This window comes from Thamnophis sirtalis, unplaced genomic scaffold (genome assembly GCF_051295495.1).
Source record: "Thamnophis sirtalis isolate CommonGarterSnake01/CBP01778 unplaced genomic scaffold, rThaSir2_p1.2 scaffold_5, whole genome shotgun sequence".
Classification (NCBI taxonomy): Eukaryota; Metazoa; Chordata; class Lepidosauria; order Squamata; family Natricidae; genus Thamnophis; species Thamnophis sirtalis.
Window position 1 is genome coordinate 50,468,154 of NW_028261385.1, and position 144,179 is coordinate 50,612,332.

At 38.3% G+C, this 144,179-nt stretch overlaps 1 protein-coding gene and 2 long non-coding RNA genes across 5 annotated transcripts in view; 2 read left to right on the forward strand and 1 right to left on the reverse strand.

The window, feature by feature from the left end:
* The window catches only part of LOC106544124 (uncharacterized), an 8,865-nt gene extending 8,010 nt beyond the window's left edge, over window positions 1-855 (forward strand). For both annotated transcript variants that reach the window (XR_015696687.1, XR_015696686.1), the window contains one exon: window positions 44-855. This is a non-coding gene — a long non-coding RNA (uncharacterized LOC106544124). The remainder of the gene's footprint in view (window positions 1-43) is intronic.
* Window positions 856-4,291: 3,436 nt separating this feature from the next.
* On the reverse strand, window positions 4,292-94,402 carry EPB41L4A (erythrocyte membrane protein band 4.1 like 4A). Of its 2 annotated transcripts, none has more exons than XM_087715804.1 (23): window positions 93,860-94,402; window positions 92,914-93,237; window positions 66,751-66,855; window positions 55,699-55,750; window positions 55,101-55,179; window positions 48,319-48,416; window positions 45,270-45,390; window positions 42,612-42,699; window positions 41,490-41,578; window positions 40,589-40,652; window positions 34,699-34,790; window positions 32,753-32,830; window positions 28,947-29,068; window positions 24,508-24,598; window positions 22,952-23,035; window positions 20,486-20,596; window positions 19,759-19,836; window positions 18,253-18,372; window positions 11,142-11,189; window positions 10,989-11,057; window positions 7,225-7,356; window positions 6,239-6,317; window positions 4,292-6,149 (listed from the first exon to the last, which is right to left on the reverse strand). In XM_087715804.1, exons 2-23 carry the CDS (start codon window positions 93,010-93,012, stop codon window positions 6,021-6,023), a joined length of 2,028 nt encoding a protein of 675 aa, XP_087571930.1. In that variant the 5' UTR covers window positions 93,013-93,237; window positions 93,860-94,402; the 3' UTR covers window positions 4,292-6,020. The 2 variants fall into 2 exon arrangements, with proteins under 2 accessions (XP_087571930.1, XP_087571931.1); XM_087715805.1 differs by having other exon boundaries at window positions 7,246-7,356; window positions 93,860-94,401.
* LOC106540004 (uncharacterized) lies at window positions 93,857-114,309 on the forward strand. Its single transcript, XR_015696688.1, has 4 exons — window positions 93,857-93,934; window positions 99,095-99,193; window positions 99,774-99,943; window positions 113,061-114,309. It is a non-coding gene; the product is annotated as an uncharacterized LOC106540004 (long non-coding RNA).
* Window positions 114,310-144,179: the final 29,870 nt, after the last annotated feature.

Sequence of the window (144,179 nt, forward strand, 5' to 3'; positions counted from 1 at the left end):
GGATGCTCCTGAGTAAATGCATATTTTTTCCTGTTCCCTGTAGTTGTAGAATGACTGAACCAGAAAGTAAAAGAGAGAAGATGGACTTTTTGTATAAATACTGGCAAAAGAACCATTGTTTTGAGGCAGCTTCACAGCAACTCTGCCCTAGACCTACAATACAATGCAAGAAGAGTGCTGTGGCATCTTTTAAACCTACAAATTCATTACCCAAGGGGAAGGTGGGGAAACTTGAAAATGGCATCCGGTTGAAAGAGGTATCCAACCAAAAATCTGGACATGCTACGTCATTGGCACCTTTCATCATCATCAAACGCTCCCAAATTGAAGGACACCACCTACTCAGTAACATATTCCCTGGGACCAAATTTACATGCAAAGAGAAAACAGACAATAGACTATCATTCCTCCATGTCAACATAAGTAGACAACAGAGCATTAGAAACCTGTGTCTACTGCAAACCTATACACATGGACTACATCCTCCCAACCACCCCATCTCACACAAAAGAAACTGTCCAGACCCTGTTCAGAAGGGCCAGGACACACTGCAGCACCTCAATACTAAAAAGCAGAAGTGAAACGGCTGATAGGTGTCTATCCAAAAAACTTCACATTCCAGCACACAGCAGCCACACCACATAGCCAATTGTTTTGGCTGTGGTTTTAAAACTGATTGATGAAAAAAGTATACCAGGTTTCAGCACTGAACAATTTTGGCTATTGGACTTGGCGGCCTTCTATAATTTAAAAGGTTTCTATGAATATGGCTACTATAGGTTGCAGTACTGTTTATAAAACCACTTTTGATTGCACTTAAGGATTCTGAAATAAACTATTTTATCTGTTGTTGAATTTTGGTAACTATAATAAGTTAATACTTATCTGTCCATTTAATGAGAGTTCAAAGTTATGTTCTTTGAAAAAGTGATTTAAAATTCTTCCTTGTACTTCTTGTGCTGCCCCTCACAATCAAATAATTGCAAATTGGGCAAACCAGCTTGCATTTACGACTGGTTGAAGTATCCTGCAGTCACATGATCACAATTTGTAATATTGCCAATTTCTAGGAAGCTGGATTCACTTAATGACCATGTTACTCACTTGATTGCTGTAAAAATTATGAAATTATGTCTGCTTAATAGCTTACAACAAAAATTCTGGTTCCAATTGTGGTAAGTCAAAGACACTGTATCTTGTCACTGCAAGAAATAGAGCTGGAAATTAGTTCTTAAAATGGCTCAGTTGTGAAAACATTCAAGCCATGATTTTTGGATTCTAGTTAAATCATAAAAGTTTTTCATTAGGAAATGCTGTAAATATGTAATTTTATTTTTGATCAGCGTATTTGCATGAATCACTTGTCTTGGCATTAAAATTTAGAGAGAAAATGGAAAACATTAACTGAGGAGCATCTGGGTGACTGTTTGCAAGCTGTGATCTCATATACTCCTAATTACACTAAGCATGTGGATGACCTGCAGTGTCAATCCATGTTAGTCCCTTGGGGCTATGTATTTCCAGAACTGCACATCTGTTGTATGTAGGGAAATATAAATGTACAGATGATTATATATGAAGTCTCCGTACACACAACAGCTAGCATTGGGTAGTCTGCCCAAATAAAAACAAGTGCATGTCACATCTTTTAGTCTGCATGCAGAATGAAATGCAATTATTCTGGGCAGAACTAACCCAAGGGGAAAGTAAGTGCAGAGAAAAAGCCAGGACAGGTTTCCTTGACAACAATGTGTGCAGGCATAAGTGACAGCTTGGGGCAGAAGGAAATGGCTGGGAAAGGTTGAGGGTGGATATGCTATTCTGAGATCTTGCTCCTTCATGCTGAGACTACTGCAGTAACAAATTTCAGCCAATGTGTGGCAGAGCATTGAGGGAATTACAAGATGGAAGATGGACATGCATATCATGCAGAGTTGAAAAGGAATGATACATGCCAGCCTTACTCAATTTGCTTTCTAACATTGCTCTATTTTTTTCCCTTTTTTTCATTTATTAAAGCCTCTAGTGATCTAGGTAGTTATGTCCCTATAAATTGTGACAAATTGAGCTGCAAGCATTGCAGGCTATTTTTGTAATGCTGAAGGAGGCAGTAGTGGCTTCTGCAGCAGTGCCAACTATCCGATCCAGTGAAACTATTTAAATATCTGGTAGGGCAACTTCAGGAAGAAACGTCAGGCCGTTCAGAAGCAGAGCCCCTTTTCGGATTGGGTCTTCCACCATGTAATTTGCAGTCAAGTGAATAAAAAAGAAAGTACTAAATACGGCAACATAGAAAGCAAGATATTACTTTAAAAAATTTCATGAGGCTGCAGCAGCCATTATCTTCCTCAATTATCTAGCAGGTTTCTCTTCTAGGCAGCCCTGAATCCCTCCCTCCTCGTATCCTATTTTGCTCTAAGAGCCATGGTAGGGTAGTTAGAATGCAGTATTGCAGGTTAACTGCCGACTGCCAGCAGTTGGCTCCTGACTCAAGATTGACTCGGCCATCCTGAGGATAAAATGAGGAACTAGATTGTTGGGGGCAATATGTTGACTATAAACCACAGTGCTGTAAAGCACTATGGGACAGTATATAAGTCTAAGTACTATTGTTGCTCTATTCCTGATTCAAGTGCCTTTTGATGACTTAACGGTATCTGTACCGTGACTGAACAATGGTACGGCTAATTGTGATGACAGCAAACCAGTAAGCAGATGGGGACAAAAGAACTTTCTTACTAGCCTTTGGTGCGCTTTATACCACTTATTCTCATGGGTGCCTTTTGAGAAGATTCCCCTCCCCTACATTGGATGCAGAGCCAAATCTACTGTTTCATTTTCCAAGAAAGGAAGGGGTTAAAAGTAGTTGAAACATCTCTTCATTCTGTTAGTTTACGTGAAAGAATAGGAGAAAGCATATTCAAAAGGCATCTCGGATATGGAATCTATATATAGTGGAACTATAATCTCTGTTCTTCAGCATCTGGCTCCATCGTTGTGAAATACAAGTGGATTTGTCTTTGTCTCTTGTTTTGAAGGCCTGAGTAGCTGGCAAGAAAAAAAAATTATCATAAGAAATTATCACCGGCTTGGAGGAGCATGCACAAAGTAGAAAATATATTGTTTTCTTCCTGCAGAAGTTAGTTGAAAGTTTAACTGAACCTGAACATCCTGGTAGCCCCAAGTTTAGGCTGATAAAAATCCCGAGGTAAGTTGGTACAAGTCAGACCTGGCCAATGCAAAATGGATTATAAAATGAACTTAAATGACAAAGCTACCAATTTGGTCAGGGAAAAAAATGGGGACTTTTTTTTAAAAGATTGGAAACCTTTTATGGAGTTTTTGTTGAAAGAAGTCTGAATTGATGATTTCCACATCTGGGATTAACTGTCAAAGAAGATGGAGAAAAGAATAAGATGGCAATTCCTCAATAGGACAGAAGTCATGTTTTCTTCATTTTTCATTTCATTTGTTTTCTATCTTATTTTTGTTTTGTATATTACTGTACTGAAAAATTGTAATAAAATAACAACAAAAGACCTGGACAAGGGTCACCCATAGCTTGCCTGCTTTATGGCTGAGCATTTTGAATATTCCTGTTAGTTTATTGTATGCATTGTACATAAACAGGTAGACAAAAAAAGCACCTGCTAAAGTAAAGTTATTGGAAAAGGAAAACTTACACTGAGGTTGCAGAGTAATGAGAGCTCATTATTCCATACAATTGTTGGTAGCCAGATTTATGGGATAACATCTCCAAGACAAAAACATCAAGATGGGACATAAGGTCCTTTGGACCATTTGTTCTTACAGCAGCAACTGTTAAATCATCTTGTGCTCAGATAAGTTACTGGCCGAAGTTGTCTGATGTTTCTATGGATAGACTAGATTCTGCATCAGCCACATCATCACTGATATCAGTGCTGTACCTTTCATTGATTTCCATGAAAAAAACTTCAATAATGCTTAAGTTGAAAGGGAGATGGGTAATCAAAAAGAACACAAATACACTCAGAGAAATCTGCTAGCTACTACATATGATCTTGAAAACTTTTTTGGCAGTGGAGGTTCTTCAAGCCCATTCCTTTTGCAATATTTGCAGTAAAGCTATCAAGCATAATCTCGATATATCTTGATTTCCTTGATGCCATGGAATGTACAAAAAGTCCCCTCAGGGATCTTCAGTGTTATAACTGGATATCAAGTTCTGTAATTACCTATAATAATATAGTGTCAAGTTTTAATTCACCTTCAGTTAATATTACTCCTGATTGAGTTTAGTGAACAAAGATTGAAAACTATGAGCTTTATTTTTCTCAATTTGTCTATCATGTTGTTTTTATGTATACAGCACAAGTAACCATTCATTTAAAAAACAAATGTTAAATACAGATCCTCCATAAATGATCAAACATAGAGAAAAACATCTACAAAAATGTATGAAATCGTATTTAATAGAAAGCAATGACAGATCAATTTTATATATTTTGCCTACTGTAATTTTGTTCAAATCAGCACTGTCAAAATTGATGCATTTTTCAAATCTTAAAGTTCTTAATTGGAGACACATACAACATCAAGAATTGAGTTTGTTCAACCATTTTGGGAGCACTTTTCGTGATGGCCATCTTGAATTTGCTGCTCTAGCAGCATTTTATGATATCCCTTTCAGATGGAACTTTCCTTTTTAGAAATAATTTATAGTCAGATCTATCTAAATCTATGTTCTCTCCTACATTCAACATGTCTTCCAGTTGGATTGTATTTATAAATGCTCATCAACAAAGCAGTCCAGAAATGTAAATAGGTGCATATGGTAGCAGAAATTTTAAATTGTATTTCTCTTGGTTTCTTTTTTTCTTTTAATTGGCTCACTTTCTTTCCTGTGAAAAGGAAGACAATGCAACTAATCCATTCATTCAAGGAAATTAGAAAAATGTTCTCTGCTTTTTTATCATCTTACCCACAAGGACTTCACAGCCTGTATAATCTACTATTTCTTTCAGTCCCTTCAGGTAATAACCGTATTCATTTTTGCTGAAAGTGGTCTTGTGAATTAACAGAATCATTGCAAGGAATGAAGCATCCACAGTTTTCCAAGTCTTTTTCCTATTTCCAAGTGCTACAAAACTGTACTACCAAAATACAGCAAGGTACTGATTCTCAGTAGGAAATCAAATTAATTGCAGACATTACATGTCTATCACTTCCCATGCCCCTCCAAATGAGTAAACAAGAAAATTTCAGTCCCTTTTCTTCAGTAACTTCATATCAGGTCTGTTGTTGAAAAGTTTTGCAAATATCAACAAAAAGGAGACTGGCTTAACATTTCACTCAAATATGATAGCAACTTGTTTAGAAGACTGCAACAAACCTTGAAGATTTATAAAACTGCCATAGATTTCAAACAAAATCATGTTTTCTGTATTGATTACTACTATTCAGTGCTTAGAGAACCAAGTAACTATACTGATAGATAAACTTTGGCAATATTCTGAATTGTATTTTAAAACATTATTTTACTGAGAATTAATCGATTTTCATTGAAAGGGCACCTGGGTTTGCATAACTGAATAATACTCTTGATTAATTCCTTGTATTAAGGATGTTCTATTAGGTAGCAAAAGATTCAACACTGTTTTGAATAATAAAGTAGTAGTATATTTGCTAGGCAAGTATAGGCATATGAATTACAGCCCTTATAATAAAGAACATCTACTATTGCACCTTTGAAAATGCATTGTTCCTTGAATTTCTTTTACTGATGCTTCCATTTTGAAACCATGTATTTATGCTGTGCATCCAATACAATCTAGATAACTTGCATTTTAGTTTTACTCTCATGGCGGTAGCAGTCTTCTTTTTTACTGAAACTCAAACAGCAGCTTCTCCACAGCAATCCAGAATGTTCTTAAAATTATTTTATAGTCTCTTAATTTTTTTTAAAAAAAGATCCTCAACTAAAAGTGTTTATTTGGATTTTTGGATTTGCATCCTTCCAGTCTTGTACGTGATAAAAATCAGGTCTCTATCTTGAGCCTTGATGCTGGAACAATTTTTATAGTTTTAGCACTGTGTTTTCCATCCACATTGTTCATAGATGTTTGTATTTTTTCTTCTAACAGGCTGTCCTTAGATCCATTTCGCCGCTGAAATAAACAAATATTGAACAAATTAAAACCATTTAAAACATCTTTGCACTTTAATTATTCAAGCATGATTAAAAACCATTACTAACCTGCTGAGATATTGCAGTGAGACAATGAGCATCCGAGGAGCGGGTAACAGGGAGTGGAGGCACAAGGTCTGCTTTGGCACTGGAAAAGAAAGCAAATTTCAAAATCCACAGTGCATATGGAGTAAAAAGGAACTACAAAGATGCTTGCCCTTGTATAAATCATTCAGTTGCTGATTGTTATCTACACTATATTTCAAAGATAATTGCATGCTTTTTACTTGGTTCCATTAGAAATTCTTGATGAGGAGACCTACCTTTTAATTTGAATGTCTAGCAGATTGTGTTATTTTTGAAAACGAGATCTATATCCAATAAGGGTATAGATTCCCTTTTAGTCATCACAAAATAAAGAATTCAGTGACAGGTCAACGTACTGATCACTTACCTTTTCCACCCAGGTTTTTAGATTTGATTATTTTTTTTAAATTGTCTATTATTTTTATAAATAACTTAAGGCAGTAAACATATCTAGTAATACTTCTTCCTCCTCCTGTTTTCTTCACAACAACTCTGTGAGGTGAGTTGGGCTGAGAGGACTGGCCCAAAGTCATGCAGCCATCTTGAATGACTAAGGGGCAGGATTTCCTGCTTTTCTAGCTAATCTAAATCATGTGGCATAGCAGATTTCCCCCTCCCCCTTATTGTTCTACTTATCTTTCAGGTGTGCTTGGTAGCAGGCTCCACCCACCCGCCCAGACGTCATCACATCTGTTTTTGACGCTCTGCACATGCACGGAAAGTTCTGCACATATGTGGAGGTGGTGCATGCACTCACATTTGCGAACCGGTAGCGTGGGTAAGTAGGTTTCACCCCTTCTAAGGGGTAATAAAATTCACAGTCTCCTGGTACCTTAACTACTAGATCAGAGGGGCTCCTGAATAATTTCCCAGAAAACTAAATATTCTAGCAAATATTCCCAGAGCATCCTGTTATAAGCTGTATGCCTTGTAACTGGCATTGTAATGTTTATCAAACAACCATCCACCTTTCTCGGTGATTAACATACTTCACTTCTGACAGAACAGATCTCTCCCCATCGGAGCACTGGGATCGGCGATAATGGCGATAGCTTCGAGGAGAATGTGAGTGTCTAATGCGAACAGGATCACCTTGAGTCCTAATGAAGAAACCAAATTTCCAAGACCAAATAATTATTTGTCCATAAGAATTACAAAGATGATTATAACAGAAAAAGCATTTCTTCAAAGTATTACATCTACAACCACATTCATTTATAAATGCTATATATATAAAATACTATGTTCCAACAAAATAGAAAAAGGATGGTTAAGTTTCAGAACCAAAACAAAAAGTTTGAAAATTAAGGCATTCTTCATTACATCTTGTAGATTTTTAAAATGTTCGTGGAAATACTTATAAAACTGAAGATAAAATGCCTTCCTTCCTGTCAGAACATTCCTTCCTGTCAAAAACAAAGAAAAGGTTCTTGGCTATTGTTGCAATACTGATGCAGTTAATTCAACTCAACTAGGAGTTTAAGTTGAATTAAGACTCACGTCCTAAAACTCTCCCTTTGACCTTGTAGCTTCTCTTCAAATGCTATGAAAAGGGACATAGTATTTGCAAACTGGCAGGCGAAAATACACACAGGTTAATCAAGGGTAGACTTTGCATTCTAGTTGCAATATAGCTTGTGTCATGGTATCATGTATTTTGAATTTAGAAAAAATGCACACAGTCCTGTGTAGAATTATAGAATTTCCCTAAACAACAGCAAGAAAATAATAAAATCAGAAAATAAAATTTCTCTTCCTTACCATGAAGGGAGCAGGACTTTGAATAAGGCAGTTCTTTCATCTTTGAGTCCCCACTTAACTATTACCAATAATTGATGTTGTGCCATCGTCCATGTCAATTCTTAAGGGATCACATAGATATTTTCTCCATGACATTTAACTATAGAGCAACTCTAAGAGTTTGGAAATGTGAGCCACACAAAATTGATGCCTATTCTCTCAGCCTCTTGTCACACAGAATGTCATATGAATCTCAATTTTCAGATCAGCTATACAGATTACTGAAAAAGAATATATATAAAAAGCTTTGGACACTATAAAAAAGTAAAGTATGTCTTCAGATTTATAGCCCATCTTTCTTCTTAGCTTGAAAACATCTAATTTGTTTCCCTAACACGTATAAAATGAATTGAGGGATAGATGGTGAACATTGCTAAGGATGAACTTGAACCTGGATCTCCCAACCTCTTTTCTTCCAATATCCTCTTGGGAGTTTTAAATCATTCATTCTTGCCATTATGTACAGAAAGCATACAATCCGGCAGAATTAGGTCTGTGTTGTGGCAAATATTTTCAGTTATTCTAGATCTTGCAGAGCAAGCTGGGTGCTTATTGCTTCCTGTCCCCATTTTTGTTCTAAGCTAGGATGGAAATAAATTCTGGCAGTATAATTAAAGCATCACTTTAGATAGATTTGGGAAGTTGACCTTTTCAATACCCACTAATTTAATTTTCTTTTCAGGTAGTCACAGGAAGATGAAGACCAAGCATCCATTGACAGGCAATGCTCAGAGATCCCCATTTTTGCAAGGTCTCTTTGAAAAGCTAAGGACTAACTAATTCCGTAATTGGCAGTGTGAACTGATGTACAGGGCTGAGTGTACTTAGAGCTAGATCTTGGATTTAGCTAACTGGGTCTATGAACTCTTTTTCCATTCTATACAACTTGAACCTCCTGGGCCCAGTTTATTATAGAAGCAGGCAGTTACATAATGGGAGGTTAGATAATGTGGAAAACATCTTATGTATATAAGTCACCTGTAATCAATGAAGCCATATAAATATTGATTTATTCATTCACTTATTTATACATTATTCCATCAGTATCCTTTTTACTAGTTAACATTGGGTAAAGTGCAATATTATTATCTGTTTTAAGGTTAGAATTTTACACATGCAGATGTTATAACATAAGAAACAGTCTTCTGCGAGACCGTCTTCTGCCACATACCTCTCTTAGATCAATAAGATCACACAGGATGGGCCTTCTCCGGGTGCCTTCAGCGGGACAATGCCGGCTGGTGACACCTAGGAGTAGGGCCTTCTCTGTTGCCGCTCTGGCCCTATGGAATGAGCTGCCCCCAGAGATCCGGGCCCTACCTACTCTCATGGCCTTCCACAAAACTATTAAAACCTAGCTTTTCCGGCAGGCCTGGGGCCGTTGACCTCTTGATTGAGGTCCGGCCCCTCTCTGATTGGGTGTATGTTGTGTTTTTTCTTAACTTTGTTGTGTCTCATTGTTTTAATTCTTTTTTAATAATTTTTCATTTCTGTAAGCTGCCCGGAGTCCTTCGGGATTGGGCGGCCTAGAAATTCAATAAATGAAATGAAATTATTAGGATAAAGGTTTCAATGTTTCTTTTTACAAGACCTTTGATCCAAAACTTATACCCAAGGAAATTGAGTAAATTCTGTAAACTCTGAAGGTTTAATCTCTCACAAAACATGTTTCTGACAGAGAGAACAGACCAGTAGACTTTTCCCTGACATTTTGGTCATGATTTTTTTTTTAAAGCAGACCCATTGAGAAACTTTCATAATTTATTTTGGCCTTAAAAGTCAATTGTTGTTCACACATTTTCAATAGTATTATCTTGAGATTAAAGCCTTGCAAAACAACATGTGCATGCATGCGCATTGAAAGATAAATATGCTGAAGGAAATGTTTCATGTCTAGCTTTCATGCCTGTACTACTATTCTTTATTCCTACTGAGTGGTGTGTCAGAATCACATTGTGATGCAAAACATGATTCAACTCCTATCAGAAGGACTTGTTCATAATGCCACATGGAAATCCCAGATGGCCAATTACCGGAATGAAACCGGAGCTTGATCTGAAAGACCAACTGTGCTTTGGCAATTAGTGATGCTATGCTGAGGAAAGAAGGTCAAGGAAGTCAAAGAATCAGTTTGGATGATCAGAGTAAAGTACATTTTAAAAACTTTAAAATGAAAGGTAGCTTGAAAGTATTCCCCCAAATCTTAATAAATGAAAATTCTCCATTATCCAACAGTGTATTTAACAAAATCACAGGAAACTAGAGCACTTAAAACTAAATTTGATGCACTTGTATCTAAATCCATTATCTGTTCTGGTCATATGGAAAACAGAGGGGACTAAAGTTGATATATTTAACTCAAGTGCCTGAGTTTCCTCCCACATTTAGATTTATCATGCAATTTACTGCCGAAGGAACTTGTCATTAATGAATACTCTGGATGCATGGACTTCAAGTCTCAAAATACTTAGCAATGACCAAGTTCCTAAATAAAATATGACTGTCTCCAAACAAGGCCCATTTCTATGCCTGATGCTGACAGGAATATCTTTGACAGACTTTCTCAATTTGATGCCATTCAAAATGCTGAACTACAATTCCCATATCACAACCAACCCCAGCTAAGTTACAGGGGAATAGGGATTTCGGCAATACCACATTTCAGGACTTTTCCCACACAAGTGAAACTCAAACAAAATAAGTAATTATTTCACTTGTATTGGATGTATTAGTATATAATTAGAAGATCAGTAATTCTTATTTATTTCTGAGATATTAGAAACAGAGTAGATCTGTGCCTTTTAAAATTTAGATTGATATTTGCCATCCTATTTAATCTTGTATGATTCAACCTCAAATTATGTTCTCATAATTTGTATAGGGATAACAACATTACATTACATCACAACTGCTGTCCAATAAATAAACTCACTCTATTTTAGTATATGGAATCTCTCTTAGTTGTTCCTCAGATAGGCCAGATGGATCTATGAGGTCTTTTCTGGAAAAGAAAAGTTTAAAAGTTAAACAATCACATGCATAAAAAATATTATCTAATAATAGGTATATTTGCAGAAATACTTACTGAATGTGTTTCCATAATTCTTCCTTTGCTTGAACATCTGGGCTTCTCCTATACGCATTCAAATATATACATATATTTTTTATCAGTATATATAATAAACAAATGCAAAATCTTTAAATTATGACAGCCAAGACAATGCTGTCAATACCCAATCAATACTTAAGAACAGGAATAATCTTAAAATTTTACACATGGAAATGGCATCTTATGAGTAGAAAAGTCATGACAGGAATCGCTATTTGTCTTCCTCCAAAATTCACAAAATATGTTGACTAAATTTCTAATTTAAAAAATAATTATTTAAGGTATCTCCTACTTCTCAAAGTTCTGGGAAAGTTAAAAAGTGGGAACAAGTAATGGTACAATCAGGGTTGACTCTATTTACTAGTTAAATAACGTTTCTGAAAAAAACGCCATATTAACAGCTTATTATCACTTTCATTTCAAAGCAACCAAGCAAATTATGAGTACCAGTAGTCCTTGATTTACAATCCAAATGGGACCGGAATCTTGGTTATTCATTAAGTGAACAATCATGAAGTGAACCATCCATGCTTCGCTTAACCACAATCCCAGCTCTCCCAGTTGCGGTTGTTAACTGATTGTGCCAGCTTTTAAAATGAGTGCTGGGGAGAGGGCTTCTCCCTGCTCAACTATGCCCAAGTCCACTTGCCTTTTTTTGCAGATGCACCCACCCAATTCAAAGTACAGCCTTCCTTTCAAGGCCACCTTGTATCATCCTGCCAGTGCGTTTCATTCTCACAATCATAAGAAGACTCCTGCAAACTGCACAATTTGGAGAAAGGATCTTCCAAACTATTGTGAGAATGATTATGTTAGCTAGCCTTTAGCCTAGGAAGCAGGGGTGGGTTTCAACCAGTACGGACCGGTAGGGCTGTAGCGGATGGTGAAATTTAGCCTGCCTTCCCGTACCCATTGGTCGGGAGGCCCCGTACCGGAATGCTCCCTCCCTCATTCGCTCTTTCATTCGCCCTGCCAATCCTCACCATGCTGCTGAAAAGTTCTCAGAAGAAGAACTAGAAGAAGAACTGGTGAGTGGCTGAAATGGGGAGGGGAGGATGTTGGGGGAGAGGGAAGAGGCAGAGAAGTTGCTAGAAGAGTGTGTGCCTGTGCACACGCTGTGTGTTTTAAAAAATGCCTGAGTGAATCCAGGAAGAGGGAAGAGGTAGAGGGGCTGGAAGATACTATAGGAACACATGCTTCCAGCCCTTCTGCCTCTTCCGCTTCCTGGATTCACTCAGACATTTTTAAAACTCATAGCCTGTGCGCACGCGCGCGCACACACACACACTTCCACTCTTTTAAAAATGTCTGAGTGAATCCATGAAGAGGGAAGAGGCAGAGGGGCTGGAGGAGTGTGTGCTGTACACAGGTTGTCAGTTTTTAAAACTGTGTGTGTAAGGTAGTCAGTAACGTTGAGGACCAGCAAGGACAGCCATAAACTCTGTAAGAGCTATTTTATTGTTTTGTATACTTATTTTATTCTTATTTAAGTAGTAAATGCACAAAATAATAAATTTCCTTTTTTTTATATCTTCTTTTTGTAGGTCATTCTTTGTGGCAAAGAATTCAGTGACATTGACTTGGCCACTCCCACCCAGTCACATGACCACCAAGCCACTCCCATAAAACAGGTCACACCTACAGAACAGGTTCTAAAAGTTTTTGAAACCCACCACTGCTAGGAAGCCTAGAAAGCTAGCAAACACCACTGTTCTGAATTATGGCATTCACTAGTTTTCAAGGCTAGAAAGCTAACAAATATTTAGGATTTGTTCTTGCATGGTGCTGAAAAATTTTTGTGTGGGGAAGAGAAATCCCTTGGAGTACTGCAAGAATGACACAAAATCCTCCATCGCTTCTACTTACAGCCTTCCCTGCTGGCTTTCCCACTGGCTTTCTGGGGAAGCCAGCACAGAAGACTACAAATAGTGATCATATGAACAGTCATTAAATGACTGGTTGTTAAATCACTTAACAACAGTTAAGGAATACCTGTAATGAAAAATATGTTAAATAACTGCAAATCTTATAGTTTCACATAGTATATTAGGGAAAATATTCAAAATGAAGAGGAAAAAGAAAGATATAGCTTTTGTTAAGGTGCTTGTATGATTTGGTCATTTACTTAGGTGAGGTGGGCAGTGTAGACATTTGTTAAATAAATAAATAATCTCAACATTTTTCTTTCTGCTCACCTTATTGTTTCTGATTTTCACCTTGCTACATGAAACAGTTCCTGAAAATTTGAAACTACGGTAGTCCTCAACTTACAATAGTTCATTTAGTGACTGTTCAAAGTTACAACGGCACTGAAAAAAATGACTTATGACCATTTTTCAGTTACAACCTTTGTAGCATTCCCATGATCATGTGATCAAAATTGAGATGCTTGGCAAGTGGGTTCATACTTATGACGGTTGCAGTGTCCCAAGGTCGTATGATCACCTTTTGCAACCTTTTGACAAACAAAGTCAATGGGGAAGCCAGATTCACTTAACAACTATGGGAAGAAAGATGGTAAAATGGGATAAAACTCACCTAACAAATGTCTCACTTAAAACTGAAATTCTGGGCTCAATTGTGATCGTTAATCGAGGACTACCAGTGTTATCTGTACTTTCAATTGACATAATAAAGGTAGTGGATCCCAGATCCCAGCTCGGTTCCGATCGGAACTGGACTCCACCCCCGCAGATCCAGCCGGGACACAGGGGAATAACTTGGTAGACCATCTCTGGGTTGAGTTTCAGGATGTTGCCTCTGGGGATGTGGACAAGGCTATGCGAGCTGTGAGTTCCTCCACCTGTATACTGGACCCGTGTCCCTCTTGGCTGACTGCCAACAGCAGAGAGGTGACACGAGGCTGGATCCAGGCGGTTGTTACCGCCTCTCTTCGGGAGGGACACCTCCCCACCGCGCTTAAGGCGGCGGTGGTGAGGCCCCTCCTGAAGAAACCGTCCTTGGATCCAGCAGTTCTTAACAACTATCGTCCAGTCTCCAACCTCCCCTTTGTGGGGAAGGTTGTTGAGAAGGTGGTGGCCTTACAGCTTCAGCGTACCTTGGAGGAAGCTAACTATCTTGACCCCTTCCAGTCTGGCTTCAGGCCCGGTTACAGCACTGAAACCGCTTTGGTCGCATTGACCGATGATCTCTGGAGAGCCAGAGATGGAGGCTACGCGTCCATCCTGGTTCTCCTCGACCTCTCAGCGGCTTTCGATACCATCGACCATGGTATCCTTCTGCGACGACTACGGGAGGTGGGGGTGGGCGGCACTGTTTTACAGTGGTTCTCCTCCTACCTCTCGGACAGGTCGCAGTCGGTGTTGGTGGGGAGGGAGAGATCGTCCCCGAGGCCCCTAACCTATGGGGTGCCGCAGGGCTCGGTTCTGTCCCCCCTGCTATTTAACATATACATGAAACCGCTGGGCGAGATCATTCGGAGGCACGGGATTAAGTACCACCAATATGCGGATGATACGCAGTTGTATCTGTCCGCCCCGTGCCAACTCAATGAAGCGGTGGACGTGATGAACCGGGGCCTTGAGGCGGTTAAAGACTGGATGAGAGCTAACAAACTGGTGCTCAACCCGGAAAAGACCGAGTGGCTGTTGTGTTTTCCTCCCAAAAATTCGGATAACGTTCCATCAATCAGGCTGGGGGGGGGAAATTTATACCCCTCAGACAGGGTCCGCAACTTGGGAGTCCTCCTGGATCCACAGCTGAGTTTTGACCACCACTTGTTGGCTGTGACCAGGGGGGCATTTGCCCAGGTTCGCCTGGTGCGCCAGTTGCGGCCCTACCTGAACCGGGAGGCTCTCACAACAGTCACTCGAGCCCTTGTGATCTCTAGGCTGGAATACTGCAATGTGCTCTACATGGGGCTGCCCTTGAAGAGCATCCGGTGACTTCAGCTAGTTCAGAACGCGGCCGCGCGAGTGATCATGGGCGCACCACGGTTCGCCCATATAACACCAATCCTCCGTGAGCTGCGCTGGCTACCTGTTGATCGTCGGGTGCACTTCAAGGTCTTACTTACCACCTATAAAGCGCTCCATGGTAGTGGATCTGACTATTTGAGAGACCGCCTCCTGCCAATTACCTCCCTGCGTCCCATCAGATCGCACAGAGTAGGCCTCCTCCGAATTCCATCCGCCAGTCAGTGCCGACTGGCGACTACGCGGAGGAGAGCCTTCTCAGTTGCAGCTCCGACACTATGGAACAACCTCCCCGTGGAGATCCGTACCCTCACCACAGTCCAGGCCTTCCGCACAGCCCTCAAGATCTGGCTATCCCGTCAGGCCTGGGGATAGGATTACTCTCACCCCGCCCGAATGTTGAGTGAATGTTGTGTTTTTATGGTTAATTTTCTTTTATTCACGATTTTTTTTTCTTTTTAAGTCTTGTCTTGCACTCCCCTCCCCTCATTGTTGTAAGCCGCCCTGAGTCCCCTCAGGGAAAAGGGCGGCATATAAATCCTCAATAAAATCAAAAAAAAAAAAAATCAAAAAATCAGAGAGCTGCAGCCCAAATTTTCTTCTTTGGCAAAGAGATATTCTTCACAGTTTTGCATATTTTTCAACCTTGGTCCCCTCACCCCAATCTTTGTACACTCCCCTTTATGTCCTCTGTACTCCTCTCTGCCTAAGGAACATTGGTTAGTGCAGGAGTGTGGAGGAGGGAGGGGGGGTAATAGTATTTCTCAACCCCTAATGCTAAATTTCTTCTTTTTTCACTGAGATCCATTCATGCAAAGCAGCAGCTGCCCTCATCTCGAGGGATCAGCATCCTCTTCTGAATTTGTAATATAACTGGGAACTAAGCATAAACAATTCATACGGAAAGAAAGCTTCAGTGAATTGCCTGCAGCTGCCATTATTCATCCAAAACAAAACCTTCAGGTCAATAAGTAGCTCAGACCTCAGTGTAGTCATGAACTGCATCCTTAAGATATGAACCTCCCCCCCCCCACCCCCCAATGCAGGACTTTTTAGGCTTTTTTGCTGAAGAACAATGGGGGGGGGGAAGTTGCAAGTAAATAATAGATAAAAGATACTCAGATTTATAATAAACTCTGTAATCTTATTTATGCATCTCTGAATAAGTAGCTTAATTAGGTCACATATAGATCCAGTACAATGCACAGAAAATAAATGTCATCCCCCTCACATTAGTGATAACAGCAAAATTCAACAGCATCATCATCATCATCATCATCATCATTATTATTATTATTATTATTGCAAACCATGTAGAAAATGTGTTTAGGAGCCTATACAAACAGTTACTTTCCATTATAAATCAGGCAGTCATCAATATTAACATGATCTTACTTATCACTGTTTAACTTCTTGCTAATGAAGATTTCTGATCAAAGGAAATGTTTCTCACAATGTTACTAGCTCTTAACCAGCTTTTGTCTTGCTTAGTGCTTATTGAAGCTACTAGAAGGCAGTTCCATTCTGTTTATAGTTGAATGGAAAGAATCTTGTCCAACATGCTGTTTCGAGTGGAAGCTATAACACAGAGAAGGCCAACCAAGACACAGCAAGAATTCTGCTGGATCATACTAAGGGCTTGTCTATCCCGGAATTTGAATCATATAATGGTAACTAGATGGAATCAGAAAGCTCACAAACAACAAAGAAGTTGATTAAAAAAGACAGTTTTTAATTCCACTCATCCTTGCATTACTCAATGGAACAAATTGGCTATTTAACAGAAGAAACACTAAAACTTATGTTTTTGCTTTGGAAGAATTAGGTTCCATTGTAAAACAAAAGCAGACAACTATTCCAGGAAATATATCCTTTAATGACTATAGAGAGACCCATGTCTTGCATAATATGAGAAATGATACAGTTTTAAAGATTTTCTTAAGAAAAATCAAAATCTAATTATTTTACATTTCCTAGTGATCTGAGTCTGCTGATAAGCCAAAATGAGTGCTAAGCATTTGAATTAACAACAGATTTCCATTTTAGGTGAAACTGTTATGCCATTGTAGGTGTATAGTCATACTATAGTTGTCTCTCTTTGCTAGCTGCAATCTGTTGTGACTTTCTTTTTAACTTAAAGCAGCTGTATGTTATTCTGCCTAATACAGTTGCTACATCAGGAATTCAAGCTTTCTTAAGGTGGCGGAGAGGAACAACATTTTAGCAGGTAGAAATACAGAATGGCTAATCCAAATCATTGGAGAGGTATCTGATACACCAAAACGTCCATTAAACTGCAAACTATCATTCTGCAGCAATTCATTTCATTTTCATAAGGGTGGCATACATTTATGCAAACTATGCCTTCTCCACCTAGATATCATCGTTCCTATACCAAAACAAACAAACTCCATGAATTAAAAAAATGTAATTGGTTAGTGCAGACTACTTCAGATGCAGTGGACTTTGCTATTTCAGGAGGATGTCCACACAGAAATTTATATGCCAAATCTGCTAAATGGAAACCAAAGAACTCAAGGTTTTACTGTATTTAGTTGATGCGCTCAGAAATTATACGGGCTTGTTTTTCAGAACATTTGAATAGATGCAATTCATTTCATGGGGTTAAAATCTTGTTCATTATTCTATTTTTAACAACATATTTAACTTTTCCTAACTAGCAAGTATGTTTATCCTGTCACTATACCTAATCAAATTCAGTATAAACCAATAAGATACAACTAGATATTATTTGGAATATTTAACTATGGAATTTTTATGGCTGTCAAGTCTAAAAATCCTTTGGCAATACAGATGACTTGTATAGAAATAGAAAATGGAGGAGTTTTATGTGTTTTTCTTAAACATCCACAAGCTATTTTTCTCCTATATTCAACCCTCTCAAACAGGGTAGTTAATTTTTTTTTTAATTAGGCCAAACTATTCTTTCATTGTAGCATTTAATTTTCTTGTTATTCTTTTTCCTTAAGATTTATTGCAATATAATACAATAACTATGTCTGACTTACAATGTGCAAATTGACCACAAGAGGGAGTCTCTCCTATTGTATTTAACTAACAAGTAAAAATGATATTAAAAAAGGGTAACGTTTCTCATTTTAGATGTCCAAAAAGTTTAGCTTTCAACATACGATCGTGATCTGTGCTTGGAACGTCGATGGGTGGGTTCAGTTTGGTTTTTTTCCTTTTGTCGCCTCAGCACTGCTTCCCACTGAGGAGCTGAATCAACCATGTCATTCTCTTGTCGTAACCTTTACAAAAATTAACATAATGATAACAATTAGAAATTATGAAACTTGCAGTTCAACAGATGTCAGATTGGGAAGATAATCAGATAAGCACCTTAATATTCTGCAAATTTAATCTTGAAGACAGAGGCCTGTTCTATTTCATGGTATAATTTACATCAAGCTCATTATTTGACATACTTGCTTCTGTCTTAACGCTATTTTGAGCTACTGAGCATTTATTCACAAACTGAATGCTAAAAGTAACAATGTCTTAAGAGGACTGATTCTAGTAGCTAGAGGTTTAAGAAAAATAAATGTACTACTCTAATGAGCCAGGCAGCACATTTTTATTTATTTGCAAAACAAATATATGTTTCAATCACAGACTCAAAGTGGCTTACAACCCAGTAGAATAACAACCAATACCTATCAAACTAGAAACCAGTTGTTAATTTTTAAAAAGGTAACAAATAAAAACTAACTTGGATATAACAATAACATTCATCCCCAAAAGGCTCTGCAGAACAGCAGTGTTTTAACTCTCCTTTCTAATTTTGAATGAATAGAAAAGGAGAGAAAAATCCAAACAGAAAAACCCAACAAAATCAAAGACACATTGTTTGTTTATTGTCATGTTGTGACAAACCTAAACCCAATTCCATCTGTCAGGCATATCCACATCAAATCTATACCTCTAGACTGATTTTTCAAATGATCCAACATTTAAATCCTTGATGAAAACCATTGATGAAATAAATTCATAGACACCAGGTCGGATCATCTAAGATACTGATTACTCAGTTTGAATTCCTTCATTAGGAATTCCTCCCTCCTACCCAAAATGTCATCTGGATTTTGTCTCCAAATTGCAGGCAAGGAATCAATCTTCATATTAGGTTACTTCCCTGCATTGATAAAACATTCTTAAAGGTTCAGGTTTATTAAATAGCAACCAACATTTCTGGTTGTTTTAAAAAAACAACTGATCGCTTCTGATTTCTTTTTGTTTAGTTTTTTAATACATGAAATCAGCTGGAGTCTGGAGAGATTTAATCCCTTTACCTTGCCTGAGCAAGTTACAAGCTGCTTTCATCTCTGCTTTTTAAATGAAGAAAATGGCAATTTTTTTTCTCCAAAGATGAATATAACCATAATGTTCATGGGGAATATCCAGAGTTTAAATTACTCATAATTCTGGACTGCTTTTAATACATAACAAAAGGGAGTTAGGCAACCTCTCCTATTTACACAGAAGAAATACAATATCCCATTTTTTTCAACTGAAAATTAACCAGCTAGGAAAATATCATTCATAGAAGCAGCATTTATTTACACCATAATCTGTAAAGTAAGTATAATATGATAATATTCATTTGGTTCCAAAATTTGTGCATAATTTTTTATCACCTGTGTCTCTTCTTCCTATGTTCTCTATTAGAATTTTCTGATTCACTACCACTGCTGGTATTGCAACGGGATCTTGATCTATAAAGAAGAAAAACAGAATGACACTGGCAAAAAATAAAACATAGAGGTATTCTATCCATCCATCCAATTTCATATGATCGCCCACCTCACAAAGGGTGACATACAACAAAAGCAACAATTAAAATGTATAAAACCACTTCACTAAGTAAACATAAATAAGAACAAGATTGCAAGACAATTATATATGGTGCAGCCATTGTGTGAGTTCCCTGTTGCCCGGGGATTCCCAGGCTTGGGAATTCCAGAAGGTGGTAGGGACCAAGCTTACTTCAGAGAGGATGATATTCTAATGGGAGGGTGCATTGGCAGAAAAGACTTGTCTCCTAGCTTCCATCAGGTGGGAACCCCTTAGTAGACATTTGTCTGCAGCATGCCCCTGCTGCAAAATCTGAGAGGATGAATGGATGTAATTGGGGGAGAAACAGTCCCTCAAATAAACTGCACAATGCAAACATAGCTGATGACAGTCAAGAGGAAAAAAAAGAACCAAAATAGAGAATAATTCTCTATTATTCTCGATCTCCAAAATAGAGAATAAAGAAACCCTAAATTGCATTAGGAAGTAGAAAGAAAACCTAAATGAAAAAAACAGCAGAGTTAAAGAAGCCTGTTGAACAGTCATAGAAAATTTAGGGTAAGGTCCCACCTTCTTCTGAAAGGCTGCACAGGCTCATTTTCACTTCCGCCTGAAGGATGCCGTCGTGAATGAGGAAACTTTGGTGATCTAGTTCGGTCGTTGGGAGAATTATAAAGCCCACTAGGGTCAAAAAAGAATAAAAGAAAACATGCCATTTTACAGTAGCTATCATAGAACATTTGCAGTAGTCCTTGACTCATGACCAGTTACTATTTAGTTATGATGGACTTGAAAAAAATTACTTACGATCCATTATCAAAATTATGATTGCCGCACTACCTCTGTGGTCATGCAAATAACATTTTGGGTACTTGGCAATCAGCTCACATTTACGACCGGTTGCAGCATCCCAGGGGCATGTGATTACATTTTCCGACCTTTTTGCTATTTTCCAACAACAAATATTGCATAAGATGAATTTGGACTTATGACCACGTGATCCACTTAGCAACCACATGATTTGCTTAGCTTCTGTCATAGAAATGTTTGTAAAATTGAGTCTGGTTACATGGTGACTCAACTTCCAACCAAAATTCTGGGTTCAGAGGATTACCTGTAGTTTTATTTTACAGTTACTTTGTGGACAGAAAATATTGGTATTTTCTATCCTAACAAATACACTTTTTAAAAAGTGCACAGTCAAGTTGAAGATGGTGATTTTACTATTTTGGGAAAATGAATACACTGCACTAAACTTTTCCAAAACATATTTATGCAGCTTTGAAGACAGAACATTAAAAATATTTTCATATATATATAACATGATAGAAGTTATTTCTTCATTAAGAATAGCATTGTATTGCAAGATTTCCTTATAATATTAGGAAAAGACTCACCATTCCTGACCATCTATGCAGGAATAACAGACTTAACAATCTGCATATTCTTCTTACCGTTAGCTTTCATTAGAGCAATTTTCCATAATTATTGATGGTAACAGGGTAAGAAAAAATTGCAATTAGCAACAGACTTGTGAAATAATATTTGAGAAAAGACCCCTTGGAATTTATTTTTCCAATGTCATGCTGAAGATTTTAAGAATATGCACTGTTTTGTCTCCTCCAAACAAAACTGTAAATATTTATAATTCCTGAATGTTAACCAATGTCTTCATTTCACAGACAGAAATGGTCTTTTGTCAACATGTAGTATCTATGAAACTGATTTCTTCAGAGTCCATACCTGTATTAAGTCAACTGAAAGCTGTAAAATAGTTGACCAAGCTTTCTTTGCGGATCCATACAGAGGTGATGGAAAGAATCGAAGAGTGGAAAAGAATCCTATCTGCAACCAACATTTACCCACATTTCGTACAGAATCTCACATATAAATGAAAGGAATTATAACTGGCTTGGCTTCCATCTCTTTTGTTCTTCCTTTATCTCAGAAAAGTCAATATATTTTCACACTTTTAACCTTTGGAAATAGCAACAACTGGTAAGGAAGTACAGCTACTTCTCTTGAGGATGGTCTAGCTACTGTGTATAGTAAACCCATTTCAAATCTCCATATCAGATCTTAGATAATGATCAAAAGGCACTAATTTTAAGACACTGGAAATATGACAGCCCTTCTTCCAACCTGTGGCTCTTATTAAATAGTAAGGCCCCTCTATCATACAGAGAGCTTCCTTTTGCTTCAATAACCTCTCCTTTCTATTGTCATCAACATTTAACTAACATGCCTTTGGATATAACACTAAGACTTTTTAACACAGACTGTGAATGATTTAAGAAACTAAGTCTGTAATAATCAAGATTTGTTATAAAATGTGGCTTGCTTTTGCCCTGCCAAAATGTGTAGATAGCATTCCAAATGCTCTTAGTCACAGGAACTTCTTTGCACAAGCTAAGTAAGCTTTTTTTAAAAAAAGAAGAATCAAAACAAATTTCAGATCTAGCAGTAAAAATGAAAAAAACAAAACAAACATTAAACTGTGGTGGGATTACCATAAATAATTTATTTTAGTCATCTTTTATTCTCTTCAGAGTGTATTATTTTATACTCTGTGGGTGCAACCATCAGGAAATCCTATTTAAAACAATGTTTACTGAGATTTCACAAGGATGTTGTTTTTCCCCCCCTTTCTCTTTGCAAAAGATATAAGCACTCTGGTATGGAAAGAACTCTAGATAAAGGAGTTGCATTGATAAAGATTCACTGCCAGGAAGAATGCCAGCATTTATTGTTTGGGGAAATTCAAGAACTGTTTAAATCTGAGAAATTGGACAATGCAGAAACAAGGAAAAAGTGGTTTTGTTTCTAGGTTAAAAAACAATGGGCTGAAACAAATCAGGACCTGTCATCTAATGTCAAGCAATGCCTTCAGTTTGTATTTACTAAAGATTTAGATTAACATTAATCTAAGAAATCAACATTAATCTAAGCAGATTTAGAGTTAGCATTTTAGCACAAAGATGCCTGCAAATACATTATACTTCTAATGTGTGTACTTTGTTCAAAGCACAAGCTTACCTTTGAGGACAGTTTTCTTCCCATGGTGCACTGGTTTTACTTCTTTGGGTTTCTGGGCTATTTTCATTTCTTGACTTTTTAAAACTGGTAAGGATAAAAATAAAAATTTAGAACTATCAAGCTGTATAAGTAAGCCTAAATCTCACATCACAAGCTTAGACATTTATTTCTAGGGAATTTTCATAATGAAGCACTTTTGCCATAATTATGTTGAGGACTGCACAAATATAAAATATTGTTCAAGTTGAAATGACTGCTGAAAATACTATCTGTGCTTCTTATGCTATACATCGAGTGAAGCAGAACATTCCATGCAATCTATGTATTCTATATGTAAGTTTTTAATGTGTTTAAATCATCTTTGCAAACTTTGTCACTTTATTTTTTTTAGAATTTTAATGTTATAAGATAGTTTGGATGAACAGTTACTCTCTTCTACACAATAGGCTACATAAATATAATCCAATCCAGACAAATGTCAGTATCAGAATGAAAGCTAGGCATCTGGAGTTAGGCGCTGGTGGTATGTCCCGGTATGGGCGTACCGGAGCCTTCCCGGAGCACCAGATACCGTTCCGGTATGGTGCTCCAGAGGGCTTACCCGCCCAAGCTCCTTACCTGTCTTTTAAGGCTTCCGTGCTTCCGCGCATATGCATGGCATGTACAGTTCCTGTGCAATGCTCTGCTGAGCAGCTGGAGCATCACGGAGGCTTGAGGAGGCAGTAAGATGCATGCACACGCTGCATGCAGTTATGCGCGCGCTACGCACATCCATGTGGACACCACTGGGCCTGTTCCAATTGTACCAGTTGGAACGGGATCTGGAACCCACCACTGATGTGCATCCATATATAGATAGGCAGAAAAAGCAAAGAACTGACCAAAGTAGCTTTCTTATCTCTTTAGTATAAATCTATATTGCAGAGACTACCACACTGTTTCCTACTTGTAATCTCCACAATCAGTCCAGAAGGTTGATCAATGGTCTTGCAGGTTGCTGAGAGAACTAGGATAGCTGCACCACCATTAATCTGCCTCTCCAAATGTCATTAGAAGTGAAATCAATGCTGTCTCCATACTATCCAACCTGAATCCTAACTGGAAGAGATCCAGATAATCCACTTCCTCTAAGATCTCTGAACATGCAAGCAGACAACTTTCTCAACAATCTTCATTGAAAAGGGAAGAAGGTTGGAGACTGGCAAACATTGTCCAATACTGCTGGATCTTAGTCATTGTTTCAAGAAGAAGGGCATATCTTCCCTTCTTCAAGGAAGACAGAATCGTCTAGACTCTTTTCCCATCATGACTTGACTATTTCTATTTTCTATTCTATTTTCTATCTGTATTTTTCTGATATTTAATGAAGACTTTTCTACTTCTCATATAGTTTTGCCCATTTCCTGAAAGCAAACATAAACGCTAATTCTTGTTCTTACATTCTTGTGCCACAATATTGTATATCATAGCGAAAGCCCCTAAACCTCCCACAGATTTTCCCACAGGTCATTATTTTAGCTTTATCTTCCCACTTTTTCCACTTCTTTTATCAATACCTTTTAATTGGTGATGGAGCAATGATTTTGGCTCTTCCTTCATTTTCCCCAGATTCTTTGTATGTAATAACCTGGCTTGTGCAATGTGTCTCTATAATGAAGAAAGAAAATATCTAATGTTAGAAATTGTTAGCATTCTTTTGCACTTTGGAGTACACCTTTTTTATACATTTTCATTTAATTCTCTTAAAATCACAACTATTACATATTTGTTATGCAATTATCTCAGATTAGCCAGAATGATGGTTTTTCAATTAAACCCTAAACTATTGATATTTCAAAAATACCAGCAAAGATAGCTTTTTTTTCCTACATAATGTTTTGATTTTAAAAAACTAAAATATTCAATACTAATGTAACATAATTTTTCTATTTCTCACATAAGACGCAATTATAAACTAAGCACTTCAGCATTGTAACAATAGGGAGAACACAAAAATAACAATACTGAATAGGTAAAGATTAGATTTTAAAAAAAGTATCTGAACACTATGTAAAAGGCTCTTTATGTGTATAATGTTACATCCTCCTTAAAGCTTAGCACATGGTGTTAAGGACCTTGTTTTAGCTCTATAGAACAGTGATGGCGAACCTTTTAGACACCAAGTGCCCAAATTGTGCCCAAGCTGAAAGGTGCGTGCATGTGCGGACATGCGCAACAGAGACCTAAAGACCAGCTGGCAGGCAAGAGGCGGGGCATCCCAACACTGGCAGTGCGGCAATAGATAAGATCTTTTTCTTTTGTGAATTTCTGTTTCATCGTTTGTAGGGAAACAGAAGCTCACGAAAGGAACACCTCAGAGATCTGACCTGGGGTGACGGCGTGTATGCCAGCACAGAGGGCTCTGTGTGCCACCTCTGGCATGGGTGCTGTAGGTTTGCCACCACAGCTATAGAATATTGACTGAAATATTGTAATTCACAAGACATAGCAATACTGTATAATAAGCAGGGGCAAGCTATATTAAATAGAGTTGCTAACAGCATTAAAACAGCCTTCTACTCATAAGAATGAATCTATCACACAAAATTCCACTACAGTACAGCTTAAGATATTTGGAGGGTATCGAGGGTATCGGGTTGCCTACATTTCCAGATCATTAAGAATAAACACTTGATACAGTTTCAAAAGGTCATTTAGTAAATACCCAGTCATTTCTACATTTCTAATAGCAGTCTACTGCTATTTCAAAGAGACATGCATATGAAAAAGTGGCACATAAATTTTCAGAAAGTAGAAAATATATGTGTCAGTATAATACATTTAGTAGATGTTGTCCAAAGTGATTAATTACTAAAAAACCCATAGTTACTAAAACTATTATCAGATGTAGTGGCAATAGAAAAAAGAGTCCACTGGATGTGGGCAGCAAACAAATTTAAATAAATAAATCAAAGTATTAACACAAACTATCCAAAATTTGCATAAGTACTTAAATCTCCAAAGCTATCAAATTTTTTAAAAAGTCCTAAAACTAGAAATCAACATGCTCCAAAACCAGAAAGTGGCTATGTTACTATATCACCTAAACCATAGTTTATCTAATTGGCTGTATTTGTACAATATGTTCAGCTAAAATGAAACAAATTGGCTTAGTCCAATCTGAAAACCCACACATGATTATTGATCATTACTGATCAGTGGCAGCTGGCTGACACTGCTGAAAGTCCTGGGCCTCTACTTCATCCCCAGCTCCTACCAAAAACATTGTGCAGGGTGGCCAAAAGGGAATAATAAATTGGGGGGGGGGGGGGAGTGGATGAATTGCATCATTTCTGTGTTTGTAAATGCAGGCAAACTGCCACATTTTTATCATGTAACTATGGGTATGCTGCAATCCAGTGGAGGGATTCAATTTTTTTTGCTATTGGTCCTGTGGGCGTGGCTTGGTGAGCCTGGCAGGGGAAAGATACTGTAAAATCACCATTCCCTCCCCACTGCAGGGGAAGGTTACTACAAAATCTCCATTTCCTCCCAATCATCTGGGACTCGGGAGGCAGAGAATAGATGGGGGCGGGGCCAGTCAGAGTTGGCATTTACTGGTTCTCCGAATTACTCAAAATTTCTGCTACCAGTTCTCCAGAACTGGTCAGAACCTGCTGAATACCACCTCTGCTACAATACCATATATTTAGGCATAGGTCATACATCCATTTTGCATCAGCAACATAATTTCAAACAGTACTCTGAACAAATCATTGTTAAATTGAGGATTTTGCTAACAAGTAAAGGAACACTTGCTTGGTGTTATCAAACTTATTGATACAAAGTGAAAATGGCAGTTAACAAACAAGTTTCCAAAAATGACAAGAAAAGGAAGTATGCAAACTTAAATGTCCTTTCAAAAGCCAGAGAACATGTAAGTGATTTCAAGTGCTCTCCTTATCTGGAGAGGTTTGAAGAGCTTATCTAATGCCCTGCTCTTCATACTTTGCTATAGTCCTCAATGATGCTTTTTGCAGAATTATCTTAAATCTGACTTTTCTTCCTCCATATATCCTGCAAACTTATATCCCACACATTTCTTTTTTATCTCTTAAGTTTCGTTTTATCAGCCTCTCTTTTCAAAATAGTTAACATTAAAATGGGATTTACACTGTATTTACAAGCTCATACTGAATAAAAATAGTAAATACTAATAATAATTTCATTAGGTACATAATAGCATCTTGCATATTAAAATTCTGTTCAAACAATATATTTGACTTTATTCCACAGAAAAGGAAAAGAAATGTGCATATTTTAAAAACTGCATTTATTATGTTATTTTAGCTTGGGGTCTTTAAATAATATCACTAAAAAAACTAAAAGGATTCGCTAGTGCTGGGTTAGGCAAATTTTTGCCCTCTAGACATAGCTAAATTCCAACTTTCCAAAAACTCAGCCAGCTGAACCGTTCATCAGAGGTGAGGTGAGTTACAGTCGATCAACTGGAGTAGCTCTACAGACAGAAGTCAACTTTAATTTTATAATTTTAGCGAACTATTCAAAAACATACACTAAACAGCAAAAACAATTAAATGGATTCATTTTTTATTAGTAGAAGACAAATATTGTTTTACTGAGTATGAAACTAAAAAAAACCTGGTAAATGAGACATAGCATAAAGAGGAGACTTTATTTTTTTATAGCTTGATAAATGTAAAGTATTAGAAAAAAGAGCCTTCCAAAAGTCATTCAAAAACACAATATTCTTTTCTCAGTTCCACATACCATAAAGGTTGCAAATAATATTTTTTCCATTTATTTATATAAATCCTTGTGGTTTAATTTGTAAATGGCTGCAATTTATAAATTGCATACTAAGAAATTGGAAAGGCTCCAAATGGATATGATTTATTTTAAACAACTAAATATAAAGCAGCCAGTATAAATAAGGATTATCTTACAAGACTGAGAATTGCTTGTCAAAGCTCTATCAACAACTGAAGTTTTACAAATAATTTAATGGCATATATATCCTACACGGTAAATTGAATTAGCCTTATTGTACTACTTTTAAAACAATCAACACATTAATGAAATTAATTTACTCCATTAATTTGATATACATCTTTGCATTATGGAAGATGTGTCTGATTCTCCATACTATGAAGATGGTTTAGATTTATGCCACTGGTGACATTTTAAAATCTTTTCATATTTTACAAATTTGCAGCAATCTGGAAATCTGCAGTTTATAAGAGAAGGCCTGTGATTTAGACAAATGTGAGTGATATTGTTTTAATATAAAAAAATAGAGAATAGGTCTGACTGGTTCAGTAGCAGTGGTGGAATACGACCGGTATGCCCTGGTATGGGTGTACCGGTGCCTGCTGGGAGCACCAGGTACCGTTCCGGTACAATGCTCTGGAGGGCCCGCCCATCCACCTGTTCTCCTTACTGCTATTTGAGCCGAGAAGCGCCTGCGCAATGCTCTGCTGAGCAGCTGGAGTGTCGCAGGCGGTGGGTATGCATGCATGTGCTGCACGCATGCTGTGCACGTGGATATGGTGGGCACCCGGCCCTGTTGCAGCGTATCGGTTGCAACAGGATCCGGAACCCACCACTGTTCATTCGGCACTATTTATGACCAATGAAGCCAATACGCCAATTTCAGTATGATGATCTTTTTGGTTTCCCATCTGGTAGCTATCAAGATTATGCCACGATATAAAATATAGTTTGATTCAAAGGGCCAGTGATTAGTTGGACCAACTCAGAGATTAGTAGCCTTTATGCTATTGCTAAATCCAGAGGCATTCATTCAGAATTGTCTACAAATTTCATGTGCTGAAAATGCAGTATAATTTGAATAAGAATTAGCATAGATTTCAGAAAGTCAGTTATTTCTAATTACATATTTGATCCAACAAGATTTATTTTATTTCTTAGCTTTTCCTCTGTATCCTCCCTTTGCTGAATTTCTAACTCAAACAGGAGCTTTAACATTTCTTACCAAATTGTTTCACTTTTGATGTTCTTTTTGGATATGTCTTACTACGACTTCTTTCAACTGTTTGGTTGGGTCGAGGAAGCTGGATAGAAATATCTTTATACATCTGCAAAGCTGTCTTCCCACTAGAAAATACAATAAATATTATATGATAAGTTAACTGAAAACTACAAAGTAAAATATTTCAATTTATCTCTAGTTGGGGGAAGGGAGATTTTAATTGAATTAAAAGTTCAAGTATCAGCAAGAAACAAAAATATGCCCAATTGGCCTGCCATTATAAGACTTTTTGTTATTCTTACAGTTTCTCAATTTAACATAAAGCACTTCTGTTTCACATTTTTACTTTATGGTGTATATGGTATTGAAAAAGCACACCAATGTCATGTTTTGTGCTTCTTGGGCCTTTTCTTTTTCTCAACTAGCTATTCCATAACAACAGATTTTCAAAAGGATTATTTCTAAGGAAGAGGCATAAAGTGAGTTTTTCCCCCAAAAATACTTGCTGAAAAAAACTAGACAATTTCATTGAGTCTTTGCTGCCATTCCTTAGAAATACCAGATTATTTTGCCATTGAGTTTGTATTGCTTATACATTTGGAAGAATGCAACATTTCAACTAGTATGCAGTACATCTTTCAAAACTTAACCAAACTGATTAGAATTAATGGAACAAGGTGCCTATAAAGTGCCTTTAGACAAAAGTTACCATCTTCACTATAATCAATTGTCCTTCAAAAGCTGATGTGTATATCTATGAAAAGCCCGTTCATCCTTATCAACCTCTCAGGCTAAGAAACTAATCTCAACCCAACAATTATTATTTAATACAATATGGAGTTCCCTGATTCACTTATTTAATCCAACATCTGAGTTTGTTCATGCCACAGTTGGTCACTTGGTGAAAAACCTGTCTTCAAATTTATCCAAAATCTGGCATGTGACCTTAGGACTCCAAGCTATTATTGCAAGCAGGCCACTAGTATGATAAATTTAAACTAGGACTGTTTCCAAGAGTATAAACTGGTTACCTATCCTAGGAAACGTAGTGAATTTCAGAATCAGTGCAATTTACTCTCATGGCATTCAAACTTCATCTCTCATAGTACTTTACCCTTACTTTACCTTGCTTTCTTTTATAGTGGTAACTATGTCTTTACACACAACTATGTATCCACATCAACATGTTGCAAAGCAGACTGAAGCAATTACTATGTAGTTTTCTTGGCACCAATAGAAAAATGGTTTGTTGTTGCCTTCTTCCAAGATGTTTCCTTGACTTCCTACCAAGATCAGTCAAGGTTACCTAGATACTGCCATCCAGCTGGGCTAAAAGATAGACAAGTGGAATATCAGTAGGTATGGTTCCTCTTTATTCCGAAAGACAAACTGCTGATGCCATCCCGTTTCCAATTCATAATAATCAGTGTGGCTGATACACTATGATAACTATGAGGGTGTCCTAGAGATAGGCTTTCAAAGATTCAAGAATTCCGAGATCTGCCTTCAGAAATGGTGTTTTAGAAGCTTTCTCCATGTGTCTATGGATAGATCTCTGGTTCCAAACAGAAGGTAAAGGGAGTATGATGGCAGAGAAAGAGGCTCCCCTTGGACCCAAAGTCCTTTTGTCCTCTGATATGCCTCTACAAGAACAGAAAGCTATGCCAGTAATGGAGTCATTTATTTTCCTGCCATATGAATCAATGAAACAGGCCCCGTTTGTAACAAAATAAGGTAATAAAAATAAAACCTGCTACCTTGCTGAAGACTTCTCTCGCCTTGGATTCTCCATCTCACCCTCCAAAGGACTGCTCTGCTCATTAGTAATGTTATCTTTACCTTCAGCTTAAAAGTACCCTTTAATTACTCCACTTAAGTAGCAACCAAACTAACTGCCTTCACTAGGGAACCTTATTTAAAGTCCCAATATTCCTGTTTATAGAACTAACTGTATAATATTATTCATAATTCTGTTAAACACTTCTATTTTTTTCTCCATTTGAACTTTTCTTAAGTTAACGAAGAATCTACATAAAGTGCATAAATCTCGTGTTAAGGGCCTAAATACACAAATATTCTTTTGGGTGTATAAACTACAGAAATTGAGTGAAGTTTGCCAATTTAAACCCCTGATCTAAGATGATTTGTACAAATTAAGCATATTAAAAAAAATCAGGCCTGGAATACCAATCTATTAAATACTATTATCTATCAAAAACAAAACCCTGAACTTGACTAAGTGGTTAATAGTCAAGAAGTGTAGCTTCTTCAGTGCAGATTAATGTGTTCACACCAGATGCAGTGAACAGAGTTCCACATTCTGCACACACTGAATTGTATACAATTCGCTCCACATACAATTACAGTTAGTAAAACAAATGTCAATTATATTGCCCAGATTCAAGATTTAGACTCTTAATGTAAAAAAAACCTACAAGAATTTCAGAATTCAAATGACAAACAATGTGTTCTGAAAATACTTTACAAAACAATTTAGAACAAAGAGACATTCTACTGTTAATATATGCTTTCTTCTTTATTGTTGCATATCTAATCTAATGACTTTTTCAGGTTAAACAAAACAAACTCAAGGCTTTGTCAAGGCAAATCAGGCAGAGATATAATGTGGTGTATAAATATGTATTTTACTATCCCAATTACGATGGGGTCTAACAGTACATAAAACTTAGGCATGTATCTTCAAATATGTGTCCATGCTAACATTTTTTAAAAATCATAATTTAATCACTTTTCAGAGTGGCACTCAACTGCTTACTCAGTTATGAGGGTAAGAAAGAAGAAGAGTCATGATTCTCATAAGCTACCATAATATACATACTTTATTTAGGTCACACTTAAATTAAGAAATCCCAGGAGAAGGTAATGCTGTACAACTTTGTTTTTTATTACCATTAGTGCCCTATGACTCTTTCAAAAACTCAAATACTGTTTGCTGGCACCAAGTTTGCTTAATTTCTAAATATTCAGTTTTAAGTAACTGAGTATATTGGTTATTCTCATGTATATTACACAAGAATATAACAGAGTTACATTCCTAACTATCTTATTCACTGAATGTAAAATAACAGTAAGTGTCCTAATGATTCAGAATATAAATTTAAAATATGCTAGGTATAATATTTCAAGTAATTGTTTTTTTCCAAGTAGAAGAAACTTATCTACTCCAAGTATACATGAAGGAAACAATATACAGGTACATACACATTGTCCCCCATCACAAACAAACAAAGCCATCCAATTTTTTATAATACTGCAGTCCAGCAAGGTAGAAACATTTAATGGCCTTGGTGGATCTTAAAAAGCTAAGCAAAACTGAAATTGGTTAATACCTGGAAGGGATATTACCAATAAGTTCCAGAGATGTAAGTTAGACTGCAATATTGGGTGAAAAAAAATTCTTGAAGATAATAGTAATTTATTTTTATACAGTTGCTAAAAAAAACCCTTCTTCAGAATATTCAGGAAATTACTAGGAGTAAATCTTGACTTAAATAAGTTACCACATGCCATTATAATCAGCAAGCAAACTATATATTTGTAAACAGAACTCTTAAAACATTAAAGCATATTTCAGCTTGACAAACTCTGCAGCTGTAATTTTAATAAAAGGCTGGAGATGAGTTCCTCAAATCCCCTTTAAAGCTGTGCTTATACCTGTCTCAAAAAATGGATAGAAAACCACAGCAACAATAAACTTCCAAATTCCATGAACAAAGAAAAAAAACCCATATAAATGCATCTTGAAATTAAAGCTTCAAGTCACAATAGTAATATTATCTTATTCTTACCTGTATCGATGTTTATAACCAAGAGATCCAAGTTTGCCAAGTTTTCTTGATAGAGAATTAGATTCATTTTCTGGCATTCTGTTTCAATTTAAAACACAGAGTGCATTTGTCTTTAAAAGACCAACCATAAATAAAAGAAAAAATAGATCGCACATAATCTCCTTCTCTATTATTACTGAGGGCTCACATGCTCAGAACCAGCCCTCCATCTTTCCACCAACATTCTATAAGCTGAAGCTGGTCTGAGATAAAGTTTGATTATTTCAGAAAAACACCTGCCACAAGATTATTTGTGTTGTGCTGGCTGCAGTTGACAAACTGAAAAACTTTCCATTCTACTGGCAGGCTCTGCACTTCCATGACTATTTTCACTGTGGCTACCAAAGAGACACAGCAGCCCACCCACCCCTCCCCTCCCAATCATAATTGAAGGGCGATTTTTCACTGCAGTATTTTATTTTCTTTGGGAGCTGGAAATCACATAGTTTTTTTAAAAGTTCATTCAAATAGATCCATACAAATATTAATTTTAAAAATGACACGAATTTCCCCCTTCCCCACAGAAGAAATAACAATAAGTTGTGGTTTGGATGCTGAATATTTGGTACTTTGAGAAAGGAACAAGACTGAGGAAGGGGAAATCTTCATTGGGGATGTTTTTTGAGGGTAGCCCAAAGAAACCTCGTCATTTTTCTCTTAAAAAAACAAGTCTCTTGAACAAACTGGCAAACCTTATTCAATTGGAGGTCGGATCCTTGGCAGTATATTTACACAGAGATGGCTCCTGGTTTTCTCAGGTGAGAACAGAGACCACAGTGCCTATGTTTCTTTCAGGACTGAAATACCAGCATCTATTTATGATGGTTGCAGCATTCTGGGCTCTATGATCGCCATTTGAGACTTTCCCAGCAGGGGTGGGCTTCAAAAATTTTAGTAAGGGGTTATCTCCCTGATTGCTGGGTGGGCATGGCCATCGTGGGTGTGGCCTAGTCAGCCTCCTGCACCACGGCAGGTGTGGGTGTGTGGGTGGGTGGGTGGGTGTGTTTTGCCCTCCCCGGACTATGGAGACTTTCTTCAATGGCAAAAACGGCCTTCCCAGGCTCTGGGAGGCTGGAATCGGGCCCGTTTCCTTCCTTCCTGAATTTCTGGTAGGCCAGTTTTTCACCCTCCCTGAGCCGCCACACTTACCTGCATCCAAAACAGACCACGTGGGGACTCCTGAGAGGGGCAGTGTGGGGAGTGTGTTTTGGGGGTTCTCCGAACTGCAGAATCTTAGCTAGAGGTTCTTCTGAACACCTGCGAACCCCCAGCAGCCCACCCATTTCCCAGTCAACTTCCAACAAGGAAAGTCAATGGAGGAAGCCGGATTCACTTAATGATGTGATTCACTTAACAATCCCAGTGATTCACTTAACTGTGGCAGAAAGATTGCAAGATTAGCCATGACTCACTTAGCAACTGCCTTTCTTAGTAATGGAACTACTAATCTCAATTGTGGGTACAAGTCAAGGACTACCTGTATTTTCTTTTTGATTCATTCATGTCTGAGGGCTAATATTCATAGAACATAGAATTATAGGATTGGAAGGGGACTTTGAGGTCCTCTTGGGTTACAAAAAATGGATCCCCCAACAAGCAGGGGGGAGGAGAGATTAAGTAAAGCAAAATCACCATCCCAGATTTACTCATTACTGTAATTGGAAAAAACTTGCTTGTGCAGTTGCAGACCAAAACCAGTGGCTACTTATCTTCCATTCTTATTTTTAGATCCAAACTAGTCTAATGAAATGTGCACACTTATCCTAAACACAGTTAGACAAGCAAAAGAATCCAAAACATTTGATTTTTAAACTTTAGTTAGATTTAAATATATCTTCCCTAAACTACTCAGATATACTTTTTACTGTCGTTCAGTAACAGATTCCGCAGAGTTTCAGCTCACCTACCTGAAGAAGGTGTGCTGTTCTACACAGCATTTCCATAAATGCTTGCATGCAGTTTTGTTGTGTGCTTCAAAAAAGAAGGAAGTTTCATTACACTGAAATAAAAAAATGATATTATTATGGGGCTCTGATGTAAAGTATTTGCACTTACGGTAATAACCTGACCATGTAAGTACTAAATACACTTTATATGTCTATCCCCTCCCCCCCCCCGGATCAAACACCATTTGTGATCATTGAGAATTTCACTGAAGTTATGCCTACTGATAAGTGTAGAACTTTAATCACTTTACCCTGAGAGATCAGCCATTACCTCAAGTACTATCTAAATCAATTTGAATGTTGGTAGGGCTTTTATATTTTTCTTTGGTTCACTAACTGGGAACCAAATATATGAACCAGAGTTGTTTTAAATACAAATTGATTTGTAGATTCAGATCCTTTACACATGTACTGCTGTATATTAAGGTTACATCTCTCTTATCTCTTTGATTTTTCCTATTCAAATGAAGGACAACATATTAAATTTTTTCTTTGTGGATTCTCTCTATTGTTCCAGCTTGTCAAAACTCTGTATTTTGAGACTGACAAAATAGATGCTTAGCAAAATAGATGCTCTAACTTTTTACTATCCACAAATTGGATAACATATTTTGTAATCCCCTATGAAACTAATTTATAAGTATGTTGAATGCAGGGTCTAGAACTACGACCTATAATATTCCACTTGACATCTCCTTCTATTTCAGTGTGAAGTCACTTGACGTATACTAACTGGATATAACTGTTCAACTAGTTCTGTAATTATTTAAAGATAGCATAGATCAGTCTACATTTTGCCCTATTTTCTACTAGAATTTCATTGGAAAATTATCATTAAAATCAATCTGAATAGATTTGGAAAATTGATGCAATGCAGTTTGGACATATCAATGCCGAAATTGAATACACTTGGATTTTCAGACAGATACAGAAAAAATACATCTGCACATATACAAAAGTCTGTTACATCTCTAATACGGTTTGAATCTTTCCAAATTGATTTGGGAATGTACACTTTGATGGTTTGAATCACTCTGGAGTTTCAACTTGGGAATGTTAATTAAATTGCTGAATTACTATAAAACAATAGTCATACAATCTACATATTTTACACAAGATATACAGTAGGTATTGTCTATCAGCAATGTTGAGAGACCTCATCAGCCAGACCACTGGCTCAGCTAGGATTTAAATGTTTGTAGTTCTCGGGTTTTTTCTTTTGCAGCTAGACATATTCTAATTTGGAAATTATGCTTAAGGGAGCTTCTTTCTTCTTGCTCTATCCCAACGTGTGTGTGTGTGTGTACATGTACACGTGTGCAAGTGTGTATATTCAGGTTTTTAGTCAGCAAGATTGTAAAAGGATTCTTTTTTTAAAGCAGGTTTTTATGAGCTGCTATGTAAGGTTTTCAGCTGAAAAATAGATAAAATATTTGAAATAAGTCAACAAGACTTATAAAACTACTTAAAAATAATAATGAATATATGTATATGTTTTGTGTCACAACCCCTGGTATGCCCAAATATGGGAGGAAGCATACTGCTTCCTTTCTCTGTCTATCGGCTCATCATATATATATTTGTGTTGCATTTGTGCTGATAACACAAATGTAACAAAGGCAACAGTAAAAATAATGGCTTTCTGTCTGGATGGTCTCTTGTTTAGAGTTGAGTTTTATTAGTATTTGTAGGCCGCCCTTTTCCCTGAGGGGACTCAGGGCGGCTCACACAAAACCGGGAAGGGGGAATACAGACATTAAGATAAAAACATATAAAAAAATAGTAGGCAACATACATTCTTCATTCGGGAGGGGTAGCTATCCTTATCCCCAGGCCTGACGGGCGAGCCAGTTCTTCAAGGCTATGCGGAAGGCTTGGACGGTGGAGAGGGTACGAATCTCCATGGGGAGCTCGTTCCAAAGGGTCGGGGCTACTGCTGAGAAGGCCCTCCTCCTTGTAGTTGCCAGCCGACACTGGCTGGCCGATGGGATACGGAGGAGGCCTAATCTATGGGATCTTATTGGTCGCAGGGATGTAATTGGCAGAAGGCGGTCTCTCAAGTATCCAGATCCACTGCCATGTAGGGCTTTATGGGTGACTAATAGCACCTTGAAGCGCATCCGGAGATCGACAGGTAGCCAGCGCAGCTCGCGGAGGATAGGTGTTATGCGGGTGAATCGAGGTGCACCCGCAATCACTCGCGCGGCTGCGTTCTGCACTAGCTGAAGTCGCCGGATGCTCTTCAAGGGCAGCCCCATGTAGAGCACATTGCAGTATTCCAGCCTAGAGGTCACAAGGGCCCGAGTGACTGTTGTGAGAGCCTCCCGATTCAGGTAGGGTCGCAACTGGCGCACCAGGCGAACCTGGGCGAATGCCCCCCTGGTCACAGCCGTTAAGTGGTGGTCAAATGACAGCTGTGGATCCAGGAGGACTCCCAAGTTGCGAACCCTCTCTGAGGGGTATAAAATTTGACCCCCCAGCTTGAGTGGTGGAATATTGGTCAAATCTTTGGGAGGAAAACACAACAGCCACTCGGTCTTTTCTGGGTTGAGCACAAGCTTGTTAACCCTCATCCAGTCCATAACGGCCTCAAGGCCCCGGCTCATCACGTCTACCGCTTCATTGAGTTGGCACGGGGCGGACAGATACAATTGAGTATCGTCCGCATATTGATGGTATCTAATCCCGTGCCTGCGGATGATCTCTCCCAGCGGTTTCATGTAGATGTTGAATAGTAGGGGGGATAAGACCGAGCCCTGATGCACCCCATAATTTAGGGGCCTAGGGGACGATCTCTGACCCCCCACTAACACCGACTGCGACCTGTCCGAGAGGTAGGAGGAGAACCACCGTAGCACGGTGCCTCCCACTCCCACCTCCCGCAGTCGTCGCAGAAGGATACCATGATCGATGGTATCGAAAGCCGCTGAGGGGTCAAGGAGGACCAGGATGGAGGAGTGTCCTTCATCTCTGGCTCTCCAGAGATCATCAATCAATGCGACCAAAGCGGTTTCTGTGCTGTAACCGGGTCTGAAGCCTGACTGGAAGGGGTCTAGGTAGTTTTGTGATGAGCCGATAGACATCTTGTGATGAGCCGATAGACAGAGAAAGGAAGCAGTATGCTTCCTCCCATATTTGGGCATACCAGGGGTTGTGACACAATACATATACATACATACATACATACATACATACATACATACATACATACATACTTACATACATACATACATACATACATACATACATACATACATTCCAATTTAAGAATGTGTTTTGGGGATGATCTCTCCAACTAATTTTACCTTACACTTCAATTGGTAATTTATCAACAACACGTGTGATTGCTACTTTTTATACCTCAGGACTGAATTTTAGACAGTCCATCTACCCAAACATGTTTCAGCAGGTATCAGTACCTGGCTGATCTTGTTGGAAGGTAAGTTGGAAGCTAACAAGAATGAACCTGTAAATATTTGACTGAGAGAATAACAGAGCTGCATGCTAGATTGAGAAACTGAAGAAATGTCCTGGAAGAAAGTCATTGCAAAACACTTATATACCATGTAGCCCATAAAGCTACAAAGATATCAGGTATTAGATATTTATTGGTTCACTTTGACACAGACCTTGGAAGAATAAGAGTTGAATTTTTGATCTCAAGTTATTATTGCCAAGTAGTTTGGTCTATTTATTTTGCAATCACCAAATATGAATATTACTTTACTGCCATTTAAAATGAGACTCAATCATCACTCCAGCTAACTTTTCTACCATATGCAGAATGTTTCCAATACCAAAAGGTTTTGGGCAAACTCTGTCCCAATCTCTTTGTTTCTTCATTACTGAATTACTGTGATGGCCAGTATACAATCCCAGTTGTAGTACAAAAATATAATTTCATCATTTAATTACAATAAGAATGGTTTTAATCAGGATTAGTAAAAAAAACGTCAAGTCATATACGGGCACAATTTGTTTCTTTTACTGACCCTGCAATTCCTTGCATTGAGGTGAGGTTGGGGAAATGAATGAAGCTGAGCATTTACTGGCTGGATGCCCTTGCTGATTCCTTTGTGCAGCTCACAATAGATATTGTCTCTTTGTGCCCAGGTAAATATCTGTCTTTATCTAGGATCACGGCCTCCTGATTGTGAGGTGAGCGCTCCACCTATAGGCCACCATGCCATTCATACAGGCACATTTATTATATGCATACATTATACATTAGTTGCCTTCAGGGGTGAAATCCACTTAGGAATGTGAGCACACATGGTCACTTCGCTCGCTTGCACCACCTCCAAACATGCTCAGGACTCCCAACTTCTTAAAGTATTTTTAACTACTGGTTCGGGAGAACCGATAGTTAAAAAATGCTTTTAAAAAGTTTTTTAAAAGTTCCGAAATCAGTTGTGTGACAATCAGGTGTGCCGCACGAGCTTCGGAACTTTTTAAAAACTTTTAAAAACATATTTTTACTATCAGTTTGGGCAAACCAGTAGCATTTTTACTACCAGTTCTGGCAAACCGGCCCGAACCGGTAGCATTTCACTCCTTATTGCCTTACTTTCATGTCACCTCATTTACGTAGACATTACAAGCAAGGCAAACATTCTACTGTAACAGTTGTGTTAGAAACACAAGTCTTCTTCTTCTTCCTAGTGTTTTCCTACAAGTTCAGCATCCGTTTTTGGATCAACCAAAAACATAGCATTTACCTGTGACTGGAACAGATTGACTGGCTTGTCACCCATGCATGATACTGTGGGTTACAGAGAGTGACTGACTAAAGTCACCCACTGAGCTTACATGCCTAAGGTGAGACTGGAACTCAATCTCCTGGTTTCTAGACTGATGCCTTAATCATTAGAGCGAACTGGCTCTCTTGTGTTGGAATTATAACTACCAGCTATGATCCAGAGAATATAATGCTGGGAAATGCTACATTATAAGAACTTTAAAAGTCCCACCTCAAATTTAAGAGACAGACAAACGAGCAGTAGTGGAGGTATTACTAATTATTTTCTACAATTTTTCATCATCATCTTGTTATAATGGTACTGAAAAAGGAGACTTACTTGTCCTTGAAATTCTGGCCATCACAGAACCACTGCAGTCACATTATCACAATCTGGGTACTTGGCAATTGGCTTGCGATATCCCATGGTCATGTGATCACTGTTTGCATCTTCCTCTGTCTGGAAATACCCAGTCCTGATCCTTCCACCCTGGAACTATTCCTTGTACGCCCTTCCCTGCCCAACCACTCCAGCCTTCCAAATTTGCATGTCTCTCAGGCCACTCACACAACCTTCCCTACCTGACAACAGCCATCCCTGGCCCCATACCTTACACAGCTGCCTGCTTGTGAGCTGCCTGAGACTCATTTAACAATGTGTGATTTCCATTGTTAAGTAGTCATGTGATGTCATGCTTTATGACCACATTGCTTGGTGATGGAAATTCCTACATCAATTACCATCCTTAACTAACTACTTATAATTAGCAATAGCAGTTAGACTTATATACCGCTTCATAGGGCTTTCAGCCCTCTCTAAGCGGTTTACAGAGTCGGTTTACAGAACAATTCATTGCAGATTTACCCATAAATCTCACAATTATTAATTATATTCTGAAGTTATTGGATTATAACCTACCTTTATTTTGTACTACTCAAGTTAGTGTAAATATTCCTGCCTGCCTCCTATTTTCCCCACAACATTTAAACTGTGAAGTGTGTTGGTCTGACCCACAATCATGCTGCCAGCTTATTAATGCCTTTTATTGTTTTCACACTTTTTACAGGGTTGCATAATACAATTAATTTAAAGTTATAAAAATATAAACTTACATCTTTTCCTAAAACTCTAAGTTCAAAGTGAGCTTCTTTGAAGTGGACTCTGGTAATTCTAGGCCTAAAATGTATTTTTTTTTAAAAGATAAAAAACACATAAAGATAGAAATGCATTAAATCAGGAAATATTGAAAGAATCATTCTAACTATAAAAAGTTAATACAATAACCATTCTTTAATTCCTTAGAAATATATAGGTACATCTATACCAATTCTCTATAATAGATCAGAAATTAATTCTAAATTAGAAATAAGCATTCCATAGTCCACCATGACCCTAAGCTGTATTTCCCCCAAAGTGTTTTATTGCAGTAGAAAATGTAAGTAATACATTATAGATGCAGGTAATAACTGAATATAGTGGTATGTATACAAAGAGAGCCTGTTAACACTGTTATCAATAGAAGAGAATATTTTTAGCATAGGGTTGAATTGTGGGATCTCACAGTCATATGACCACAATTTATGACTTTTTGCCAAAAACCGGCTTTTATTTCCAGTTTTTGCAAAAATGCCCTAGAGCAACCATGGGTTTCCTTAATAACTGATTCACTTAATGACCGAGTGATTCATTTAACAGCAATTGAAATAAAAGGTTGTAAAATCAGATTGGACACGTGATCACCTGCTTTACATCATCACAACTTATGACCATAATGAGCAGGCACTATTATGGTTATAAACCGAGGACTATGTATGTAGTTATCAAAGCATACATGGGTGTATTCACGCAATCATCAGGACTCACATCTCAATTGAAATGACTTTTTTCTTTACCAATTTGAGGAAAAATATTTCCAGTACTTGGAAGATTGAATAGATGGAAAAGAAGGAATAAAGTTTGTATATGTATTGTTGCTTGCCATCCATTTTGATATGGGCTATAGATTTTACTTACCAAAAATACTTTCCTACTTGCTTTTTATTCTTATAAACAACTACTCCTATAGGCTTCAGTCCCAGAAAATATTCAGATTTGTTTTCACCCTGGGAAAAAAATGTTAAATTAAGTTAAATTGTATTTGTTAATGTGATACTGTTTTCAAAAGAAAAATGTTTTTCATATAGATCACTGTATAGAGATAAAGAATAACCTTTTCTAAGCTAGTTCCATTATAGTAGTTGCAAAAAAAAAATCCATTGTCACTATTAAATAAGCTTCCACTCTCTCCACTTAAGTCTGAGCCTACTAATTATCTATTATTTCCTGTTATTTTGAACTTCTTAAGGACTTTACTCAGATTTTGTGTTACTTTTATAATTCTTGCCTGAGCATATCTGTTGCATGTACATATACCTTTTATCTTCTAATGACACTTAAAATAAACCCCTCAGATTTATAATCTTATACTTTTTATAATTATTTGCCTTTTGTATGGCAACACCACCACAATCTTTAACAGAAAGTTCCCTAATCCATGCTTATCTCAAATATGAATTTTGAAAGATTTAACTTTTGTCTTTAAAAAAAGGATCCTGTTCCAGAGTAACAGAATTACTGCTTTGCAGCAGGTAATCTAGGATTGCTGACCCTGTCCAGGATCCAGAGAATTATACAGTTCAGACTACAAACCTAGTAGGCTCAGTCTCTTGAACGTCTTCTAAACTGCTTTTGGAATGGAAGGAAGTAAAAATAAATTTGTGGTTCAGCACTATAATTTCCTTTTCAAGGAAAGTAAGTCAAGAGTTCTATTAACATAGGGATCCCCAACCTCCAGGACAAGGACCGGTCCTGGTCCATGGACAGTAAGGAAGCAGGCCTCACAGCTGGAGGTGAGAGAACAGAGGTGAGTGAGTGAAGCTCATATATATTTGCAGCCACTTCGCATCACTGTCTCAGCTCCACTTTAGATCATCAGTCATTATATTCCCACAGAAGCTCTAACCCTACTGTAAACTGCATGTAAGGATATAGGTTGCACGTTTCTCCTCCTCCGTCTATGGAAAAATTGTCTTCCACAAAACCAGTTCTTGGTACCAAAAAGGTTGGGGACTTTTAACTTTAAAAAATATTACTTACATAGACAGGATAAAGATCCACTCCATACATTTCAAGTGTCTTTGCTACTCCTAAGTAATTCAGTTCTGCCTCAGCTGGAACTTGGCCCCTGTTGAATAAATAGCAATAGCAGACTTATATACCACTTCACAGTGCTTTACAGCCTTCCCTAAGTGATTTACAGAATCAGCATATTGCCCCCAACAATCTGGGTCCTCATTTTACAACCTTGGAAGGATGGATGGTTGAGTCAACCCTGAACCGTTCAGAATTGAATTCCTGGAGCAAGCAGTGAGTTAGCCCTGCAGTACTGCATTCTAACCACTGCACCACCATAACATTCTTAGATGTATTTATTCAGAACAAAGTAAGTCCAGCTAAATGGACCTCTTATACAGCACATTAAAATCCTTACAAATTATAAAATACATTCATCTGGATTATATAATCCAAAACCTTCAAAAATCAGCAAAATATACAATCCTTCTACCATTTCAGAGATACATGTACTAACTATATGAAAAATATTTTCAGCTAAAGCTCATGCACAGTTTTTATTTGGAGCCTAAATGGGACTGTATAGAAACATTGATCCTTCAAAGAAGATAGGGTAAATATTTTAAGGAATATATTTAAAGTGAGAGATGTGTCCGGTGCAGTTCTTCATCAAGAGACTGGAATGATCAAAGTAAAGACTAATATATGGTTATGTTTTCTTACTACGCTACTGCCTTTTCCTTTGGGTTTATGCTCTTTCACTTTAAAGATAATTTTGAAAGATACTGAAAATTATTCCAGCAAAAATTGAAGTACTAGGAGTTTTCACAAGATGGAGTCTGATGACGTACTGTGGGCAGGCAATGTCAGTTCTTAAATAGCATTATGCATTTGGAAGGGCAACAAGATCAGTGTGTTCTCCTTAGAGACATATATTTTAGAAGTTAATCTTCTTTTTTAGGTCAGCAAGATATTTACATGAAATAATCATCTCCAAATTTAGAAGAATTCTAACCTTAATAAATTCTTATGTATTTTCAACAGCTTTTCTTCAGAGGAAAATGTTAAAAGTCTGGTAGACTTGCCCTTGTGGCGTAGTGACTATTGAATCTATATCCATATTCAGTTGTAATTGCACCTTTTATAAAAAATACATATTTACATTTTGTACACCCCTTTCAGTAAATTTTCTAGGACATTCAGATCTATTTTATGTAATATATTAATTCTCTTTCTTTGAATGTGGCAAAAATGAGTTTGCTTATAGAAGTCCCTATGAATTGACTACAGTGCAATAAAGTTCCTCTTTTATAGTTATTTGTACTTAGCATTTATTTTATGGTGATTTAGTGGAACACTGCTCACAGAACATATTGAACTTTTTTTTCAATACAAAGAAAAACAAATTGCTACTATGTCCATGTGATCAACTGTCCTAATAGAATAATTTATGTTACTCATTGTTCACAGAGAAAAATGTCAAAAAAGTTTTGTTTCTTTCATAGATCCTTCAATATACAAATGTGGCAACAGGCAAACTGGGGCTTCCTCTAATTGTGTTTGTCCTCCCCCAAATAGGTCTATAAATTCCAGTGGTGGAGCACCTATAACCCCAGGAGGTGAGCTATTCCACTCATTGCTCTATCAGAAAATTTCTCCTTACTTCTAGGCTAGCTTCCATCCATTACTTCTTGTCCTGCATTCTGGCGCCCTAGAGAATAAGTCAATCCCCCCTTTTCTGTGACAGTCCCTCAAGTACTGGAAGACAGTTATCATGTTCCCCGTGATCACTGCCCTGTGATGCACTGTTTCATCCAGGTGAAGATTACAGATACAAGAGTTTTAGTAGTTTATAGATTGCTTTCATCTTTTTTTTTTGCCCCCACCACTTTTGCTTAAACGTGTCATGCTTCTGAATCTATAGATTATACAGGATTTCCTGCCAATATTTTTTATGTTTATCTATACTATTTAGTGGTGAGATTTGCATATGCTAAATCATAATGTGGCATGCATATGTCTGGCATAACATGAAATGTAAATGAATCCATTTGTTTATAAACCATAGTTTATAAGCCTAGTAAAATATACTTCTCATTATAAAAGCATGAAGCCTCCTTCAAGTCAATTCAGTTGCTGCAATTTCTGTAATTTTGTCAGCAGCAGCAGCAACAGCACCAGGACCAGCAAAGAAGTGGTTTTCACTACCTTATCCCGGGGTGTATTTTAACTTCCTACTCTACTTTATAACCCCAAATAGTCACTGACTGTCTCCCATCTAAATATAAGCCAAGCCAAGACCTGTTTAGCTTCCAACTCAAGACAAAGTTGTCTAGATGCTTCCACCTAGATAATTGTCTATGGTTATGGACCTAGCTATCTGTGTTTTACTAAATAAACCATAATTTTGAAAAACAAACTAGTAAGATATTCAGACCAACATTTCCAGTTAGAAATCACAATCATATCCTAGCTGTAATATACATACAATACATAGAAAACACTAAGCCAAAATGTATCGTACTTCTGTTTTTCTGGATGGATAAGAAAGCCATCCAGCACGTAAGTATATTTTAAAAAAACAATCAAAGGAAAGGTCCTTCTCAGAGAGATCTGCTTCTTTACTGCTTCTTCTTTGCACAAGTTGTCATTTGACATTAATTAATAAAACCAAATTCTTACGTCAGAGTCTTGTGTATTTGTTCTATGGCATCTTCTAATTCTTCTTTTTGGTCAGGAACAAAACGGTACTCTGAAACATAACCTGCAGTGTTCTTGCATGGATCATAGTCTCCAAGTTCAGCTATACAATACACACAAAAATATGAATTCTTTAATTGCATACCTTTGGATAGATGTTCACCTAAATATTTTATTGAAATTATCCAAGTAAAAATTATCTAATCTTAAATAGCCAAATTAAACAAAATTATAGCATTTAATTCAAAAAGTGGAACATAAGAATATGGAAGAGAAAATGGGAACAGAAACATTCATACAGAAAAAAATAAGTATGGATTCCATTTAAGATGTTGTATTAAAACAGGCATTAGGGTGAGTATGGGGTGTCCTGTGCCTGACCTATTTTTATTTTGTACCCCCTTGCAGAAAAGAAAAATAAGAGAAAAGGGAATTACAAGAAAGTAAGCACGTATATAGAGGTGAATATATATTGTAAGGAATGTAGTGGTGCTAACAGACCCAAGCTCAGTGTATTCCCCATAGGATGCCTGCTAACTCCCTTGTAATTATTTCTTCATCAATTTCTTTGCTCTGTGAGGGAACGGTGAGAAAACATTAGTTCAGGCATAGAAGAAATTGCTTACAAAGAGAGCCTCTTTTTCCCCCCTTCCTGTCTTGCAAAAACAATTGCTTAAAAAGCAGCAGGGGGGAGGGGAGAAGGGGAAAAAACAAACAATCTTTGTAAGCAATCTCTCCTGCATTTGACATGTCTCCCCTCCAGTGGAGACTAGAGAGTAATGGATTACAAGAGAGTAACCGTACACATGATGTGAAACATACCAAGCTTTTGCATAGCATGTTCACAGCTACCAGTACACTTCATTCCTTTTTATATATATTCCACCTTGTGTGTCTCCTTACTATTTTGTAATTTATTCATTTCCAGTGAATGTAAATATCAACATTAATTCCCTTATTAATTATCCCAATGCTGTGGTGAGTATTCCAAATGATGGAGGGGGGGAGGAGAAAGCAGAAATAAAATTATTAGGTGGCAAACAAAAGCTTAAAGCATGAAACTGATTAATCTGGTCCGTTATAGATAGGAGCTTCTAGTTGGCTATCCCATTGCTGGGATGAGCTTTCCAAAGGATGGAGAAGGAAAACACAGTCACAGTCATATGGTTTCCAACTTAGTGACTGTTTCGCTTAACGATGACACATGGACAGCCTCCATCATTTTCAACTGGGAAACAACATTTTAGATCAAGCCAAATTCCAACAATCCTACAGGATTCCTGAAAGTTTGGCATTCAGATGATTCCACCATCAATAGACACATAGAGATAAATCTCATTTACACACCATTTAAGACACAACCAAAAGTCTAGGAAGGAAAGAAATAGCCTAGAATATAACCTCTCTAGCAACCAACACCCAGATTAACAGGAAATAGCAGCAGATAAACAGTCAAGGGAGAAGTCACACTCCACCAAGATTGGTGGCAACCTAGTAATGATAGTCCTCTCTTAATAACCCTAACTGAAACTGGCAACAGACTACTAAGCAAAGCACATGTGCTTTCTGGTTGGAAAGAGACATAACTGCTCAGTTTCACATTTGGCTTTAACCTGCCTTCTAACAGTGGTGGGTTCCGATCAATTCAGCCCGGTTCGCCCGGACCGATTGTAGCTTGGCAGCTTGGGTTGCTGGAACCAGCAGCAACCCAGCCTACCACGCCCCGAACCGGTTCTTCATCTTGTGTTTTGCTTCCGAGCATGCGCAGAGCAATTTTACTTGTACTGCGCTTTACTGCACACCGCACGCATCAAGCATGCATGCACGGGCCACATCCCTGGCAAACTGGCAGTAGTCTCTGCCAGAAACCATCCCCACCTACTAACCATTCCCTTCACCCTTTGGAATGCTCAAGTGCCTGTTTATTGTCTTATACATATCAAAAGCAATGCAATTACTCCTGCAAACTGGTACTGGGAGGTGCAGGCAGGCTATGCAAACAGCTTACAGAACTCTCTTGAAATGTCTCTCCAATCTCTTGGTGGAAGTAGAGCAAGCAATTTCTATAGGCAATCTTTGCCTGAGCCTCTCCTGCCCCCCTCCCGATCCCCGATTATCTTCAATATCTCCCCCAGTTCTGCAATTCTTCAGAATGATACTTTGAAAAGAGAATATTGGATTCTAGATTGAAGACAGAAAAGAGTGATGTGATGTGATGATTCTTAAGTCTTATTAAGTGGAAGCCCAAAAGTTACAATACTAAAAAAGCAAAAATGCCATTGCCTAATTCATTTAAAAGAATGTGAAGGAATTGGATGGTTATATAATTTTGTAAGTGAATAAAATAATAAATTTGTTTTATTTATATATTTATTAAATTTATATCCTGCCCATTTCTCCATTAAGTGACTCTAAATAAAATGAAATCATTACAAAGGCAGTCTGGAAACACACTATTACCATAAGATATACAAGTTCAATATAATTGAACATTTTATGATGTGGTCCTACATAAACTGAACCCAGTTTTGGATGAGTTAAAACTGTACATATATTCACTTTGCATAGTAAATACTAAAGAAGACACAGCTCTTTTAAAGGCTAACTTATCTGTGGACATTCCCTTCCCCACTGAAAATTTAATATGGAGTGGATCTCTGATAAAGTTACCATTTTTAGTGTGCAAAAGTACATGCACCAGCAAATTTTGATAATCTTGAACATTGCCCCAAAGCTAATCTAGTGCATTAGGTTTAGTGAACCTAAACCATTATGTTTAAAACAGGAATCAATATTTTTTTAGGAAACCATGACTAAAAATGCTGATCTTACATTATGTATGTCAACCTTGTGTGAATATAGGTACCCAATGCATGCATTTATTATCCCTCTGGAATGCCTCTTGAAGGAGAAGAAATTCATAACAATCCACTACTTTCAACTCAAAGAAACACAGGCTTTAAGATATAATCAACCCTGTACTGCAAATAAAAGGCAGTATTAAAAAGGGAAATGCTGTATCAGGACATACCCTGTATTGCATAAGCTCCCAACTGAGCAGCAATGTTGACAGGACAAGGCAAACGCCCTTGTAAGACATCTTGCTTTACCTGCAAAAAGAACTGATACCTGAAACAAAGGCAAAATGAGCATTAGCACATACAATTGAAAACTGCTTAACATGCTCATTTTTCTATGCAACACTTTTATTTATTCTATTTAATTTATACTAGTATTGTTCATTTAAGTTTGAGATGGGATTGTGTTTTAAGCTAGTTCCACATTTATTCAAATGTACCGTGTTTTGCCGAAAATAAGACATGCCCTGCTAATAAGCCCAATTGGGCTTTTCAGAACATGCGCAATAAGCCCTCCCCTGAAAATAAGCCCACCCCCAACTATTTAAGCGCATGCGCAACCGGTCCCCGCCATTACCACTGTACTACCTACCGGTACACCTTGCGGGGTAAAAAGAGGGCTCGCCGCAAAAACAGCAGCAGGTGAAGCAAAGTGCTTCCACCCCCTGCCCTTCCCTCCCGCTCAAAAAGAGCCCACCACAAAAACAGCGGCAGGCTAGCAATGCAATCACCCCCTCCCGCCTGTTCCTTCTCGCGCAAAAAAGCACCACCCACCCCAATGGTAAAGACAGCCTGCCTGGTTTCTTTCCCCGCTGTCCCTTTAGCGAGGGGTGGCAGGTGGGGAGGGGAGAAGTGAGGTGCGCCTCTTACCTTTCCAGCTCCATCATGTTCCTCGCCCTTTCACCCATTGAATCAACTTGTAAAAAAAAAACCTCATGAATTCAACTCGCGAGGTTTTTTTTACAAGGGGATTCAGTGGGCAAAAGGACGAGGAACGCGACAGAGCTGGAAAGGTAAGAGGCGCGCCTCGCGGCCCAACACCGCCCACCTTGCTCCAATGATAAAGGCAGCCTGCCTGGTTCCCTTCCCTGCGTCTCTTTAACGAGGGGTGGCAGGTGTGTGGGGGGAGAAGCGAGATGTGCGTCCTAGCGCTACCAAAGATTGACAGCTTCGCTGCCTTCCTCGCCCTTTACTAACTGGGTAAAATCAATTGTCAAGTGTAGAGTTGGGTATCATCAGTATGTGGATGATGTCTGACTGTATATCTCAACCCTGGATACACAGCTGAACCTATTAATGTACTAATCCAATCTGTGGAGGCTGTTTTGGTCTGGATGAAGAACATACTCCAGTTGAATCCTGACAAAACTGAGTGGCTATGGCTATTTGTGCCCCCTGGTTGCTGGATGTTTTTTTCTATTTTCAGTTTTGGATGGGGTTGCACTTCATGCAAGAACTAAAGCAGAATGTGGTTGTCCTCCTGGACACATAGTTTCTTCTCTATGAACAGCGTTATCTCACCTACCAGTTGTGCCTGCTCCTTGACCAGGAGTACTTCAGCTGATTACTCTCACTCTAGTCATCTCACAACTGGACAAATAGAATGTTTTTTTAAAATGTATTTATTTCACCTTTGTTGAGTCTCAGTGGCGCAGTGGTTAAAGTGCAGTACTACAGGCCAGCTGCCTGCAATTTGGCAGTTCAAATCTAACAAGGCTCAAGGTTGACTCAGCCTTCCATCCTTCCGAGGTACGTAAAATGAGGACCCAAATTGTTTGGGGTAATATGCTAACTCTGTAAACTGCTTAGAGTGGGATGTAAAGCCCTGTAAAGTCGAACATAAGTCTAAATGCTATTGCTACAAATAACTTATGGTAGCAGACACATCCAACCTACCTGCCTCCACCTATTTTTCCCACAATAACAACCTTGTGACGTGAGGTGAGCTGAGAGAGAATGACTGCTGCAAGGTCACTCAATAGGCTTTCATGGCTAAGGCAAGACTGGAATCATTGTTGTCCGCTTTCTAGCCTGGTGCCTTAACCACTGGACCAAACCGTCTACATGGCACTGCTCTTGAAGACCTTCCTGAACCAATATCCGATCCAAAATGCTGTTGTTTTAAATTGTACAATGGATATTCTAAACCACTTGAGAGTCTTTTGTAGTGGGACCTACAAAAAACTATTATGGTTGGTTGGTCACCCAACCAGACAAATCTTTGGACTGGATTTGGAATGTTTGTCTACTTTTGAGTCCTTACCAAGGCCATAAGACAGACAAACGTTGATATTGCCACCAGAAAACACAGACCAAATGAAAATTTTGTGTTTGCAATCTATACTATATATGCCTATTTAGAAATGTCATATTTCCTCTATTGTAGACAATTAATGAATGCTTGGTTTATTTATCTTTAGTTCAGATGCAAATTATTTTCCCCTTTCAAATGTACAGGCATACTTACTTACATACTTACTTACATATTGGGTAAACTTACTGAGAATTCTTTTTTATTGTTATTAATTTTAAATCTTTATTTGCTTTGACATCTTTTTTGTGGCTCAGGAGTGCCCCTATCAGTCCATAGTCTTAGTATTAAGAATCTTTATAGAGAGATGTTAGTATTTTAATATTATAGTATCATATTAACTATAACATAGTATTATATATAGCATTGTGTTGACAACCTTAGCTTTTAGTGATCTTTTATGTCTTATAAGTTTCAGCTTTGTTATTAAAATGGGTGTAATCTTTCCTTATTATATTTTATGCTGGTCTATGATTAAAGTAAGGATTTAACTGACATTGATTGATATGGCACTATGGTATTGTATGCTATGAATACCATGCGATTAACATTATGAAGTGAAAGTTGTGTATATAGAGAAGAACCACAAAAAGCATCTACCAATTTAGATCACTTTGAAACATGTCTGCATTACTAAGTTTGAAACATTTGCAAAATACACACTCCATATCAGGGACGTGCAGTCATTAGAGGCAAGGGAGGCGGGGCCTCACCAGTCTCCTCAGGGAAAGGAAAGAATTTTAAATATTTTTTAAAAAATAATTAAAGCCAGGGTAGTTACTACCAGATTTCAAGTCACAATGGCTGCTCTCAGTATTAACTAGGAGGAGGCCAGAGAACTCGGGGCCTCCTTTGCATAAGGAATTTTTCGCCTTTTAAAAGTTAAGAAAGAGTTAAAAAGCGAAAACTTTCATATGCAAAAGAGGCACTGATTCTCCCGCCTCCTGATGGGGGAGCAGCGAATCATGACTTATGAGCACGCTTACATTGAACACGCTTACATTGGGCGGACAAGAGGAGAGTTGAGAGAGTTTCCACAGCTGGAAAAGGTATGTGGATCGGACGGAGGGAGGGATTCAAATGTATTGTAATTAAATATGTAATTTTTTTATTGTGGAGTGTATGTGTGTGTGAGTGTGTTTCTTTCTTCACAGCGGTCCGGTGAGGTCGGAGGAGGAGGGGGGGCGAGGTGGCGGAGCACGGAGGCGGCAGGGTCGTTCTCGCCGCTGTGTCCCAACAGGCCAGGCGTCTCGCGTTTATGTCCGCCATAAACGTGAGATGCCTGGCCTGTTGGACACAGTAGTGGCGGGGGTAGAAAAAGGCTGGGTGGGCTGGCTGGCTGGGGAGGGGGGAGCCCTTTAAAGCCCAGCACCGAGCGGGGAGGAGGAGGAGGAGGAGGAGACCGGTGAGTCCAGGCAGGGAGCAGGTCGGGCAGGGGGTGGGTGGGCTGGCTGCAGGCCGGGGCAGCAGGATTGTTCGTCGGAGGAGACGATTGTTCGTCGGAGGAGACGGGGGGGGGCAAGGTGGTGGAGCGCGATGGCGGCGAGAACGATAAGTATCTCAGATGGAGCCAGGACACCCGGAAGGCAAGCCGTCACTTAAAGGCATGCCGAAGTGCCGGCTTGCCTTCCGGGTGTCCCGGCTCCATCTGAGATGCTTCTCGCCGCTGTCGCGCTCCACCACCTTGCCCCCCCCCCCGCCTCCTCCGACAAACAATCCTGCTGCCCCGGCCTGCAGCCAGCCCAGCACCGAGCGGGGAGGAGGAGGAGAAGAGCGGTGAGTCCAGGCAGGGAGCAGGTCGGGCGGGGGGACGGGGACTGGCTGCAGGCCGGGGCAGCAGGATTGTTTGTTGGAGGAGGCGGGGGGCAAGGTGGTGGAGCGCGACGGCGGCAAGAAGCAACACCCCTGCCGCTGTGTCCGACAGGCATCTCGCATTTATGTCCGCCATAAACGCGAGACGCCTGTCAGACACAGTGGCAGGGACATTGCTTCTCGCCGCTGCTGCGGTCTTGCCTCACCAACGGTAATCCTCACCGCACGTCACTGCTCCATATAAGCCTAACTTCAATTAAGATGACTAAAATGACACTGGTTCCTACATATATTCATGCATTCAACCATAACTATCTGCAGAATAAAAATCTTCATTTGTGAGGTTGTTGACCCTGATAATGCTAAGTTTCAAGGCTTATGCTAAACTCAAACCACACCACATTATAAAAGGCTTTCCCTTACTAAACACCTGCACAGAAATCACAACTGTTTGCAGAAACCAAACATAGTTTGAATAATGCTGTAAGGAATAGGATTCATTGTATATGCTCATCTAGTGAGTATTCTGGATTTACTTAACAAAGGATCAAATCTTAAAATGACTTAGCATTTAGAATCCTGGCAAATCTTGTAAAGTTTATTGCAAAGAATGCTTGGTTTCTTTTTCTGAAATCCCTGTTTCTTTCAACAGAACATGTTTCCATCTTTTAGTACATTTAAAAACATTTCTTGTTTAACATCTTTCTTAATTAAAGCAGAACAGATGGCTATATGGGCTAATAAATTTCACCTACAAATACTTTTTTCATGTAGAATATTTCTCACTCTGTTGCATTTATCAGCTACTAAACCAGATATAATAGTATAATAATTATAAAATGCAAAAGGTCACATTATGTTACAGAGAGGACACATAAAATGCAACAACAACAGCCATATTTTCCTCCATCAAATCTATCTGCTGGGGCAGAGAAAGCTGTAAATGTGTACATAGGCAATAAATATAGAAATACATCAATTATTCTAGATTTTACATTGCTCTGACATGATCTACTGTCATCCATGAAACCTGCTTTTGTGCATTCAGAACAATAAATTATCATGCACGTTATGTTTACTGGAACAAAGGTGGAAGTTGCATCACACTTGAACAGGTCTATTTAAAATGAATACAGAATCTGATGATCAAACCTTCTTTATAAATAACTTACAAGTGTTTATATGACTTGATCTTTCATTACAGAAATATATAAAATGTTTCTAAAATATTTCTTAGATAAAATACAAAAATAAAATATATAAAATATAAATCTGAAATATCAATTTTGCTTCTAGAAGGATAGTGAGTAATGCTATGAATGTAATTAATTATTTTTGCCCTTAATAAATTTTTGTCAAAGAAAAATGATGTATATGTTACTTTCAATGTGTGAAATTAGACATTTTATAGAAAGCCTAGGCTAACTATAGAATATCAAAATGGGATGTCAAAGTATAAAATGCTTAATATTTCACACAATTCTATGCAATACCAAAAGGCAAACTGCCCAAATATAAATACTCCCACTAAAATGCCATCTAGTTTTCCTTGTTGCAACAAATACTGGTCTTTTTCTCTTGGTTTTTTTTTCCCATTAAGAAAGTCCTGTACTTTATTTTGCATTTCTTCTTACATTTTCATATACATCTTTTCTAGAAAGCGTTAAGGTTAGTTTTAGGCTAATCCTAACTCTAACCATAATCCCAAACCTTTTCATGACTCTCTTTTCATACTTTGCCTAAATAGTTCTTGTTATTCTGCATAATGCCTAGGTAGGTATTATATACAATGCCTAGGGAAAATATATAGCATATTAAAATAACCCGGAAATTTCATACTTCACATATAATCTTCACAAATTTAATACAATTGAGCCAGAGGTATTTCACGAGAAGAGTACTCCACTCTTCTGCTTCCAATAGAATACCTTATGCCACTAGGCTTGAAATTTTGGGCTTGGACAACCTAGAACTACGCCGCCTACTGTCTGACCTAAGCGTAGTACACAAAATTATCCTACCAACGTCCTACCTGTCAATGGCTACCTCAGTTTCAACCGCAATAATACATGGGCAAACAATAGATACAAACTCAAGGTAAACTGCTTCAAACTTGCAGAAAATATGACATCAGCAACAGAATAGTCAATGCCTGGAATGCACTACCTGACTGTTGTTACATCCTCAAACCTCCATAGCTTTAACCTTAAACTGTCTACTGTGGACTTCACCCTATTCCTAAGAGGTCTGTAAGGAGGCATGCATAAGCACACCAGCATGTCTACCATCCCTGTCCTACCGTCCGCATTTATTCATACTCCTGTGTTCATGTCCATGTTTATACTTATATCTGTTATCTCATACATGTTTGACAAAACCAACCAACCAACCAACCAACCAACCAACAAACATTCTATAGATTTCCATTATATGCAATGCCAACTTTTCACACCTTGTGAACACATATACTGAAACATGAATTTTTTGGATTCCCCATTTATTTCCATTTTATGCTTTGTAAATTCCTTCCTCCATTTCCCAAACATTTTTCTCATCAGAATATCCAACCAACACACACGCACACAAAACAAGCAGTACAAAATGTTGGATTGTGCATATATAAAGTTAAGACCCATTAGATGGAACATTACTGACTCTCACTAAGACTCAAGTGATTTGAGTAAGCTATTTCTCACTATTTTTAAAATACCATATTGCTTAATACTGAATAAATTAAAGCTTCACTACTTTGTCTTTGCCTTGAAATATAGTCAATTTTCAATCTACTTAAAATCACATTAAGTCTTTTTTGTTAATGTTGTTAAGAGTTACCTGGTGATTTCTTCTTTTAGTCTGCATGGATCTTCTGCATAGTATTTAACACCAAAATACAATGTGTAAGGTGGACCAGCTGTTAGAAATAAGAAAACTATATAAAATTAAATCATAAGGATATAATGTATATCTGAATATACTTTGATACCTTGTTTTTCTTTGATACCTTATTCAGTCAAGCATTCACCTGCTTTTGTTTGTGATTTTAGTTATATAACAGCTATTAAATTATCTTTCCTTTTTTTCTTAGAACACAATTCAAAATAATTTACACTGGAGTGCCTCAATTAATTTTCAGATATTAAAATTTTAAATATCCCCACTGAATTTTTTCGGCAGGAACCATAAGCTATTAAACTTATTCATGCACATACCAGAATAAAACAGAAACAGGATTGAAATAAGAATGTTTGTACACAGGTTGAAAAATACATTTTAGCACTTAAATCAGTATGTTCAGTTTTGAGATTGATCAATATTTCTACATACAAAATAAACTTGTGTCAGATTTCTCAAAAAGATTGGATTTATAGATGTACTTTCTAAGCCTCTGTGTCGCTAAATAATATTTATAAAGTTCAAATTATATACATACTATTTATGAGTTCCTTATGCTCTGCAAGTGTCTTTGTAGGATCCAGCCAGAACTGTAATTATATAAAGAAATGGTTAAGTTATTAAAAATATATATCAACATATATGCTACTTACAATTCAAAACTTTAAAGATTTTGCCATAGACAAAATAAATCAAAACATTATACAAAATTTCCTATAAGTTTTCCCCACTACTTTATTGCTGTTGAAGAGATTTTGGTGCGATATATGTATTTTAAGATTTAAAAAATAATGCCTCTATTCCAGTGTTTTTCAACCTTTTTTGTACAAAGGCACACTTTTTTCATGAAAAAAATCACGAGACACACCACCATTAGAAAATGTTAAAATTTTTTAACTCTGTGCCTATATTGACTATAGGCAGGTGTTTTTCCCACGGCACACCTTATACTATGTCACGGCACACTAGTGTGCCGTGGCACAGTGGTTGAAAAACACTGCTCTATTCTGCCCATATTAAAAATATAGAAAACTGCACCCCAAAATCAGTAATGTCTATCACTAGTCAGTTTGGTCTAATAATTAAAGCACTATGCTAAAAAACAGGAGGATGTGAATTCCAGTCTCACTTTAGCCAACTAGGTGATTTAGACCAGCCACTTTTCTCTCAGCTCAACCCATGTCACTAGATTGTTGCTGCTATGGAGAAAGTAGAAAAAAAAAGGTGGGCTGGATATGTTCGCCACCTTCAGTTATTTACAAAGATAATAAAAGTGGAATACAAATAAATAAATAAGGGTGAAGGTTCCTTGTCTGAGCTTGTGGATTGGTTTCCGAACATTTCATTACCAGGCTAATTAACATTTTCAGTGGAGTTTAGGGGATGTCATGGTCAGTGTTTTTCTGTTTATAAGGTCTTTGTGTGGTCAGTCGGTCTTGTGATAGATCAGGTATGAGTGTGACAAGTGAGTGTCTTGTGATAACAATATAAAAGACACCTAAGAAAAATGGAAAAAGAAAAACAGCTAACACCACTAGAGAGAAAGGACATGCAATCACCAGATTCCTCCACACCCAGGTTCTACGAACTCCCCAAAATACACAAGAATGGGATCCCTTACACCCAATTGTGTCTCTACCTGAAATACCAACATACAAGCTAGCAAAAAGCCTGCAGAGGAAACTCAGACACCTGGACAACAACTCAATCGTCTCAATAAACTGCCCAGAACAATTTCTCCAATGCATCAAGCACACCAAGCTAATGAGGACTATAAGAGGGTGGCGGATAGGTCTCAGCGTGCGGTGCCAGAGTTGGCTGTGGGGGATCGCATATGGCTGTTCACACGGCATCTTCCATCCCCCCGGCTGGCTAAGGACCACCAGTATCTTAGGCCGTTCCCAGTGGAGACCGTCATCAACCCTGTGGCCTATTGCCTGACCCTGCCATGCTCGATGCGAGTGTACCCAATGTTCCATTGCTCGCTCCTGATCCCTGGGCTTGTCCAATCCGCCAACCATCTCCACCCCAGCCATCACTGCGTAAGGCAGAGAAGCAGCTAATGCACGAAGTGGCCCAGATTCGGGATTCGAGATGGCTAAAGGGACGATTCCAGTACTTGGTGGCCTGGAAGGACAATGGGTCGGATGGGGGGACTTGAGCCAATGTGACGGTCGTGCATGCCCCCGCTTTGATGCGGGCCTACCATGCCCGATATCCCTCAAGGCCACATCCCGGGGAAAGGGCCCTGCGGTGAAGAATAGTGTTGTGGCCCAACAAGATCCGGTTGAGCTGCTGATGGACTTAGATAGCAAGGAACCATATGAGTCTGCCAGGGAAGATGTGGAGGACCCTGGGCAGGGTTCAGACTCAGAGCAGGGACCAGAGAGGCTGGTTGGCCACCAGGAGGCGCCTGAGGCATGGAGCAGTGGGGAGGACTCAAGGCAGTTTGTTCCTGACACCAGACAAAGAAGGGCGGCAAAATGGAAGCAACAGCTGCGGAGGCAGACTCAGAGACGATAATTAAGCCCAGGTGGTTGTGGCTTGGCCTCTCCCAAGAGAGTATATAAGTAAAGAAGTGGAGAGGAGTCATTTGCAAGACACAACCATTTGAAACTGTATTGGAATACTCTGTCTGTCGTGTATCTGTGCCTGTTGGATTTTCAACTAGTCTTGCATGTGAGTCATGGCTGGGCCTTCAGCCAAAGGAGTTGATAAAGCTGTGATTAGAGAGTGGCAAACAGCCAAGCCTGTGTCTGGGTGATTTGCAGGTCGGAGGGGGGAGGAGTTCAGAACACAGCACCAACCACAACACATCACACAGCCAACCACCACACAAGCCATCACCTTTAGTAATAGCACAAGCCCACAAACCCACAGCTAAACTCCATCAGGAATTATCCAGAACCAAATACAAGATATACAAGGATGAAAGAAGCAATGTAATCTACAAAAATCAACTGTAATAATTGCAATCAATTTTATATGGGACATCAATTAAAAACCAGGATCCACGAACACTGGTCGGGAGTCGAATGCACAACCCCAAATTTTTAATCTCTACTCACACTGACACCAAATAGCACCAGTTTGATTGGAGCAACACAAAGCTCATTGGCCACAATACCACCTGAACTATGAGTTCATTGAAGCTTGGCACTCCATAAACAATTCTATCAACAAACATCTTACAGCTTCTGAGAATCCAAATCAACCACACAACTAATTAGAGACAGCACCGACCTTCAACCAACCCATGCAAGCCCCCCCCAACCAGCACTTCACCTTCCAATGACCCTCACTTCATGTAACCTCCCCATCACAAGTCTCTCACAGATGACCCACACCTGACCCATCACAACATCCATACTTGACACACCCACATTCATTGTAAGACCCATTTCCACACAAAGCCCTTATAAACAAAAGAACACTGACATCCCCTAAACTCCGTTGATGTTACCTAGCCTGCTAACAAAACGTTTGGACACCAACCCATAACTTTCACCTCATCCTATACCCGAGCTACCAGATATTTGCAACTATAGCAAATAAATTTCATTTCATTTATTTCATTTGTATTCCGCCCTTTTCACCCGAGGGGGACTCAGGGCGGCTCACAACTTGACAAGGGGAAAGGGGATACAAACAGTTTGACAACAACACAAAACAATACATAATTTAAAAAGCACAACAATCATACCATTCGAGATAGGGGCAACGATTCTTTAGCCCCAGGCCTGTCGGAACAGCCAGATTTTAAGGGCTTTGCGGAAGGCCTAGAGGGTGGTGAGGGTGCGAATCTCCACGGGGGGTTCATTCCAGAGGGTCGGAGCAGCCACAGAGAAGGCCCTCCTCCGGGTAGTCGCCAGTCGACACTGGCCGGCGGATGGAATTCGGAGGAGGCCTAGTCTGTGGGATCTAATCGGTCTGGTGGAGGTAATTGGCAGCAGGCAGTCTCTCAAGTACCCAGGTCCAATACCATGAAGGGCTTTATAAGTGACGACTAGCGCCTTGAAGCATATCCGGAGACCAATAGGCAGCCAGTGCAGCTCGTGGATAGGTGTTACGTGGGTGAACCGAGGTGCACCCACAATCGCTCGCGCGGCTGCATTCTGGACAAGCTGAAGTCGCCGAATGCTCTTCAAGGGCTGCCCCATGTAGAGCACGTTGCAGTAGTGCAGTCTAGAGGTCACAAGGGTGCGAGTGACTGTTGTGAGGGCCTCCCGGTTCAGGTAGGGACGCAACTGGTGCATCAGGCGAACCTGGGCAAATGCCCCCCTGGTCACAGCTGACAAGTGGTGTTCAAAAGTCAGCTGTGGGTCCAGGAGGACTCCCAAATTGCGGACCCTGTCTGAGGGGTGTACTGTTTGACCCCCCAGCCTGAGAGATGGAACACTTGGCCAATTAGTAGGAGGGAAACACACCAGCCACTCGGTCTTATCTGGATTGAGTACAAGCTTGTTAGCCCCCATCCAGTCCCTGACAGCCTCGAGGCCCTGGCACATCACGTCAACCACTTCATTGAGTTGGCACGGGGTGGACAGATACAACTGCGTATCGTCCGCATACTGGTGGTATTTTATCCCATGCCGTCGAATGATCTCACCCAGCAGTTTCATGTAGATATTAAACAGGAGGAGGGACAGGACCTAACCCTGCAGTACCCTATACGTCAGGGGCCTAGGGGTCGATCTCTGCCCTCCGACCAACACCGACTGCGACCTGTCCGAGAGGTAAGAGGAGAACCACCGTAGAACAGTGCCTCCCACCCCCAGCTCCCGCAGTCGTCGCAGAAGGATACCATGGTCGATGGTATCAAAAGCCGCTGAGAGGTCAAGGAGCACTAGGACGGAGGCATGACCTCCATCCCTGGCTCTCCAGAGATCATTGATCAATGCGACCAAAGCGGTTTCCGTGCTGTAGCCAGGCCTAAATCCCGACTGGAAGGGATCTAGATAATCGGTTTCCTCCAAGGACTGCCGGAGCTGAAAGGCTACCACCTTCTCAACAACCTTCCCCACAAAGGGGAGGTTGGAGACTGGACGATAGTTGTTTAAGACGGCTGGATCCAAAGATGGCTTCTTCAGAAGGGGTCTCACCACCGCCGCCTTTAGAGCAGGGGGAAAGAACCCCTCCCGAAGGGAGGCGGTAACAACCACCTGGATCCAGCCCCGTGTCACCTCCCTGCTGTTAGCAACCAGCCAGGAGGGGCACGGGTCCAGTACACATGTGGAGGTACTTACAGCTCCCATGGCCTTGTCCACGTCCTCCAGATATTAAGAATATTTGCACACATTAAGTTTCAACTCACTAGGTCCAACCTTTTTCAACCTAGTGCCTGCTAAACTACAGCTTTCATTAACTATTCATCAGCTTTCCTTCTATTTAGCATTTTGTGTCTCAATATTTATTAATGTTGACTGAGAATTGAAGAGCATATATTATTTAAAAATATAGAAAAATAAGTTATATGAATAAATGAAACAGTATTTTTAACATAAACTATAATTAGAGTAGGTCTGACCTTACTTCCCAATTGTTTTCTGACAATAGTATTTTAGGGAAAGTAAAATTATCTGCCAATTAATGTTCATTTGTATCAATTCATGGGTAATAAAATCAATATTGCTAAATCAGAGCTAATCAGAGTTAAAATTACCAATTGTTCTTGAATGGGAAATAATAACTTATCCTGTATAACAAACGAGTAAAAAAAAAAGCCCACCAAAAAAGGAAACATGGTCGGAAAATACAGAGTTGAAATATTTCAAATAAATAAATAAAATTAAAAATACAAATTAACAACATATTTGCTATTGCATTATTTCATCAATTGAGTAAGTATGTGCATAGGTACATTTGTAAAAGCCAAATATTTTTCTGTATAATTCTAAGTGGCAGTTGTGATTATCTTCATGCCAATAATAATCACTAGTATGGCTTATTTCTCAAAATTGCAAGAAAATCTTACAGATTATATTATAAAATTCATCACTATTAGCAAATTAGTAGAATGTATTATAATTCCATATTGGGCTGAAACCAAGCAAAAAAAATTAGAAGAGATACAGCAAATTTAGAACAGCCTTCAGCAAAACATTGATTAAAAAAAAAAGATATTTGAGCTCTTTCCTGCATCAAATTGCAGATTCCAAGCATACTGTTTAAATACATATGGATATACATTTTGTTTCAGGCAAATAATGCATAAATAATATAGATGCCAAATCATTAGAGAGCTCAGTCAAGAGTAGAAACATGAAAGAACATGCCTCTCAAACAAATACTCAAGCTTACCAAAATACATTTACCAACACTGCAGCTTCAATAAGGCATTTCTGTATAATTTGTATGAGTAACTGCACGCCTACCTATATCATATACAGAATCCTAACACAGACTTTTATTCTCAGCAAGAAAAGAGGCAGAGCATATTCCATACCGATTAATTTAAAAAGAGCTTCTTAGGCTATTACTTCAGTAAACAGATAGAAATAAAATAAAGAGTACCGAAGAGGTGAGACAAAGTATAGCTATAGCAAACCAGAGCCATTTGACTAAAATGTCAGATGATTTTTTCTAGCAGAAGAATCTATAACTGATCAGGTTATGAATCTGACCATAAACATTTTCATCGTTTGGTGTCACAAGGGGTAGATTTCCAGTAGTATTCCTTATCTCAGTGATGACAAAGCTTTTCAGCACTGAGTGCTGAAAAGGGAGCAAGCGCGCACAGCTGGCATCAAGTGTTGAAAAGGGAGTGCTTCATGCGCATGCTCATCTGGAATGCGACCCAGAAGAGGAGCTGCCCCGGGGGCATGCACATGCTGGAAAATGAACGTCCGCCAGCAAATCTTCCGGTTACTTCTGCGCATGTGCCAATCAGCTGGCCAGCACATTGCTCATGCCAGAAAATGGAAGACCACATCTTCCAGTTTCCAGCACTGCTGTACGCACAAAGGCCAGCTGATCATCGCCTGCATATTGCAAAGCAGAAACCCAGAAAAGGAACAAGTGACACGGCGCATGCTAGGCAACATGGCTCTTTGTTCTACTTCGGGCACGCATGCCACAAGTTCACCATCACAGCCTTATCTCAACAGATGTTTGGGACTTTTCTGCACTGCATCTTTAAGCTACTTGAGGTGGAGAAGCCTTAAGAAATCCCTTCTTTAAAAAAAATCCCTATTATTTTACAATTCTGCTTATCATTTGGGATGATGAAACTGGCAGAATTTTGTTAATTTCACCTGGTTAAAAAAGATATACCGTTTCAAAATTTCATCAGTGAAATTATAAAAAAAACAAAGAAAAGGAAGGAAGAAAAATAAAATTTAGTTTAACGATATTTGTTGATATTTAGCCTAGATTGAAGAGGAAACTGCCAGAATTCTTGTCAATTTTATGTGGTTTTTTTTTTTAAAAAAAGTAGGTCCACCTTTTCATTTTTTAAAAATCAGGAAATGTGTACAAAAAGTCTTAGCATTCCACTTTTGCAGTGTGAGTTTATATAAAAATAAAAGGAAATAAACTCCAGCATTTCATCAGTGCATCAGGAATAGAACGAAAACAAGCATATAAACATAGATTCACTGATCAAAGTTCTTTTGGAAGAGAGCAGGCAGCCCAACATAAATTGGCCATGGAAGTAAGCAACCAGTCATTGGAGCAGATGGGTTGTTCTTGCCACAGAGTACAGTATTGGACATATTTCTTTACTATAAAATGAAGTATAAGAGGTAAATTGAACAGCGTCATTTGTACCAGCACATGCATAGTACGCTTGATGTGTGTAGCAGAAAAAAAATTGCCTTCCTGATACCCGGGGGGAGGGGATAGAAGACAATATTGCACATGACTGACCTTGAAAAATGCTTATTAGCCTAAACCACCACTGGACTCACTGATCGTATGGATCAGATCTTAGACTCATATGTCATTGTGCAATATCAATTATTTATTTGTTTATTATATTTGTTTGCCGCCCATCTTTCTAGAAGACTACTATTGGTGGCTTACAACAGTAAAAACAATAAAATCATACAGACCCATATATCTAACTGTAATAAAGATACAAATTATGATCTTCCCCCCCCAAAAAACAATAAAAAATGGTTCAATATAGTGAAAATATAGAAATGTCCAACATTTACATTTCTCACTTTACCATCATATCAAAGGTCAAAGTATATGAAACAGTCCAAACCAATCTTGCAATGGGATTCTGACAAAAGGAAGACAATACAGTACAATGTCATTCTGAACGTCGTTTTTAATGGAATACAGAATTGTGCAATAGGCCAGATTTTAATATGTAGGTGAGATTTTAACTTTCTAATATATTGCATGACCAATCTAAATCACTGAAACATTTTATATTTAGCTATAGTAGATGATTTTATGGTGTAGATCACATGTGTCAAACTCGCAGCATCAAGTTGCCATCACAAGACATATCGCAATGTTTTTCCCCTTCACAGAACTGGAGTGAGTGTAGCCTGCACGTGACGTATCCTGCCTGCAGGACATCAGTTTGACATTCCTGATGTAGAGACTCACTATTATGATTATTAATTCAAATGTAAACTCAATATATTAAACATGTTTATAATAGACCTTTAGTTAAGGTAAAAATAAATCTTTAATCATGTCAGTCATAATTAAAATGTATTTTGTTCTATCACTTAAGTACTCATAAATACAAACCCTCCTTTCTTTCTCCCCTTGATCTTTTTGTAATGTCCAATTTATTTACCCATTAAAGCAGGAAAAGAATATGATTTGATTTATTGGATTTGGTAAAGTGGCCCAACTCCCAGAAGATTCTGGGCAGCATCCAATAACTCCAATACATAGATTTAAACCAAACAACATTCCCCAACATGCAAAAACTTAATAGGGTCTCTAACTGCAGTCTTGGAACAAGTCAGATCTTGATACTTCCAGAAACCAAGGAGAGTAGGAGCTATGTCTTCTGCTGTTCCTGAAGATCCAGGCATCAACAGAGAAAGAATGCACCATCACTGTCTTATCCCCAATAGGATAATATTTAATTGATGAGACTTGAAACACACCATCCTGAAAGCACAGGATGGGCAGAAACAACCGGAGACAGGTAGTCTCTCAAATGGCAATCTCTATACCATGAAGGGCTTTATAGCACCTTGAACTGCACCCAAGTGTCAACTAGAAACCAATGCACCTCATGTAGCGGTGATGACACAGTAGTGTAGCTATTATTGTTATTGCTTGAATCATTACAATTTGAACCATTTGAAGCTTCCAGATGGTTTTCAAGGGCCAGGTAGGACTTCTTACAAATTTAGAACATTGCTGTAGGAAGCCAAAATACAAATACACCTTTGTTTTTTTATATACCCTATTTGGGATTTAAACTAGTTTCAACACACACAGAGACTTCTTATATGAGCAACATGATATTGCTAAACCCAGCCCACGTATCTCATTAAAATCATTTAGTTACTTCAATCAACTGTCTTGATCTATATTTAATTGTATTTTGAAATGCAGTTTAAAAATTATGCAATAAAAGAATGCATGTAAAAGGTAAAGTGAGTAAGAAAATAGCTGTTTTAATCAAAGACATAAAACGATTTTACCCCACAATTTTTCAACTAAACTTTAAAGAAAATATCATATGTATTGATTACAATAATGCTTGCATATGCCACTCATAGAGCAGGGGATGTAACCAACTTTAAAGGGTAGTTTCCTTATTATGCAATTATTTATTTCCTATATCTTTATTCATATAATATTGCCCGTTCTATAAGAAAGAATCTCAGTTACCATGGTGTAGTTAATATATTAATAAAAACAGATGTATGCACACAAAAATGGGATATATAATAATTATAATTATTTCATATAGGGGTTTTTCTATAGGTAGACAAGTAGAAGTTATCTGCACACCCCAATGAGCTTCTATTTCATTACTAGAATACTTTCCCAGGTGCATAATTATAAATTGCAGATCTGTATGTTATACTTCCATAATTTTTCATCTGATTTCATAGAATATTCCATTTCAATCTTATGTATGTTAATCACAAAAGTCTTTATCTTCATTAGAACGCATAACTCATTTCAACATATAATATCCAGGTATGAATGCATATAATAAATGTCTTTTAACCAGTTTTTTTCAGTTGTTTATATAACTTGAAAGTCAAGATCAGTTTTTATTTTTGCTTCTTTTCCCCATGACAACTATCGTCAATATTAGTATTATTTAGTTCTGTCAGTCAGATACAAATACATTTGTTTCTCTGCAAGACTACAAGTATCAGTCATATAATTTTAAACCAATTTCCTCAAAAAATATGGAGCTATTCTAATAATTTTCTGGGAGAAAACTATGAACATTTTACTGCATTAACAGATGAACAGCAGCATAAACATATATTAATTTGGATGTCCTACACTGTAACCAGGGGTGGGTTGCTGCTGGTTTTACTACCAGTTCGCAATCCCCGCACACACGACGTGCGCTGCACATGCGCAGAACAATTTACAGTGAGCTGCACACATGCAGTCACTAAAAACCAAAATGGTGGTGGCCCAGCGGTAAGGGAACCAGTTCGGGGACATGGCAAGCCTGGGTCGCTGCCAGTTCTACGACCCAGACATGAATTCCATTACTGGTTCAGCCAAACCGGGAGCAACCCACCTCTGACTGTAACATCTAAATCTAGCCTATAAAATCAGTTTGAAATAAAAACTAGGCTTGTTCTTCCAGTAATTAATACAATATTCCAATCATGCTGTTAAAACTGTTTGAGGAGATTTCTTTTGAATAATGAAGTTTTAGTTAACTGGAAAGTATCAAACCATTAATTTAGAATTTGGAAAGCCCATGCTTAATTTTTAGGTTAATCATGTGTAACATGCACAATCATGTTCACATCGCTCCAACTGTAAGACTCCTTTTCATCATTGTAATATATATGGACAATTGTCCCAGTTTAAAAAGTTCACAAAATAAATTGCATCATATGAAATTTATTTCCCTATTGTCAAGTACCAGTATTTCATCTAGAATAAGCCTTGAACTTAGGACAGGATGTGCACTTTTGACTTCCATTGCCATAAAAACCTAACTGATGTAACTATCTATTGAACAGGGAAAGCCCCATACATGCTATCCTTCCACACATATTTAGCATCAAAAATTATGAAATTAAAAGATGTCTAATCTAACTATGCACTGAGACTTTGGAGATACTCAAAAATAACATGCAGGAAACTGAATAATCTCAGCATTAATATAAATTTTATTTCAGCTGTGAGCTTCCTCTTAGGAACATTTACTTATTGACATGTTAGCCTTTTGAGACTTGGATCTATTCTTCTGACTAGGAAAGGTAATTTTTATACAGTTAATGACTAACCCTCCCCTCCAAAAGAATTCCTGACTTCATATTAATTTGCATGCACTAATGGGATATAGATTTTATCTGTTTAACAACTTGCTGAGACAGCATGTGACAGTGTAAAACTGAACTGTTAAAAAAAGGTCATTCTGTTATCTCTTCTGGAATATCTAATCTCTTGTAGCTTTACTCACCGTCTGGTGACTTCTGTCACAGTACCGCAGTCCAAAATAATCTATCTCAATGAGGTTTAAATGCCGGAATACGTAGCCCAGGACAACCGACCCTTTCGTTGATTTCTGTGGGAAAGAATGTGCAGAGACTTTTCATACAAATGTTCATTCTTTTGTTAGCTACACAGTGGCATTCATGCATTCAGCTAGATAAGTCTACCAGAGGAGACTGCATTATTAGAACTGTCTTTAACAAAAATTGCAACGACAAGAAAAGGTTTTTTTTCCTCATATTCACCAGTCATTTTACAGAAAAGGTTGAGCAATTATATTGACAAGTTTTCTCTAATATCATGAGGTCACGTAATTATGTACTCAAACTGAGATCTGCAGTAATTCTCATTATTCATTCTTTCCCATATTCAAACGTTCTCCTCAACACTTTATGATTTCAGATTCCCTAAGGGAAGTGAAAACATCAGGCAAATCCATGATTTAATGAATTCAACTTTCGCATATTTATGCATGCATTGCTAGTTGATACCAGTAATACTGTGGTTTATTGTAAGGGCATTAGTATACAGTGGTAACAGCTGTTAGACAACAAAAGCAAGGACTACCTGTAGGAAAAAGGCAATTTATTTTACTTTGCTAGTAGTAATGTGTAAGTTATACATTGTTAGCTGAACAATATGTCCTAGACAATGAAGAAGTATGTTATATGATGCTTTATAATTAAAATATAGGTATAATACATTTGTTTCTCTTTATGATACATTCATAAACAAGTTTTTTAAAAAGGCTAAAGCACAGCAGAATTAAACATGAAGAAATGAGAGATATCATGTATTTAGTAATTAATGTGCCAACAATATGAAAAGAGAATATAGACTTTGAATATACAATCAAGCACCCTCACAGTTTAGATGTAAAAAAAAAAAATCAGAGAAAAATCTCAATGTAAAATAGCCAAGAAAAAAAAGAGAATTCTCAAAGTCATTTTAACTTAACGTTCAAAAATCTTAAAGCTAACAGGTAATATAAAATAAATGTCAACACCTGTTTTTAATTACTTTAAATTACTTTAAGACAAAATTAAAACATGTAATCAGAAAACTAGCATGAAACAACAGACTTAAAAGCATATAAGATCAATTTCAACCTATATTGAACATAAATATTTTGTAGGAAAAAAATGTAACTTTGTACAGCCAGCTTTCTATTTACAAAGCTGTTTGTAAGTCCATTTTGTTCATAAACAAGTATAAAAAACCCATATCAAGTACAATTCCTACTTTATATAAATTAAGTTACATTTCTCCAATCAATCAAGAACTAACCCAAACCCTGGTTTTGGATACAGAGTACCACATTGATCCATTGTGGCTTTGGCTGCTGGCACGACCAGTCTTCCCATGGGCTATTAAAGGTAAAGGTAAAGGTTCCCCTCGCACATATGTGCTAGTGATTCCCAACTCTAGAGGGTGGTGTTTATCCCCGTTTCAAAGCCAAAGAGCCAGTGCTGTCTGAAGACGTCTCCATGGTCATGTGGCCGGCATGACTAAATGCCAAAGGCGCATGGTACACTGCTACCTTCCCACCAAAGGTGGTTCCTATTTTTCTACTTGCATTTTTTTCATGCTTTCAAACTGGTAGGTTGGCAGAAGCTGGGACAAGTAATGGGAGCTCACTCCGTTACACAGCGCTAGGGATTTGAACCGCCAAACTGCCAACCTTCTGATCGACAAGCTCAGCATCTTAGCCCCTGAGCTATCGCGTCCCTCCATGGGCTACTAGGACCCTTTTTAGGGAAGGGCTCCCAGGAAGACAATCAGGTGCTGCCACCACAAATAACCTGAGGGAGGATTGAAGTGCACTACTCCATTCTCCAGAGGAATAAGTAGGAGTACATTTGGTGGAGGCTTCACAGTGGCAGGGAATGCCAGACTCCAGGTTCCAATGGCTGTTCTTGCAGCACATTTCTCTACCACAAACCTCTTCGGGCTCATGTCTCAACACTTTTTTTCTCCCCTGATTGACCCTCGTCCCAGGTTTGACATTAGGTGGGTTTCTCGCCCCGTTCCAACCGGATCGGTTGGAACGAGGCCGGCGGCGTCCTCACGCATGCACGCGGCGCGCGTGTGCACGCACGCGGCACGCGCATGCGTATTAGCGTCTGCGCGATGCTCCAGCTGCTCCTGGAGGATCGCGCAGGCGTTCTGCGCATGCGTGGAAAGCGCGAAATTCAAAAAAACCGGGTAAGGAGCGGGCGCGGGTGTGCGGGCGCACGCGGGCGCGGGGGGGGGGCTTCGCCGTTCCCGGAAGTTACTTACTTCCGGGTTCGGCGACCAACCGGATCGCAGGGACCGGTGCGAACCGGTTGAAACCCAGCCCTGGGTTGGAGCCTAAGCAACCCTCTACCCCCATCCTTAGAGTACTTGGGCTCTCTTTCAGGCATGGTCAAGCCCACCTCCACTCCGCATGGCCAAGGCATTCCTTGGCTGTGGAGCGCAACTGTCCTTCCCTGCAGTGTGCCACAAACAAACCCTTTCCCCATCTTTTCCCACCTTCTGCAATTTTCTAGGTTGGGAATGCAGAAAATTTTGTTCACATAGGAAAACGTTTTTAACTTGGAAACTTGTAAATAGGGGATGCCTGTACCAAAATGTAGTAGTATTAACCAATATGTGCATATACAATATAACATTTTAGAAGTGCAGCAGCTATACCATAGAATTAAATTTGTGGTATAGAATCAAATGCCTTCTAGATTTTCTAATTAAAATTTTGAAGACTGCTCATAGTTGGCTACACTGGAGCTTTCAGTCCAGAACAACTGAAGAGCACCAAACCAACCACTTCCACTACAATATTTTTTCCACTGTTTGCATTTGTAACTGTCCTTGCTTGCTCACAATAACTGATTTTTCTGTTGGTCTTGCCATGAGACAAAGCTGAACCTAGTAAATCCATGCCCAAGTAGAGTCAGAAAATGACAAGGCCAATAAGTTGGGCAAAAAAATATTACTGGTAATCCTTGTTTAATAACCGGTTGCTTAGCAATCATTCAAAATTTCAATTGAATTTCCCAGAGCTACTTATGATCCATTTTTGAAGTTCCAATGGCGACACCCCTTACAGTCATGTGGTCAGAGTTTGGGCACTGGGCAACTGGTTGCATTTAGGCATTGCAGCATCCCAGTCATGTGACTGCAATTTTGCTAGTTTCTGCCTTTTACGTCCAGTTTCTGGCAGGACAAAAAAGCCCATTGGGGAAAATGAATTTGCTTAACGATCATCACAAAAAGGTCATAAAATGAAGCCTGTTCAAATGGTGGTCCACCTAATGACCACCACAAGCTATAAGTGTAATTCCAGGTTCAATTATGGTCCTAAGTCAACTTGTACTGCTTCATTTCTTTGTCATGAACATGCATTTGTTCCCAAGTTTGCAGTAATTATATTTATTAGTATAACTGTGGCTGTATTGAATCTAGGTTATACTTTCTGAAGAAGCAGTATCACCATAAGCTCATTAATTATTACTGTAGAAAGATGCCTTATTTTCCCATGCCACCTAGTGTGATTAGCTTTGACTGACAATAGCTTTCAAATATTCCAGGAAGAAATCTTTGACACTAATACTTCTTAATTCTTATCTGTGCAGTTATACTGTATTGCTCCACTAAGCTATAGCTTCTGCATATAAATAACTATAAAATTCTATCTTTGTAAAACAGTTCAGATACAAAGAGGAGGAAAAGAAAATTCTGAATCTATTTTAGTAGACCAATATTTTATTTTACTTATCTTTATGAGTAGAGCTTGTGTTTTATAAGGTTCCATTTCCTTAATAAGTTAAAGGAAAATCAACTAAAACATATTCTACATTAGTAGAATAGAAATATAATAATTGCTACAAAGATACTTTTCATATGCAATCCATGTTGGTATCCTATATTTTTCAATGTTTCTATTGGTATTCAGAACCTCTCACTTGATTTGCACTTACAGGAATCAGTGAAATTATTACATGAAATTAAAGCTACTTCAGAAATGAGTCATGATGACTATCAAGTCGACATTGTAATGCAAAGCATATTCAACCAGTACCAGAGTTTTTTCCGCCCTATGTTAAGACTGTTATAGTTTGCATTACTCATAAAAGAGTAAGGCACATGTCTGAACATAGTAAGATAGACCTCTGATGGCTATAACGTCTTAGAATTCCCAGCAAGGATTTTAGGATTTTTTGGGGATTTTATTGGGTTTGTATGCCGCCCTATTCCCGAGAGACTCAGGGTGGCTCATAATAAAAAAGGGGAAGGGATACAAAAAAAAGGAAAATAAACAACAATTTAAAATTATACAACAGCCGTAACCTTGAATGGGGCTGGATGGTTCAACAGCCCAGGCCTGCTGGAACAGCCAGGTCTCAATTGCTTTGCGGAAGGCCAGGAGGGTAGTAAGGGTCCGGATCTCCATCGGGAGATCGTTCCAGAGGGCCGGAGCAGCCACAGAGAAGGCCCTCCCCCGAGGTAGCGCCAGCCGACATTGGCCGGCAGATGGAATTCGGAGGAGGCCTAGTCTGTGGGATCTAATAGGTCTTTGGGAGGTGACTGGCAGGAGGCGGTCTCTCAAGTACCCAGGTCCGATACCATGTAGGGCTTTAAAAGTAACGACTAGCACCTTGAAGCGTGTCCGGAGACCAATAGGCAGCCAGTGCAGCTCACGGAGGATAGGTGTAACGTGGGTGTACCGAGGTGCACCCACAATCGCTCGCGCATAGATAGTAGATAGCAAGAACCATGTAATAATATAATTAGCATATGTGTACATTTGCGTAGGTGTGATATTTTCCTTCTGCAAAAATCCTAGACTGGTTTGAATAACACAATTGACTCAGTCATCAATTTCTCAAAGTAACAAACTCAACACTACCAGCATGATCAGCAATGATGAAGTCAAGCAGGGATTGCTTGTTTTAGATATCTTCCCAGGCCCTACAAAAAAGATTTCCTCTAATTATTTTTAGAATCAGTGAAAAAAAATATGCAAATCACTAGTGGCTCAATGGGAATCAACACTATACCTATCCCAAACATTTTCTGCTCTTCTTCCACTTTCTTTGGTTGTGTGTGATGGGTTTAGAACAGAGCTATACTGTGTCTAGAGAAACCACAGCTTTGTGGCACTATCCAAAGGCTTATCTTATTTTTGAGTGGTAGGAAGAGAAAGGGTTCAAGATCCACTAACTTTGTATGAACAGGGTTGACCAATGAAATCTCTATTAATCTTTCTACTCTATCACTGCAGTCGTGTTCACATGACACATTAATCCCTCCCCCACTTTGACGGAGTTAAACAAATTATATAAACAAGGTCACTGACTGCATAACATGGCTGTATAGATTTTTGAGAGTGCCCTGCTTTTCTGAAAGCTGACTCAAAAGCAAAACTAAAGAACAATGTGACATCCTGCTTCCAAACAGAGTCCAATCCTGATCATTACGCACACTTTGGGTGGAAAACTCCATCAGTGGGAGAAGAGAAAAATAGTGAATAACCAATTTGGACTGGGAATATTTCTAAAATTTAAAGAGTTGGCTTTATCTTTAAATCTGATAAAGGCTTACATTATGATTAGGGAAAGATTTGAAAAATCATCAGCAAACAAAAAATTGTTCAAAATGAGTCATAAAGTTATGCTTTATAATGCAGCAGCAGTAAAAACCAGAAAGGCAGGTTTCTACCAGCTTCATAAAATGACAGCTAGAACCTTCATAAAAGAGACATATTTTTTCCTTTGAAAGGAGTAAAATTGTACAGTAAAATATGGCAACATACTTAAAATATTTTGAAAAGGGGGAAAATTTATAAAACAAGCTTGCTAGGCTAAGCATTTAAGTATTTAGAAATATGGCAAATCTCTAAAATATTAAAGCAGCCAAATGTGTTTCCTGACAGCAGCTTCACATTTCTAACTGGCTGATATTGGGCAATCATAAAGTGTGAAACTTTTTGTGGCACATATACTGAGTTGAAAGGAAAATTCTACTGCTGAATTTCTGATGTCAGAAACAGAAATATTTATCTGAGAAAAAAATGAAAAGACCAGCTGATATTCTAATTTCAACTGCTTTTACAAATTATAATTCTTTGGTGATTTATCTTCTAAACACAATCACTAATTAAAATACTTAAGTAGAATTTACAAGTCATTCACCAGTGATGTGATCATACTCCTCTTTCCCAGTGCCAAATGGCAGAATATCACTAAATCCTCCAAACATTCAAAAGCCAATTATTTCAAGAGTCATCTGTCATCCAATTACTAGGAAAGCTGCCCACTCCAAGTCAATTTAAGCCAGCATCACCACCAATTGCATAGTAATTGCAACCTCCCTTTGAAAGTATAATGTGGTATTATAGCAGGTGATTCTGTTAATACAACAGTAGAGCGAGAGTGGTGTGTGTGTGTGTGTGTGTGTGTTTGTGTGTGTGTGTGTGTGTGTGTGTGTGTGTTTTAAAGACGCCTTCATTCTTTTAATCGGAATTAAGAATACTTATATTGCTCATATATGTCCTTTGTTACATTTGTAACATTTTTATCAATACAGGCATTCCTCAACTGACAACCACAATTGGCACTGGAATTTCTATCACTATGGTCATAAAATAAGACATCACTTGATCAAATCACTCAGCAACCACAATACCAACAGTTCCATAACTTCAGATGTGTGCATCATTAAGTGAATGGACTGCAGGAATGCCACTGGTGTGTGTGTGTGTGTGTGTGTGTGTGTGTACACGAAAAGGTCCAGCATAGGCCACATGTAAGTGTGTGGGGGGGGGGGTTGCTGCAGTGCAAGCACAGGGAAAGAATACACAAATTCCTGAGCTGCGGTGCAGTGCAAAGCCACCTTTGAAAGTCTCCGCTGTCCCAGCCTGGGCCACTGTTGCTGCACTCTGGGAAGTGCCAAATGCCCAGGAAGCTCCAACAGTGTGAAGCTGAAGCCTAGTAATGTGGTGCAGTGTGGTGCAGCGCAGCCCAACAAAGTTACCCTCACTGCTCTGCACTCCATCATCCCAGCTGATCTGGTCATTTTCCTCCTCCTGCTGATATGGCATGCCCAGTTTGACTGTAATGTATCTGTATGTGAGGCAACTGCTAGTCATGCCAACCTTTCTTCCCAAGGCCAAATTATGCCATTCTTCAAATTGCATGAGCAGTTTACTCTCCAAAGAGTGATGCTTCTTTTCACAATACGTTGCAAAGCTTCTGAGGTCTTCTCTAAGTCTTGTGAGAATGGGTGTGCTCTTTGGAGAGTGGCACTCATTCTCATGATGCTTTAAAAGATCTCAGAAGCATTCTAAGGGGAAAAAAACATATTTTTGTTGTGTTATTCACCGAATATAAATGAAAATTAATAATTTTGCTGAAGCTTTCTACTTTTTGGCAATCCAGATCATATCAGAAATCATACCTAAGACTGAACTTTTTTTTATTGTCATATATTTGAGACTGTTGGAAAGAACTGACTCAAATATTACAGATTTTCAAACTACATATAATGCCACAGGCAAATATTTAAAAAAGCAACATCAAAGTTTGATTCCAAGGCCAATAACTAAGCAGATCTCAATTTGAAGAATACATGTTCAAGCAAATAGATTTCATTTAAAACTGGACGCTTCTGCAAATATTTACCAAGACAAACAGGTAGAACTTAATTAGTGAGTTACATGTTTAAACTTATAAACAAAACTTACACAGATTAGTGAGTTACATGTTTAACCTGATAAACAAAACTTAGAGATTATTTATAACTGTTAGCAAAGACAATACAAATACATATTTGTCTAAAATATATTTATGATTAGAATCAGATTAACAGAACAAATAACAACATTAATGTAAAATTTCTCATGTCTAATATACATATGGTACTCCTGCTGTGTTAGAAGGGTTGTTTTCTACTTCCAAGGGGGAATATGGACCTACAACAAAAAACATATAAAATAATCTCAGCACCATAGCTAAACTTGACATACCTGTAATATAATCCTTCCATATCACGTACATATATTTATATGACCAAGCACACTTTACTTCCTATTGTTGACATCATACATTATTGATACTAAAATATAATTTATTTCATTGTTTATTCCTATTTACATAAGTTATTATTTTTTCCTCTCCCATGCCTATTCATCAACCTATTCCTTTGGTTATGCTTTGGACTATATGGCCAAATAGATAGAATTTTCTATCTATAGAAGAGCCAAGGTGGCGCAGTGGTTAAATGCAGCACTGCAGGCTACTGCTAGATCAGCAGGTCAGCGGTTCAAATCTCACCGGCTCAGGGTTGACTCAGCCTTCCATCCTTCCGGGGTGGGTAAAATGAGGACCCAGATTGTTGGGGGCAATATGCTGACTCTCTGTAAACCGCTTAGAGAGGCCTGAAAGGCCTATGAAGCGGTATATAAGTCTACTGCTATTGCTATTGCTATTTTCTATCTATTTACTGAAATAGATAGAAATTCTTCTGGGATTTCTCACTAGCTTTGTAGTTTCTAAGTTTTCATTTTGTTAGCCTTCTATATAAAAGTATTTTTAGTATTTTAGTATTTTATTAAGATTTATAGGCCGCCCTTTTCCCTGAGGGGACTCAGGGCGGCTTACAAACATTAGGGAGGGGGTGCAATACAAAATAAACAATATGTAAACAAAATAAAGTAGTAAAAACACAACATGCATTCAACATTCAGCACTCGGGTGGGGCAAATTAAAGACTTATCCCCAGGCCTGTTGGGAGAGCCAGGTCTTGAGGGCTGCGCGGAAGGCCTGGACGGTGGTGAGGGTGCGTATCTCGACGGGGAGATCGTTCCACAGGGTCGGAGCTGCAACAGAAAAGGCTCTCCTCCGTGTAGTCGCCAGTCGACATTGACTGGCGGATGGAATTCGGAGGAGGCCCAGTCTGTGCGATCTTATCGGTCGGAGGGAGGTAATCGGCAGAAGGCGGTCTCTCAAGTACTCAGATCCACTACCATGAAGGGCTTTAAAGGTGGTCAACAGCACCCTGAAGCGCACCCAGAGATCAACAGGTAGCCAGTGCAGCTCGCGGAGGATGGGTGTTATGTGGGCGAACCGCGGTGCGCCCACTATCACTCGCGCGGTGATCCTTTGACAATCTCAAGGTAAGAATATTCTTCAATTATGAAAGACCTGATTTATATAGCAGTATATGGTTTAAAAACTATCTGAAAATAATATTTTTCAGCACTACAAGCATGACTCTTTAAAACAGCTGACATTTTTTCAGACTTCAGAAGTTAACTCATAGAAAAAAACGCTATATTATCACTCTTTAAAACATCTGTGTCGATTTTCAGGCTTTTACAATGCCTGAAAAAAAGGAGGCAGCTGTTTCAGAAAGGTAGTATACTCATGTGTTCCAAAGCACCTCTCCTGAATAATTTTAGAATTATGTATGGATCCTTTTCTTGGCTTGTCATTCATCCAACTTTCTTTTGTATATCCAATAAATCATCTTTTTACAACTAATTCTGTTGGCCTGTTCTTTGTAATTTCCCTTTCGGTACTTTCTCTGTCTTGTCAGACAGAATTGCTTCATATCTGTCATCTGATATAATCTATCTATGGAATCAGACATCATTACTGACACTGTTGATACTGTTTCTACTAATTTCTGGCACTATTGTTCAATCATTTCTTTTAATATTTCTAATGATTGTGTCATTTTCAAAGTCTCAGTTAACTGACAAAGTTGGTTTGTATTTTTTTCCCTCTTAGAATGTTCCATTCCCTTTAATATCAAGTTTCTAAAATCATAAAGTCATTTATTTTTGTTAATAACCAAGATAGTTAAAATAACTGGTTCTCATGAGAAGTTATTGATATTGCATCATTACTTCCAAAATCTACTGTGATTCCAAAATCTCATAGTAAAAATCAATATTCAAAATTTAACTGGACCCTTAAATCTATTCCTTAGATCAAAATCTTATTTGCTGTTGCTGCTTACTTCAAATTGTTTAAATTCTTAAGCTTGCACTTTTCCTTTTGTTCAAAGTTGAAACTAAACTCACTTGGCAAATTTTCAAACTTATCATTTTAAAGATCTCTTATAGATTTAAGATGATTAAAGACTATTTCCAAAAGTGATTAGAAAAAGAAACTTGTAAAAATAGTGTCTTTTTAAAATCGCTACCACTGTTGCAAGCAAAATAACTAATCCTTTCATCTTCTGGCCTTCAAATCTGCAGAAAACCTCTGTCCTGCAGTCTCTTTCTAATGAGCAACCATCCAAAATACATGTAGGTGATCTCCTGTCCTCTCCTTATCCTTATAGCTTTCATATTTTTATTGTGAGCCTCCCATAGTTGTGTTTAGATGGACAGCCATACAAATCTATTAAAATAAAGAATAAATCAATTCAAAGTGTAGGCAATACAAGAATCTGATAATTCCTAAAGAAAAGAAAATATTACAGTAGTGAACGATACAATGCATGCAATTATCTGTTTTAAAACTGTTTTTGTGAAAACACAGATAATACAAAATTTGACAAATAATTCTGTGATACAGTGTCATGATACTTGAAAGATAATATACCAAGTAGAGGTATATAAAAATATTTTGCAAATGCTAAGAGAGAAATTTCAAATAATGTACTACATAAAAAATATCAGCAAAAATACGTGTTAATATAATTAACAATGAAGCATAACATAATGTCTTTGGACATGCACGGTTATCCTAAACAACTATTAAAATATTACCTAACTTGTGTTACATATTTGGGATGCAAAACTTAAATGATCACCAAGTGGCAGCAAAGAGAAACGTAATTGTCTAACTTTGTACTGCTATCTCAGGCTCATTCGTTTGCAACACTATTAAGTCAGCCTAACTTCTTCAAATTCATTGTCTGCAGACATAACTAATGAAAAATTCATTACTTTCCAATGTTCAAACCAACAGACTCTTGGGATCAATTAATAAAAAGCTCTAGGCAAGTATATTTTTTCCTCAAATCATAGAAAAACTTGTGGTATATGGCAAAATTTATTAATTAAATAACAACATTTCTAATTGACTAGATAAACCTAGACATTATTTTATTAGGTGATATTGCTAATTAATATTGAGGCCCTAATATCAGCAAACAAAAGAATGAAAGTATAAGTGAACATTGGGAGTATACCAATGTATTGTTTTGTTGTAGAATGTTCTTTAAAACACTGTATGGAACAAATTATTCAAACTGTTGATTCAGCATTTAAATTTAGGTTACAGTGGTGGGTTCCTCTCAGTTCGGCCAGATTCAGTTGAACCTGGTGTTATGGCGCCCACCCCCAAACCGGTTCCCGCGTCACTGCCATCGCCATCTTGTTTTTTAATTTTTTTAATTTTAATTGAACTGCGCATGTGCGCGCAGTGTGCATCCAGTGCGTGTGTGAGTGAATGTGAGCAGAACCCACCCCTGGGGTACAAATATTTCTAAGAATAATTTTGCACAGTGTAATAACATCAGAAATAGCATTACAAAATAAAAATAAAAAATATTTCCAAGTGTACTTTCCAAGAGATACTAACATCTTTAATATGTAGCAAAAGGAAATGTATGCATATGATATTTATCTCTTTACCTCACATATGAAAATCTAAAATAGAAAGTTTATATTAAATATCTTTTCAAATTGTTCACAATAGTTTGTTATTACAATGCACAAGCTGAATGACAGGGATTCACACATTTTGTATCACTAACCTGGGTGGAAAATTTTACAGTTCTTCAACTCAGTAAAACAAAGTGAACATATATTTATCTATGATATATATATATATGTGTGTGTGTGTGTGTGTGTGTGTGTGTTTACTGTTGCCTTTTGTTACATTTGTGTTGTATTTGTGCTGATAAATAAATAAAGGGAGACTAGTATAGATCTATTTCAAGCTGATGAGAGCTAAATAGCTTGAAATAGATCTATACTAGTCTCCCTTTATTTATTTATCAGCACAAATACTATATATATATATATATATATATATATATATATATATATATATATATATATATATATATATATATATATATATATATATATATATATATATATGCATGCATGCATGCATACATACATACATACATACATACACATACATACACACATACCTGATATAGAGTTTTACTAAATAAACAGTAACTGCTTCATTAATGTAATACTATGGACTTGAACTACTATAGGACTTGAACTATAGGACTATAATAATTGATTGTAATATTGTAATACTATGGACTTGAACTACTATAGGACTTGAACTATAGGACTATAATAATTGATTGCAATTATGTTAGCAGTTGTTATTCCATTGTAAATTGCAACAATCAGCACGTTGTTAAATAAACCACTTCATAAGGAAGCAAATACAAGCAACTAATAATCTAAAACTTCATTTTATAGGTATAGATAAAATTCAAATTGTTTATGCTTCTAATTTAATCAAGAATTAGTCAACTGCCTTATTAACATAAAGATAACTTAAGAAACAATACAGGATCATAAACTATTGTAATTTGTAAGCAATTTAAAAGTGAGAATATGAGAGAGAAAAATAGCAATTGAATGTATTTCTTGAGATAATCTATTACAGTATTTAAACATGTAATGTCTCCAATTTGCAAGTTTATGAGACTTTATAAGGCATTCTGAATCAGGGAAGAAATAGAAACATTAGCAAAGGCGTAATTATAGTGCTTAATTTCTGTTCATACCACTGAGTAGTCAGAAGTGTCAAACCAATTATAAAACTTTAGAAGTAAATTTGAGAAAATACAGTAGTGACTTAGAACTCAGAAAATTAATTCTGATAGTCTCTACTTCAATTCTATGTAGATAAATATTAAATTAAAGAAAGGTTAAACAAATGATGACAGTACAATTTAAAACTAAATTGTAAAATTAAACCAAGCTGATATATAAAGGTACTAGAATGCAAATTTTGAAAGACTTCTATTTAACCATAAGTCAAAGGATGTCACTCTCAACAACCACCTCACAGAAAAGATAATTATTTTTCAAAACAATCAAGACATTCAAAAATAGAAAGTGTATAAAATTCCCAGCCTTACTCTCTGGAAGTAAAGAGTACCTCCATTAAAATCAATACTGCATTCACAGCTTGACCATGTTTTAAAGTGAGAATTAAGATGAATATATTTAATATAAACTTAATTAAAAATAGTGCTTAAAATAGTTTTTACAACTGTAATGACAAGCATCTGCTATAGTACTAAACCTGGCAACTAATTATAAAGTTATTGGGGAAAAAATAACTTTTCACAATCAAAACCATCATTCAATATAATAGAGAAGTAAACTTCTCTATTAGAAACTCTCCCTTGAATAAGAAAGGGATTTTGGATGTTACAAAAAATCAGTTGCTAAAGTAATCAAAGACAAGAATATTATCAATATGTGCATTTCTATCCTCACTGAATATAGCAAAAAACAAAACTTAAAATTATTCCCGCTTGCCTGAAAGAAGATAGAAGCTGTTAGTTCAGATGCCATTTTCGCCGCTAACTCATATAAGTAAAAAGAAGCAAATAGAACGAAAAACAGATTTCTTTTCTTTGTGTTCAACAAAATATAACTTGTCTGCTCACCTATTAGCCATCAATTTTCAAGTTATCCACTCTATTATTTTGATTAACTTATATATACAAAATGTAGAACATACCATTTCAAAACACAGTCCTCAAGTTACAACCATTAATTCAGTGATTATTCAAAGTTACAATGGCACTGAATGAAGGGATTTAGGACCAGTCTTTGAAGTCCTGGCTGTTGCATGGTTATGTGAACAAAATTTGACTGACTCACCCATTGCTGACATTCTCTGCTAATTTCCTCCAAACTGGGGGTATAATGGGGTAAGTCTCCCAACCAGCCTTTCTCTGCTCTTTGTCCTTCTCACTCAACAGCACCCTCATTTTCTGAGCCTTCTAGCATTTACATACCTGCACACACCCAGAAACGCTGTCCTTCCCTGGGCCTCCCTGCATTTGTATACAGACACACATCCACGAGTGCCCTCCATTTCCAACATGCGTTTGCTCACAGCATACACACCAGCATGCTCTTTCCCTAAGCTTCCCTGTGCTCACATACCTTGTCCCCTTTCCCCAGCCTCCCTGTGCTCCCTGAGTATGCACATATACTCCACCACCTTTTCCCCCAGCTTTAGCTTGCACAAACTCCATCCCCTTTCTGTAGACTTCCTACACACACACACACACACATACACACATACACACATACACACACACACCTTTCACCCACCCACCCACCCACACTTTCAATGGCTTTCCTAAGTTCATACTATACTGCAGCATCCCAACTCACAAATGGCATACACTGGGCACTCCCCCACTCCCTTGCAGCACCCCTGTGCTCCTCCATTTTTCACTTAATAATCCAAGTACCTTGAGTTAGACAACCTGGATTGTCATCACTAAGTAATATGATCACATGACATAACCCCAAGACTATCCGTACTGACTACATTCCAGAAGGGCTTTTTTTTTTTTAATTTAGGGGAAAGACAAGATACTTATGACAAATTTCTCTAAACTTCCTACAGCCAAACATGAGATGATTTTATAAGAAATATCAACAAGGGGAATGTCAGGCTAATAACTAATTTATTGATTGATTATGTGGTACCAAATCAATGTCGACTCTTAGCAATCACAGAAAATAGGTTCTTTCCACAATGATCTTATAAGTGTCAAATGTCTGAATCCATATGTCTGGGGTTTGTGTCTCTCGTGTGCTCTTTCCCTCTCTCTGAGATTTTGGCTTATTTTTCCTTTTCCAAGATGTCAAGACATCTATTCTGGGGTGAGAATCAGGGTCTCCTGAATCATTATCTCAACCTCTAGATGTACATGATCCTGCTACACTAAAATCAAAATGGTGATCTTTAATCAAAGCAGAACCAAGGGTAGCTAATTAATGCCCAATTAACAAAGCAATGACCCACTAATACTTCAGCAGTTCTTCTCAGAAGTGTTTATTCTAGAATTATAACTTAATACAATCTTTATCACTCAATATTAGATGGCTATTATTATAAAGTTCTTCTACTCCAGAGGAATCAATAAATTGCTTCTGAACTCAAAATTTTCCAAAACAAAATAGTCCTGTAACTTCTATATAGTCTGGATGCGTAGCAGTGGTGGGATATAACCGGTATGCCCCAGTACGGGCATACCAGTGCCTGCTGAGAGCACCAGGTACCGTTCCGGTATGGTGCTCCAGAGGGCCCACTCGCCCGCCCGTCCTCCTTACCTGTATTTGAGCCGATCAGGGTCTGTCTGCACGTGCACGGAGCATACAGGGCCTGCGCGATGCTCCGCCAAGCAGCTGGAGCATCGTGGGCAGTAAGTACCCATGGGCACACTGCGCACGTGCTGTGTGCATGCATGTGGTGGACGCCCGGCCCCATTGCACCGTACGGTTGCACCGGGATCCAGAACCCACCAATGATGCATAGGATGGAGTAATAGTATTCCCTAGCTGGACTCTTTCTGGCATTAAGTAAAATCCCTGTAGCATATCTAACAAAGGAGATATGACTGCCCAGTTAATTTAATTTTTAAACCCAGTTAATATTGCTTGTTTTGGATATCTATCCCCAAAGAAAAGTTAACATATTTAGCCAGGGCCTGCACAATATTGGGCTGGATAATGGTAAGCAAGCTGGAATTAGAACCAAGCAAAACAGAGATACATTTCTCAATAGGAAAGTGAAAGCCTATTTTGCATAGTACTGTACCAGTCCAAGAAAGTGTGGGAGAGTGTCACAACTATTTATTTTTAGATTCTGAAACAATGCTCCCTGTAATTTTTAAGATACTGCATGCAGTTTTTTCCCACAGCAAGTATAAATTTGTACACCACAGTAGGAGAATATGAGCATGCTGAAAATACATGTAATAGCGACAGGAGTCAAACTTGTAGGTCTACAAATGGAGAAACAACTCAAGACTTGTCTTAACTGTCTCCACCCAAAATTAGCAGAGGATTGACAAGGTAAATAGGAAAATACTGTGGCCACAGCACATCCCACAATTACTATTTTTCAAAATATATATAATAGCTATGATTCTGAACTTGGGTGAATTCCTTTCACTATCACTGAGATAACTAGATTTTATTTGTTCAATTGTCATACAGATAACTAGGCCAAATATTCTTACAATATAGCAATAGCAGTATAAGTCTACTGCTATTGCTATATTGTAAGAATATTTGGCCTAGTTATCTGTATGACAATTGAACAAATAAAATCGTATGACAATTGAACAAATAAAATACCGCTGATTTTATGATTTAACATAAAATATAAAACTGATGTCACCTCTTCTAGAATGATCTCTCACTGATATTCCTTCTCCTTCAGACATTTAACAGACTTGTTAAACATATTCTAAACTCCAAATGTCTTTTTGGACAGCAAAATGGTCAGCATATAAATTTAATCAATAAATAAATAAAAAATGCCCAAGTATTTTCAATCATTTTGTTGGGAAGAATAAAATTAATTAAGAAAGCTTTTGCATGAACTTTGCAAAATGAAGGCCAAAAAAAGAAGGTGTACCATTTGGGGGTATGATATCTGGACTGTCAATAAAACATACATCTAGAAAAATTATACTTTTCTTAGACATTCAAACATTTGCACAGCCTTAAATATAATATATGAAACCATCATTGGCTTATGGTCTTTCATTTCAATAAGGTTTCCTCACAAGATTCAATGAAAAGAATGTGATTGTGATCTAGCAGCAGTGAAATATCCTTGTTATGTTTGAAAACACAAGTTTTGCTACACATTAACAGAAACGAAATTCCACAAAGCCGTCAGGAAGGAAGCCAAGTAAGTTTCAAAAATATTTAGGAAAGGTTGGGTGTGTTCAATAATGATGCAGATCAAGATAGATTTCACTAAATAGTAGCATTTGACTTGGCAGCATTATATGGCTATACTCAGACTGAAGTGGTAACTTTTCAGCATGTTTTTCTTTAAATGTAATAAATAAAACCAAGGAAGCAAGCATGCATACAAATTAACCTTGTTAATTGCTAAAAGTTAAGTGACTTTGTTGGACTTTTCCCTTTATACTGATCCACTGTGTAACTAAGGAGTACATGTGATGTGAATAATCTGTGGCAGGATTCTGGATACATTTTTACTTGCGGAAAGAGAACTATATAAATTATAATGAAACCAGATTTATTATCATCTTTTGTCCTCACATAAGAATCTAAAACTTTTTCTTAAAAATACTGAAAGATAACAGACTTCTCAAAAATTGCTAGGTCTGTATGTTTTGCTTCTTGAAGCTAAAACAGTATGAAGAAATAAAAAGGATAGAAATTAAAAATCATGTAACTAATACAAGGACACAAACCTCTGCACCGTGGCACCCATTTGCTGCTTTCTTTAATTCAAGGGAAAAGCCTGAATTCTTTCTAGTGTCTTTCTAGAAATCACCAAAGAAATACTCTTCATTTTCCTTTTTAAAAATAACATCCTCTGTGCTTGTGCATACACACACACACTTTCTCTCCAAGGATTAATCATATTATCTTGGTTTATTTGTTATGTATGCATGTGCATGTATGCCTCTGAGTTAAGTGCATGCATTCCATCTCTTGGAGGAAAGGGTGGATCTAATCAGGAGAATGTGTCCATTGTAGCGTATAATAATCATTTATGTGTTTCTGCTATTCTCTCATAGTGCTTATCTGTGTGTCTGATTCATACAGGAACTAGGAAGTACAAGGCTATATACACTCTGTTTGAGGTCATCTGAGGAAGGTTGGGGCATAGAATAGATTGGTCAGCAAGGTTCTAAATTGCTAGCCAACAGCTTTAGCTGCACTGATGTATTGAAAAAGTTTTTTTCTAGATTTTTTCCACCACAGCACTCAGATGACTCCTGCCCATTTTCAAACTTTTTTTTCTTGGTTTCTCCCACCACTCCAAATTTGGTGCCATATTGTTTTAGCTTGTAAGAATGTTCTTGATTTTGGGCAGATGTACCGTATTTTTCGGAGTATATACCTTTTTTTCTCAAAAAAGAGGCTGAAAATCTGGGTGCGTCTTATACACTGAATACAGCATTTTTTGCCTCCTGAAACCCTGCCCACCAAAATGACCATGCATAGCCTTATGGAAACTTTCAGAGAGCTCCTGGGAGCTGGGGAGGGCAAAACTGAGCAAAAAACGGCCCACTCTATAAGCTTCCTAAAGGCTATCCGGGCCCTTTTTAAATGAAAAACGGGCATGTTTTTGCAAAAAACAGGCCATTTTTTGCTTGTTTGGGGGGGGCACCCCCCGATGCACTCTGCAAGTTCCCTTGTCTTTTTTTGGGGGGGATGGGTCCATTTTTGCAAAAAACAGGCCATTTGTGGGTGATTTGCAGATTGCAAAAACTTTTTTTTTAATTTTCCTTTTCAAAACCTTGCTGTGTCTTATACTCCAGTGCGTCTTATACTCCCAAAAATACGGTAATCCCATGAATATTTACTCAGTATTTTGTTAATAGTCCACTGAGTTATAAGAATTTTAAAAATGACAGGAGTTGCAATCACAGAATCCCATATCTCTCGTGTTCTCATTTTCAATTCCATTTGTTTTTTTATATTTTCTTATCCAGTTATTCGATTATTCAACAATCCTACTAATGGAATCTACTTCCCCAAAAGAATATATAACAGTAAAATTAAAAATTGAGGATTATAGCTAATGTAGGAATCTTAGTTTTTTCTTTCTGAGGTTCAAAGTAGAGCATTTACTACAGCTGCATCATGGCTATAGAACAGTGGTGAGTTTCAATTTTTTTTTAGAACCTCTTCTGTAGGTGTGGCCTGCTTTGTGGAGTGGCTTGCCAGCCATGTGACTGGGTGGGAGTGGCTTGCCAGCCATGTGACTGGGTGGATGTGGCCAACTTGTAAAATGTGGTGAAACTCACTTAACAATGCTCTTGCTTAGCAACCAAAATGTTGGCTCAGAAACTCTGGCATTTAAAGCACGCAAATCTTAAAGCTGTCAAGTTACAAGACCCTTGCATCTCTAACTCTTTAGAAAAAAAACCCAGGGGTGTTCAAACTTGACAGCCTTAAAACTTGGGGACTTCATCTCCCAGAATTCCTCCCCTTAGTCTTCATCTTGGTGATGTGTGGATGGGCGGGGGGAGGGAACTGGAACTGGTTCTAAATGGCTCTGTAGATTTGTGGAACCTCTTCTATAGAAGAAGTTAGAACTGGCAGGAACCCACCCCTGCTATAGAATGAACTAAGGTAATATGTTGATGAATTTTTCTTTCTCAATTTTACATTTTTTGGCTGTAAACATGCAGATTTCATTTGATTACTTTTGTCAGTTTGTTACTAATTATGTTGATTCTTATTAAGCAAGGGACAGATAATAATCAAATACTGAATTGGCAATTTACTGACAACTAAGAGATATATTTGGCTTAATTCACTCTACACTTAATTCACTTTACAAAATATTGCAAAATTTGTTTCCCAACTGTTACAATGCTGTATTTGGTAATTTCTTTACCATTTGTAATTTTTATGAGACAAAGCTAAGCATATTGTATTGTAAAGTGAATAAGTCCCACAGTTCCAGTTTATACTTACAACTTCTACAACAAATAAAGCCTGCTAAAGGAAAATTACTTAAAATTTAAAATACAGTATTGTCTACAATCATTAAGAAGCCAGAAATTTAGTCTATTCAATAATAGACTTGATTGTTGATTGTACAAACCTCAGACTGGCCAGGAGGTAACTTGGTTTAAAAATTAATGGATTTCTACCGCATTGTCATGCCAGTTCCATTAATTTAGTTAGAGGCACTCTGGGAAAATAACATGACTTAATACTCATTCATTACATAGTAATTCCTCTGAGAATTCAGAATAGTTGGTCTCATCTGTAAAGATGCAGCAAAAATTAGTAATCTGTGCAAAATAAAGACGGATTTTAGAGAATGGTTAATTTATGAAAAGTTCTGCAAAATCTTTTCTGCTTTTCAGCTTTTTATAAATGAGTATCAGAAATATGAAGAGAATTTATGGTATATACTTTGTGTGTGTGTGTGTGTGTGTGTATACGCATACATTGACATACATTTCTGTTTCATCATAAGCATATCCACATTAATAATCTATTTTATAAAAGCTTATGTTCCATATTGTTACGATATAAGATTCCTTCATCCTTTAAATTTCTGACTGAGAAAACTAAGTTGTTGCATGAAATTCTTAGTATTCTCATGGTATCAATCTGCCCTATGAATTCCACATTCACTGCTGGCTGCCCTTGGATATTTCTTTCAGATAAAGAAAATTTTCAGTTGAGACGGCCTCCTGCAGCACTCCGCCAACGAAAATGGATGCCATCAGGCTGTAGATCAGCACCCACTCGGCCTGAGCAGAACCAAGGCACCGCGTGCTGGTCCTTTGCTGTTTCCAGGGTAGCCCCGTGGGCCAGCTCTAAGCACTTCATGGGCTGGATCCAGCCTGCGGGTCTTGAGTTTGACACCCCTGTTATGCAACAACAATAAACAGAGTTACTGACTCTATTCCAGGTTTTCAGAGACTGACTCTCTAAACCAGGGGTGTCAAACTCGATATCATTGAGGGCTGCATCAGGGTTGTATTTGACTTTGGGGGATGAGGTGGGCGTGGCCAAGTTGGGCATGGGTAGCTTGACATCACTCATGTCAGAAGCAACTGTGGTGGCCCAAGCACTCTGACAGCAAAAACGGGCCTCTGTGCTCCACGTTGGTCTCCTGCAACCCTGCAAGCAAAAATGGAGTTCCGTTTTTGTTGGCAGAGACATCACAGGCCGGTCCTTCGCTGTTTCCAGGGTGGCTCCATTGGCCAGATCTAAGCAACCTGGGGGGTGGTGGATCCCCGGGCCTTCAGTTTTGACACCCCTGCTCGAAGTTTTCCAGTGATGCATTTTGAAGCTTGTGCTATACTGTTCAAATGACACAGAACTCTATCAGTCACTTTCAACCAAAATGTCTCATTTAATCCAACCTATTATTAATTCAATAATAATTCCTCCAATTTTAGGTTATTGTTACAAAAATAAAATAGGGAAGACTCCTATATGTGCCACTTTCAGCTTATAAAGTAACAAGATGTAAATGAATAAATAAAAACAGCATACCTGAATAGACTGTCAAAGCCCAAGGCTATTGTTATTAACATAAGGGGAAAACATTATGTTTTTATACAGGTAGTCTTTAACTTACAATGACAATTGAGCCCAAAATTTCTGTTAAGTGAATTTTGACCCATATTACAATCTTTCCTACCTTGGTTATTAAGCGAATCACTGCAGTTAAGTTAATTTGGTGTGAAAAATGATCATAAATCACTTTTTTCAGTGCCAGTCTAATTTCAAATGGTCAGTAAATGAATGGTTGTATATTATACCTATAAACTATGCTTGAAATATAATCTGGTTTTAGATTCAGATTTAATTCTGCACTTATCAAAACCTATAAACTCAACTAATGGAAGAAAGTTCTGTGGAAATGAGTAGACCAAAGCCTCATTCATACTTGCAAAACAGAAACTGTTTCAATTTCTGTATTTACATAACACAATGAAATGTTAAATAATCATCCTCTTATAGACTAGAACATGCAAACTCAGTCTATATAGTTAATTTTAAGATTTCTAGTATGAATTTAGACAGTTGTGTGGTGTATAATATGGATAACCTTATTGACAAAATTGTGGATAAACTTGAAAACACAGCCAATATTACCGTATTTTTCGGAGTATAAGACGTACCAAGGTTTTGAAGAGGCAAATTAAAAAAAAAGTTTTTGCACTCCCCAAAGTGCAAAAATGGGCCCTTTTTTCCCTCCCCCAAAAAGGCATATAGCCTTTAGGGGGCTTGCAGAGTGCACCTGGGGGGTGCCCCCCAAAACAAGAAAAACAACAGCCCATTTTTATCAAAAAAATTGTATGCATATCCTTTAGGACAGTGGTCCCCAACCTTTTTATCGCCGCGGACCAGTCAGCCTTTGATAATTTTACCGTGGCCCGCTGAGCGCGTCGATGACCAGCACTAGTAGCGTAGCTTTGCGCAGGTGCAGTTCAGTATGGCTAGCGTAGGTAGCGTAGCACAAACTGCGCCTACGCAAGGCTACGCTACTAGCGCTGTCTACGCTAGCCCTACGTAGCTGCGCAGGCGCTCTTAGGTTTTTTTCAGGAATCGGCCGGCCGCTGCAGCGATCATGGCCCCCGGCCGCTGCGCGGCCCGGTGCCAGGTACTCCACGGCCCGGCACCGGTCCGCGGACCGGAGGTTGGGGATCACTGCTTTAGGAGGCTTATAGAGTACTCCTGGGGGCTGGGGGGGGGCAAAATTGAGCAAAAAGTGAGCAGTTTTTCACTCATTTCTGTCTTGCCAAGCCCCCAGGATTCTCTGAAAGCTCTGCACCGCCATTTTGGTGAAGGAGCGGGGTTTCGGGAGACAGAAAATGCTGTATTCAGTGTATAAGACGCACCCAGATTTTGAGGGGAAAAGGTGTGTCTTATACTCTCGAAAAATATAGTATATAAAACAGTAGCACTATGGATCTGGGTGGTAATTAAGTGAATACATTTATGGGATCATTGGTGTAAGTCTGTATTATTCGTTGATATAAGCAATTATATTGATATATTGTTGATATAAGCAAGAACCAGAATGCATAATACCGGACATATCACTAGAAAGCAAAATCACAAAACTGTGTCTCGCTTACTTTGGCCATGTCATGCAGGGGAATTCACTGGAAAAAGCAATGTTTGAAAGGGTTAGTGGTAAAAGGGACACCAGGCTGTCAAATAACATGGTAGCTGGACACTATCAAAGCTGACACCATCCAGGACATAGAAAAATTCAAAGAAGTACTACAAGATTGGAAGTTGTGGAGAGACCTGGTTCACAGAATCACCAAGAATTGTACTTGACTGAATGGATGACATCATCATCATGATATAAGTCTTACTATTGCTCAAAAAAAATGTGCATGTTTTCTAGTAGTGTGGAAATATATATTGTCATTATCCATTTACATGTATGTTAAGTGAATGTTACGACATTCCAAAGTGGAAAGGAAGTGAATCATCTACATGACAGAAATATTGGCAAAGTTGGAAACGCTTTGGCACACTACAATTTCTTAACTGCATTTCTAATAATTCCTCCTCACCAGAGGTGGGTTGCTCCCGGTTCAGCACGGATCTGACGAACCAGTAGTAGCAGTGGTGAGAGGCTCCGCCCACCCACCTGGACGCATGCGCAGAAGTGTTGCATGCGAACGAACCGGTAGTAAAAAAATTGTAAACCCACCACTGCTGCTCACCAACCATATAGATGCAAGTTAAAGATCAAAAATGTTATGGGTTCCACAGTCTCTTCTAAAGAACGGAAAAGAGATTAATTATTTTATCCCCAATAAGCCATTAAAGCTCTCACATAACAGCTCCTAACTAGAATTATGGACATTAAACCTTCAGAAATATTCTAATATTAAACAAACTAAACCAGTTTAGAAAAAACTGTTTCTCTAATGAATTGATGGAATATAAGACTTAAACCAGGGGTGTCAAACTCAATTTCATTGAGGGCCAAGGTTGTATTTGACTTTGGGGGGCTGGGGTGGACATGGCCAAGCTGGTCATGGCCAGCTCGACGTCACTCGTGTTGGGAACATCTGTGGTGGCCTGAGCACTCGGCCAGCAAAAATGGGCTCCTGAGCTCCATTTTCGGCTATGATATCATTTAGATCCCCTTTACGTTTTTTATTATGGTATGGTCCTGTACAAAACTTTGGATTCAATTCTGAAAAGTTGTTTGGCGTATGTGGGTCATAAGCATAACAACTTCCAACTTTTTTAACATGGCAGATATTCTCTAGATCACAAGGCAGAGCAGCCATGAAATCCTGGATAAACAATGCACCTGTTTGAAAGTATTTCAAACAGGTATTGCAAATCACATTCATGTGCACTTCAAAGCAGTTTTTTGGAACTGAACTTAAAACACTGCCCAGTTCTAATAGCCATTATGTTCAAAATGCAAACAAAAAATAAAATGTGCAAGACTAATTATATTTAAAAAGTTATTTTATACAGTGTTTTCACTATTAGCCTTTAACTATTTATATTATTTTTATATTTAGTAAAAAGTAATTGTAACAAAAGCTATTAGCTATACTATAGGAATTAGTCTTTGCACATTTAAAAAAAAAATCTTCTGTAAAATTTATTCTGTTGAACATGCTTAGGATACCTGATCAGATGTATTTATTTATTTATCTATCTCCCACCTTTATTTTTACACATCTCAAGACAGAAAACATATGAAACACACCTTTCCTCCTATTTTCCCACAGCAACCTTGTAATTTGGGCTGAGAAAAGGACCAGCCCAAAGTTCTCTATCTGGTTTTCATGGCTAAGGCAGGACCTGAACTCAGTCTCCCACTTTATACACCTTAACTACTAGCCTACTAAATTATCAAAACTCTCCTAACTAGACAAAAAAAGATATCCAGAGAATTCTCTGTGTCTCACCAAACTTCAGAATGCTTAAAAATAAATTCCTTTAATTTAGTGACAATCAAAACCATTATCACATATAGAATTTATTTAAATCCCTGCATATTGACCTGTAATTACGTAAGCTTCAATGAAACCCTTAGGATATAAACATTCAGAAGTTTGCACTGTTATTGCTTATTATGTACCTTACTTCAATTTATTTCAGTTATACTACAAAGTGGCAATTTCAGTTTTCTTATCAAGTTTGATTCCTTGGACAATTTTACTTAAAAGTCCATTTGTTTGCAAACATAGTAGTTGAAAAGTTGCATGTTTCACTGGACTGAAATTATCTTACATATATCTTTAAACCTAATTATACTACTAATTCTCATAGCACCCATATAACTGGCAAGTCAGTCTAGTATTATTGTTTTCTACCCCATATGTATATAAATCACAATTCCCTTAAACTTAATAAGAATTTTTCAAGAATATGGGATTGCAAGTTTTTACATCTTTTAAAAACTCATTTATGTCAATTTCATATTTTTGCACATTTTTCTTATAGACTTTCAGAGTTTTATTTTCTATGGACAAATATAGGTAGTCATATTGATATAAATATGTAATCTGTTTGCTACTCTCAAGTTTAACATTTTATAATGATATATAAACCTGATATTACACAGCCAAAAGAAGACATGGTTTCCTATATATTTAAGGCTTTTCCATTTTTGAATTTATTCTCATTCAAAAGTAAGCCCTGTTTAAATTCTAATTTTCCGCAGATATGGTTTTTTAAGTTTAAAACCTGCACTTCATATTCAGACAGAATTTATATCTGAACAAAAGTAGAATTCAAAAATTTACTAAAATATTTATATATAAATCGTTCCTTTCTAATGAGGGAAAGTGTCTTATTGTCTTTGCTTAGAGGGAATGTTGACAGCTAGTGCCTCCCCCAATTTAGTACTAATAAAAAAACAATGGATTATTTAGAAGCACTTCAGTTACAAAGATATTTTATCATTTTGTTGACCGGGAGGTATTTCAAAGGAAAATTAAGCACCCTTACCTCTACTGACCTTACTGGATAGTTAAAACTTATGGGAAATAAATGAGGTTATTTTTTTTAAAAAAAAGGTGTTTTAATATAAAACTTTATACAATTGAGACTTACTAAAATTTGAGAATTTCTTCCCTTGCTGCAGTGTCTCGTTTATACACAATACATGATTTAAGGAAAGCAAATCAGTGCTCATTTTTAACACTTTCCTCTGCTTTTTGTTTGTTATTACTACATCTCCTTCCTGGGTCATGGAATGTGATGTAAAGTTAAATGCCACTTGACATGGCCCTATCCCTGTAATTAGAAACCACTTTGTTTTGATAAGTGCTCTCTTCAGAAATGGGTTTCCATGTCGATTTGCCCCCTATTGCTTAACACTAGACAAAGCATTTCAAGCACTACTGACAAGGTAGTAAAAATAGAACAGGCAGCACTTACCTTTATCCCTTGGTGCTGGGTGGTTAAGGTTAATTTGGATTCATCCAGAAGCAGAACTTCACAATAAAATTCCTCAGGCACTGCACAGAAGCAGCCCATGGCTGCTCCAGTGTCTTGGATGTCAGATTGCAAATGATAAAAAGAGATGAATGTAACTTCGAGCACAGCAGGGGGGAAACCAAATAACTCTGTTCTGATCAGGCAATTTTTTTTTATTTCACTCAAAGGATCAAAGGTGGAGAAGGAAAGCGGACTAGTCTTTGTCTTCAACCAGCTTACTAAAGAGGGTGCCTTACACCAAAGGTTAAGTCTTCATCAGGCATCCTGCAAAAAGAAAAAAGAGGGAAAAGAGCCCAAATCCTTCTAACCACCTTGTAGGGGGGGGGGGGAATATCTATACATTCATTGTCAAGCTGCAAGAGTGAATTCGAAAGAAGAAAGTTGTCAGAGGCAAATCCATGATAAAGTTTCACACACTCCTCAGCCCTTATAGGCTTCTTTGTTCACAGTGCAGCTAGGAGATTCCCTTGGCCTCTGAAGCAGACGGGTGCTGTGGATGAGTGAGTCGTTAGCGAGCTTGCTCTGGATACCAATATGAGGCAACCGCAAGAGAAGCAGGTCATCCTTTAAGGCCTACTAGGGGCCGAGCTCTTTCAAGCGCAAAAGAACTTAAGAAAAGCACCCGGACCAGGGAAAAAGCTCCAGTTCCTCCTCGGCTGCATAACGCCGGGCGCTCCAGCGAAAGCTCCTCCAAGTCGCGTCCCCGGGATTAATAATTACCCACGTTTCCCCTCCCCCTTCCTCTCCTCCTTCGGGGATTGCTCTTTTGTATGACGAGAGAAAAGAAAGGATCCGGGCAGAAGGGAAACCGCCCCGCCTTCAGCGGGCACCCTCACCCCCACCCCCGGCCTTTTCCTACCCGAAATAAAGGGATACGGGGGCTTACCTGTACGAGCTGAAAAGCCAAACCAAGAAGCCGCTGCTCCCGCTGCTGCTAGGGCGTAAAGAGGCGGGCTGGCAGGTACGGACCGTTCACTCTTGCGGGCTTAAAGCACAAACCAGCTTGCGCTTTCCAAGTCAGGCGCAAGCCCGTCTACCTCGGACACACATACACACACGCCCTTCTCTCCGTGGCGCTGAAATAGGGGGCGGCGGCGGCGGCAGAGACGCTCAGAGTACGGCTCCTATTGCCGTTTTCTCCCGGCCTTCTCCATTCCCCGCGAGTAAGCTTTTCCCGTCGGAGGGAAACCGCGAAGAATTCAGGATTCTTATTACCGCCCAACTCCACCGGCAAAGTTCCCCGCGAAAAGCGGAGCGAGCCCCGGGCGCAGCAGTTAACAAACGCCACCTGCCCCGGGGTGGGTCCAGCCGCTTAGTTTCCTTCCCAGCTGGAGAAGCTGAGCGTGCGAGGTGTCAACGCTGCTTGCCCGACCTTCGCTTCCTCGTCTTTCTCCTCGGGTGAGGCTCGGGTTCCCGGTCCACCTTTGCCAACATGGCCCGGGATGGTGCCGGGGAGGACCGGCGAACGCTTTCCTTGCCCAGCCCAGAGGCAGCCGTGGCTCACGCTCACGCTACCTTCAAGGCGAGCAACGCCTCCGCTCAAGCTCCCGGCGTGCCTCCTCCTCCGGCACCTCCGCGATGCCGGCTTGTAGCTGGGCTGTCCAACCGGCGTTTTTGTCTCCCTCCGCCTTTTTGCTCCCGCCAACCTTTCACCTTCCCTGCCTTAGCAGCACCGGCGGAGGAGGCGTTAACTGTGCAAGGACAGCAGTGACCCCTACCGGCCGATTCCGCCAAGCCTGACTTGAACATGACGATTCAGAGAGGGAACGGTACCGTGTGTTTTTAGATGAATAACCACTCCATGAGGGCTTTAGCATGCAAACTATTTCTTATGGAGCCAGACGTCTGTCATCAAGAGTTGTCTTGGCAAAAGGAGAGAGGCATCATTTGCTGGAGACTGCTGCTTGCTTTAGATGGATTTAAACACATCTTTAAAATGTCTATCATAGATGTTCTTACAAGCCCTTTACCTAAATGTTTGGAAGAAGGGATTTGAACTTGCTTCCAATTTATAAAAATTGCCTGAGGCCTTTCCTGTGCACATTCCACTTAAATCACCTTTCAACTGTACAGTACTGTACGCCTGTATTACTGCAGGGAATGGAGCAACCAGATATTACCAGACAGCATAGCATTCAACTGGTAACAAAAATGCTGCAAAATTAACAAAGTAATTATGAATGTGCTTTGTGCTACACAAGGTCATCCCCCTCAATCTTAATATTAGGCTGAGTTCAATTTTACACTGTCATGATGCGGTTTGTTTGTGATTAAGGGCTCTTTCTCCCATCCCGAAATAATAGCATTAATATGCTTGGTGACCATCTTTTTCTTCATTTCTTCATGACATTATCCAACATCCATGACTCATTGGTAGCCTATCTTTTTCTTTTTTTATTAAATTTTTATTTTACTCTATCATATGGTGCAGCAACTCTTGATGGTTTTTAACATTACAAAGTCCTGCAAGAAACTTAAATTAGAGGAATTAAATAGAAAATCTAAAAACAAAGGTGATGGGCAGTTTGGGAATGATCTTTTTTACACGGTGAGCCACCCCCAACATAGCAGCCCTTTGTTAGGGTCAAAGCCAAGCAGCAGAAAAAAGTTGTCAGGCTCTTCCAGAAGGTCAGGAATATGTGGGACAACCTCACTTCCAACAAGAGAATATTCCACACAGTGGGGGCCACAGCAGAAAATGCTCTTCTCATGGACCCTGCCAGTCAAAATTCTTTGGCAGATGGGATCCAAAATAGGCCCTTTCCACTGGGGAAAAAATGGGGCAGGCTAGTGCCATTGGAGTGAGATGGTTCCTCAGCTACCCTAAGCCCATGCTATAGTGGGGAACTTAATATTTTCATCTGTGGCTCCAATTTGCAAAAAAAAAGCATTTTTCCCTTTTTAAATAGAATTTTAGGTATGAATACAATCTGGTAGACTTGACTGTTTATTAACCTTGGCAACTTTTAAGTGCGAACTTCAATTCCAAAAATTCCCCAGCCAGCATGCCAAGGAAATACCGAGAAATACTGCATTACACTAATGATGTAATTCAAGGGTTAACTTAACTCTCTGTGGCTACTTTATGCTGCTGCACACATGTTTCATCCATTCCCATTGCTGGGAGCTGCTTTCTGTGCTCATATTGGCTTGGTCTACTCTACAGGAAAGATTAGGCACCTGCCCCCGTAGAGATATCTGCCTGCTTAATGCCTGACATGCTTTCTATGGGTTCTTTACAAACATGGGTTTAGTACCTTTCGGAAAGAGTGTTAGACTTGTTTTCTAAGCAACCCTTCATTTTTAAACTGCAGAGAAAGTTGATTTAAAGCATAAAAAAGAGCTTCTTTTTCCAACTGTTGCTGCAACCGTAGTTTTGCCGCTTCTACCAACAATGAGCTTCTGTGGAGAAGGTGACACCATCTTGCCCATTCTAATTCAAATTTGGCATTGGTGACTAGGCAGAACTTAACTGTCTGATAATTCACAATCTCTTACTACATTAGTCAACAACAGAGCATGGTTGTTATTGTTACCATCCATTTGACTCCATATCCATTTTCTCCACCTGTAATCTGTCAGGTGGATTGTTTTTGACATGAGTTTAGCACTCTTCAGTAATAGCTGGGCTGAGAGGAACAGATGAGGGGCTGCAATGAGTAGGAACAGTGGGAGCATTCCCCCCCACTCCACCTCATGTACCCCTTTGCCCTTGCAATGTGTTAGTCAGACAATTTGACAGATGGATAAACTTGTTGTTTTAAGGACTCATCTCCGTTCACCCAACCATATCCCAAACTGCGGATAGTAGTTGCTGGTTTTTTATCTACTCGGAAATAGAAGGGAAAATGAAGCCAAGCAAATCCAGTTCTCCTGCTTCTCAGTTTGGTACGTGACAAGTATTTAAGAACACTATTATGGCAAAATAGGAGGGCCACAGTATTTACATTAGCATATTTGCCTGAAAATGTAAGAGACTGGTAGGTAGCAGTATAACACAATGATCTAGAATAGTCCTTAATTCAACAATCAATTATGAAATAAGCTACAAATCAGTTCAATGTACAGACTTGAAATTGTTTTTAAAATATTAACATTTATATTTCAAAACACAATAATTTTACGTAGAATCTCATCCAACTGACTCCTGTAAGAGAGATAAAGGGAGGAAGGGAGGGAGAGAAAGAAGGGGTGGGGGGAGACTGACTGACTCATACTTCTTCCAGGGCATGGTGCAATGTACATTTTTGAAACTACATTCTTAGTCACAAATGAAAGAATTTGGGCCATAGCCAATTCCATTCTTTTTTATATGACATTATTTAAACATACTTTGGTGGTTTTGCAATCAGAATACAAAATATTTCAAAGTATTGCTGAGGGTTTGGTCTTTTACTTATTCCAGGAATCGTTTCATTGGTCTGTGATGAATTCTCCTGGGATCAGTAATGAAAACTGGTAGATAAGTCTTTAAATAAATGGCTTTTTAAGAACCTAAAAAAGCATTTGTTATCATACTTCTTAGGGAAAGGAACTATTCTAAAAGCATGTGAACAAGATATCCCCAAAGACTTGTTTCAATAATCAGTATTAAATCAGTACACTTTTATTTTTAAATTCTTTTCAAAACAGGACTGTCTGTTTCTGAAATGCCCTCCCTAAAATGCTACATTTAATTTACAATAATTTTGACACTATTTTGGCACCTTTCAGCTCATACAGGTAATCCTTGACTTATGACTACAATTGAGCCCAACATTTCTGTTGCTAAGTGACACCTTTGTTAAGTGAATTTTGCCCTATTTTGCAACCTTGCTTGCCACAGTTAAGGGAATTATTGCAGTTAAATTAGTAATATGGTTGCTAAGTGAATCTGTCTTCCCCATTACTTATCAGAAGATCACAAAAGATGATCACTGCAACCATCATAAATATGAATGGTTGCAAAGCATCTGAATTTTGCTCATGTGATCATGGTAATGCTGCAACTGTTGTAAGTGTAAAAAATATGGTCATAAGTTACTCTTTTTTTGTAACTTCAAACAGTCACAAAATAAATTGTTGTAGGTTGAGGACTATGTGTAATTTATTTTGATTATTATTTTAAAATTATAGTGTTGCTCTAAGATATTTTATCCACTACAATAAATGTTAAACATTTAGTTGTTATATTTTTAAAGAAAGACAAGTGGTGGTGAAGCATTAAATTCAACGTTGCAATAATAAATCCAATAATAAGTCAAACCCAATAAAACATATATAACCAACAGAATTGAAACTAAAATATATAGATACCCTTTAATCAACCCATAAATCAATTATATGCGGTACCATTCTGGAAACTCCTGTAAAGAAACATGATATGACAAATTTTTAAAATAAATGTATATTCTTTTCCTCAACTGGAAATCTCATTCTGATTCATTTATCCACTAATAATTATAGTAGAAAAATGGCCTTTTGGTTTTTAAATCTGCACTATAAAAGTACACAGTGAAGTTCCACCAAGCACGAGTGAAATGTTCAAAGGCTTCTAGAAATTTGGCTCACATACAACTAATGAAGTTTATGCTTTGTAGAAGCATGCTATGACCTGTCCACAACAAGCTTGCCTTATGCAGTTGTATTAAAATATTTGCATTTCTGAAGGGGAGTGACTGTGAAGATGGTACCTAACAGGCCACTGAGAGATATAGTTATTGCCTCACCTTACCTCCAGGGAAAGTAGGAAATGGCTAAGGGATTTATAATAAACTTCATTCTCTGAGTTCATAAGTGTGAATTAAGCATTTTTTTCTCTGCTCAACCCTAGTTTTAAAAAGAAAAAGAAGTGACCTTCTTTATTGCTAGGTTAGCAAAGAGAGGTCGCTAAACATTGAAATCTTTCACCTGGACCAATGCACTATCAGAAATAGTTCTGATTTATTGATCAATGCCATAAGTAAATTTTTAGGCAAAATAGTGAAATTTCAAAAGTAAAATTTAGTTAGTTAGTTAGTTTATTAGACTTGTATGCCGCCCTATTCCCAGGGGGACTCAGAAATTTCAGGTTAGGAGTGAAAAGGAAAGCAATTTAGCTCTCAGTGTATCTCACTTTCTTTACCACTCTTACTGTATTTAGCAGAAAGACCAAAGAAATCATACCATGAAAAATCAGTATTTTTCTCCCAAATATCAGGAGAACAATCTGGGATGCTGAGGGCTGCAACCATTTTAAGAGGTAAATGTAATATATATATTTTAAGTGTCTTTCTGTAAACCTATGTGATCCTTTTAGAGGTACTTCAAAAATGCTATCAAAATTATTAATTATTAATGAGAAGTATTCTGTATTCAATCAAGTTAATACAATTTTAATTAAGTTCTATCCAATTATTTGCTGTGAAAATATTATGCACATTTAGTTATGCGATTAATTTTAAAACTATACTGTATATCAGAAAATATAGCAGCTTTATGAATGCCTCCACTGCGTGCGTCATTAATAAAATTTATGTGGGATAGGATTCCAAGTAGTTTTTGATTTTTTGATTATTGATTGATTAGATTTATATCCCAGCTTTATTATACACAGCTCAAAGCAGTTTTTTCCTGGTGCTCTCCCCACAAGAGAACCTATGAAGAGTTTAAGCTGGTCCCAAGTTATAGTCAATTTCTGTGTCTAATGAAGGGCTAGAGGGCCAAAACCTATAGCATCCATGTTTCTGTTTCAACACCTTAACCACTGCACTCAGGTAATGTAGAGGCATCATGAAGCTCCACTCAAGATTAATTACTGGTAGTTATATTATGTTTTTCAGGAACACAGTGGCTCAGTGGCTAAGATGCTGAGCTTGTCTATCAGAAAGGTCGACAGTTCGAATCCTTAGCACCACATAATGGAGTGAGCTCCTGTTACTTGTCCCAGCTTCTGCCAACCTAGCAGTTCAAACACCGAGTAGAAAAAAAAGGAACCACCTTTGGTTGGAAGGTAACAGCATTCTATGCGCCTTTGGCATTTAGTCATGTCGGCCACATGACCACAGAGACGTCTTTGGACAGCGCTGTCTCTTTGGTTTTGAAACAGAGATGAATACTGCCCCCTAGAGTCGGGAATGACTAGCACATATGTGCGAGGGAAACCTTTACCTTTATATTATGTTTAGAACAAGAGTTTTGACATTGGCTATTGACAGCAATTAATTTATAAAATGGTAATTATTTTTTCCATATTGGGAGGGAGAGTGTTAATCTGTAGGTTTAGTCTTACAAACAAACTTCTCCTCTGTACTTAAAATGCATAGTTAGCATTCTAGTGGCTGCAGAAATTAGCCAAGAGGAAATCAGAGTGGATTAATTTCAACTATTTCAAGAGGCTACTCTTTGAAGTCAGTAGGCATCTATTCATTGGTGAGATATTATCTTCAATTATTATTCCCAAAGTGAAGCACTTTACTTATCATTTTCACATATTCATACTAATGCTAAAATGACCTGTCACTTGAATGGATGTTTAAACTATAGCTGGAGGCAAAACATTGCAATGAATACTTTATGATGTCCTTTGTGTTCAGTTTATTAACAGGCTTACCTTTTAGCACATTATTTCCTTGTAAAAACACAGAGCTAAAATATCATTAATTTTTCAGTTTAACCATCCAATTATTAAACTCTTCATGAGATAAATTAATACTGTACTATGTATGTGAATTTTAGACTAAATTCCTATATTTTGTAACTGGAATAACCGAAGTCTAAAAACACAGAGGATTATGAATAGTGACATGTTTTATTTTATCCTTCTGAAAATAGGATATTGACTGATAATTGTGATACAATCAGATTTTTAAATTATTTAGCATCTATAAATTCTATCTTTTTAACAAATTTGCTTTATTTGTTAAGAATTTGGGAATGAATTCTTTCTTTTAAAGTATTAATTGTTGTTAAACTCTCCTGATAAGGAATAATGTGAAATTATAATTCAAAAACAAAATCAGAAATCTTCCATAGTGCAAGGAATTGTATCAATGAATAGACTGTTAATATATGAGAGTACTTGAGTAAAATATATCCATTGGGATTTATTCATAAGTTAATGTATACGGAACAGAATTAAGATTTTAAAAAATCTGCCATTTAAACACAAAACTTAACATATACAATAGAGTTGGTCAAATGTCCATAATAGGATGGATAATTTGAATTACCAGTTGAACCGCTGGTCACTTCAGCGCCATTATGAATGCTAAGAATATATAAAGTAAAGATGTTAGAACATTCTGCCTTTTTTTCTTCCAAGTACAGGGTCTACTTTTTCCCGATCAACGATGTATTGATTCATTGGCTGCAACAGGAATTGATTGACCAGCTTACTACCCAAGCCTGTTGTTGTGGGCTGAGAGAAAGTGCCCAGCCAATTTTCATACCTAAGGGGGAATTAGAACGCAGATCCCCTGGTTTCTACCTGATGCCTTAACCACTAGACCAAATTGGCTCTCAAAGCATGTTTTTATGTATTTGAAGTTATTTTGTATTCTTAAAATATAAGAGGTTCTTTTTGTTGTTGTTAAATATCTCCACTGTTTCCCTGAAGGAGCACCAGTGTAAGTTGAGGATTCTTTCTGAATTCACAGCTGCTTAGATGGGAGCCTGACAGCATGGTTTTTCTGTAGTAACCCTATCATTCATTCTAAAATAGTCCACCCACCAATGTCTGGATGACTCCCATTCTTTCAGAATTCAGGAAGGTGATAAAAACTGTTTCTTTGCTGAACTAATTGGCTGAGGACCTTGTTTTACTGCACTGTTTTTACCTATTTTAGTTATACTTGTTTTTTCAATAGATAGTTTTGAGATATTTATAATATTTATGTGAGCTACCCAGAGTTTGTAAAATAAAGCAATATAAAAAGTAAATAAATATAATACACAGTGTGTGTAGTTAAGCTTGCATTGTCATATCGCTCACAAGTCCCTTAAAACTTTACAATCCATTCTTGCTTAGTCCTTGTGGTTATTGTGCAAATTGTCTACCACTATAACTGTTTTGCCAACCTAATACTAATTTAAATGTATTTGCAGTCATGCAGAATTTGAAGAATTCTTTAAACCCATAACTGATTAGTTTTTCACTGCCAATGAAATAAGCAAGAATCTGTCTGTATTCTACTGTATATTGTAGTTCCCTTGGTATATCAAAATACCAATCTCACACTGGCCCAACACCAATATTTTCTTAACTGATTTTGTGGAAAATAGAGTTGCAAGATAATGACTGATACTATCAAATTCTTGTATTTGTTCTGGGATGGGGGAAAACCTTATTTCTCCACCAAAGCACTATTGCCTAATGTTTAATTTCCACTTAAATGGTATTTGTATTAAGCTGATAGTAACACATGATTAGTTTATGTGGGAGAATGATGGAAAGATTAATTAGCTGTGTGTTTTGCCAAGGCTGCATGAGATCCTTTTGCAAAAAACAACAAACTGGTATCATAAGTAACTTTTAGCTGTAATGTATTTAGGAATTTCCATTATATTTTCTTTTTTTAAAATAGTCCTACTATGAAATATTTTTAGAATATAATTTTAAAACCTCTTTTCTTTTAAAGATAGCTGACACTATCATACGTATGAATCAAAACAGAAAGAAATATTAGTCTTCAGTGTTCTTGGAGAGAAAAATCTAAGGCAAATTTCTACAGCTTGGGAGCAGTGGTATATAGCCAAGACACCATCCAAAGGATGGAACAAAGACAAACAGCCCCATGTGAACTGATGTGGCCCAGCTGCAGATACTGCTGTACCTCAATCGTTTTCCCCCCAAATCTATACATGATTTACAGTTGTGGATTGCAGATAGAACTCACTTAATGAAGGTAATTGGGACTGAATTGTATGTCATTAAGTGATGCAGTAATAAAACTGGACATCAGATTACCGCACTGCTTAGTGACAGCAATCCCAGCAGTACCTGTATCGAAAAGAGTGTACTATAATTTGAAACTTCTTGCAGGCTTCCGACAAACCCCAGATGGCACCCAAGCAGGCTGGAAGGTGGGTGAAGTCTCTGGAGTTGGGGGGTTCAGCTGCTACTGCAAGTGCATGCAGGCTCAGGAGGGGTTGCTGTTGTGTAATGCATTTGGATTGGGAGAATTGTTGCTGTGTCACACACGTGTGTGGAGGCTGCGTTGCCATGCAAATGCATTCAGACTATGGAGGTGGTCCTGTGGGACAAGTTCATTACAGAGCACGAGATCCCTGGTAGGGAGTTCCTCAGGAGAAAACATTGCAGGAGCAACTTGCAACCTTCCTTTCTGGCTTCTCCATTTGCTTGTGGGAAGCTGGAAGGGAAGGTAACAGAAGGCAATCATATGACTGTGGGGTGTGGCAACTGTCATGTGAGCTAGTTGCCAAGCACCCAGATCACAATCAGGTGACCACGAGAGTGTGCAACAGCTAGAACATCGAGGACCTGTTATAAGCACAACAGTTCATTGATTGACCATTCAAAGTTACAGCACCACTGAGAAAAGTGACTTATGACCATTTTTCATACTTATAACTGTTGCAGCATCCTTGTGGTCACAAAATTCAGCTGCTTGGCAACTGGCTCTTATTTATGACGGCTGCAGTGTCCTGGGGTCATGTGATCACTTTTTGGGATCTTCTGACAAGCAAAGTCAATGGAGAACCCAGATTCACTTAACAACCATGTTACTAACTTAACAAATGCAAGGATTCATTTAACAACTGTGGCAAGAAAAGTTGTAAAAGAGGGAAAAACTCACTTAGCAAATGTTTCACTTAGCAACAGAAATGTTGGGCTCAATTGAGATCATAACTTGAGGACTACCTGTACCATTTATTCAATGTTGTTACACCTTTGAACAGCCACTAAATGAGTGGTTACTGAGGATTACCTGTAACTTTTTTAGTACTGGGAATACTTGATATGGTATTTGAAAATCAGTAATATTCCAATTCTCTTTGTGATCATGTTTTTGCAGAATTGTTTTCCTTGTCCACTATCTTTTTAACTTCCAGATGTGAGTCTATAATATCTGAAATGTTCTAATTAATTTTGTAGGCTGTACAGCTACATACCGTAGTTAGAAAAGTTCATTTAGAATGGCTTCCTATAAGTTTTCTTGGATTTCACCTCCTCCAGAATATCCTAAAAGTAGATCTGCTGCCAGTCTCTAAAATAAAATGCTTTTCGTTTCTTCTACAATCATTTTGAAACAGACCTTTGAAAGCAAACATTAACTCTTCGCCTTGAGTACTGCCTACATACAGATTGTGTGGTAATTGCACTGCCAAAGAACCTTGTACATCTGCAAATAAATTATTTCTTTTCTCACAGCAGTGATTATGCTGTACATCCGAGGGAATATAATCAATGTTTATTATGGCTCAGACTAATCTTTTCTCCACAGCTGCTTTGAGGCAACTAAACATTTAGCTGGATATGGTAGAGTACAAAATACCACATTTTGTGTTTTCTGTGGAACTGTATCAAAATGTACACAAACTGGTACATTTTTTACCTTCTGGAAAATAATTCAAAAATAATACCATATTGTTGCCAATTGCAAATTTAAAACAGGTAATATATTTGAATTGATAATTTCTGGAATATTAAGAAAGAGGGTGTTTTGATGCTGCCTTGAGCATGTTAAATGAGTTATGTGGTTGTAATGTTAGCTAAATTTTGTTATAATATTTTTGTTGGTTTTGTTACGCTTACATATAGTGAGAAAAAAATCATCATATGAGGAAAAAAACCACATTTTGTGTTTTCTGTGGAACTGTATCAAAATGTACACAAACTGGTATATTTTTTGCCTTTCGGAAAATCATTCAAAAAGAATATTATATTGTTGCCAATTGCAAATTTAAAACAGGTAATACATTTGAATTGATAATTTCTGGAATATTAAGAAAGAGGATCTTTTGATGCTGCCTTTAGCATGTAACAGATTAGATGAGTTATGTGGTTGTAATGTTAGCTACAGATAATGAGAAAAAAATCATCATATGAGGAGAAAAATCTAAACTAATTCCTTAGAAATTCATGTTATAGATAAGCAATAATGGATAAGGCAACCCATAAGTTCTTGACTTATGACCATAATTGAACCTCAAATTTCTGTTGTTAAGTGAGAGATTTTTAAGTGAGTTTTGCTCCATTTTACAACCTTTCTTGCCACAGTTGTTATGTGAATCACTGCAGTTGATAAATAAGTAACCCTGTTAAGTGAATCTGGCTTCCCCATTGACTTTTTTTGTCAGAAAATTGCAAAAGGTGATCACACAACCTTGGGACACAGCAACAGTCACAAATATGAACCAGTTGCCAAGCAATCTGAATTTGAATGACATGATCATGGGAATGCTACAAATATTATAGCTCTGAAAAACAGTCATAGGTCACATTTTTCAGTGCTGTTGTAACTTTGAACCAAACGAACTGTTGTAAGTTGAGGACTACCTATAACACCAGTATAATTTTTTAAAAATCGCTCCAAAATATTTGATTCACTAACTATCATAGATAATGTCACAAAACTTGTCTTCCTCACTTTGGTGAAGTTTGGTATATATACAAAGTACAAATGGCACTCCTATTAGTAGAAGCTGCCCTTTAATATCTGCTTCAGACATGTGCTTCTTGACTATTAAATTATCACAGTAAATCATTAATATTTTCCAGCATGTGAAATGTATATGCATACATGCCAAACATCCAGATGGGCAAAAGCTAGTCAGACAATTGATGCTTCTAGCTACTGTAGTCTTTGTTATCTAGCTGACAAAAGAGGCATTATTTTCAAAGCTGCTGATTGCCCTCAACTATATGAAAGAGGTTGATGATGAGCTGTCAGTGCAGTATTGCATGCCAAAAGCAAATGAAAAGAAGCTACTCTTTCCACTTCTGTTAAAGAAAAATTACCAAGATTAAGAGATGTTTCTTCTAAATCAAGATCTTTGATTATTTATTTGACATATTTATGGCACATATTTTAATGTTGGGAAAAGTTCTAAATTATTTTTAAAATCCAATACAGCATTATTAACCTTTAATATCTTTTTAAAAGTTAAACCAAAATAATAATGATAAAAGTATCAATAAAATGGTAATTATACATCAGAGTGGTGATAGAGTAAGATTTATTGCTCATTAAAAGTTTGGTTCAGTTGATTAATTTTCACTTCTTTGAAGGTGGACATTTTACAACTAGGCACCACTATGGATAATACAGACCATTTCACATTCCCTAGTTATTTTACCCCTGAGGACAGAAATAGTCAGGAAAGATTATATATCTTTATAAAGCAGCCTTTTATACTGCCGTATCAAAAGAGATATGCCACTGCTGGGTATCAGAATGGCTCTTACATCCTGTGAATGTTCAGTATGGGTGTCAGGAAAAACAAAACCTGAAATAGATACACACACAAGCTTCCTTCAGACAGTTGCCTGAATATATAGAGAATTAAAAATGCGGTAAGGCTGTGTCCATGTTTGCAGCCCAATTTCATGTACCAGAGATTCAAGGAACAGAATGAAAAAATCATAGAACAGAAGCTCTAATAGAAGAGTAGAGCTAGAATGGAGAAACATTTTACCTGTCCAAGCACCTCACAATGGAAGAAAAATAGAAGTAAATAATATATTTTCAGTAATATATAGAAAGAAGGCAAATATACACAAAAATGTTCTCAGGGTTACTGATGTGAATTTATTGTTATCTTCTGGAAGGAAGCTTTCTGGTATCCAAAGCAGAACAACTACATTCTGAAATAGTTTTGTACTATATAGTACAGTGATGGGGAACCTTTTTTGTCCCTGCGTGCTGAAATCACACACGCATGCCCACACCCATAATGCAATGTGCCCTGCCCCCTTGATCATGCACACGTTTCTCTGTTCAACCCCGCCCCATGCATGCACATGAACACCCCCCCGCTCCCCCATGCATGCACACCACCCCCCTTGGGCCCCCTTTGGGCCTAGCAGGCCTCCCTGAAGCCTCCTGGGACCAAAAATAAGGCACGGGGGGCACCACCATCCCACACTCTCCCCACCCCCTGCGCATGTGCATGCTCCCCATTCATGCGTGTGCATCTCCCGCATGCACTGGCTGGCAGGAGGTGCAGGTGAGCTGGGTGACAGCTATGCGTGCCATTTGCCACAGGTTCGCCATCACAATATAGTATCAAACTTGTGTATGTGTATGCAAACTTTCCTTTTTTAATGTGTGCCAGTGGTTCACAGAAAAAAAATGACAATAAAGTTTATCTTACCTTATCTTTTCCTTCACATTGATACAGGTAGTCTCAATAATCACTCATTCAGCGTTCAACAACTATGCAAAGTTATGACATTGCTGAATGAGGTTTATGATTGGTCCTCAATTGTTGCAGCCTGCAGTCACATAATCACATTTTGACTGCTTGGAGACCGGGTCCCAATTACAACAGTTGCAGCATCCCATGGTCATGTGATCACCATTTGCAACCTTCCCTGTTGACTTCCAACAAGCAAAGTCAATTAGGAAACTGGCAGGAGGGCATACATGGTGAATATCATGAAGATGTGCTCAGTGGCGAAAAGGTTCGCTATTACTACCCTAAGAGATTGGGGAGAGCGAACTGCCACGAAGAAAGCCAGTTTGAGGTAGTAATTAAGCCATCAGGCTAGAAACTAGGTGTTCTAGACTAGCGGTCTCCAACCTTGGCAACTTTAAGTCAGATGGACTTCAACTCCCAGAATTCTCGCAGTTGAAGTCCGCCAGGCTTAAAGTTGTCAAGGTTGGACACCCCTGGTCTAGGCCCACCTTAGGCTCAAAGCCACTTGGGTTACTGCTTCTCTCTCAGCTCTAGGAAGGAGGCAATAGCAAACTTCTTCTGAAAAACCTTGTGAAGAAACCTTCAGGGAGTCGTCAGGAATCAAAGACTGGCTGGAAGACTGTATGTAAACATACATACCCCCAGTCTCCAAGCCAAGGCGGGACAAACCTTTCCCTCCCCCACCTTCACTCAACTATCTCAAGATTGACAGAGACCTAGACCTGGAATCCGCAGTTTTATCTTTAGCCCTCCTGCAGTGGCTGGTCACGTGCAGACAGCCAAAGAGACAAGTTCAGACTTGCCTTGTTGCGAAAAGGAAGCACGTCAGCATTTCCCTCCTCCAAAGGAAAAAGAGGGGCATTTAAACCCCTAAGCGAGCTCGGCAGCAGCGCTGAAAAAAGGATCCTGGAGGGAAGGCTGAAAGAAATGAGATTTTATCATCTATCCTGAACTTTAGAACATAAACTAGGATATTCCAAAAAAAGCAAGACAAGGTAATATTGAACCAGAAAGAGATTTATAAAAGAGATTGATGTTTAGGTAAATGTAGGTAGCCAAATTCATCTGTAACCAAATTCAGGTTTTTTAAATTTTATTGCAATGTGTGTCGCTAATTATACACGCTAACGTCTCTAAAATTTTAATGTTTGTTATTATTGTCTGCGGTGACATATTCTCTGCATATATATATATGGAGTGATTTGTATAGTCCTTCTCCTTTTGTGCATTTGGGCCTCATTACCCCAGAGAGCTTCCAAAAAAAAACAACAAGCTACTAATCATGATTGCTCTGAAGTTTTCTACTACATACCATTCTAAGAGAGATTGTTTTAGAATACTGCCTGCTATTTTAGCAGTATTATGGAATATTTGTTGTGTCATTCACTTGTTTGTAATACAGTTTTATAATATAATTGTGTAAATTATACACATTCATGCCACAGTTACAGAATGGAATATAGATTTTAGTTTATTTTTATCAGTTTGGTGATTTGGTATTGGCTGGAGGATATACTCTTTTATAGTGAGTGTTAGTAGCAAAAGTAGTAATATACAAAGTGGTTGTGCTGAAGCAGGAAAGCAGGGCAGAGTGTGTACAAGGATTTCTGGGAGAGGAAATGAGAGAGTCATCACCTTTTACCTTCAGCCCCCAATCTTGGTTATTAGGTGACCTTCTCTAAAATCATTGGAAGACCCTTGAAGGTAAGCATCAGAGAGTGCCTTCTGGCCAATTGCTGTGTCACCCATTATTTGAAATTCTTTCTACTTGGATGTTTAGGAAATATCAGCGAAGTCTTTCAAATGTTAAGTCCTTTCTGCCAGCCCCACCATTCTGTGGGCTATATATTTATTCAGTTTGATCCATTATTATCTCTCTTTTTCATGTTTATCATTTTTAATAGTTGATATTTTAATGCTATTTCTAAATTTTAGTTGTTTTGTACACTGAGATGTGCTTAAAGTAGAAAATGATAATACATGTTACAAGGGATACTTCTAACACCATTTTACATCTTCTGACTAACATTCTACTTCTTAGAGTAGAAGTTAGCAAACTCTGGCTTATGGGCCAAATTTGCCCCCTCACCTGTTTTTGCTAAGAATGGTATCGATTACTGGGATGGAAGGTGGAGGTGAAGGCCAGAGGTGGGGTTTACCCTGAATTGTGGCAGTATCCTATCAGCAGCCTGCTTACTTGTGATCCAACACTATGCAGTGTCTACCACATGACTTGCTATGTAGATGTTCCAGTCATGCCCATGGAAGAGAGGCAGCATCTGGCTGCCCCTCTTTAAAAAAATACTTTACCAACACTTGACTTGGACAATATTAGAAGATGCAAAATTATGAAATTTGTCACATGGTATGCTTTTCTTATCAGCACTTAAAAGTTTCATTTTACTGAATAACTACAGAACTTGGCCATCCTCTCAAATGTATTTCCTTATCTAAACAAAAAACCAGAATGACCATGGATGGACAAAAAAGCATATTCATATGTATAAAACAGCATGTATGATCCATTATACACACACATTGCAATACATTTCAATACAGTATGAATCTTAGTGGAAGAGAACCAGATTTCTTTTTGCAAAGCAATACTTTAGCTTGTATTTACTATATGCTTCCTTTGGCAATGTGTTTCCATTGCTTTGACATAAATACATGACCATCTAACTAATGAATACAATGTCACAATAGATAAACATACTTTTTCTTCCCATCCCCTTTATTGTGGTATTTTGAACAGTCATTTTTAAAATGTGGGAGTGTTCATATATCAAAACCAGCATTTCTTTACTTGTTCTAGTTTTAAGAAGGTGATATACTGGCTATTGTGGAGAGATGTAATTTTCCTCTACCTTAAAGCATTTTAAAAAGGGTTAATTTATCTTCTGTGCTTTGAACAGCTAATAAAAAAAAGTCTATACTGCAGGTATGGACTTAGTTCCCATCAGCAATTGCATCCCATTGCTTGGAATTCAGAGGTGCACATGTACAATAGACAGACAAACAGCTAGACAAGCGTATTAGCAGGATTTTAAAGATTATGTGCATAAACTTTGATTTATATCCCCAAGGTCAAATGAATGCAAAGATTGAAAAAAGAAACCTAGAGAGAGAGAAAGGAACAGACACATACATTATAAGAATGTATATACAAGTGGCAAACCAAGGCAGTCTGTCAACTATGGTTAAAAGAATTGATAACTGGCTTTTCTGTGGTCTCTCTAGTTTGGATTATTTGCATTTCCTGTAAAACACTGAACAGCTCAGAACTGTTCCAAAAAAATAAAAAAAAAGGAGGGAGACTTCATGTAAGCTAAATATTGCAGTATAAAAAGAGATTTTAACTGGGGTTAATAATTGATAGCCGATAACCATTAGTTTACTCATTGTTAGCAGATTTGTAACATTCATGCAATTATTTTGATTTACGCAGATTACTAACTGACATTTCCTATGCGATTACTTAGGTACAAAAATGACATTCCAGGATAATTTGGAGGTATTTTCTAAATGCTTCAGTTTTTTGTTTGTTTGTTTGTTCTGAACCCAATATATTTTTACCTTCTCTTTGTGATGGAGAAGGATTTGAACACCTTTAAAATCTCTGCTAAATGCAAAGGTGAAATGTTCAATTGTAGCTAAACCACTGTTTTTGAAAGCTATTAATAAAACAGAGAAAAGTATTTTGGCCAAAATCCAAGGAGCCCCTCCTTGGTGAACTTCAAGTGTTTCCTCAGATACAAAGCTCTGTGCAAACTTTATTTCCTGTGGACTGGCATAGGAAGGGAGTTTGCATCATTAGGAACTTTATACATAAAAAAGTAATGTCTCAGAAAATCTTGTGTGGAGAGTAGGGTTCACAAAAGGAAGCAACCCATCTGCCTAAGCTGGGAAATATATGAAATAAATCAAGCCAAAATGACAATTCTGTTTTTCCAAACCAATTGCATTCATTCAATGTCAGCTTAACAAAAGTTTCTTCATTAGTAATCCTTAGCAGAACCCAGTCCTTGGGTTCATTATGTACTATCATTTTCTCTTTGGGCCATTGTCCTGACTCTCCTCATTCTTCTTTGAATTTTGTGACAGGCTGGTGTTTTGTAGTACAGAATAAGGACTTTAAAATAATAGCCTAGAGAAGAAAAGACATAGTCAGCACATAGGAGCTGAGTGTGAGTGTGTAAATTAGGGTTGCAAAGCCATTCTTGTCATTCTGTAAATTCTCACTGTAGAAAGACTCTTAACCAATTTCATTTTATTTAAGTACAATGACAATAAAGAATACACTGTACTTATAAATTAAAATCTAGATTATTGAAGAAGAACTTGATAATACTAAGGAAATGTGATCTTTTTTTGGAAACGTGTAGATTAGCAAAAATGTGTAGATAAAAATCACCAACAGTCTTTTTGTGGTTTTCTTTTGTTTTTCAGAGGAAAGCTATGTTAGTTATATTCATACTTTTTTCTTACAAGTTTTGTGTTTTTTTGTTAACACTATGGGAATCACATAAACACTTAGTCTTGTTTTTTCTGATTTTCCTGGCTAATTTAGGTAATCAGATGGCTAACTGAACTGGAAAAAGTCTATAAAAAGTCTTTAAAAGCCCCCACCCCCAAGATTTGGCCATATGTCTTTCTGCTTCAGAGAAGAAAGTAAAATATTGTGGGATACTTGGAGTCAGGAGGGGAGGGAGGCAATCCCATTAGCCTATCTTTTGCCTTGCAACTGGGCACATCATCATGGCAGTCTGTTTTTAACTTCTGTATAAGGAGTTAACTCCACCCATATCTTCCCTCTTTTACATATAGTATTTAGCACTTAGTCTGGTTTGTAGAACCTACTTGTCCTAGAGTGAGTTTTGGCCACTGACCATTTCTTGAGGGTAAAAATATGCAGTGTAATCCTTTGCCCACATCAGACCCTTGGGGAAAACAATTTTGCCTATTTTTCTGGTATACAGGAAGTTCTCGACTTACAACCACAATTGGGAACAGAATTTTCATTGCTAAGCAAAGTAATTAAGTGAGTTGCACCCAATTTTACAAACTTTTTCCAATCACAGAGTCATTAAGCAAATCTGGCTTCCTCATTGATTTTGCTTGTGAGAAGCTGACTGGGAAGGTCACAAATGGTGACCACATGACTCCAGGATGCTGCAATGGTTGTTAAGTGTGAGGACCAGTTGTAAGTCACTTCTTTCAGTGCTGTTGTAACTTTGAACGGTCACTTAATAAATGTTTGTGAGTTAAGTACAGGTAGTCCTCAACTTACAGCAGTTCATTTAGTGACCGCTCAAAGTTGCAACAGCACTGAAAGAAGTGACTTTTGACCATTTTCCACAGTTATGACCTTTGCAGCATCCATCATGATCAAAATTCAGATGCTTGGCAATTGGTTCATTTTTATGAACGTTGCTATATCCCAAGGTCATGTGATCAATGTTTGCGCCTTTCTGACGGGCAAAGTCAATGAGGAAACTAGATGCATTTAAGAACTAGGTTACTAATTTATCAGCTGCGGTGATTCACTTAACAACTGTGGCAAGAAAGTTTGCAAAATGGGGCAAATTTCACTTCACAAATGTCTTACTTAATAACAGAAATTTTGGGCTCCATTGGGGTCATAAATCAAGGACTACCTGTACTACCTATATGTCAGTAATAGTGGGGGGGGGGTTTACTTCTACCAACACAACTAATTCTCTTTACTTCATTTTATTTAATTATAGAAAAACCGTCAACTCCGTTGGCTACTGTGTGTGCTGTGGAAGACACATTCCCTGTCTCCTGATTACTAGTCACTATCCTTCATGGCATTTTTTTCCTCATTTTTGGACAAAGTTCATCAGTGAAACTGCAAACAGCTGGCAGGTTTTGTGTGTGTGTATTTTTTTTTTACAGGTTCACTGAGGGAACAAACATTTTTAAACTTTGATATTTTCTTCTTTTTTATTTTCAGCCAGTCCAAGAGGGGTAAACAAGACAACAAATCAACCGATCAAAGCCACAGTAAATGGGATCCAGACAGGAAATCAGGCCACTATGGTCAAAGCAGCAAACTGGAAATGTTAAGATGGCTTCATTTCCAGCTGGTGTATGCATGGGAGTGCATCTGTTTAAGGCTGCTGGGTAAAAAAGCCCCCCTCCCTTTTTCCCCCCAGGCCAGGTACCAACCAAAAATACCAGGCAGCATCTTCCTGATACAGCAGCTTTCTCCTTCATGCTTAGACTGTCGTATTTTAGCTGTCGTTTTACTTTTCTCTGTAGGCAAAAACCAAATAATATGATTTCTAGCTTTGTAAAATTAAATTATAAAAACTTGCTGGATCTAACTGATGACATACTTTAAAAACAGCATTGGCATGCTCTGCTAAGTGTCAATCATTATAGCTACTGTGTTTGTTTTTACAAGCATGTAAAAGCCAGAGATGAAGCTATCATACTTAACTACACCGACATATTAATGAATCAACCTAAAAATAGTTGCTCACTGAGTCTACATTTTTGATTCTTTATTTTCATTAAAATCTTATGATTAAATCTCTTCCCGGGCTAGAACACATCCTGATCCTCTCTCCCTTCTATTTTTTTTTTTTTTTTTTACAATCATTTCCCTCTTTGACATTTTGCTAAGAGTTAAGAAATTTAACCCTATGGTAAAATTAACCATTATAGCAACTCCCCATAGTTGTGCTTCAACATGCTCTCAAAATTCCAGATGGGTCCATTGGTTCAAATAGTTTACCTATCATGGCTTGAGATTTATTCATTTGTGGGTGTAATTTATTTTTTAAAGCCCTATTATTTCTACTACCACTGTACTTTATACTGCCTCTTTTTTCCCCTTTTTCCTTTCTTGTTTTTAATACCCCCCCTTTTTTTCCTGGTTTAGGGAAGGAGTAATTTTTCTGAAGATGTTACTCTTATTGCAAGAGTCACTACAAATAAAACTAAGCAGTGCAAAATGCTTTACATTGCCACTCGTGTTTTTGTAGTTGCATCGATGCTTAAAAATATTCTCATTAATTTGTGTGTGTGTGTGTATATATATATATATATATATATATATATATATATATATATATATATATATATATATATATATATATATATATATATATTTGTTATATTTATGCTGATAAATAAATAAAGGGAGACTAGTATAGATCTATTTGAAGCTATTTAGCTCTCATCAGCTAGCCACACCCTTACTGGGAATCGAACCTGTGCTCTATTGCCTCTATTGGGAAGTGTGACCTTCCTCCCATATTTGGGCATACCAGGGGTTGTGACTTTAAATATATATATATATGACTGATAGTACGTTTCCCATTATCTCTCCCAAAATTCTAAGAAGCAGTTCTGTGGATTTGTAATGCTCAGAACAAGGAGCAAAAATCACTGTTCTGTACTGTTCATTCTGCACACAAGATGTCACTCTTGCCTCAAATTACAAAATGAAGAATTGGTCAGATTTTATTATGACCAGATTATTAATTAAAATTGATATTGATATTACTAGAAGTTAACAGAGAAATATGCATGAGGCTCACAGACTGTATAAAGAGTTTGATCTTCTGACTGTTATTACGAACAATCGTATTCCAAACACTGAGTAACAAAAAGAGAAAAAAATATAAACTGTCATCAACATCCCTTTATTATTGTGTTTACTTTCAGTTATTTTGCTATGCTGTTTACCATTTGTTTCCTTTGATAGTATCATGGTCTCATTTCTACATCAATCTGTTGTCTGTTGTAATTATGCCATCAAACAGAACAAAGTCTTTTTTATATCTCCGGAAAACACACAGAAAAAGTTACTATTCCATTCAGTAACCCAAGAACAAATGAGAATAGATAACATTTTGGTATATTTTTGTTTAAATAAAGGTTTGCTTCTTTCATAAAAGAAAGTCTATTGATACATAAACACATGTCTTTTCATGTATTATATATTCGTATGTAAATATGGCAAAGGAATGACTATTAATTTAAGGTAAGATAGAATTGATCATTTATTATGAAGGGCTGAGATAATTAGTGAAGAGCACAAAGATATAATGGTTCTGAATGTGGGAGAGACCATTATTTGTGGTATTAGGCTTTGGGAAAGAATGAGCATGGAAGAACGGGGAAAGTGAAAGAAATTAGAATGAAAGAACTGCATTCAGTTTTGGTCACCACGATGTAGAAAAGATGTGGAGACTCTAGAAAAAGTGCAGAGAAGAGGAACAAAGATGATTAGGGGACTGGAGACTAAAACATGAAGAATGGTTGCAGGAACTGGGTATGTCTAGTTTAATAGAAAGAAGGACTAGGAGTCATGATAGCAGTGTTCCAATATCTCAGGGGATGCCACAAAGAAGAGGGAGTCAAACTATTTTCTAAGGCACCTGAGAGTAGAACAAGAAGCAATGGGTGGAAACTAATCAAGGAGAGAAGCAACTTAGAACTAAGGAGAAATTTCCTGACCGTTAGAACAATCAGTGGAACCGCTTGCCTCCAGAAGTTGTGAATGCCCCAACACTGAAAGTCTTTAAGATGTTGGATAGCCATTTATCTGAAATGGCATAGGGTTTCCTGCCTAGGCAGGGGGTTGGACTAGAAAACCTCCAAGGTCCCTTCCAACTCTGCTATGGTATTGCATTGTAACTGCAGGCAAAGGGTGCATATATTCTGTATGCAAAGTATTGAAGTTAAAATTAATCTCTTAATAGAATGAATGAAAAATGAGCAAAATGAAAAAGAATGCAGAAGTTGCTTGGAACATAATTGGAAATAATTATATTAGCACCACTGAAATGCAGAAAATTGTGCTAATGGGAAATAAGGAAAAGGATGCATGGAATAACGATAAAATTAAGGAAGTGGTGGATCGAAAAAAGGTTGCATGAGAATAAATGCTGCACAGTGACAGAAAAAATACAGAGCAATTCTGATGGAAATAAGTTGTTTGGAAGTGTGTTATCTTACAAATGTTATTAGTTATCATAATATAACATACAAAGAAAAATGAAAATAATAGGAAAGTAGGAGAGGAAAAAGGAAATAGAAAAATGTGTAAAATGAATGATAGAAAAACAAAAACATTGACTTCCAATTCTTTTTAGTGCAGTAGAATAAGGTAATAACATACAAGCTCAACTTTTTATTTTTACATAGTACAGGTAGTCCTCGACTTACAACAGTTCATTTAGTGATCAGTCAAAGTTATGATACTGAAAAAAGTGACTATGATTATTTTTCACACTTATGACCATTGTGGCTTCCCCATGGTCACACGAGCAAAATTTAGATGCTTGGCAATTGGTTCATATTTATGATGGTTGCAGTGTCCTGGGGTCATATGATCAGCCTCTCTCAAGCAAAGTCAATGTGGAAGCCAGATTCACTTAACAACCATGTTACTAACTTAACAATTGCAATGATTCACTTAACAACAGTGGCAAGAAAAATCATAAAATGAGGCTAAACTCACTTAAATGTTTCACTTAGCAACATAAATTCTGGGCTCAATTGTGGTTGTAAATTGAGGACTACCTGTAATATGTTACTAGCCATTTGTATAACAACAAACGTAACTAATTTACAAAACTCAAAGTTGAATTTTCATTTTTTTCTCCTTTAAGCTTGAAGTTAAAAAGTAGTTTCCAAGTAAAAGCAAAGTTAGTTGTATTCTTTTCTTTAATTAATCAGTCAATTTAGTCATCTTGGCTAACCCCATCAGCTTTTGCAGCCAGTCATTGTGGGAATTAAAGTAACTACATTTTTATGCATAGAGCATTCTTGCTGCTATTAGCATATACTGTATAACATCAAAGTTCCATTTTTCAAGTTTTTTGTCTGTTAGACCCAAAACAAAGGCCCCAGTTTTATATTTATATTCATTTAAGAATCTTCTGTATTAAGATATGAATTCTATTCCAATATCTCTTTGCTGAAAGAATATGAAGAGGAGTAAACATGAAGCCTTCAAAAGAATTTTAAAAAGTAAACATGAAGCCTTCAAAAGAATTTTAAAAAGCTATGAAATGATTTGGGTTGAAACAATTGAAGGAATAGAATAATTTTATTAGAGATTTATATAGTAATGCATATAGAATTGTAATCAATGCTACAAATGTGATAAAAATTCCAAACTTTTTAAAATTATTTTTTCATTTCCCGTGGTTTGTAATTACTTTCAAACATAATGCTAGTTTTAATGCTATATGTTTTGGAAAAGCATGCTATAAATTGCCTTAGGACTTGTTCTGTTATCAATGTTTTTTTAATAATGCATGTACATGAAAAGAAATATTTCACATATTACAGTTGAATATATTTACAATATGGTATATCTCAATTTAATGCACTTTGGTTGAATGGTGGTGGTATGATTATCACTGAAATTGCTATGAGCTCAAGAAAGAAGCTAATCAATGCCAATATGTAAACTATCACTCATTTTTAGTGCAAGATCCATAAATTCAAAGTGCCTGAGATAAATTGTGCTCGGTGAAATCAGCAGCAAATTCATGCAGACAGATTTTTCATTTTCTCCTGGGAATTACAGAGGGGAGGGAAATCCTTGGGAAGTTTAATTGGGGGCTGCTGAAATATAACTTGTCTCCTGTTATTAATCTTGTCCAGAAAAATAGACATTGGAGAGGTTCAGGAAGGAAGCTTTGTTAATTCAGATACCCAAGAGACTGACTAACATCATATGCTGAGAATGCATTTTCAAGAATAGAACTTCCTGTGTAGCGGAGGCATTGTGTCTCTGAAAATGGATAGAAAGGATTTTTTTTAAAAAAAAGGTTCTGCAGAACAATTAAACAAGTGGTATGTTGCATTTTCTATTTTATTATCATAGTTAAATAGCAAAGTTATTCAAAGCAGTTTAGGTGGGGATCAATTCTCATTTTATCTTAACAATATTTATCTCTGGGATTACAGTGGGCTAAGAGATAATGACTGTCCTGAGTCACACAGCACGTTTTAGCTAATATTTTTACAAAACTAAGATTATGTTATCGTAACTATAACAATTTGTCCTGGTCAACCTAAATCCATTCCAATGTTATCTTCAAGATTTCATGCGTTATGGCTTCCTGCTAAGTATAATTGTGAGATCCCCAGTCACTGTACCTTGTGTACTAAAGCTTATGTGCTCCAGAGCTACAAGTATGAGCTGCAACAGTCCAACTACTTCATGATAGTAAAACTTTAAAAAGTTTTTCTCTGTATCATTGCTGCTATCATGTAGTTGTCCACATTTTTGCAGTCCTGTTGAGAATAATTTCTTGGATTTTGGTATTCTTCAAGATCTCTCTTTCATTATAAGAAAATGATGCTAAGCTGTAATGTCAGTATGCCTCTCTCCTCCCATGAAATTGTTGCAGCAAAAAGACAACACCTCTTCAGACTCTCTGCCATATTTAACAGGAAGCAATAATTTGCCTGTCTTTGACAGGCTGATATATCAACCTCAAAACAAAGTACAATAAATCATCCTCATAAAACAGATGATGTAATTCCTGTAATTCAGAGAAAATGAATGCTAAGAAAAGAAATGCAATACATTTACAGCATGTCCAAACATTGTCACCAACAAATGCTGATCCCCAGAAAAAAAACTGTTTTAAGTAAAATAGAAATTTACTAGTATTTATATTTTAGTACATTTGCTTAAGGTACTTTATGTGGCTCCACAGTCTGCTTATTGCAAATTACTAAAATTTCACCTGGTTGGGATCTGTTTATATAAGTGAAGTACCTCCTCAAGATTCCCTTCTATTTTATTCAGAATGAAGTTCAGATAATTTATAGTATTCCTAAATTGTTTTTATTTTTTTTTTTATTTTTCAATAGACACAAACAAGACACAACAAACACCATAAAAACATATTCCATTACAAATTATAAAAAGTGTGTCAATTGGTTGCAAAGAACTTTCATGCATCCCTTCCACAGTCATCACCTATAATCCATATCAAATTATATATTTTACATCAAATTATATATATATAACCTCATACCTCATCCTTCATATGACTATAGTTGTTTTAATATCCATTCATAACAAATATTCCAAAATTCAAAGCAAAACCTCATAATGGCATTCCATTGTCTATTTTCAATATCATCCAACAACATTCTATCTTTGTGAAACGTTCTAAATAAAAATTAATTATGTTTGATAACAAAGTTTCTAACCTTTCTTAATCACTGTTTACAATTTATATCCAATTTCAATATTATAGGCTTTCATACATAACTAAGTTTCAAAACTTCCTTTCATGGTCACCATTTAAAAATTTATACCAAATTTTCTCTTGTCAAACCAATACATATGTATACATTATATCATCAATTATCTATCTAGCTATATCCATTATCACTTCATTTTTAACATAATGCTCTAATTTTAACTATTTAGCTAGTATTTTGTTAATAGTTTTCATATCTCAACCTGTGTCTTTCCAGTAGTAGTACAGTCTTATTTCTTTTGCCTTATGTGGGATTAATCTTCTGGTTATTTCCTTAATCAACTTTGTGTGGACTTCTCTTCGCACCTTGTTGCTTGTTGCATGTCTTATAAATTCTTGAAACCCTCCATCAGCTTCTTTAATCAGCTTATCTTTGGTTATCAGTAGTGCTTTTGTCAAAGTTTCTCTCCTTAAATCCATCAATTCTTCTCTTTTTTCTTCTATACCTTTAAATCTGGGGTAGAGCTCCTTTCCATCTTTCTTCCCTTTCCATGTTCCATTCTTTCCATTTCCAACCATGCTCAGATCACTGTCAACATCCACAGTTATCTTGCCTCTTTGTTCATTTTTCCCTTGGGTTTTTGAGACTCTAACCTCCGCTTTTTCCACTTGCTGGCTTATCTAGCCAAGGTGGCGCAGTGGTTAAATGCAGCACTGCAGGCTACTTCAGCTGACTGCAGTTTGGCTGTTCAAATCTCACCGGCTCAGGGTTGACTCAGCCTTCCATCCTTCTGAGGTGGGTAAAATGAGGACCCGGATTGTTGTTGGGGGCAATATGCTGACTCTGTAAACCGCTTAGAGAGGGCTAAAAGCCCTATGAAGCGGTATAGAAGTCTAACTGCTATTGCTATTGCTATCTTCAATTTCATCAAATTTTGCTGTATTACATCTATATTTTCCAATTTCTTCTCAACACTCTCTGATGTTTCTAATAATTTTTGATTTTCAAACATAATCTGTTGTAATGTTATGGTTTCTTCTGGTATTGTGTCATTGTCCAATTTATAAACACTGCCACTCTAGTTGGAAAACAAAGCTTTGTTTTTCATTTCTCTCCCGCTGCCAAAGAGACATCCAAAGGGCACCTGCATAAATAACCCATCTTATCTCTTTGCAAGCTAAAACCTTTGAAGTGCAAGGTCAAAATGATCAAAGAAAAGAGAGAGAAAAATATTTCCATAACTCAGCCTCCAACCTCCAAGTGGCAGTGTAGCTTCTTTTCTGTAAGAAAAGTGTAACTCTGATGTTACTGCTCTCTTTATATTCCTTTTATATCCTCTTTATATTCCAAGCTTAAAAGAAACAAGGCTCTTAAATGGAACAAAAGAAAAAGAAAAAAACCCATCCAAGCCAGTATTGTGAAAAAAAAAAAGATTTAATCCATAGGTTTAAAAAAAGTAGAAGAAGAAAAACCAATACTTTCACTTTAAAAAGTAGGAAGTGTTTGCAAAACTTCCATCCATAGAAGACAATTAATAAAAAGGATAACACACTGTCCAAAATAGCTAAAATTTGCCGCTTATTTTCTTTTCTTTTCTTTACAAGTTTAATTTGGTTTTAATCTTTTTTGGGTAGTCTCTTTTGTAAAAATAAAATTTCCTCACCAGATGGACACACTTTCTCTTTCCGCTTTCCGCTGGTTGCGGAGCTGTCCCGACTTCAGCAGCTTGGGGCTGCGCTTCTATCACCAGCTAGAAGAGATTCTTTTGGATCAATCAGGGACTTTGCGATGTCCCTGAGATCAGCAAGACGTACCCTTCCCTGTTACCGTCTCTTTGGGACGGTTTAGGTCCAGATGGACCACCCAGCGATAAAAGTATTGGCTGCGATCTCGGAGCTCTGAGAGCACACGTCCATATCGTTGTGACATCAGTTCCTCCTCTCTATAGTATTTCTAAATTGTTAATCAGCATAAGTCACATTTCAAATGCAATATGAATCCAAAAGCCTTTTTTAGAAGCTCAAAAGAAGAAAACGTAGCATCTTGCTTTTAAAAGTGTAGTTAGGTTTAGGTTAGTTTACTTACTCTTCTGTCATCTGCTTTATTTCAATTAGAATAAAACTGGAAGGGACTTTGGAGATCCTCTAGCCCAATTTCCTGCTCAAGCAGAAGATCCTATACCCTTTCAGAAAGGTGGCTGTCTAGTCTTTTCTTAAAAACCTACAGTGATGAAGCACACACAACTTCTGAAGGCCAGCAATCCTCATTGGAAGTTTCTCCTCAATTCCAGGTTGCTTCTCTCCTTGGTTAGTTTCCATCCATTGTTTCTTGTCTTGCCTTCTGGTGCTTTGGAAAATAAATTGACACCTCTTCTTTGTGGCATCCCCTCAGATAATGGAGTACTGCTATGTCACTCCTAGTCCTTTTCTCTAGACTGGCCACACCGAAGCCCTGCAACTGTTCTTCATATGTTTTTGTCTCCAAGCCCTTCATCATCTTAGCTGCACTTCTTTGTACTTTTTCCAAAGTCTCAACATATTTTTTGTAATGTGGTGAACAAAACTGGATACGGTATTCCAGGTGTGGTCTTACTAGAGATTTATAAAGCGGTACTAATGCTTCACATGATTTTGATTCTATGCCTAATTCTATTTACAATTCTAAATTTTACATTTACTAGCTGATAACCCGGTGTTGCCCAGATATTCATTTATCGTAATCCTGTATTAGACAGGGAAAGGCCTGATTTCGGTAACAATGAAATTAGTTACAAATGTTTTTACAAATGTGTGCGTCCAGAAGCATCAAGGACCTTTTTCTGATCTTGATTTAGAAGTGGTGTCTTATCCATGATATTAGCACTAAGATGTTCGATATGGTAGTTCTTTTCTGGTATGTAACCTGTTCTAATTCTCACTTCATGTTGAATACAAGTTACAGAAAATATATTTTGGAGAGATAAAAACAGATTTATTTGGACTGAAAGAATATATGGAAAAGTGAAAGTATTCCAAATCTCTTTAGCAAATATGATGCTATTTTTCCAATCTTTAATGCTTTTCCATGCACCAATACAAGTAGAGCATAATCAAGTGGCATGTTGCCTTGGCTCCAGCAAAAGGTTTCAAGTTAAACTTAGGCAATTAGTTTGGAGTTGATTCTTCCAATTTATTCATACCAGAATCAGCAGGAAAAAGTGTAGTCAAAAAACAACCCAAAGGTGAAGGCAGATAATATACTCTTAAGTAGCAAGTACAAAAGGTTGAACAGTTAAACAGTTAGGCAGTAGCAAAGATATTACAAAGTTAAAGTCACAACCCAGAGGCAACAGTTGGTTATTGATGTCTCATCAGGCTAATTCTGCTGATTGCCAGCAGTTCGATTCTGACCGGCTCAAGGCTGACTCAGCCTTCCATCCTTTTGAGGTTGATAAAATGAAGACCCAAATTGTTGGGGACAATATGCTGACTCTTGAAACTGCTTAGAGAAAGCTGTAAAGCACTGTGAAGCGGTATATAAGTGGTGTTGTTTCTATTGCTATTACATTTGATCAAAGCAGAGCTTTGTAGAGAAGGCAAGATGACTTGCAAGTAAGTCTAACATTCCATATCTCTGCCCTTTCTCAACCTAGAGAAAGCCTGCTGCTATTAGGAACTTAGAGGATGTAGAATTCCTTTATGAGTGTTATGTTTATTTTGGATATTTTTTCATCAATTTTATTAGATTTGCCTGCCAGCATATGTTGGACTATTTACTGAAGTGTTTATTGGACTAAAGGAACCTCTGATTGTGTCCTGTGTGAGAGTAAAGTTATATATGTAGGCTTGTATGGTGGCATCTGCTACCCCAGGTTTACAGCAAAAGGATCACTGAATGTCTGCGTGGGTAATGATTTTTGAAATTAGATATTTATTCTGTCCTGCAGTTGCTGTTAAGTGGAAGCAGCTTGAGAACAATGCAGTCTGATAGTTGGCCTAGAATATTTGGTTGTTGCTGGAGGTGGATGAGCATTGTCAATTAATTAGTAGATGGTCCCTGGTTCATGGGAGATAATCAGTGAGGTGTGGGAAAGGGTAACATTGATGTAGAGAGGACAGACACCAACATCCCAGTTGTTACGGGCAGAGGAAATATGATAAGAATTTGAGGGTGGGTCTATCATGGGAAAGGTGAAATTGATTGTGCCTTCTAGACCCTAGCATTCAGCCACAGTGGCAAATCTCTAAAGCTTCATAGCTGCAATTATTAAATGCCATGTTATTTAAAGCTGCTCTCATCCATTCTTATTATGGGTGAGGTGGCTGATCTGGCATGTATTACCAAGACCTAAATAGGTGTAGAGGGGTGGAGAGTTCTCAGCAAATGAAACAACAGAAGAAATACTTTAGGGAATTGAAGATGATAAAAGAGTGAACAAACCTAATATACAGTACGTTAAGAGCCCATATTAGTGATTATAGTGTGGTGATAATAGCAGCAAAATGTATCTATTTTCCCATTCTTACTACATTCATACTACCATTGACCATATTTAAGATGACCTATTTAAGATAAGATTTTAAAGATAAACCTATCTCTATTGAGGAGGAAAGAATCATAGGAGTATTTTCAAGGTTTCCCTGAGGAATATTCCAGGCTCCTGTCAGATAAAATTGTTCTGATCAGTGCAGATAAGAGGGCACCTGCTGTTCTTCAGGAAGTGGACAGGCTCCTTGGGACACTTAACCCAGATGCTGGCCCTTTAGACCCATGACCCCCCCCTCTACCTCTGGTTTGTTAATGCTTTCCAGAATGTGGACTGTGTCTGTATGCATGCAGCATTGAATGAAGAGGTGATTTAATCTGCTTTGAACGATAAGGATGTGCATCCCATCTTCAAGAAGCCATTGCTGTGTCTAATGATGTTGGACAATTTTTATCCAGTCTCCAAACTTATTTCTTAATGAATGTTTTTGAGAAGGTGGCCAGTCTGCATCTTCAGCGACCTCTGAAGAAAATGGATTATCTGGACCTTTTTCAATCAGATTTCAGATCAGAATATAGTATCAAAGCAGATTCAATCATTTTATGAATACACAATGGTATAACCAAGATAGTGGTTAAACATTTGTCCTAGTTCTCCTTGGACTCTCAGCAGTTTTGTTATCATTGATCATGATACATCGTTCTGAATTGTCTGAGTAAACTGAAGTGGATGGCACACTGTTGCAATGGATTTTCTCCTTTCTCTGTAGCTAGTTCTAATCAGTGTTGATGGGGAAGAAAATAATCGGAATATCCCTCATATGTGGGGTCCCACAGGATTTAACACTCTTAGTGCTTCTGTTTAACTTGCACATGAAATTACTGGACTAGGCCATCTATTGACACATGATCATGTGATATCAGCCCTTTGAGTCAACCCAAATCAGGAAAAAGATTCCACAAAGTGAAATAGAACTCTACATTATTGTTGCATGGTAATGAGAGCAGAATATTAAAGCCTAGAGAATTTCTTTCTCCCCCAATCCAGAGAATCAGGTTAGAGAATCTCAAGTTTCTTACTCAGTTTTTTGTTTCAGAGCTAAGCTTTGTTTACAATATATAACTGCCCTTGAATTTCTTTCTCAAGGTTGTCTTGATCTTCCTGCATAAATATTCAATTGTACATATGATGTGATTGAGGTTTTGTGCCCAAAGAGTTATTGGGATCTGGATGGGAAAGAATTAGTGAATTGTCTATCTGTGTAGTAGCACTCCTCCAGACAGAACTGCTCCTGCTCAAACAGCAGGTAACAAATATACTAATTTCACCTTTTCTTAAAGTGGGAATTCCTTCTCACAATCATTCATAGCTTGGTCACCTTCTCCCTGCCTTATTACAGTGTACTGTACATGGAGCTGCCCATTAAGACCACTTGAAAACTACTGATCCAGAATAGGTTGGCATGGGCAGTTATGGGTATACTAAGATACCTCCTGCTGTGTTAGCCACATTGATTACCAGTAAGCTTCCAATGCAATTTGAACTGCTGTTTGTGATTTATAAAGACTTTTATGCCATGGAGTCTGGCTATTTGAAGGACTCCTTTTCTCCCAATGATCCTGCCCATCCAGGTAAGATCTGGGAGCATTGATGTGCTCATATTCCTTCTTTAATGCAATGTTGTCTGATGAGACCCAGCCCAGCATGCTTTCCCTGAAACATAAGAGCACATGTGTCCCAAAGGTGCTTTTTTCCAAAGGCAACTGAACTTTCTTGTTTTTCTTTGAAGTAATTGTGCACCTACTTGCACAAAGTATGTGCACAAAGTAAGAGCACATACTGGTACTTTAAAAAAACCCAACCATAGTAAGGAGATGACTGCCTGGTTGAATATTATTTATGGTATTTTCTGCTCCAAATGGTGTAAAGCGGAGAAAAAAAACACCAAAATAGCATTAACTGTGATGTACAGCATCAGAGACAGTAGCAGTGAAGAACTAATTTAATCGTATTCATCCAGATAATGGCAATGGCAACAGTTATTTCTATTTTTTTAGTCTCTTAACGAAGAACATTATTTTAAATGCTGTTCTTAACAAAAGAGTGTCTAGAACAACGAAGATGAACTCTGTGGGCTTCAGTTGGTATGTCACACCTCTCTCCTGCCCAAAACAAGAGAATTCTCTATTCTTCTCCTAGGCCACTCTGAACAATGGCACTTGGCTCTTGGCAGCAGCCTCAACTTCAGTCCTAGTGCCACTGTTGCCTTTCTAAAAGCCCACCATCCATTCTCCAAGGTGTGCAAGCCTTTGGGAATGGTACAGTTGCCTCCATGGCTCATTGTTCTCCGAAATCTGCCATGTACCGCTCACTTTCAGGTGATGGTTACAGACCTCTGTGGCCCACTCAAGGCTGCATGAGGAATCATGAAGACTTCATTCCTGAAGCGCTTTCAGAGAAGGCTCTTCTGCAGTGTGTTCAGCTTCTGAAAATTATGCAAAAGCATACCCCATTTTCATGAGTTTATTAGAGGCCTAGGAGGCTGTGTGAGACCATAGCCTTTTTGTACAATTTCTGGACAGTCCATAGGTCACACGAGAGCCCACACCATTTCTGTGCAGCCTTTGCAGACTCCAAACATTGTATGCTTTCAAGAATATATCAATTGTTGTCGAGTGTTGGTAAAAATAGGCCTGTAAAGCAAAATGTTGTGCCATATCACCTTTGACACATGCATCATAGGTTTGCCAACACTGCCCTAAGATTTTTTTTTAATGTGAACTTTTGTGATTTTTCTTAATCTCTATGGACAAATTGTTACCTCTGAAGGTCTCCTGTGTAACTCTCTCACAAATATTTTCCCCTTACTTTGCTGTGCTATTGCTTTGATCACATGTGTGCTGAAGAATGGCAGGAAATATTTCCTTTGTACATTCTTCCTGAACACAATGAAGATGGGCTTGTTTGGGTGCACATACTCAGGTGTGCAATTCTTCAAAACTGCATCTGCACCAGGGGTAGGTTCCTGCCAGTTCTAACCTTTTCTATAGAGGAGGTTCCACAAATCTACAGTGCCGTTTAGAACCAGATACAGCTCCCTCCCTCCCTGTCTGCACATCATCAAGATGAAGAGTGAGAGGAGGAATTCTGGGAGTTGAAGTCCACAAGTCTTAAAGCTATCAAGTTTGAACACCCCTGGGGTTTTTTTTCTAAAGGGTTGGGGTGCAAGGGTCTTGTAACTTGACAGCTTTAAGACTTGCATGCTTCAAATGCCAGAGTTTCTGAGCCAACATTTTGGTTGCTAAGCAAGAGTGTTGTTAAGTGAGTTTCACCACATTTTACAAGTTGGCCATGTCCACCCAGTCACATGACTGCCAAGCCACTCCCACCCTGTCACATGGCTGGAAAGCCACTCCCACAAAGCAGGCCACACCTACAGAAGAGGTTCTAAAAAAATTTGAAACCCACCACTGATCTGCACTATGATGTTCTCAGGACCAAAAAAGAAATTTCATTATAAAGTAGATGTTTGAGGATCTCTATATCTTCCATGATACTTGTGTCCATGTTTATTTTTTAAAATAAATGTTAAATTATTTCCTGGATTATATAGCTCTTACAAAGAATTTAATGCATGTCAGTGCCAATAAATGCTTTGGTATATAGCAGCAGCAATTACATCTGTATGCCTGCATCTCACAATGTCAAAACTGCAATTTTCCTGTGATTGCACCTCTGTGATTTTAATTGCTATAAGCTGATCTGAGTGAGACATATACATTAGAAGAGTGGAGTAAACTTAATCCATAAACAAAGGAACAGCAGTACTGCATTTTCTTTGAGCTCCTGATCAAATGGTTATATTGATCCCTTCACATTCTGTATGCTAGCTCAGCAGATTTCAAATGAATTTCTCCATGCTCTGTGGAACTTACATTATCAGGAGCTATTCTACTGCCAGTTTTGTTTAGTTGTTAAGGTATTAGGCTTGAAATCAGGAGACCAAGAGTTCCAATCCTGCCTTGGGCACAAGGGTAGCTGGGTAACTATGGGCTGGTCAGTCTCAGTCTTAGGAAAGAGGCAATGGCAAACCACTTCAGAAAAACTTTGCCCCCAAAACTGCAGGGACTTGTCCAGGCAGTCTTTGAGAATTGAATGCAATTGAACAGAAGACAGAAAATTCTACTGGAATAATCACATGGATAGAGAAACAAGCTGGCTGACCGTTTGTCTTATGCTGGGAGATGTAGAATCAACACTCATACTATGATATTGTAGTAACAATTCTATGCCTGCCCAACTTAAAACCATCATAGTTCCCCCCCCCCCCCACACACCTTATTATAGATGTTTGTAATGTACAGTAAGATAAAGCAAGAGACCATTTTTGGAATGCCTCTCATGTAAGTATGACTATTATCAATGTTCAAGGACATGGAAGTACTTTAAGAATTCTTTAGTGGTCATCTGGTAAGAGAACTGACAGACTACTTTACATTACAGCTATATGATTGTTGTTTACACTTAGTAGTTAAATAAGCAATGATTTTTTTAAAAAAAATGCTTGCAGGGTTAATTTTTGCCACAGACTTTTCTTCTACTTTGGGGTTCCATAAACTATTGATAGTTGAGTTTTATTAATAGGCTTGATATGATTGTTTCTAATATCAAGGATGTTCCATCCAAGCAGAAATATTCAGGTGTTTTTGAAGGCTTTGGCAAACTAGATTCCCCCCCCCCTCTCTCACACACACACACCAGAGAAGTTCCACTGGGAGTAAGTGTGTATTTGAAGAAAGAAATAGACAGATGATTGACTGTAAACATTATGGGAAAGGAAGAAGAGCCCATAGGTAAATGTAAAGGTTCCTCTCACACATATGTACTAGTTGTTCCTGACTCTAAGAGGAGGTGCTAATCTCCATTTCAAAGCCAAAGAGCCAGCACTGTCTGAAGACGTTTCTGTGGTCATGTGGCCAGCATGACTAAACGTCGAAGGCACACGGAATGCTGTTACCTTCCCACCAAAGGTGGTTCCTATTTTTCTACTTTCATTTTTACATGCTTTCAAACTGCTAGGTTGGCAGAAGCTGGGACAAGTAACGGGAGATCACTCCGTTACACAGCGCTAGGGATTTGAACTACCAAAATGCCGACCTTTCTGATCGACAAGCTCAGTGAGCCACCATGTCCTTCAAGAGCCCAAAGAATGAGCTGATTATTTAGTGACTAGGGGAAAGGGGGAAAAAGAAGTGTTTCTGTAACTATGGCAGAACACCAGAGAAATGTCAAAACCCACAATTTTCTAAACTCCACCTAAGAGAACATTTAAAGTAAAACGACAGATAAAAAATAGACTTCTGTGCTGGATACCTTTTAATGTTGGTCCTATTAAGTTGGTCTTACAAAATATTTTGCAGAGTTTGTTAAGATGCATCATGACCACGAAGCTGAATTTCTGCCCACAATCCTAGTTTATGTGAAGGAACCTGTTCAAGAGGCTATGGTTAACGTATACAAGTTTGCCCAACCCTGTCCTGGGTGCCAAGGCAGGCACAGGAAATGATGCATTGCTATGGAGCTAAGGACCATTGCCATCAATTATGCTGTGGAGACAGATCTTGTATTTGATGTAACAATAAAATCAATAAATACAAAGCATATATGGAAAGTAGTTAACTCTTCTAAATAACTCATTTTCAGCTGCTTATGAAGTGTTCATAAAGTGGGAATTGATTCTATCCTAGGCGGAAGGGCATTCAGTAAAGCAGGAAGAACAACAAAGCATTGCCTGTGAGTCACCAACCCGTTTATTCTGTGAAAGAGGGGGACCATTAAAGGATGCTGCTGAGACATTTGCATTTGGAGTATCAAGACTGGTTAGAAAAAAAATACCACAAAATCAAGCTATGTAGGATTTTAAAGGTTAAAACCTGTTCTTTGAATTGCATGGAGAACATTGGGGAGCCAGCACCAAGCTTGGCGCACAGGGATAAAGTGTTCATGTGATGCATACTGTTAATAGCCAGGTCACCATATTCTGCATTAGTTAAAACTTTGGGGCATTTTTTCAAAGGCAGGCCTATATACAGGGCAGGGACGTGCAGTCAGGGGAGGCAGAGCCTCACCACTGTCATCATGTAAAGAAAAGAAAAATGTAAAAGGAAAAAGACGAGAGCTGAGGCCAGGCTGAGCTAGTTGCTGCCAGAGTCAGCGTGGATGACTCTGCTTAGTGCTTAACTGTTTAAAAAAGCCTCTTAAAAAGTGCCCTCTACAGGAGGAGGCAGGAGAACAACATGCCTCATCTAGTCTGTCTGACTTTAGGCATTTTATGATCACTTGAGCAGAGTTAAGGGTTAAAAGCCGAAAAATTCCTGACATAGATGAGGCACGTCGTTCTCCTGCCTCCTCCTGTAGAGAGCTCTTTTTTAGAGGCTTTTTTAAATGGTTAAGCAGAGTCATCCACGGTGACTCTGGCAGCAACTAGCTCAGCCTGACCTCAGCTCTTGCCTTTTTCCTTTTACATTTTTTTTCTTTTCATGATGGCAGGCAAGAGCAGAGTTGAAATCCTCTCTGAAACAGCTGGAAAAGGTACGTGTGGGTTGGAGGGAGGGGGAGGAATTCAAACTTCATCCTCCTGGTGCGGGGATTTGGGCAAAGGCTGGAGGGAAGTGCTCTCCCTCCCCTAGTGTAGTTTGATTGCAGGCAGAGCCACGGTGCCTTTTCAAACCTGTAATCAGTGAAGCTGGGCTGGATCCTTCCGGGGGGCTGGGGAAAAGTGTGTGTGCTCCAGTATGGCTCTTTGACTGGCTTCCTGCCTCCTCCAGTGGTCTCCCTGACTCCGTCCAATCCAACTTTGTGTGTGTGTGTTTGAGAGGGGGGAGGGAGGGAGAGAGGGAGGAAGGAGGGGAAGGGAGAAGAAAAAGAAAGAAGGAAACTTATTTAGCAAAGGAGAAAAACAAATGCTGTCACTTTAAATCGGAACTGAGCATGCCTGGCTGTGGAATTCTGGGAGTTGAAGTCCACAAGTCTAAAAAAATTGCTACCTGACCAGCCATAAACCTCACTGCACATCACTGGTGCAGGGTATTGCAATAATCAAGATGAGAAATTATGAAGGCATGGTTCACTGTTGTGAGGTCCGCACATTCCATGTAAGAGTGTTTTACAAACCAAAACTACCATAGGTGAAGGCTCCACCGCCATATCCTGCATCTATCCATCCAGTTGTATCCATCCCTCAGGTATGAACCTGGTTCTTCTTGGGTGGTACTTTACTGTGAAAGGATAACACCAAATATGCCAGAAACCAGGAGTGAGGGCCTACTGGTTTAACAACCAGTTTGCTGAGCATGTTCTTTGTGCGCACGAACTGGTTCGCTCCCAGCTGATCTTCGGAGCTACTGGTTCACCCAAACTGGTCTGAACCAGTAGAATCCCACCCCTGCCAGAAACCTAAAATGACAAATCTATCTGGCCTGGGTTCAGCATCAGCTTGTTTTGTCCATTCAGATCAGGGGTGGGTTTCTCGCCCCGTTCCAACCGGTTCGGTTGGAACGAGGCCAGCGGCGTCCTCGCGCACGCACGCGGCGTCCTCACGCGCGCACGCGGCGTCCTCGCGCACGCACCCGGCATCCTCGCGCGCGCACGTGCCGTCCTCGCGCACGCACGCGCCGTCCTCACGCACGCACGCGGCGTCCTCGCGCACGCACGTGGCGTCCTCGCACATGCACGTGGCGTCCTCGCACACGCACGCGGCACGCGTGTGCACGCGCGTACCGCGTGCATGCATACTAGCGTCTGTGCGATGCTCCAGCTGCTCCTGGAGGATCGCGCAGGCGCTGTATGCGTTCTGCGCATGCATAGAAGCGCAGAATTCGTAAAAACCGGGTAAGGAGCGGGTGTGGGTGTGCGGGCGCGGGCGGGCGCGGGGGGGAGGCTTCGTCGTTCCCGGAAGTTACTTACTTCCGGGTTCGGCGACCAACCGGATCGCAGGGACCGGTGCGAACCGGTCGAAACCCACCCCTGATTCAGATCCTCAATATCCTCAGGCTACAAGGCTGCTGGCCAAAATCTGATAGATGCCAGTGGTGTAAGAGAGGAAAAAATGAAAAATTTTCCCTTCACTCCCCACCCCCAAATCATAGTATAGCATTGAACTTGAGTTTGTAGTTTGGTCAGTTTCACTTTTTACTTTACCAGTTCTCTAATCATATCTTACAACACCACCTCAATTCGTACAGCAATACAGCAATTGCAGTTTAATTATTTGATTTCAAAATTGTCAATCCAGGTTTCTCTGTGCAGTTTTCTGAACATTGGTATAAGTACACATTTTGGAAAAGTACAAACCAAACATCTCTATTAATGGAGAAAAAGTATGGTGAATGTATATTAGAATTAGTGTTTTTTAAAAAAATATTGTTTGTGTCTGGCAAAATATATTAGGCAAAAATATAAAAATGCATGACCAGTTACTGAGAAGAAATAAAAATTAATCAAACCCATAAACTTTCCTGGGTGACGTGAGAGACTCTGTGTCATGGTCCTTTAAGAAGGACTTAGCAGTAAATCATTAATCTCTTGTTTCCTGAAGCTTGCTCCTTCACTAGAGTTTGAAGAAATCTCAGAGACAGGGCTAAATTAGAAAAGGCAAAGTTATTGCTAATTTTATATAAAAATGAAACCATATAAAAAAGTTAATTGCCTACAACCAGTGACTCCTATATCCATGATGGTTTAAACTTGCTTTTCTGTCTCTGGCCCTTCCAATTAATTAATGGATTCTTGGCCTGGTGTTTTGGATTCTTGAAGTTGTGTGGTTGTTGTGTTTACATAACTCCCATCTCTGCCTAAGAAATGTTGGCTTCCTCCTCTTCATATACAGGAAAGAGTGTTTCTGTAGAAGTAATAAGACGCACAATCTGTGTTTATGTTCTGTTCATATAGTCACAAGGTAAAAACCCCAGAGGCAGTAACATTTTTTCTAAATATAGATAAATTAAAGTATGAATTTGAAAATGGGAGATAGAAGATAGGAGAAAAAAGTAATTTTTTAACTGAAGGAATTCCTAAACTGACATTGTTCTACTTACCTTGCCTTCAACTTCAACCTTTGCTCTCAAATTCAGGTAAATTATATTAGAATAAAGAATTGGTTATTACAGCTAGAAGGCATACCACTGTATCTTAGCAACTAGGAAGAGGGCGGCATTGTACAATTAACTCATTTAAATCTGTCACACTGAGCACAGCCATGAGGTTTAAAAATCTCAAGTTCAGAAATGGAACTAAACAGTCATGGATCAATGGCCTGATTTCATTATAACATGAAGGACAGAGATGGGCACACACAAAATGTTTGATAGTGCAAATGCAGCCTCTCTGTATTCATTAAAGCTGCTCCACTTTTTTCAGACTTCTGCACAGTCTGAAAGCATAAAGCACTGAAAAAAAAAGTCACTGCTTTAGGAATCACATTAACTTTAATGTGTACATTGGGGGATTTTTTTTCCAGCCTGACAAGAAAGCCTGAAAAAGGTTGGGCTGTTTAAATGAATAGCAGGCAGAAGTTGAAATTGTGCTTGTGTAAGGTACAAAACATTTCTTCTGAAGCATTTTTGAGGTGTGCACACTCCAGAAGAGGGAAGGTTAGTATACCACAAGACCTCTTTCACAAGTCTACCGAAATAATGATGGGAAGGGTTAATTGCATCCCATGGAGAGTCAATAGTTTATACTCTTACAGAAAAAAAGTTTCAATGTTCTATTATTTCAGATCCTATAGAAATTACACATCAAATTACAAAGGTGACAGTATTTGACAGGTAAATGTAATATGATGTGTCAGATTTGGCAACATTATCTTAAACTTTATAACTGGTCATTATAAGTGCAAATTAATTAAACTAGAAAATAGAGACATTGTACCAGGCATGTGAGAGGCCCAGAAGATATTCTTCCAAGCATAATATATTTCCTTTAACTGCTTTTTATTTTTCTAACATCTTTGTGAAGGATTACCATGTGCTTTGGAATCATTCTATGATAGACTATTGATATCTTCTTTTATCCAAGGGGTTGGATTAGGTAACCCTAAACCTCTACACATTTATCATTGTTATACATAAACTTCCCATATCTTATTATTTTACAAATTACAAATGCTTGAGGCCACTCCCACTCCTTAGCGGGCATCTCTGGGGGAGCTAGTCTGGACTCCTGGCATGGTGTGCAAGTAGCCACCCATTCTTCGGTCTCCCTGTCCATGTTAGGCCACCACATGTAACTCCTGGCCAAAGACTTCATCCTGACAATTCCAGATGCCCTACGTGTAAAGCCTCTAATACTGCAACGTGCAATTTGGGTGGAACAACGATCTAGTCCCCCCACAGCAAACAGCCATTAATAACAGACAATTCATCTCTCTTGCAATAATACATTTTGAAATCAGACCCAACAGGCCCCTTGGGCCAGCCCCTCCACACCCAGTTCAAAATTTGTTTGATGGTGGAGTCTTTTGCAGAGTGGTGGGCAACGTCACTAGATGAGACAGGACCAGTCTCTAGCAGTCAGTAAGAAGGACTGGCGTCTCGGGGGTAGGGTCTGCAAGAAGTTCTGGCAGCGAGCAGTAACTCAAGGCGTTGGCATACCCCAAAGTGGAGCCTGGTTGGTGGATGAGCCGGTAGGAGTAGGCAGCTAAGAAAAGATCCATCTGGTCATCCGCGGTGATGACACAGGAGTAGGTCGGTCCCCAGCCAGCAAGCCCAGTAGCGGTTTGTGGTCCATAATTAGTTCGAAATCATGGCCGTAGAGGTACTCATGGAACCTTTTTACCCTGGCTACTGCAGCCAAAGCCTCACGGTCCAGCTGGCTGTAGTTCTGCTCGACAGTGGACAAGGACCTTGAGTAATAGGCTATGGGAGCCTTGGTTCCATTAGGCATGCGGTGGCTGAGGACAGCTCCAACGCCAAATGGGGAAGCGTCACAAGTCAACACCAGTAGCAGGGTCTTGCTGTACTGCACCAGGAACATGTCTGCTGACAGAAGTCTTTTTTCCCATGGCAAATGCAGCTGTCTTGGCTCTGCCCCAGGACCACTTCGTGTTCTTCGCCAGGAGACGATGTAAGGGCTCAGCAACTGTGGCTTTATGTTTAAGAAAGACGCTGTAGAAATTAAGGAGCCTGAGAAATGCCTGTAGCTCAGTTTGATTGCGAGGTGTAGGGTGTCCTGGATTGCTTTAATTTTTTTAGTGGTCAGGTGAATCCCAGAGCCGTCGATTAGGTACCCTACGAATTCAACCCCCTTGGCATGTTAATTTAGCGTTTTTCTTTTTTGAGACGGAGGCCTTTGTCTCTAATTCTGGTCAAAACAGTTCGTAAACATTTGAAAAGTTGTGCCTCATTTGAAGCCAATACCAAGATGTCATCAAAATAGGGGACGACTCCTGGAATCCCCTGCAAAAGCGGTTCTAGTACGCTTTGGAACAGTCCAGGGGCGGTACTAACTCCAAATTGCAGGCGGTTACATTTGAATGCACCCCTGTGTGTCACAGTGGTTTGGGCCTCCACTGTAGCGCCATCTACAGGTAATTGTTAGTATGCCTGCACCATGTCCAATTTAACGAATACTTTGCCAGGGCCTAAGGAATGTAATAAATGCTGTACAATGGGTACAGGGTAAGCGCTTTGTTGTAACACTTAATTGATTGTGCATTTGTAGTCTGCGCAGATGTGCATGAAATTTGACAGGTGTCACTATAGAGGTCTCCCAGCGTGCATGATCAATCGGCTCTAGGATTACCTGGCCTACGAGCTTGTCAATTTCCAGATCAATTTTTGGGTGGAGAGCGAAAGGTACTCTCCTGGGTTTTAGCCTTATGGGGGCTATGTTGGGACCCAAATTAAAAGAGATTGGAGTCCCCATATACTTACCCAGACCGGTGCTGAAGACGTCCTTGAACTCCTTAAAAATTGCTTCAGCGCTATCATCTTTCAAAGCATTGATACTGGTCACTTCTAGGCCCAGGGCTTAGAACCAGTCAAGCCCCAGGAGGTTCTGCAGGTTGCCGCTGACCACCGTCACTGGGAGCTGGCCGCTGTAGTTCTTGAATTGCACCTGGAAGATGCCCTGGCCCACGATGGGGACTCGGTTCCCCTTGTAATAACGAAGGCGGATATCAGGGGCACGTAGATGCTCCTTCTTCAGTCTAGGGATAGCCTGCTTGAGTGTAGACCACGGTATGATGGTCAGTGATGACCCCATGTCGATCTCCATTCCGCATGGAGAGCCCTCGATGAGGACTGTGACCTTCAGCTTTTTTGGCCGCCTAGTGCGGACTTGGCCGATTGAGTTGTGGTAGGTGACTCTGGTGTCTGCCTCTGAGCGCCATGGTGGTGGCTGCCATGCCCCTTGGTTGGGCTTCTGCTGGCGGTTAGGTTGGCTTCTGGGCTGCCAGGTCGTCATGGGGTGCTCGCTTCTGCAAATCTTGGTGATGTGCCCCTTTCACTCGCAGTGCTGGCAGATAGCGTCTCAGAAATGGCAAGATGAGCTGGCATGGTTTCCTCCTCAGCTTGCGCAAGGCAGGAAACACGGTTCGAATTTGCGCAATGACTTGGCACAGCTACTGCGCATGCGGCAGCTGTCATCTTTATCTCCTGAGCTCTCAGCCTCTGCAGCCTCGCGATGTATGTGTGCGCTCTTTCACATGTCTTGTGAAGTGCTTTGGTGCTGCAGGGTTTCTGTAGACTTAATGGCCAATTCAGATGCCCTGGCTTCATCCAAGGGAATTTGTAGAGTGAGGTTAGATTTCGCAAGTAACCTCCTCTGTAAATTAATGTCCCACATACTGCATATGATGTGTCTAGTATACGTTCATCTAGGTCTCGGAACTCGCAGTACACTGCAGTTTTCCATAGCACCGCAATGTACTCGTTGATCGATTTGTCTTCCTTCTGATTACGAATATTAAATTCATGCCAGTGGATGTGCTTGGATGGCTTGGGAGCATAGTGTGTTATCAGCGTCTGTTGGAGCACTGACCAAGCGACCAATTGTAGTGGCGTTGGCTCAGAGAGGTATTTGGCTGTTTCAAACACTTCCCGTCCACAGTAACTGAGGAACATGTTCTTCTTGCGGCCTTCAAAAAGGCCCATGAGGTCGTTGGCTTCGAGGAAGCAGTTGAACTTCAGCATATAGAAGTCCCAGTGCTTGGTGACTGGGTCGTACAGAGTCGGTGTGGTGTGCATGGCCATTTTGTGTTCTGAGGGCGTTTTGAGTTTGCCACTCAGAAATGGCTGCTCGAAGCCGCACTGAGCTCCAAGCTGGATTTACTTGCTGGATTGCTATGCTCTTTTTGGTTCGCCTTGTTGCCTTCCAATCCCACCTTCGTTGCCAGTGTTAGATCGGGTAATGGAGAGGCACACTCAGGCTAAAGGCAACAACAGCTCTTTATTGTAACAGAGCAAGTATGTGCAATCCAGCGAAGGTTCAGTCTGACAGCAGCCCTTTTATAGGGAGCTGTCAGACCCTTCTACCAATGAGATTAAACCTCTGTTCCCGCTGGAACAGAGGACCTTGGTGGAAACCATTATAACAGTTGCTAGTATCTAATATAAATCATGTTGGCGATTATGTATTTAAGGTAAATCAGCATAACTGACTTCCATAAAGTTAAATCATTTGCTATCTATAAATTCAGTAAAATTCAAATCTGGAGTTTTGACAATGCTTAACAAAGGAGTAAATTTTGGATGTCCCCAAACAACAGCAAAATATACTATTTTGCTTTTACTGAATTTGTTTAATACATACTAGGGATTGGCCTCATATGCTAAACTAATCTCACAAATGGAGTAAAAGTTAAATAGAAGTGATAGATTGACATTTCCAAACAAAGCCCAGCCAAAAGATTTAGAAAGGTTGCCTGTTAGTCCTATAGTTGAAATGACAGATTGTAGAAGGAAACATGCGTATAATTTCATTTTGGCAAGCAATGACATGGAAAGTGGAGGAGGACAGTAGATGACCAAAATAATTTAAAATGGAAATAAAAAGATAAAACCCTAATCAAATGTAGTGTACCTCAATACAATTCAATGAGCTTTTCCCTGATTTTTTCTTTATAAACCATCCATCTACTATATCCATACACAGCTTTATACATTGACTTTTGTTCTTTAAACTTGTTTTTGAGAAACTCAGCAACTCAGTCCAATTATGACCTTGGTTTTCCTCTTCTTTCATCTGTTTCAATACTTCATTCAAGTTTTGTTTTCATGATAAACCAAACTTTCATTTCCATATGACAAAATAAACATGAGCACACCAGTGGTGGGATTCAAAAAAAATTGCTACCAGTTTTGTGGGCGTGGTGTGGCTTTGTTGGCATGGCTTGATGGGTGTGGCAGGAGAGGAATACTGCAAATCCCCATTCCCCCCACTCCTGGGGGAAGGTTACTGCAAAATCCCCATTCCCTCCCCACCCTACTAACCTGCTTTCCAGCTCCATTCTCCTGTTCAGGGCAACAAAATAAGATGATCTGGGAGGCAGTGGGGGTGGGGCCAGCCTATTTGCTGGTTCTCTGAACCACTCAAATTTTCCACTACTGGTTCTCCAGAATCTGTCAGAACTGGCTGAATACCACCTCTGGAGCACACTCGTATACACAGGCATTTAGCATTTTGTATAATATTTCTTTGCACTAGGCCATATACTATGCATTTCCAGCATTACACATATATCTCCATTTTCCTGCCTTTAGTGAACATTCTACAGAGGTGCAAAATTAGTTTACTTGCTCTAATTTCACCTTTTATATTTTACAATCTTTCACTTCACAGATATTCCTCTGCACATTGTACTTAATGGTGAAACCAGCACAAGGCCTGCTTCGAGACAGTCTAATATGGATTTGATGAGACATTTTTTTAAAAGGGAAAAAATCCCCTATGGTATGAAGAACTCTTGCAAATTTCACCACAGAACCTTGATTTGACTGTTATTCCATTTCAAAATATAAAATCAAGCATTTAGTCAAAGGTTACTAAATATAACACCATTACCATGCATAACACCATCAGTACTTTTAAATATGATCATTTCTTTACTGCAGCTTACAGAAACTGTGCAGCTGTGATTAATGAACCAAGAAAGAGATGCATCCATGGTTAAGATTATATTCCAATTTGAAGACACTGTCTGGACTTATTATATTTTTATCAGCAGCTGACCTTGTCCTTGGTGCTAGCCATTTTCTCCCCCCCTCCTGACTGAGATTCTTTCTTGCTGTTTCAGCCATTGTCTTGAAGAATAACTAAGGTGTGATAGATTAGTCCTGACAGTTGTCCCTAGCAGCACAGCTGATAGGCTTTGTGCATTGGTTTTTCTATGTGATTGTTTTCTAGAAAGGAGACAGTAATAGAATGAAATGGGCGTGCAATTGAATCTGTGGTACACTGTCAAAGGGACCTTTTCCCTATAAATTTAACAGTTTTAACACAGCAGGCTCTGTGCTATCATTACATGCTACAAATAGCCTCACTTCTGCGTCAGCCTAGGACCAAATAATTGTAGTCTGTTTACAAGGACATTCTATAGCTTAATTGTAGATTTAACTTCTTAATGAATTGTTTCTTCTTCCTGTCATGTCTTTAAAATTAATTTACAAAGGAAATCTTTTTATGCTGGCACTATTAAGTTAATGTGGATACAAGATGCATCTTGTGTAACTAACAAAGTATGTATGCTATTATTCTATGTCCTCCTCACCTTTGCCTGATGTATTTTTACATTTTCTGGGTGGACTTGTAAAATGTTTTTAAAACAATCTATTCTGTTATTACAATCTACAAGGCAAAATTACTTAATGTTGGTGGGATCGGGCTGCTATTAAAAGTAATAATTTCCAGAAGTCAACTACAGAATTAAAAATAACTACAAAATTACATTTAATAGGGAGAATGGTCAAACTCTTGCATAATTACAGCCAAAGCAAGTAAAAACCCAAATTAGGTTATTGAACAAAATGAATTCTACCCATTTTATTAAGCTACTGACCACATTTAAGTATAGCCTGCAATGGAAAGCTGCCTTCAGCTGTGGTGTGTAGCCCTAAATGATTTATAGCTGAATAGAAAGGATATAATATTTTAAAGACATATAGAGAAGCATGGACTATGTAGATTGATTCAGTTATATTCTAATTCCATATAATTTCTCAAATTTACCCAAAATGTATGTTTTATTAATTACAGTATTGAATTTATAGCCAAAAGTCAGAGGAAAAAATTGCATTTTGTTGAGTAAGCGAAAATCAGGCAGTATATGCAAATTTGACAGTATATGCAATCATAAGGAGCTTCAAAAAGATTGGGGATCTTTAAACAGAGCAGCAGGTTGAGTTGGGCTTTGAGATGTGAAGGTGAAAATATTAGTTGTGTTTCTATCACTCTGCTCACATGAGAACACCTTATATTCATTCACTAACCCAGCAATTCCACTCAAGACTCTAAAGATGTCTGTTTCCATGCTCACAAGAATGGTACTTGTTGGTATTTTTCTGGTAGGTGATTCTAAATCAGATGTGGGCATTTTATGACCTGTTGGCCATATCCAGTCTGTTGGTGGTCCCTAATCTGGCCCATGGCATTGGCAATAGGGCTTTGGTGGAACAGCACTGGTGGCAGGTGTGAGATGGTATCAGCAAAGAGTGGGGTATCAGCAGAAGGGGTAGGACAGTGGGGCAGCATTTGCATCGGGGGCAGGACAATGGCAGTGTTGGGAGTAGTGTGGTGTCAGCCTTCCACAACAGTCCCAATTTCTCATGTGGCCCCTTGAGAAAATCAATCGTTCTAAATAGACACTAAGATAATCTAGAAATAGGAGGCCTGCCATGGACTATTTTGTTCCTGTTTTCTTTGGAACTGAAATGGAGGCAAATATTACAGGAGCTTTGTAGCAATATGTGCTCAAATATTTCCAAGACTGAAAATAAGAAATGGCTTTTGAGATCTGCAATGGGTCAATAATTATTGACTGTTCTGGTAAGAATTTCAGCTGAAAATGGTACTGTTCACTTTGTGAACTCAGTCACTCTGATTATGGATAAATGTATAGCAATATTTGTGAAACAAAAAGCAAGGAAAAGAGCATCTCAGAAATAAAAGCAATTTAATTCTGCCAAGAGTAGTGTCTTTATAGAAAACGATTTTTAAGTTTTAAAGCTGCAAGTGGTATTAAGATTTTGTCTTTTTATTTTTTAGTTCTGGCTAATATCTAAATATAACACTCGACTTGCAGTTGTCTTCATGTCTATTGACTTCAAAAATGCAGAGAACCAATCAGTGCTTAACTTTCATCTAACCCAGAGTTGTCAAACTCATGGGCCAGATGCGTCATATGCTGGTCACGCCCATGCCTGGTTTAGTGAAGGGGGAAAAGTCACGATATGTTACATAACAATGCCATGGAGCTAGATGTTTGACACCTCTGATTTAACCAATAGAAGAGCAGCACTAAAGCAACATCCAATCAGTAACTTACTCCCTATGTAGTCTTTGATCCCAAGGATGGACCCACCAAGGCAGAGAGAACCAAAATCAAATTTAGTCTAACTCTGCAAAAAATGAGGTGGGCAAAAGAGAGAGGAAAGAACCAACCCACGGTTGCTACTTCTCTGCCACCATCCCAATAAATGCTCTAAGTCCTGTCAAGTGATCTCCCTTTATCTTCTTAGTCATTGCAGATAATTCATTCCGTGACTGATAAGAGTCCAAGCAGCTGTTGACACATTGCTGCTGTTGAGTCAATGGCTGGCTGACTCAGCATCAACATTAAAGGAGAAGACAGAGTAACAGCTGTGGCTCCTTGTGCCCTTCCCCCTTCTGTTCCATTCTTCAACTCTTGGAATCCTTTATGACCAGGTTTATTCCTCCTGAGCCAAATGGGCAGAATAGGGCAAGGAATAGTGCAAAGAGGAGAATATAGGGCAAGAAATAGTACATAGGAGAATTTAAGACGACTGCTTCACCTACTTTCCCAACTAATTCATCCCTGCACTACAAGCTCTTTTCAGGATTTAATTTATTCTGCCCTGATTTATTGGAAACCACAGCGAAGGGGGAATTTTCCATGGAATTGCAGAGGCTCTGCAGCTGTAGGTACAATGTTTCCTGATTGACAGGAACTCTTTCCTGCCACTACCACCCCAGAGTGACTGAGCATCTTTATTCTGAAGCTTGCTTTTTCTATGTGTGGCTCAGAATGCATACAATCATAATCCCAGATTTTAGCAAAAGTGCTTGGTTACTATAGATGCCAATATGGTGTCACTTCATCTTCACCACTCAGAGTGGCTTTTAAGTACAACAGAAGAATGGCAGCAAATGATTTTATTTATCTATTGATCAAATCTGTATAGATTTCAGCAGTTTAATTTACATGGCATTCTCTCAGAGCAACTTTTCAGATTGTAATGTAGTCCCAGGCAAATGCATACAATTATATGAAAAAAATATCAAGATTGGAATTCTGGAAGTGTGTGTGTGCGCGCGCGCGCACGCACAATTGAGGGACTTTTGCCATTCTGCGACAAAATAGGGCAGGAGAGACGACTGCCTCAAGACCAGCAGACAGACAGGGCCTTAGGACCCTCCGTGCCCCACACTATACATTGCATAGTCAGTCATGTGGTCTTTCATCAGCCAATCACAATTAAAATACATCTGGTTTTCCACCATTCCTGGAATGCTCCTATTCGAACTGGTGTTATTCTACTCCACAAGTAGTCCTTGACTTACGACTCAATTGGGTCTTGAATTTTGGTCCTAAGTTGTTGTGACTGGATCTGATTTTTCGACCTTTCTTATAGCACTTGTTAAGTGAATCTTGTGGTCATTAAGCAAATCCACTCTCGCAAATGGGCATTTTTGCCAGCAACCAGCAAATAAATAAAATCACAAGTTATGGTCACATGACTACAGGATGCTGCAACTGATCATAAATGTGAGCCAGTTGCCAAGCACCAAAAATGCAATCATATAACCACTTATGTGGGGGAGATGAAGCACAATATTTTGAATGGCTGCAACTGCTTTGCAAGATGTAAAACACCCTTTCCAGGGTCATTATAACTTAAATAAGTAGAGGTCTACCTATCAACCCATTCCCTCCCATTTTGGCAGATGAATAATTTAAGATGGCATTTTAGTTGGTACAAGAAAGGCAGATTAGACTATTTAATTCAAGAAATGGGCTACCTACACGTAGAACTGTAGCTGGAAACAGCAGCTAATATATACACTGCTCATCAAACCTGACAGTTCCTTTTGCAAACTACCTCGCTGGCTTCAACATGTCAGTTTTGAATCAAAATAAACATTGAATCTCATGAAGCAAGAACCAATGATTCATAGGCTAGCCTGAATTTTTAGATAAATACTAAGTAGATATCTCCTTTTCCAAAGGCAGGAAGAAAACAGCCAAATTTCCATTCAAGAGAATTTAAACCTGAGCAGACACAAATATAGGCCTGAAGAGAAATTTCCTCAATATACCACATATGGCTTTATCTTATCTGCAATAAAGCAATTTAAATATCCATGTTATATCTGTAAGTTTATATAATATATAAGTTATGGAATACTGAATGCTCCTGCAGAAGCAAGAATCTTGCTGCTCTTGATATGAAATCTCATCCTATCACTGGATTGGATCTGTGGAAATCTCATGGGCCATTGGTTTGAATCATTGGATTTACCCAATGCAGCCTCTAATGATATTAGGAAAGCTTTGATCTCTCTTCCAAAGCCCGTTGTTTTTCAGTGGAGGTATTTTAAAAGCATATTGGCACATGGGAGCTTTTTTTTTTTTTTTTTAAAGAGAATAAGTATTGAGTAAACAATTAACATTTTCCTGTCCAATAATGTAATGCCTTTTTTAAAAAGTGGGATAGCCAGCAATACCATGCATTGCTAAATTGTATCTATTGATATTAGCAGAAAATGTCACTGAAATCTTACTCTTATATTGTGATCGTTTCTAAAATTTTGGCAGGCATGGAGTACAGCAGTTTAAAAAGAATGTCCAATCTTATATGATAATCTTTCAAAATAATAAAATAATAGTATTAGGGTGGTATCTTGATACTCAACTGCTTTGAAACTCATCGAATTTGGTACTCAATCCATT

Bases quoted from the DNA above. Each gene is read 5' to 3' on its own strand.
- EPB41L4A (XM_087715804.1), bottom strand. From the start codon at position 93,012: ATGGGCTGCTTCTGTGCAGTGCCTGAGGAATTTTATTGTGAAGTTCTG. The intron at 20,597-22,951 runs GTAAGCTTGTGC...TTTTGACCCTAG, and splicing joins GAAGAAAACTGTCCTCAAAG to TGGGCTTTATAATTCTCCCA. The intron at 7,357-10,988 runs GTGAGTTTATTT...TTTCTTCATTAG, and splicing joins ATTCCATATACTAAAATAGA to GACTCAAGGTGATCCTGTTC.